This window comes from Molothrus aeneus, chromosome 5 (genome assembly GCF_037042795.1).
Source record: "Molothrus aeneus isolate 106 chromosome 5, BPBGC_Maene_1.0, whole genome shotgun sequence".
NCBI lineage: Eukaryota > Metazoa > Chordata > Aves > Passeriformes > Icteridae > Molothrus > Molothrus aeneus.
The window spans coordinates 55089207-55233385 of record NC_089650.1 but is presented as its reverse complement, the minus strand read 5'-3'; the positions used below and the strand labels follow the sequence as shown (position 1 = coordinate 55233385).

General features: G+C 39.6%; 2 protein-coding genes across 5 annotated transcripts in view; both read left to right on the top strand.

Moving 5' to 3' along the window:
* Nucleotides 1-24755, top strand: part of LOC136557121 (sucrase-isomaltase, intestinal-like) — a 37477-nt gene extending 12722 nt beyond the window's left edge. The window contains exons 6-15 of the mRNA XM_066550716.1: nt 698-866; nt 1434-1550; nt 4232-4380; nt 8400-8484; nt 10967-11023; nt 12675-12805; nt 13596-13684; nt 14687-14736; nt 20248-20406; nt 24255-24755. Of these exons, the coding sequence (XP_066406813.1) occupies nt 698-866; nt 1434-1550; nt 4232-4380; nt 8400-8484; nt 10967-11023; nt 12675-12805; nt 13596-13684; nt 14687-14736; nt 20248-20406; nt 24255-24755 (1507 nt within the window). The remainder of the gene's footprint in view (nt 1-697; nt 867-1433; nt 1551-4231; nt 4381-8399; nt 8485-10966; nt 11024-12674; nt 12806-13595; nt 13685-14686; nt 14737-20247; nt 20407-24254) is intronic.
* A 24182-nt stretch (nt 24756-48937) lies between these two features.
* CPNE8 (copine 8) lies at nt 48938-120517 on the top strand. 4 transcript variants are annotated; one of them, XM_066549797.1, is made up of 20 exons: nt 48948-49188; nt 62805-62845; nt 69865-69911; nt 70882-70985; nt 73874-73913; nt 74681-74757; nt 80094-80157; nt 82821-82924; nt 84558-84662; nt 87880-87921; nt 93530-93605; nt 96221-96274; nt 99362-99423; nt 103204-103250; nt 103902-104083; nt 105959-106086; nt 109570-109672; nt 112321-112378; nt 115048-115121; nt 118565-120517. In XM_066549797.1, the coding sequence occupies exons 1-20, from the start codon at nt 49049-49051 to the stop codon at nt 118751-118753; spliced, it is 1737 nt and encodes a 578-aa protein (XP_066405894.1). In that variant the 5' UTR covers nt 48948-49048; the 3' UTR covers nt 118754-120517. The 4 variants fall into 4 exon arrangements, 3 of the variants coding, with proteins under 3 accessions (XP_066405895.1, XP_066405894.1, XP_066405896.1); XR_010783686.1 differs by lacking the exons at nt 99362-99423; nt 105959-106086; nt 109570-109672; ... (1 more) ...; nt 115048-115121; nt 118565-120517 and adding an exon at nt 99255-99361 and having other exon boundaries at nt 48938-49188; nt 103902-103952; XM_066549798.1 differs by lacking the exons at nt 103204-103250; nt 103902-104083; nt 105959-106086; ... (2 more) ...; nt 115048-115121; nt 118565-120517 and having other exon boundaries at nt 48938-49188; nt 99255-99416.
* The last annotated feature ends 23662 nt before the right edge of the window (nt 120518-144179 follow it).

Below are 144179 nucleotides of genomic sequence, written 5' to 3'. Positions count from 1 at the left end.
CCTCTTGATTTTCTGGTGACACAGCAAAATTATTTTCAAAAAGCAAAGATAAATTCATTGTACTACTAAATCTGTAATGAAACATCATATATCAAAAAAGACAGGAAACCAGAGAAAACACTACAAGGATGGGGTGGCATTTTGAATGATTACAGGTTTGTTTTCTATATTGGTTGCTTATTTTTTATAAGATGTTTAGATATACTTTTGATATTTTATTGTGGTTTTGGTTTTTTGGTTTTTAATTCCTGGATATTGGAACTTTATTTACCAATACAAATCTCTAAATAAATCCTGTTGAAAAAAATACATATTATATTCTCTTTTAGGAACTAATTGGACACTTAAGTAAATATACTAGTATAGAAAGGAAATTATGGTTTGAATTTTCATTTTGAGACACTGCTGAGAATAAATTAAACACAAATTATTATTTAGGAAGATTAAAATACCTGAGAGAAATTGTTTAGTGAATCAGATAGATTTTTGTTTGTTGTTTGTTTTGTTTTGGCCACTGTGTAAATCTTCCTTTTATTTGCAGTTTTGCAGCCACATTTGCATGTGAGTAGGGATCACAATAATAATTGTTTCATGGTGATACCCTTTCAGATAAAATTGTGCCTGAACGCCCAGGTTGATTTGAAGATGTTTTGGTTGCCATTCCTGTTTTTGATGATCTTGTTGCATTTCTCTGCAGTGTTGTCAAGCAGGCTACTGGAAAGCGGCCGTTCGTCTTGAGCCGGTCCACGTTCGTTGGCAGTGGCAAGCACACCGCTCACTGGCTTGGTGACAACTTCTCTCTGTGGAAGGACCTGCGCCGCTCCGTCATTGGAATCATGGAATTCAACCTCTTTGGCATTCCCTATGTAAGTCTGGCATCCTCTAGGCAGGTGCTGGCTTATACACTGTATCACTTCAAATTAGCTCAAATGTTCTCTGAAACAAGCTGCTTGAGATGGCCAGCAGTAACAGCCCCCACAGCCTAAGGAACTGCAGATTAAAAGGCTAAATGTCAGTCTTGGCTGCTGAAGGGAAACAAAAACAGTACTGCACGATTCAGACTGACTTAATGTATGCCATCCAAAACTGATCTTTTTGTATTATGTACTCTAGGATTTCAAATTATGTACTCTAGGAGTAGGGCTCCTTTATATATTTCTGGGTTTGCAAGTTGGGATGGAGAATTTGTAGAATTATTGAAATACAGTCAGATCTTCCACAGTGAACTTAGTGCTCTAGAAGACAGTAAACCTCAGTCACAGAAAAATTTGTGTCATTATAGAGCATTCTTGTAAAATAGTTAGAAACAGGGATTTATTTCCAAAAATTGTTTTTATTAGCAAATTTCTGTAGTCTCTCTTTTGGGGCCTCCGTCATAAACACAATTTAATTTTCACAAACACAATCACAAACACAATTTAATTTTTCCTTAGATTGGTGCTGATATCTGTGGGTTTAACTACAACACTACCTATGAACTCTGCCTGCGCTGGATGCAGCTTGGCTCTTTCTATCCATTTTCCCGAAACCACAATTCAGAGGGAAACATGGTAAGTAAACAAAGTTACATAAAAGCTGTAGCCTATGATTACAATTATGTGGACAGTGATTTGTGTTGCTTTCTCCAAAATTAACCTGCCATTCTTGGGTAAACTGGAGCAGTAGGTGAAAAAGAGTGCAGCACTGAGAGCAGGAATTAACAGTGAAATGTAATTTTTTCCCATCCATAATGTAAAGATAACATAAAAACACCGGTCTTCTCACGCTGTTGGTAAAATTAATCTGTTTCATTTTTACCTACTGAAACCCAGATTTTATTTAAGAGCCAGTGAGTGTTGGGATATCTTCTTACTCCCTTGATTGCTGCAACTTTTGTTTCAATACTTCTGTAATTATAGTAAGTATTGCAGGGAGGGGAGAGAGATCATTATACACCATGCTTGCTGTTTAAAAGCAAGTTACAAACATGTGAGAATTCCAGGGAGAGGCACCAACAGTGACATCATTATCAGCCAAGCAGCAGCCAAGACCAGAAAAGGCTAATGAGCCATGAGATTAATGAAGAAGTGCAGCCTTAGTCCAGTTCCATGCCCTGGTTTCAACACCATAAAAGTCCTTTAAAGACTTGTTGCAAACAGAAAGAAGTATCAGGTCATTTCTAGCTATGAAGTTTGAAGGTCTTGCAGCCTTTGTAATTATTCTGTATTTATCTGCAACCATGATGAAATGGTTCTGCTTGTTCAAGAAGTATTTGGGTTTTTTTACTTCTGTAAACTGATCTGTGCAATGCTGGAGCTCAGGTTATTTGCTAACCTTCAGTTTCTTTGAAGTTGCATCATCAAAATGCTGCAACATTTACACTCCCAGGGAGACCTTTGTCTCTCCATGAAAGTATTATGGATGTTCAGCAACTGGGCAAATGCAGGAATAATAAACCGTAGTACTATCATTAAGAGGCTCAGGAATTAGCCTGTAGATCCCTGAGGTATTTCTTTGTAGGAGAAGAAATGTCTGTGAGGCATTAGCTGTTGATGTTGAGAAATATTTTCCATTTGCCTCTCCACTAAAGTTAGAGGTGTACATATATATATATATATATATATATATATATATATATATATATATATATATATATATATATGTGTGTGTGTGTGTGTGTGTGTGTGTGTGTGTGTATATATTTATATGGTTGCTTGGCCCTTTGAGCATGCAAACAGAGTCTGACCTGGGTGAGTGGATATATCAATCTCATATGTACAATTTAATAAACAAGAAGAGAGCAATGGGTGTATATGATGGGTGCTGCAACTGAGAGATATTTTTGGTTTTATTGGATTACTTAGATCCATTTAAAATATTGTGTTCACAGAAAGAAATGAACAGGCATTTTGGGTGACTCAGCATCACCTAAGAAGTCTGACTGGTTTTTTGTGAAATTAAGCAATGTTTGTACAGTGTCAGAACACTGGTAAAAATATAGTGCAATTTTTGAAATAATAGATGGATGCTCTGAAGCTCAGAGCCAGCAGGGAGTATTCTTAGTGAGTAATTCTGATATAAACATAATAATGGTGAAATTTTACTTAAATATTGAATTTAATTAACATTAGGTTAGTGTTAACATAAAATCTTAAATACCCACTTTACCTAATTCATTGGGTATTTCAAACAGGTGAATTAATATTTTTCTTGTCTGAAAAGCACTAGATAATATAAACAGCTTTGTTACTTCTGTTACTTTTGCATTTCATTGTCCTTGGAATTCATCATATAGTCTTCAGCTTCAATGAGAAAATTGAGTACTCTGGGAAGATTTCATGAAGGAGAAAGGGAGCCATGTGATTTGTAAGCTGGCTGTTTAGCACTGGAGAGGTTGACAGGAGAAATTAAAGGAGATGTAGCTCTTTCCCATATCAGCACGCCCTTGGCTGCGTGCTCTGCCTGCTGTCCCATGGGAGAGTCAAGGTTGTGCTGGAGTAGGACCAAAACCAGCCAGTGAACACAGACAGGCTGCTCCAACCTGCCCCCTTGATGGTGGCACCGAGTGCGTGCCCTGTCCCACAGCAGAGCATTGCTGGCACTGAGGAGCTGAGGGGCACTGCTGATGTGGGGGTGCACTGTCAGTCAGGGCATCCTAAAATGGGGCACACAGGAGGAGAAGTCAAGCTTCTTGAATGGATGAAATGTTTTCTGTACCACACACAGTGACTTTGGTCACCTGTTGGCTTCAGCAGGGTTATGAGTTTATTCTTTTACCTAGACTTGCCTTTATATTTGTGGCCAATGTAATTAGGCTTTTGACTTTGATCTGCAGATTATCAGTCTTCCCTTTTTTGTGTGTTTCATCTCCTTTGTCTGAGACGGCTTGCATCTCCAGGATAAATTAATTTCTAGATGCCGGGTATCTGTTCCTGAGCACAGGCATGGAGCCCCAGCTTCCCTCTCCTCACAAGCTTAGGGGTGGTTGCAGAGGGCTCACATACATTGTGGTGGGGCCTGATCTTTTAGAACTCACTGGAATTTTTCAAGTTAAGAATTTTATACAAATGTTGGTTCGGGAATAATGAATGTTGTTCTTAATATATCTTGCAGTTTGCAAATGAGTGCTTTTTCTTATTTAAACAGTCGCTTCCATAGCATCATGCTAGCCACAGCTCTCCTTATGCTGCACACAGCTTCTCTGCTGAGTTTGTTTCAATGCTTAGTACAAATCTAAGCTTTTCCTGGACAGGAACAAGACCCAGCCGTGTTTGGAGATGAATTTGCCAAGATATCTCGTGCTACTCTTCGGATCAGATACTCCCTGCTGCCGTACTTGTACACCCTGTTCTACGAGTCTCACGTTCACGGAGGCACCGTGGTGCGCTCACTGATGCACGAGTGAGTTTGGAGTCTCTTTTTCATTCTAATTTGCTCACAAAGTCGTTGAGCTCTTATGTATGCAATGGCTGATATCCTTAGGAGAATATTCACAGTATTATTATTGCATCCTCTCTTTTAAAAGAACAGTTGAACAGTTAAATCAATCAAGTTATATGCACAAAGATAACTCTTAATATATGTAATTAATTTCCATTAATATATAACCTGTATTTGTTTCCAGTGGGGTGAAAAAGACAAACTTAAGAAAGAGGAGTTCTGAAAATTTTTAGTCTTAGGCAAATATATAGTTCTTTTTTATTTCAAAAATGAGAGTCTCATACCTGTATTTACTGTATTGGAATGAAATCAATGAAATCTGTATTCTGATCCAGAATGCTAAAAGGCCTCATACGGAGAGACCAATGATCCATAGCATTTGGGGTTTTTTTTCCAATTTAGCACTTAGATCTGCATGCTATCTATGCAACCCACATCTGTGTCCACAAATTACACAGAGAAAACAGAGATAGAGATGTTGGAGTGTAGAAGCAGGTGCAAAACTGAGATTAATAAATGCAGATTGAAAAGCCACTTTGAAAATTAAACTCAGATTTTTGGAACAACTAATTTTTTCTTTTTTGTAAGAAGCAGGAATCCAGCTGAGGTTTAGTTTCCCTGTCCTAATCTTCTAATCAGTTTTATACCTGCTTTTGGTTAGTTTTCTACTTCAGAATGCTTTATGCAAAAACTTGAGCAAAAGGAGTGTAAACAATACATGTGAAAGCCTGAAGCTCTGCCACAATTTCATTTCATTGGTGCAGGCTGTGTCATAGACTGCGTAATGTTCTTTTCCTTCCCCTTTAGCTTAAAAACATTCTGGTTAAAGGGTAAGGCATTTTTTTCAAATTAAACTGAGGTTACACCAAAGTGCAGACCATTCAAGTATGGAAAGGATATTTGAAAAATATCTGTTTTGCTTACTCAGCATAATGGTTAACTGATAAATTTTAAAAAAAGTATCCTTTCTCTTTCTACTTGGCAATGTCATTTTACTGGATAAAATTAGGGAGCATTTTATAGGTACTCATAATTTGCCATTGGTAATACGCTATTTAAAGTATTTATTTTAGGTCTTTTTTCATATATGGTTTCATATAATGTAGTTTGTGTTAATATTGGAAATGCCCAAGTTAGTTTTGGCATTAATGTTAGCTAATCTCTGCTAATACAGAATCGCTCTAGTGTCATTAAAGCTGCCTTTCTGACCATTACCAGCATACCTGTAGTCTATGTGGGCCATGTCCACATTGGCAAATTTCCAAATTTGCTTTGATTAGAGTTATAAATCAGTCTCAGATGCACCAGCAGAGGCTTTTGTCAGATGAAACTGAGCTGAGAGGTTCACTACAGACACTGATGGGAGCTTAGTCAGCAGGACCAGAGTTTACTGGATTACTAGGAAATAAAACCTCTCAAATGCATGTAAGTAGGGTAGGCATCAGGAGATGTTTCCCTCCCCAGTGCCCCTGCTGGCATCCTAGCCCCATCACTTGTTAATGTTGCTATAGCTAGATCCTAAAATGAGTTAAAAGTGATTCTTACTACCAGTAGTTAATTCTGGTTACTATTATTCACTGCTATTACTTAATGTGTATTGATTACTATTTCTAAGTAATATTAAGTGGTTTAGTAGTAGGTTTGCCCAAGCAGAGAAAGTGACCCAGATGCTAACAGGAGGAGAAATGTGGGGTTTTGAGAAGGAGAACTAAAACAGAATTTTCAGTGTATGGATGATGGAAGTTTACATCACCCTTGCTTCTTACTTGTAAAAAATACAAAGAAAAATTAAAACCTCCTGCATTAGTGAAGTTCTTATGAGTTCAGAGTCCTCACCATGAAAACAACTATACCTAGGCAGGGAGTCTCCAAGCAATAGCTGGTTCATGTGGACATTTCATTCCATTTGGAAAATTTAGGGGCTCGTTTCAAGTAACAAACAAGAACAACATCCCAGTAGATTCTATTAAATGTACTCGATGCCTCGGAGGCTTTAACTCCATAAAGCAGAGGTATTGATACCTCAGGTGTCCAAAAAGGACTGTGAGATGGTAATCCATTAGTGGAAGGGAAAGATGTGTTTAATGGCTAACCAGGGGGGAAATATGACAGAAAAGAGGCCAGCATCTAACCAGAAGAAGCAGTAGATGGAATTCAAAACCTTTCCTAGATGACAGCATGCTTTAATGGCTTATAGTTTCAAAATAGGAAAGTTTATTTTTTTGCTGAATTTGTGCTAGTGGTTGCTATAATTACAAGAGAAAATTGTGCTGAGTTAAAGGGTGAGAATCATCTTTCCATGTGATGGAAAATATGATTGATTCTTCTTTATTCATAATTTCTTGATCAGCTTTTTGTCCTGCAGTCTCCCACAACAAAATGTATTTTATTACTATTACAATTTTATTACAGTTGAATTGAAAATACAGAGAGCCTATTGAGATGACAAGAAAAACTCATGTTTTATATTTCAAAAACTTTAAGACAAGGTAATTCATCAAAAACCATAATCTGTTTTAAACATTTAAAAGTATTATGTCACAATGCAATAATGACCAAGATTAAGGTGTCCAAAAGAGCTACTGTTCTGGACAGAAAAAAAATTCTGAACAAACTGAGGTTTCTTTCAAGCAGAGCCCAAGACATGCCTTCAAGAGCATTTTTTCTTAAGTTCCATGTACTCCCCTAAGTTTGCAATATTTTAGAAATCTGAGCACTCAATAGGTGTCTTTTTATTGCCAAGTTATCTTTACTTATTTGGGGGGATTTCTGTAAGCCTGGGCTGGGTGCAGTGTGTGCCTTTGCCTCGAGCAGGCAGGGAGTGGAGCAGGGCACTGACACTGAACCACTCTGCTCCAGCCAGTGTTCAACAGAGACCTGGCTTTAGACAGGGGCAGCTGCAAAGCCCATGAAACAGACACAGTAAAGGAATTTTTAAACAGGGAGTTTATACATCCTTAGAGAAGAATATGTAAATATGCAATAGGCAGTGTGAATTTGTCAAAAATGCGTGAAAAGCAGACCAGTTACCATCTCTGACAAGGCAGCAGGGCTGTTGGAGGGGCAGAGAGGCAGAGGAGTAGTAGAAGTCAGGAAGTAGAAGGTACTTTAATTTTAGGAGGATTTGAGAGGTGGATTTTTTGTGTATGTGATGTTCTTACAAGAACTGGGATCCATTAATTATTTCCTCAGGAAGAGACTTACAGCTGATTGAAAACCTATTTAAATTGTCAAGGATTTTATGCTGGAGGAAAGGAGGTTCCTGAGTTGGGAAGGATCTGTCTTCTTTGCCAGGTGCTATTCAACATTTTCATTAGCTAATGCACAGTGGAATAGAGATCTCTTCCCAAGAGAAGGCAAGTGATGCCAGGCAAACAGGACTGTGAGCATTCTGGAGAACAGGATCAGAATCCAAAACAAGTTTAGTGCATTGAATAAAATGGACTGAATTCCATAGGTTTTCCATCCGTTCAGGAGAGGCAGCTGAAACACAATATGTACAGTATGTACAATACGTATGAGTGTTGCTCTGTGTTTGTCTTGCAAACAATTTCAAATGTAAATCTGTGAAAGCTGTGGGAGGCCAAATCCAAGGATTTTCACAAATGCTTTAGATCCCAGAGCACAATGTTTTTCCTCTGTGTTCCCTCTCCTGGGCCTGGCCCTCTCCTGCTCATTGGCTCCTACAATGAAGTCTCAGCCCACTGAACAGAAGTGAGTTGTTTTCCCACTGTTGCTGTTCTGAAAAGAAATCAGCTTCATCATTTTGTGAGAGTCCTGGTCTGCTCTGGGATGGTAGCTACTACTGAAATATCTGAATCTCTGTCCAGTTTTTGGCATTCCTTCAATCAGAAAAAATATTTGGCTGTGTTGAAGGATACTTTGAGGAAGCAGATTTCTTGTTGCAGTGAGTAATATCAAAATATTTGGCAAATTCTAACAACTATGAATTAACATTGTGTATTTAACTTTCAAAACAGATTTACCTCTGATCCGGAGACTCATGGAATAGATACTGCCTTCCTTTGGGGATCTGCCTTTATGATTGCTCCTGTTCTTGACGAGGCAAGTACTGTAATTAAAAATGCCATCACACTGGAATAAAAGAAATGAGTGGTGCTTAGGGCATTGGATGATATTCAGAGCATGTTTGCTCATATCCATCCCTTTCTACTCTCTTCTGTCAAAGCTTCAGAACACATTTCTGAGCAGCACAGGCAGTACAGAGCTTCTCAGTACTCAAAGTGGGAGGATGAAAGTGAGGGCACAGCCTTTCCCTTTTACTCCAAGTGAGTAAAAGGGAAAGTGATGTAAAGAGGCTGGATGCTGCCCCTCACGTGCTCCTGTTATTGTGCTGGCAGCAGTCTCCAAGGACACACACAGAGCAGTAATTGTTGAGCTAGGAAGAAGCACACAGATATGAAAGCACACTGGTTTCCATATTACTGCTCACCCACAGTGTTTTGGAACTGCAGCCCTCAGGGGCTGTGGTAGGAGTTTCCCAGCATCACAGGCAAAGGCAGTCATTATGGAAACGATAATGATAACGTGAGCTGCTAACAGGACAGGTTTTAAAAAGCAGCATTTTCCTCTGCTGTGCTGGGCACATGGCTCTCCCTGCTTGGCTGGAGCAAGGGTGTGTTTCTCTCCTTGCCCACCACTGACTGCTGGCAGCACAAGAGAGCTATGTCTGAGCAGAGCTAAGTATTTGCATGGGATGTATCCCAGTGCTGTTTGCAATCAGCATGCTGCCAGAATAGCTGAGGTATTTCTAGATGTTGCTGATGATCAAACATTTAAACAGGACACTGTTACCTTGTTTTTTAACCAACCCTTTTGTCTCTGTGAGTTTAGTATAAATTAAATTCTAAAACCATTCTGACCCCACTGAGGCACTTCATTCATCAGTCCTTTATCTTCAGACTCCCACAGGTTTCTAATAGCTGAAGAATAGAAAGAAGATTTCACAGGGTCTCAGACCAGCAGGATGATAAAGGATGGGGAAAAAACCCTTCCCATGAAGAGGAAGGGACAAACCAGGGGAGGCTTCCTGCAAAGAATTGAATAAAAGAGGACATTATAAGGATAAATGAAATGATAGGGGGTCTAGATAAGGAGTTCTTTATGTTTTTTGAAGAACTGCAGCACAAAATGAAGGCAGCACATTGCAGGGTCTTGCAGTGTGATAGCTGGCAGCCAGGGCTGGGCCAGTTGGCCAGGCAGGGGCAGAGGTGAGCAGTAACCTCCTCACTGTGGCAGTGCAGGCCAGCAGTGACTGTGTCAAACTGCAGCTTGACATCTGCTTGTGTAGGGAAGATGAGTCAGGGATGACTTGACCTTCACTCCTTGAGTCCTAGGATGAGAGCAAGTGCAATATCAAAAAAAATTAGAATGGAGAACTGCCTTGCACACTGGTTTTTTATTTAGGGAGTCATGAAGGTGAGGCTCATGGAATCATGGAGTCATAGAATAGTTTGGGTGGAAAGGGACCTTAAAGATCATCTCAAGTTCCAATTCCCCCTGCCATGGGCAGGGACACCTCCCACTAGGCCAAGTTGCTCAAAGCCCTATCCAACCTGGCCCTGAAATCATCATGACTCAGATGATGGTTACACACTTTTCTGTAGACCAGAATATCCAGGGTTGTCATAATACTGAGAAGAGATGGAGAGGGGAGCATCTTGCCTTTATAGGGTTTTTCATACATCTAAAATCCCTAAAATGTCAAATGGTAACTTTGCCTTAACTCTTCTCTTCCACCTTTACTTTTCTTGCTCCACAAGACTCCTGGCGTAGTCCTTGGGGCTAATCCATAATTCTGCAAAGGGACAGACATCTACACTGATAGTAAAAATTAATCTGTTTGTGAGAATAAGCAACTTGTAACAAAAATGGAAGTATGTTTTGATCCCAACTGTTCCTGGAGTTATTAATACAAAATGCCTTTAGCATGATTACATCCCTGCAGCGATCTGACACGACACATGCTGCAAAATGAAGTACAGTAATTGTGCAATTAGCAAAACATTTATTATTTATTATTACTTATCTGCAACTTTAAATTGTTTACAAGAAGAGAAGGAACTGCATCCTCTGTGTGCTAGAGCTCGTTCTCTGCCTGTTTCTGGGACAGGAATGGTGCAAGGGGCACTGAGCAGCGGTGTCCTCCCCCTTCAGAGGTGAAGCCCTGTCTTGGAAAGGCTGCCATAGCCATCACTAGGGCTGCTTAGATGTTGGAGGAGTGCACCTAGGCCAGTTGCATTTGCAAGACATAGAGCTATGTACTAGAATAAAATAATAATGTAACATTGACTCATCCCAGGCTATGGCAATAAAAGCCCCCAAATAGGATGGGCTTGTCTGTTTAGTACTATAGATTAGCCAGCACTAGTCCACTGCTATGGCAATAACTCAGCCACAATATCCAAAATTTGATGTTATTAGAATATTCAGCATACATCTATCTCTCCATGCACAAATATAATAAAGCTAATGTAATATCAGAAATACAAAAAGAAAATGACTAATCTCTTTATAACAATTACAGGGAGCAAGAACTGTGGATGTATACTTCCCTGATGCACAGTGGTTTGACTACTATACGGTATGTATTTTTAAGATTAATTTTCTAATTTTTTTTTCTAATAATTTAAAATGGTACAATTCGAGCAAAATAACTTCTAGCAATCTTCAGCAGTATTTTTACTTCAGCATCTGTAGATAAAGAAAACTAGAGAAAAAAAAGTCTGTATCAGGCTAGCTGGGAGAATAAATGACACAGCTTTCAGTAACATTTTGTTTTCTATTTTTGCCATGTAAAACTCTAAGACACAGCAAACAGAATTTTCAAGAGCAGCCTAGACATGCATGAAAATGCCAGGATTTCATTCTTTGCCCTCCACTTTTAATTCTCATTCTGATACACTTCCATGCACACAGACAGAGGCAGAAACCTAAGCCACACTCCTGAGAGCATGCCACAAACCCTCCTGTGCATGTACTTTTGCACATGCATCACTTTTGACAGAAGGCATATTTGGAAGAGCTGCAGAACAATCTGCTCTGTGGGACATGCCAGTCCCTTCTCTTCAGGGCCTTGACCCTTCCAACGCCATCCCCAGGACCGCATTTCCAGAAGGGCTCTGCTGCAATCTGCAGGCTAAGCCCAGCTTGGCTTCAATGGGAGCAGTTGAGCTGATGCTAAGAGCTTTCAGAAATGAGCCCAGGATCATCAGGCTGTTGTTAAGTCTCCTGAGTGTCCCTGGCACAGGAGCAGGCAGGGCAGAACTGCTCTCAGAGGAGATGCAGACTTTTTTTAAAATAAGTTTGGTCCTTTTCAGTATTTGGCTGGTGTCCTCAGATGGATGTTCATCCAATCCTTTCCTTTTTCCCTTTTCATGAGACTGTTATGCTGTGAAGTCCAGCATTTAATTCAGCTCTCCTCATGGTTCCCTCTGAACACCTTTGCTGGGCTGGGCACAGGGACAGTGGCCTTTGTCCCTTGCCCTGCCTTTGTGCCTGCCCCTGGCATTGCCCACCTCCCAGTATTTGGCACTTGTCATGCACATGGTGCTTATCCAAACCAAAGTTGGATAAAAATAATAAATCATAATTATATGATTTCTAAATTATATAATTATCATAAATCATCATTATCATTTACAGAGGGCAAGAGCAAAGCCTTCCTGTTATTTTCTCTGTACATAAGTCTTTTCTTGAGATTTTGAGGCATTAAACCAGAAAAGGATGATGCAGAGAACTTAATGCTGGTTGTCTATACACACACAAATTTCACTCTCTGAATGCTGTAATTACTTCTTGAAAGGGGAAGAATTGTTCTTAAAAGAGAAGAAAATCTACAGTTTACATTCCCAAATGACTATGAATCACTTACCTTAAACTGAATTGTGACAGGCTCCGTATGTATAAAAAGAGGAAGCAAAAGTTTTTTTTTCTTTTTGCTCAGTGTCTTGATGAGTGGGGGTTTTTTATCAGCATATGGAATAATGATACCATTTTTAAAGACCATTTGCTGTCTTGCAGTCATGATGCTTCTATCTCAGGCATATGGATAACTGCAGAGGCTAGATCCTCTTTCATGTTAAAAAGGAAACTAGAATAACGCTCCTGAAATCTATATTTTAGTTTGTTTTTTTTCACTGATGTAACTGAAATGAAAATTTACCCCTTGCTCTCTTTTTCAATGTGTACTGCCTGGATTGTCATTTTTTTAACTGCATTAATTTTTATGGTAGGGTCTTAAAGTGCCAAGTTCCTGGAAGAAGAGCTATGCTACTGTGTCTGCCCCACTGAACAAGATCCCTCTGTACATCCGTGGAGGGTACATTCTGCCACAGCAGGCACCAGCCACCACCACTACTGAGAGGTAACGTCACCTGTGTTTGTCACCAACAGCCACGGTGGGGGTCAGACCCACAGACAGTCAAAAAAGCAATCAAAAGGAAGTGCAGAAGAGAGACTATCTGCAACTCCCAGCTGCCATCCCAAGTGATAAATACAGTATTTTTATACCAGTATTCGCTCCATTTCATTAGGAGAAATCACCTCAGAGATGACCCACGTCACTGTTAGCACAGCGGACGCCTACTCCTGGCTCTGTAAATATGCTCAGAAAAGCTTTTGCACCTCTTACTGCCACACTGACCTGCTGTCAGTCATTCAGAGTAAATGTATGCAAGGGGAAAAACAAAATTCTTCTTGGGTGAATTTATCAAATGCTGTAAACAAGGTGGAAAAGCTCAAATCTTTCTTCAGGAAAAATATTTCTGCATGCAAATGGATAATATACTGGTCTCAAATCTGAACCATGCTCAGAAGCTAATCTGAGTAGGAAAGAGAGGGCCAGCACTGTGCAGCCATAGTAAGGAAGTCCTTACTATGACTCCCAGCTCATCCAGTTATCGTCCATTGAGGCCAGAAAGGTGGAGGGATCTTGTCCACATGAGCACTCAAAACATGAGAAATCTAGACATCAGTAGGACAAGGCAAGGCAAAGATTTTGCCATCACTTCTAGAGTCCTTTTGGTGAACGCTGTTGTCTTTCTTCTGTCATGACAAATGGGAGTTGTGTTCAGAAGTTTTTGTTAAGTTGCTTGGAAGGGACAGGTTTGTGCCCACAGCTTTGTACTGACACTTCTCAACATGTTTGTCAACAGCCGCCTGAACCCATTTGGACTCATTATTGCCCTGGATGAACAAGGAGAAGCTTCTGGATCTCTCTTCTGGGATGATGGTGATTCCATTGGTAAGCCTGGTCCCCTGCTGTGAAGCAGTACCTGCATATAGGGCTCTCCTCAGGCCACCTTTCAGCAGCATAATGGCACTGCCTCCTGCTAGAAATTGCTGGAGAACTGACCCCAGAATGAGCAGTAGAAAGTTGAACCTTAGCCAGTAGTGCCCTGGCAGCCTGGAGGGCCACCTGTGTGCTGGGGGCATCAGGCACAGCAGCACCAGCTGGGCAAGAGGGGATTGTCCTGCTCTGCACTGTGGCAGCCTCATCTCGAGTGCTGGGGGCAGCTTTGGGCACCTCAGTGTAGAAAAGGACTATTAGAGAGCATCTAAAAGGGGCAACAAAGATGGTGAAGGACCTTGAGGAGAAGCTGTATGAGGAGTGGCTGAGGTCACTTGGTCTGTTCAGCCTGGAGGAGACTGAGGGGAGACCTCGCTGCAGTTACAACTTCCTCATGAGGGGAAGAGGACAGATGCTGATCTTTTCTCGGTGGTGACCAGGGACAGGACCCAAGGGAGTGGCCTGAAGTTGTGCTGGGGGAGGTTGATGTTGGATATCAGAAAAAGTTTCTTCACCCATAGGGTGGTTGGGCACTGGAACAGGCTTCCCAGGGAAGCAGTCACAGCACCAGCCTGACAGAGTTCTAGAAGTGTCTGGGCTATGCTTTCAGGTAAATGGTGTGACTCTTGGGAATGGTGCTGTGCAGGGCTGGGAGTTGGACTTGAGGGTCCTTTCTAAGTCATCTTACTCTGTGATTCTGTGAAGGTGAAAAGCTGATTACTGTTGAAGTCAGTGCTTTGATAAGAGAAATGTGTGACACTGGGAGCAGTTGATCTGCTAGAGAGGGCAGTCTCTCACATTGTGTTCTCCTGAGATCAACCCAAGACTAGAGGAAGAGATTAAATAGCCCACAAATCATCTTAGCTTGACCTTAGCTGCTTGCTACAGTAATGTGAACTGCTTATGGATTTTGCTGCCTGTTTTGATATCAATCCTCCTTGCTTTGTGTTTTGACAGATACTATTGAAAATGAGAACTACTTCTTGGCTAAATACACATTCAGCAAAGTAAGTGGCAACATATGAGATACCTACTTACATATTTGTATTTTAGTGTAGCCATTGTGTAGCTGTATTTTAGTGTAGCCATTGTAAGGTGCTGATCTTTATCTTCTGGCTCAGTCTATAAACCGGGTAAGCTACCTAATGCTTTCATTTACAGCTAGCTACAAAATAGTCCAACTATGATCCTGCAGTTTTATGTCTGCTTCATTGAGTATCATAGTGACACATGTCATTAATGTCCTTGCTGCAATATGAATCTGAAAAAACCCACATTTTCAACTTTTTTTTCCCCTTAGTTGCAGCTTCTGGGGTCAAGGGACCTTTCTCTTGTGTTCCATCTAGTGACTTTCAGTCTGACAGGTGGGAGAAAGCTGGATTCCTCTCTTCAGGATATTCCAGCAACCTTTTAACTTCTATCACTTGATGTTTTTGTTTTGTGGTGCAGAGAATTATGTAGTCTCAATTCTTTAGCTTACATTTCCTTGTCTGACAGCACAGACACTGCTCCCATGGTGGGTGTCCTGTGGAGAGATCCAGCATGCTTCTGGCAACCCACTGTGCTGATCAGATGCTCTGTGCAGCACAGGAACAGATTAGCTCAGGATCAGTGCACTGATGCCTTTCACACAGCACTCAGTTCTGTGCAGACATGTCCTGAGAAAGACCTGTAGAAAAGCCCAACAGTCAAGGCTTCAATCGAGTAAAATACTGTGAAATATGTCTACCATAAGCTCATTAAGTATATGATAGTAAGTTGTGGGAGTTACTGTAAAAAAAACTACTTCAATAACCTGTCTCTAGAGATCTTATTTCATCTGCAATTCTAGCATTTGGTAATAAATAGGATATTGTATATACTCTATGGCATGGTTTGGTCCCCAGCCTTCTGAGCATGAGCCAGCATGTGGCCAAGAAGGCCAAGGGCATCCTGGCTTGTATCAGAAATATACAGGACTGGGGCAATGACTGTAGCTCTGTACTTGTCACTGGTGAGGCCACACCTCAGATCCTGTGTTCAGAGAAGGGCAGTGAAGCTGGTGGAGGGTCTGGAGCACAAGTCATATGGGGAGCAGCTGAGGGAGCTGGGGGTGTTTGGCCTGGAGTAAAGAAGGCTCAGGGGAGACCTTGTTGCTATCCATAACTGCATGAAAGGAGGGTGAGCCAGATGGGGGTCAGTCTCTTCTTCCAAGGAATAAGTGATAGGACTAGAGGCTTCAGGTTACACCAGGAGAGGATTAGATTAGGAAAAATTTCTTCACTGAAAGGGTTATCAAGCCTTGGAACAGGCTGCTTAGAGAAGTGGTGAAGTCACCATCCCTGGAGTTATTTAAAAGATGTGTAGATGTGGCCCTTAGGACATGGTTTACTGGTGGACTTGGCAGTGCTGGCTTAATAGTTGAACTTGATAACTTTAAAGGTATTTTCCAACCTAAATGATTACGTGATTTTCATGCCACGTATTCCTAAAAGTCCCTAAAAGAAAATAGTCAAAATAATAAAATCATGTTAACCCCTATTGTGATACTGCTCTTAGAAGATCTGCCTTCCAGGAGCAAGAGCAATGCAGGGTAAGCCAATGGGATTTATTATGTAGCCTGGTATGTTCATGAGATATTTTCCTGGAACTAACACCACATGGGTAGACTTCAAATTTAATTTTAACTTATTTTGTTCTTGATTTACCAAGAAAAAAATATTCCTTCTTTTTTGGAAGAAAAGGGTAGTCTGTGTGTAGTAATTTATTGCAGTAAGGCTACAGAAAAACAATATCCAGTTTTATATTAAATTTTGAACTGTGCAAATTAGATTGTTGCTTCTCTGGCACTTCCATTTCTCATTGCTCATATTTGACTTCTGCTTGTAAATCCATGACTGAATTCCCTATCTGCATTCCAGTAATCTTTAATGTCGAGTCTTTATTATGTATTTATAAAGAAAACAGTCAATCTCAAATAGCAATTTCAAGTATGAGAAATGTATGAAAGTCTTAGTATTTGTTGCACATTTCTATATTCTTTAAAAATGTGGAAGAATAATTTAATCACACCTAGTTTTAGGAGAACACTCAAGTTCTGTTCCCTGAGAGATTTGCTGGTAAGGTCTGACATCACAGCATTTACTCTGAGCCCAGGATGGGGTCTTGCAAAAGTAACAGCTACAGGATTAGACCCTTTAATTTATATTTTCATTTAAACAACTCAAAAGTGTAAAGAAGAATTCAAGACTAGGGCAGGCACTTAATTCTCAGAGAATGATTCAAGCTCCTGCTCTGTGGTGCTGTCTCACTGCAGTTGGCATTTTAATTCCCTTGGCATATCCCCTCCAATATGCATAGTGACTAAGTGACCTAGGTCGAAGTGTCCCCTCACATGAAGCCCACCAGGCTAGAAGAATACTTGATCCACCTGTATGAGATCCACTCTGCTTCAGGGATGAGAAGGGAGGTCCTGATCCCCAGGGATAGCAGACAAGGCAGGTATGCTCAGCCTGTACCAGGTGGGTCCATGCTGTACTAAAGGGATGGTGATGGAAGGGTTGTCCAATAAAATGGAAGCTTTTGAAAGGATACATTAGGCACTAAGTGACTGGATAGCCTGAAGGGAAGTTTCTCCTAAAACTGGTCCAATATTCAGGGTGAAAATGTAGGGGGAAGAAAAGGTGAAGTTGATAGGATCAGAGCTACATGGTAAGAAGAAAACTCATGATCCTTTTTGCTCAGAGTACAGAAACCCTGGCTCCTGGCATCAGATCTAGGGCTTCATGTTGCTTTGCATTTATGGGATTTTGAGTGATATCCATTAATGCCTCAAACAAGAAGTCAGGACCTTCCTGGCCAATTGCTTTAACTGTCAGATGCCTGGGGAGGAGCAAGTCACATCCACCCAGACCACCCTGTTGCCCTGTGCAGGGCAGGGAGTTGGACTCCATGATCCTTATGAGTCCTTTCCAAGTCAGCATATTCTGTGATTCTGTTTCCCCAAGACCTCCAGTTCTAGACCTTGGTCAGGGAAAATGGTGTCTGCTGAAGAGTCCTGTCTTGGGCCTGTGAGCTTGAGAGCTGAGTTCAGCATTACACTGGGCTTCCTGGGTCTGTGTGGCCACCTGAGCTGGCTGTCCTGCTTAGCCACACCTGAGACAGCATAAAACACCATAGGGAGGTGCTCTCTCTAAACTGAGCCTCCCTCTGTGCTGGAGCTCTGCCAGAGGGAATAAGACAGCACATGTAATAGGTACCTGTTGTAGTGTGTTTTTATACTTTGTAATACTTTGAATTAGTTTTGTTTTGTATCCCCATATTTTTCCCAAATGGTTTATCCCAGACTCTACCCCCCTCCCTTTACCTGTGTTATCCCTCTCCCGAGATGAGATCATCCCCAAACCCCCACCCTGGCTCTCTGTCAATCACTCAGCATCCCACCCCCTCCATCCAGAAGTTTCGGTCCAAGTCGTCGAGCGATTTGCCAGAGGCCAGGGGTCAGCCCCCCAAACCTTGCCCCATATGCTGTCCTAAATGTCTATCCCTAGCATCCATCCCTTAGGGTCACTCATTGGTTGGTAAAATGTTGTCTACTTTGGGTTTCCACCTCCCTTTAAATGTAACCTTGGCACATCTCGGCAGGAGGCCCCCTGAGGTGCAGGAGCTCCTTTGGGACTCCTAATAAACCCTTGGATTAACCCCTGCTAAGAGTCAGCCCTTTCTCTTCTGCCAATGTCTCTGGTGTCTCTTGTGCTGCACAGGCGACCAGCCCAGGTGCCCTCAGCACCCTCGGGGCACACACAGAGAGTGTCTCCCCCCAGCCCAGGTGCCCTCAGTACCCTCGGGGCACACAGACAGTGTCTCCCTGCTGTCGGCCATGTCGAGGCTGCCCTCCCCGGTGTCTGCCAACTCGGGACTGGCCCAGGGTTCCTGAGAGGCTCACAGAGGGACAGAGACATTTGGCACCCAACGTAGGGCACCAACTGTCGCATGTCCCGGCTAGATGGTGACAGTGGTGGGGGGCGACAGTCCCCCTCTTTCGGGGCTCTGCAGAATCCCAGCTACCAGTGGAGGCACAACGCAGAACAAAAAGGCCACAGCAGCAGCACAGGCCTGGGGTGGCACTGGGTTACTTTATTTGATGTTACACTCCCTGAGTCTGGGGGACCCAGGCGATGAGCTGGGGGCAAACAACAGCTTATAAAGGCAGGGGCAGGTCTCAAGGGAGGATACAATCTTCAGCTAATCAGGCGAAGTGGCGGTGGAACACAAGGGCAAGGGATACAGGGGAGGAAAACTGCTTGGGACAGGAGGGGTTAACAACTGGATGTGGGAGGAAGGGGTTTTGAAACTTGGCAGAAAAGTAGCTAAGTAGCAAAGAGATAAACTGACACCTGGCTCAATTGAATAACAAAGACAAGTCTCTGCCACTCCAAAAGCAAGGGGAAAAAAGCCCAAAAAACTACTAAACAACAAATCAAACATTGACCTGCAAAATAAAAACACACTGCAACAGGTACCCTAAAAAATGCTCTGGAGGCTTTTGCAAGCCTCTCCCCATTTGCTAAATAATAGCCAACATTCCTTATTTAGGCAGTTTAAATCAGTGTGCTGGGGCTTAGCACTTATTTTTAGTGTGGATGCCTGAAATAAGCAGTCTAAGCACAGCCCTAAGTTACATGTACTGTGATCTAGCTCCTGTTCTCCTCCTACAATGCACTACTGAAATAACATAAGCTAATTTATGCAAAAGGTTCCATCATGGGTTTCTCCTTGGCATATTTTTAAAAAGTCATGATTGCATAGCCATCCATCATTTCCTGAGCAGTGTAATTCATCTTTATTTCCTCAACAACTTTGATCACATAACAAATGCAATGATTCCTCTTCATTGCGTGTATGGGAATGTCATACTGGTGATCCAAATGAATTAGCTTAATGACTTTGTATGTCCTATTTGTACACCCTTAAATATGGGATGTATAGTAAATAAAAAGTACAGCAAACAAAGTTCTGTGGACATACAATGTTCCTTTAAAGCTGGGACATATATAACAGGGATTTCTAGCAGGAGATGTGGTACATAAAATAGGGGCAAAGCATCTAGCAGCTGCTGTTTGTGGAAGATACTAGTGTTTTAAAGCAGCTAGTTTGGGATGTTAATTAAATCTGTCTTAAGGTCACTAATTGAATCTCTGTGTCTGGATTTTGTCTTTGCATATGCCACTGTACTCTGTAATGGGTACAAGAACAAATTTTACATTTATTAAAAGTAGAAAAATATGTCTTCTTGGACATGTTTTTCTATTTGTAATCCAATTAATGCTGTAAATATGATTTACTTTCTTAGTTTATAATCATACATGAAATCTTTCTTATGTACACGTATCACAAATTAATGTGACTGTTGTTTTTTCCTTTATGACTTCAATATCTACATTGTGTATGTTCAGTGACAAGGATGAAACCTAAGTGTGCAGAAAGTCACCTCTAAAGAGATGTCATGGTGCTAAAGTTTTCTCTGTGGATTTTTCCAGGGACAACTGAAGACAGAAATAGTTAAAGATGGCTACCGTGGAGCTGACACTCTGAAGTACAACAAAATTACCATCCTTGGCCTGAAACTGAGACCTCGGGCTGTGTCTCTGAATGGAAGATCCATCCGTGGAGATGCTGTGTCTTACGAGATGAGTGGGGTAAGACCTGATCTGAGGTTAAGAAAAAACTTGGGGAAAGGAGGGTGAAGAACAGTGAAGAGAGATGAAGTCAGTGAGGGACAGGAACTGTTTCTCATCCACACCCCCTCATATTTTGAAGTATAACCAGACACCCATTCTTGATACAACAGTCTGACATTTAGGAGGGGGAAAAAAAAAGCAAAAGCAAGAGCTCTTTTAGCAAACTTTAATCTTTGCTTATGCATCTGCACTGTCTTTTACTTAATGTCTGCCACTTACACAAATTTTTAAACTACTGAAATACTGGAAAGAAGATACACATCCATGAGCTGAGAGCAGAGTTAGCAGTTTTATGGGCATTCTTATTCTGATAAAATGAGAAAACTTGTCAAAGTTTTTTATCTGCTGCTGAAAAGAAGTGTTGTGAGAAGGATTTTTTCTCACGATTACTTGGTGTCCAAAAACTATTCTAGTGTTGTTGGCTCTAAGGAGCATCTTCCTATCTTCCAAAGAGGTATAATTTCAGCATCTTAAAGTGCCAAGCCTCAGTGTTCCAGAACAAAATGCATGACTTGCTTGTGTAGTGCTCCTCTGGCACCAACGTGGGGACATTCCAGAGGGGATGGACTGGACACCCCTAACAAACCCTAGGCAGCAGCAGCCTCTGTGGTCCCAATTTTCTTTTGCACAGCAGTATAGACAAAAGGAGCAAACCCTTTTGCTTCCTTTCCTCTGGCCACTTGTCCCATATCTGTCACCAGCCACCAAGCTGAAGTGGTCATTCACATTCTGTATGAGATGTGTACTCACATCTCAGCACTGCTTGCATCTAGAGAACTGCTGGTGTTAACACTGCAAAATGCCACTAAATCATCATGCAGTGAAAGATAACTGAGGCAACAAGTAGTGGATGTCACACCTTATGTTACCCTACTCACTTGGCTTAGGGCTTAAGCTTCATTTGTAACCAAAGAGTGACCCCCATTTTACATACCTGCTACTACCATTTATTTTATTGAGGGAGTCTGTAAAGGAAGAAAATTGCTGAGAATAAACTTCAGCCTTGGAGAATTGTAAAAATCTCACTTTCAGAGACAAAGTCATAAATAAACATAATCAGTATTGCCTCAAGGGAAGAAATTGTTTTACAGCCTCTAAGCAAGCTGAAAGCAACATAAATGTGGCAGGGTAAAGAAAACATTCCATTGAGATGTGCTTGAAGGTACCAATTACAGATATCCAGAAGATAACTGCAGACTAACAGCCTCACATACAAAGATGATTTTAAAAGACTAATAAGCTTGTCTCAAAAATAAAATTTAAGAGCAAAATATCATCTTGATGATTTAAGATCTACTTCAAATGCTGTAGGAAAAAACCCACCAAGCTGATGTTGTAGGGATTTAACTACAAAAAAGTTAAATTTTAAATTTTCTACACCAGCTAAATATATTCCTCTCTGAGAGGAATTCTGAGAGATTTAGTCAAACCTCTTTCACCATCCCTGTACAGATGTTACAATGTCACTACCTATATTCCTCTCACGTTTGACCCTCTAATAAGAAAAAAAAAAATGAGCCCTAGCAGTAGCTTGGCTTTAGATCTTGAATACTTATTTATGTAATTAAAAAATTAAATGCAAAGGGCAAATTTGCCACTTTCTTACAGGCTTAGTGAGATTACATTTTGTATAATAGTTTTACAAGCAGAGACCCCATTGTTAAAAGGGCTGCAGTAGAAAGTAACTTCTACCATATTGGTTTTGGTTTACAGAAAGCAAATTTACCTAATAGCAGTGCTGAAGTGCTTATTGAGCCATATTTATTTGTATATAAATAGAAACAGGTTGCTTAGTAATAAGCCACTTCTTTCTCTCTGATTCATGCAGCGCTACCCTAATCTGACATTTGCAATATCACAGAATCTTCCTATTATTAGGAGTCTGTTATCTGTTTTTTCCCTGGAGTCTCATGCCTTAAGGAATTGCACAGTGACTGCAGCAGGGATGTTAGAAGGGTACATCTGTAGGCCAGGCTTGTTCTGACAGTGGGCATAGGGGAGGTTCTTTGTATCACATTTGCATCCTCTGCTGGGAAGGGCAGAGGCTCCCAACATCCACAGCTCCCACAGTCCATGCAGTTTTGCAATCTGGAGTAGCCTCTCTGGCTGCCTGGCAATTTTCAGATTGGTGTTTGGGTGGGTTTGCAGTACTTTTGTCTGGATTTTCCCTGGTATTTGAAGAAAAGTCATATTATTCAAGAAGTGTAATTCCAACTCACTAAGCAGTGGTAGAGAATTGTTTCTGATGAAAGATGAAAATATTAGATGCTTTGAAGAAGTGATTTAAGTAAGCACAGGCTGTTAATGTTAACACGAATTTGTGGGCTGGCAAAGAGGTGTGAATGGATATTGAGCATTTTAAGAGATTATTAATTCTGAAACCTAAAGATAAAACTGGTGAAGTACTAAAAATGGAAATTATGTGAGTAGCCCAAAATACATTAAATTTAATACTGAACAGGGAGAGAGCAGGACAGATATTGTATTTACAGTTTAATATTTAAATCACGTAATTGATTAATTTTAAACCATTCCTGAATTTGTAAAAGGGATGTTGAATTGGATGAAGCAGTAGGAAGATGCATACTGCCATCAAGTTAGTCTCACCTACCAGATATATTAAAGAAATCATGGAGGTGTAAACTCAAGTGTCACTTCTTAATCTCTGTTTTGAACTGTTTGGGGTTTTTTTTACATTAACATAATTCATTATTTTGTGTCTCTTTTTTCCACAGAAACTGGTTTTGCGTATTTCTGTTCCACTTACTAAGGAACTCAACATTAAGTTTTACTAGAATGGTGAGAACACAGTGACTTAATTTAGCATCCTTAGCCCTCAGATATAGATCTCACTTTGATTTTAATGTAAAAAAAAAAAATTATCATTAAAACATAGTGTATGAACCTGGTGACTGATGACTGATTCTTTTTTTTTAATGTAGTGTTTGTAACTCAGTATTCCTCAAATAAAATTTTCAATAGTAGTTAGTGAGTATTAACATAAACTGATGTGGGTTCAAAATAGCACAGAAGAAATCATCCTGAAAATTCTGTCTCACCAAAATGGAGATAATATTTGGAAATGTTCTCAATGGGACCATATTCTACACAGCATACACTGTTTGGGTTTTTTTCAAAGCTATGGTAAGGAAAAAAAAGGAACAACCAATTAATTTCCATAGCCCAATACATAACCTGCCATTAATATAATATGCAATACATATAATATATCATCTAATAAATATTAGTATAATATTATATTAATTATTATATAATCATATCTAAAAAATCAGCCCATTGTCTCAGACTACAAGATATCCGTTATAGTGGTCACTCACTTTTTCTCTCCATCCTGAAATGTGATTGGAGCCTGGGCATGTCTTTCTCAAAGTGAGCTGGGTCTTGTGGAGGAACCTTAAGACTTGGGTCTCTCCAGAGTCTTTGCTGGTTGCAGTAAGGTCTGATGTGAGATATGTTTGCTCTGCATGGTGCAGAGAAAGCAACTTGCACATCAGCTTTTTGTGGGAAGAAGCTGGAGGAAATAACATACTACAAAAAGGTGTAGCTAAAGATGGTGAGAAAGGGCTGAGGAAGAGCAGAATATGGGCAGTGGGATGAAGGAGGATTCAAGGGGACAGATAAACTGACCATCTTCATTGCTGTAGAATACAGCACGTGACTACAGTCCTTGATGAAATAAACACTTGAAAAGTGTGCCACTCTGGGTCCATGGACTCTGCTAATGAAGGTCCTTGTGCAGAGCAGTGATGTTAGCAGGGTTTGTGAGAGCTGTGTATTTGGCACAGAGGAAAGGAGGAGAAGCTCTGTTGGAGCAGACACCATCAGCAGGCAGCCAGACAGAGCAGTGCTTGCTGCACAAACCTGAGGAACAGCAGAGGCCCAGAGGATGTGTCTGCACTGTTGTCATGGCTCTGCACCAGAGATCCCAGAGCAGGGCAGCCAGCAGGGGCTCCAGCAGCACAGGAGGTGCTGGTCCAGAGCTGCTGGCCACAGACATTGTCCTGGGCTTGGCCACACTGCATCATCCTCTGCTGCTGCCTGTGAGAGCCCCGTGCCTGCTCACCCCGAGCACATTGCAGACACAAACAGAAAGCTGCTGCATGGCTCGACAATGTGGGATGGATGGGGACCCAAAAAGCAGACCAGCCTGTGCAGGATCCAATCTCCTCCATGTGTCTTTGCAGCAATGGCATCTAAGAGGTACCTGCTCTCAGTTTTCCTCCAAATACAAGGATGTTGTATTTGGAGGAAACTTCCTCACCGTGGCAAAAGAGCAAAGAGAGTGAGCAAGAGACCAATGTATTAGAGAAAGCAAATTTGTAAACACTCTGGCCTGGACTGGGGAACAGAATTTGGTTGGTTTGTGAGCAGGGCTCTTTTTGGTTCAGTGGGTTTCTCTCTAATCTGCCTCACAGTGTGGGTAAAAGTAGGACTGGGAGAGAGGAGGTGGTGAATTTGCTGACAAATGGTGAAAAAGGAGACTGATGTGGAAACTGGAGATGTGGCTGTAGAGCAATGGAGATATTGGAGATGTCACTTCTGTAAAGAGCTCTTTGCTGGATAAACATGTAGAGTCAGCCAGTGCTCACAAGTTTTCTGTGAAATCAGTGATTAAGCTGGCACTTGCAGATATATCTTAACAAAATAAGTGCAGAAAAATGCACTCCTACCAGCATCAATATGCTGTTCATGCTTGTATTACAACCTGGATTTTATTCCTTGTTATTTTGTGCCTGGTAGCTTCAGTGGACGCAACAGGAAATCACTAGTCAGTAATGCATCTGCCTTGGGCTCTGATTTCACATATTTATTTCATAAATGTAAACAAGACAGCCCTTGGTCAGTATTTGTAATAGGGACATCAAAGAAAACTGGAGTTCGTGTGGCCATGTGTGTATCTCGCTATTTATCCTCTCTGAGCATTGAGGTGCAGGTGTAATTTTGGATCATTTACACTTTTTTGAAGTTCTGGTTACACTCCTTGTTTCTTCCCATTCCAAAAATTTCCTTTCTCTTCTTGTAAAAAGGATAACAGCTTCAACAAAAAATACTGATCACCTGTTAAAAGTGGTGTGAGGTGAACCCAGGAATCTACAGACAAATATTTTACTGTCTTTTAAAATTAGATTGGATTAAAGAATGAACTTCCCCAAGTGTTGGTGTGGATTATATTTATTACAGCTTTTCCGTGGAATGAGAACTTCTCAGGCTGGGATTTAAAAGCCTCAGTAGTCAGCTGCTTTCTCCATCCTGCCTTTGTTACCCATAAAACCCACCAGCTGAGTTCCTCAGAATCTGAAGGAGTTGAAATGTAAAGGGAAAAATCTTACTTTGCATTTCAAAACCCTGGTGATTCTATGCTTCTGCCTTACAAAGCCATAGAGAGAACACAGAAGTTCACCAGCCAAGGTACACTGACCCCTAAGAATATGTCATTAGGCTTTTCTTCTGCAGAGAAAGGAAAAAGAAACATTCTCCGTACTACTCCATGTACACTTCATTTTTTTTCATCTAAAATTGATGATTTTAGGTTTAATCTCAAAGGATCCCCACTGTCCATTCTTGCAAAAGCTTTATGTTGATTTAAGGTTTATTTTGTGTAACATGAAAAGATGGTGGTAGCCTGAATCAGCTACACTGGCTGAAGTAGAACAAATTAAATGAAGGGGACATGCACAGAGGGCTCTGCTGTGCTCAGTAAGCCAGACATAAAAAATCTGTTCTGATATGGCCTGATGAAATACTGCATGTCTTGGAATGAAGAAGAGACAAAAGAAGATGTGATCCTGCTACAGCAAAGGAGACACAGGAGGAGATGTGGGAGTTTGTTGGACCTGAGCATGAGCTCCCAATAAAAGGTTTAATCAAAAAGGAGAAAAAGCAGCCTCAGAAATAGAGACAAGCAAAGGCAGAAATGCTATAACTCATCTGCTTGTCATACTGGTACCATCATGTTGGAACACTCTGTCCCATTCTGGTGTCAGAGATATGTGGAATAAACTGAAATAAATAAGCTTGCCACAAAGTAAAGCCACAACAATGTCCAAAAGGCTGCCAAAAAAGTGCATTTTCTTGTGAATGCACTGTGGAGCTCAACCTGTCTCTAATGGCCAGGAGAAGGCTCAATCCCATGAGAGTCTCAGTGTACCTACAGGGGCAGAAATGCAGTGGCAGAAGCTCTTGAAATTGGAAGAGGTAAGATTTGGTGTTTGTTAAAAAATTAGACAAATTCAAACACTTCTATTTTAATTGTTGGAACAGCTTTTCAAGAACTATGGTGAATTCTGCTGCAGAAGAAATTTTTAAAAGAGAAGTGGATGCTTTTCTGAAAGAAATGCTCCTGCTCAGTAATTCAGGAGTTTTTTGGAACTGTATTCCTAGCCTGTATCATGCCAAGTGATCACAGTAGTCTCTTTTGGGTTCATGATTATGAATCATGAAAGGACATTTTGTAGGTTTTTTCAGAACATATGGAGATTTCTGTGAAAAGTCAGAGCTTTTGGAGGTCTCCACCTAGCTACAAAGATTATAAAATATCATCAATATGATCAGATTTTTTGCTGAATACTGGTATCTAATATATTTTGAATATATTTGAATAACTTCTTGTGAAGGTTTGGTAATTAATTTTTCCTGTCACCAGGTGGAACCTGGATCTGCCTGAAAATTAAAGCAATTCATTGCCATTCTCATGTAGGGACTATTTGCCACTCATGTTGCCCACAGGTCTGCAACAAAGATGAAAAATATCCCTGGGTCTAGAGTGTGCATGAGGTAGACAACAAATCTCCCAGAGCAGAGCTGGTCCTGGCTCTGGGGAGCAGTGACCCTGTTCCTGACCTTCAACCCTTGCCCAGGGGCAAAATCCACACAGCTGCTGCTGTGACACAGCAAGGTGAGTGTGGCATCCATGGATGGCAGCCTCCCCTGCAGTCTGTGACCAGGGTGGATGGAGGAACAGTCACACATCAGGGCTCAGCACCACCATGCAATGCATGCAATGCCAGCCTCTCCTGGGATGCCCCCAGGGCAGGGACCCACCAGGATCCACAGCCTAGGCTGGGAAGTGGCACCTTGGCTTCCCTGCTCCTGGATCCAGGTGTCTGGAGCCTCAGCAGTGACACAGAGAGACCTTGGCTGGGGACTTGCCACTGTGCTCACTGCAAATGCATAAAATGCAAATCCTGCAGTGGAGGATTATGAAATGAAGGTGAGATGAACCTGCTGGGCTCAGAGGGAAGGAGACTGCCAGGGCTTTCTCTTGTGGAGCACATTCCCATGCCAAGAGGGAAATAGAGCTGCCAGAGGATGAGCCAACAGACATGGCATCTCTCTCTAGGCACTAACAAACTATAGGGATTAAAACTAGGACAGATGCAGTGTTGCTTATATAAGCTCTAGCAATGCTAGAGCTCTAGCAATCCCAGGTCATGCCCCAGATTTGGCAGCCACTGCCCCATGGCTACCAAGAAGTCATCCTACAAATATCTCAAAGAAAAAAAAAAGTGTAGTGTTGTCTCCTGTTGGTCACTCAGTGAAATGAGCAAGCCCTGCGAATTTCAGGGAGACAGCACAGCTCCAAATAGCAAGGCTGGAGGTCCCCAAACACTCCTGTGCACTGTCCTGGCTGCTCAGGGCACAGTGAAAGCCACGAGGGAGGAAGGGCAGGAAAATGCCCTTTCCTGGGAGCAAAGCAGTCAGCTGGAGAAGCCCTGAGATGCAGAGGCAGACAGAGGTGCATGGGTAGCAGGAGTGGAGCCTTGGAGCTACTCTGAGCAGTTCCAGGCCTGAGACAGATGGTGAGGCTTTTCCTGGTGACCCAGAGGGGGTTATACAGACACTCTCAAAAAGTTTTCTCAGAGTTATACTACAGAGAAAGACCCAAATGGAAAAAAAATCCAAAAGTAATGAGAGTTGTGTGTCCTTTCTGTTCACTGAACTTTGCTTGGGAGGTTGTTGCAGTTGTAGCTTGTGCTCAAATACAATGGAGCTTTAGGGATGTACCAAAAACATTGGGGGTGCTATTTGTAAAGCCAAGTTTCCTGCTAAGTTTTCTGCTCTATCCACTCCTTCTTGGTTCATGCAATTTTGCAAGCACTTGATAGCAGCCCCAGCTCCTGTTTTTGGTGAGACCAAAGTCCAGAGCTTGTGGGATACAGAAAAATCCTTCCAGTCTCTTGCCAATAGCTCAGGACTATGCAGCTTCCTCCCACCTTTTCCCTCCCTCTCCCCCACATAAACACACATGGAGGGGAGATAATGAGGGTGTGCAGAAATTAAGTGTGCTGCTGATCTCAAACTCCTGCAGATACAGGGAATATTTGGAGAACAAAGGACCAGCCTCTTAGCTGGAAAAGTGATGTGAAATACAATCTATTTCTCACTTAGCAAACAAGATTGCAAAGCAGAGCAGAGCTTGGTGTTTTGGGATACTGCTGGAAATCACACTTGGAAGGTTGCTCACATCAGGCAAGCTGCTCAAAATTTTACCCTTTTTGTTGTTGGGCCCTGATTTTTCTGCATGCTGTCCCCACAGATATCACTCAGTTGATATTTCAGGTCAGGAATGGTCAGACTACACTGTGGCTGCCAAGGGAGATGTTTACTTAACAGGACATCTGTGGTTGAATAACCATTACTAAAAATGTTGTGAGAAATACTCTCTCAGTTGCTAGTTTCCTTCTCCAGATCCTCTCTCTATCAATAGATGATGGTGGATGATGAAGTTCTTCTCAGTTCTGCCATGGCTGCCCATTTTAGGTCTGTCTGAACCTTTTCCTTTAAATCTTTGTCCCAATATTTTCTCCAAGCAGTAATAATGCCATTTTGGAACATTTTCCCTCTATATCAAGAGTTGAGATCATAAATTTGTAGTACTTCTTTGGTAGACCATGATGTCACAATTGCTTTTCAATCATCCATAAAAGGTCTTTAAACTCCTAGCATTAAAAAAAAAAAAAAAATTAGGCCCAATATGAATTTCAATATGAATTCAGAGGAAGCAAAAAGGAAAGAAACACTTTTCTCTGCTTTTTGAAAGGGTGTTGATCAGTTTTTTTCACCACCTGATTTTGCTTTCTGGAGAATAAATCTGAGAAAGCTGAGATAAAAAGCATGGCAATTATGGGATCTATATATATGCATATATACACATATATATATATATATAAAACTTCACACAATAATTTTGAAGATACAAGCAATGTTCCTCTCTTTTTCCTTCCACAGGCAAAGTCTGATGGGAAAGCTGTTCTGAGCCCTTGCCAAGCTGGAAAAGACAAAAGAACAGTTTCATAACATTGATGTGTTTTTAGATCAAGCAGCTGGAAGTACTGTACTTAATGGCAGAAAAGAAACAATTCTTTTAGTAACACATAAAAGAAAATAATATAGTGCACAAACTATGCAGCATTTCATTATTTCTTAATTTGTTTCATGTGATCATAGAGGTTTAGAGGCTAGAAAAGGAGAATGTGTTTGAGAAACTCTAACTTAAAATGTCTGGAGTTTCTAGGCAGCTGGAAAGCAATGGGAGTTAAAACAGCATTTCCAGTGTGATGCCAAGGGTTTGTTTGCCTATTTGACACAGACACTTCTGCCTTGCAGCGCCTAGGGGAAGTTTCAAACCTTGAAGCAACAATTTGAAGATGACTGTTATGTCTTCAAGAGTTCTTTTGTACATGGATGATGTTCTTCTTCTGTGTACATTTAGCAGACAACAGTATTTTTGTGTGTGCTATAGGTCTTTCTTTCTTTCTTTCTGTTTTCTTTCTTTCTTTCTTTCTTTCTTTCTTTCTTTCTTTCTTTCTTTCTTTCTTTCTTTCTTTCTCTCTTTCTTTCTCTCTTTCTTTCTCTCTCTCTTTTTCTCTCTCTTCTTTCTTTCTGGATCATTTGTAGATACCCATTTGAATTCTATTTTTAAAAAGTAGCTATTCATATATTCATAAAATAGACTTGCACTCTAAATGTTCATGTCAAGCTGGCAATAAATATGGAATAATAGGATGTTTTATTAAAGATTTTATAGGAGATTATTAAACCACTGTTAGATAAAATATTTGTATACATTCTTGTTTTTGATTTGTCTGAGGACTCAATTTCATATTTTGGGTGGTGCATAGAATTCCTACTGACTTTTCTGCAAGTAGTGCATATGACAAAGGTGCTCCTGTGACAGCATTTTAGTTCAGACAAGGAGCAAGCTTCTGAAGGGAAGCTCCTGACTGTCTCCACTTTCTGCACTTGGGTCTAGGGGCTCATGAGTGAATCTTTTTCACATGAGCTCAACTAGAAGAGGCTCCCTAAGCCAGCATGGATTGCACCCCAGCCATCAAGGAGCATTCAGGCTGTATGGAAGTCAGTGACCCATAAAGGGCATGGGGCTGCTGTTGGTGCTTCAGCACCTGGTCTTTCCCACTAGTTTGTCCTATTGCACTGTATTACTTTCTAAGTTAGGTTGAATTAAGCCCAGCAGTTTTGCTAAATTGTCTGAAAACTGTTTGAAGCATTCACTAAAGATTAATAAGACTTGTGAAATGACAGAAAGAAATGAAAACAACCCAATTACATAAATTTGGGCTTTTTATTTTTGTTTGAGCTAATCCTTACACCTCAGGGAGAATACATGTTGTATTTTTTTCGGCTGCAAAACCTCATTCCTAACAGAAATTTGAAAAACTTTCAGTCTAAAATCTGGAAGGACAATGTGAACCCAGCACTACCAGCAGAATGTTAAAATACTCCTAGTGCTCCTCTTTTTGCATTATCAGTTTAGCCTGCTACTGCTAATTTTTATGGGACAATGAATCAGCTCTCAAACTCCTAATGTTACATCTATAATACTGTTGTGATATTTTGTTTTGAGGTGCAGAGGTCATATCAGCCGTTACTGAAATGTTGCTTTATGAAAAAAGCAGCATGCTTTTAAATGTGACTTCAGTTTCTGTTTAATGATGCTCACTGCTAGGCAAATAGTCTCTACTGTGAGCATTATGGTCACTTCAGATATTCTTTAACAGCCTTTTGTTCTGAAACACTCAGTTTCCAAGCAGACTGGTTTCTCTCTCATTTTTGTCTATTTTGCTGTTATTCTTTTTACTACTGCAGATCATCACACCCTTTAATTGTTACTCTTTTGAGGCAGGACAACTGTTGATTATTTGGCTTTGTGTTTTTAATAGAGCCGTTACGAAGCTTAATAAGCATATCTTCTGCTGAACCTTAAAAAGCAATAATTATCTTATTATAAGTAGATCTCACAATCCACCCCTAAAGTGCAAATGTTTTCTTTGTGGTTTCTTCTTTTCCACCTCTAGAAAACAGAAGACACTAATTTAGAGAGAGTATGAAATTTATATTCCCTGTAGTTGCTATTATAACTGACACAATTATAATGAGTTTTATGCAACTCATCCTTGCATATGTTTAACAAGTCAAGCCTATTACAGTTCCTTTTCTTAATGCTATTTGTTTTATAGCATTTATGACTATAAATTGCTACAGGAGATTATTGCTATGTGCTCTGCTTTCTTTGGACTTACTGAACACGGGAAATAAAAGAGATGGAGTGAGATTCTTCCTGTTTAAATGCAGTACCTACAGCCCAGATCTGGACATGAGCAGGGGTGCCCCAGTGCAGACAATGGCACCCCCAGAGTGCATCACCCCCACTGGAGCAGGCTCCCACATCTGGCTGGTCTAGCCCAGCCTGGATTCCACTGCTAGCATTTGCTAGCTCTCACTGATCCCAGCAGGAGCCTAGACACCTATCCCCACATGCACACCTACTCTGGAGACTTTAATACCAGAAAAGAAGATTTCCATCCAAGGAGTTTCAACTGATTCTAAATTGCAGCTATTCAGGTCATCAGGCAGCATATTGGAACTGAATAGCAAATCTCACTGTGAAATTTTTTCCCCTAGATGAGTCTCCAAAAAAGTATACAAGGGAGGGCTCCTTCTTGAGATGGTCCTTTGGTTCCAAGGAATTGATGCCCAGAAGGCCCCAGGCAAGCCAGTCTATACAGCAGGTGAGAGGCCCACATTTTCCCTAAACTGTCCTTCAGCATGAAACATATCGTGCTGTAAAATAATAATGGTAACTGAAACACTGCAAAACCAATCACAAGAATGAAGCAGTTTATGCTACACACATTCAACCTGTAAAGGTTTTGTCAACAGATAGGAAGGGACACAATAATTGTGCGTGTGGACTTAGGAGACATAAAAATGAGCTATGGTTGTCCTATTTGCACTGTTCAGAATAGCACAGCTGGTCACAGAACAGTAGTTTTAGAGCTTTTCCTCCTTCCCATTCAAGCTGTGGTTCTTTTAGCCTGAGGGAACCTAGCACACAATCCCTTAGACTACTTTTAGAGTTGTCTCTGTTTTTTTAATTTTGTTTGAAACGGAGTTTTTAAAATTTATCTGAAGAATAAGTGAAGAGCGAGGCTAATAGTTTAAGCATTAAATTTGGGAAATATTTGCATCCTGTATGTATGACAGCAATGACCATCTAACTGGTGGCTCAGCTAAGTGATCTATAGTAGCACTGCAGGGTGCCATTAAAGGTTAGCTTGTGGGATAACTGGTTCCTTAATCTTGCTCTGACAACCAAAGATAGGCAAGTGATCAGTCTTACTGATGTTGCCTAACATGTTTGCTCTTTTGTTGTTTCAGTACTGCAGCAAATGCTACAGACAGGAAAAGTTGGATGTTCAAACTGTGTAGCTGAAGCTGTAAGAAAAACAAGGAATGAAAACAATTTCTTGCAGAGAGAGAGTCCACCAAAAAAACAAAAACAAAAACCAAACCTCAAAACCCCACCACAATCTGAAGCATTGCTTTTACAGACATGTTGTTGCTGTTTGTTCTGTTACATGCAAGTACTGGGATGCATTAACTTCCAGGCTTTATTTCTGCTCAGGTGAGCTGCTCAGGGGCCCGTGGGCCTTCCTTGGGAGTCACAGGCTGTGGTGTAGGGCACACCCACTATGGACACTGTGGAACAGTGGGAACTACTGACTTCAACAGACAGCATGTCAGGCTTTAAAATATTTACATTTCATAGGTATCTTGTAATATTAACAGCATTTCTCTTAAAATCTGCTAAGGTATAGGGATGGGAAAATCCTGGACAGTCCTACAAATCTACTGTAAGTTGCTGAAGTAGGAAAAGTTGACAAAAATAATCTCAAGGAGTGACTGAATTTAAGAGATAGTATGTGGGGACTCTTTTTTCTGTGGCAATGACTTTAGCACATTCCTGCTCATCACTGACCTGCCCTAAGAGCTGAAACACCCCAAGTGAAATAACCCAGCAAAACACAGAGCAGCCTGCAGCTGAGAGTGCCTGCAGCCACTCTGCCCATAGAGGCAGGGTGGAGCAGCCTGCAGGCAGCAAGCACAGCTGGCAGAGGGCACACCTGGAGGGAGCACAGCTGGCAGGGCAGCTGCGAGCCAGCCCCGTGGCCAGCGGGGGCGAGTGCAGTTCCAAACTTCAGCTCAGAGCACAGGGGCCTTCTGGCTTCTCCCAACCAACACAGAGTGGTGACATGGTAAACTGATGCATCACCAGCCAACCTCTGTCTTTTGGGACAGCAACTCATTCCTGACTAGGTGGATTATATGATGAAAAGGGAGGTGATTAAAAGAGGAGCGGATTGTGGCCAGTATGTTCTGAGGAAGGTAGTTTTCCTTGCTGTAAATTGTCTTGCAGCCAATCCCTTAAAAGTTTTTATTATTTAAATTCATGTGTACAAATTATTGTTTGCCAACGGGGAGAATTTTTCCTGGCTTAGGTGCATTGATTTAATTCTCCTGAGACACTCAGACTCCTTTTCTGTATTTCCTAAGGCCTCTTGAAAACAGTATCTGCTGCTCGTGGTCAATCTGTGCTTGGGGACAGGGCTACAACTCATCTCCTGTTCTACAGCACTATAAACTGTACAAAGCTGCTATCCATCTTGTCCCCAATTTTGTGTTCAACTTGCTGCTCTCTCAAACAGGGCTTTGTATATTAGGTGAATGATCCATATCTTTGCATCTTATAGGAAATGTGTTTGCATTGAACTACACTGCACCATTATTCCAGGGAACCCAGTTTACCATGAAAGTCCAATCACTTGATCCATCTACTTCTTTTCCTTATAATGGTCTCCATTATATTTTATCTGTGAAGTTTCCCAGTAGAGGATAAATACATTGAATAGAACTGATCCCGATCCATCCATTATAGATGCTCTCTAGAATTACTTTCTGAATCATATTCTTTTTTAGCATCTGCAGCATTCATTTTGTATAGTGCTAATTTTTAATCAACACATCATTTGGTGAGAAATTAAATCAAATCCTTTAGTAAAATCATTGCATTGCATTGTCTCCATTTACAGATTTTATCAATAGAAGTAATTATCCAGCATTATTTGTTTTCTCTATGCTCTCTGTTACCCATCCTCTGAAGTTATCTTTAAAATCCACATGTTGAACTTTAGCCTAATTTAATCTCTTTGAGGCAGGAACAATTCCAGTGTTAAGACAGTGCAGAGCACAAAGGGAATTCAGAGAACTATTAATAATAACTCTGTGCCAGCTATTCTTCAGCTCTCTGCTGTGATTTAGTTGTTTCACATTTATTGCATTACTTTGGTCAGAACAGAATCTGAAGTACCAAGTCCAGAAATACCAAAGTCCCTACAAGTTACATCTTGAAGTGTCCAAATTATCAGATTCTCCCTTTAAGAAGAATTTTAAAGCTGATGTTAGAAGTTCACACTTCTTAAATAGAATATACATACTCACCAACACCTGAAAAAGAGAGATAATTAGAATTTTTCTCCAGATAGTAGTAGCAGGTGGTTATTATGTGCATAGTGATGTGTTGGTGACCCTCACAGAACGGTGCAGTGCAGAGGAGCATCGTCACGGTGTGATAGCAGAGACATTGCAAGTGGGGGCACAGGATGCCAAGGGTGAGAGCAGAGGGTGAAAAGAGAGTGCTTGGGATGTCCTCCTGCTGGGCACCCCAGTGCTGGAAAGAAGTCACCTGTGGTTGGTAAGGGAGTGCTGCAGTTTGAGAGCTGGACAAAGCCAAAAGGGCTGAAAGAGCAAAGCTCACCACATGCAGTAAATGGGGATGTAGAATGGAATTGCAGGGGAATGAGGCAGGAGCTTGCAGGACCAGTTTGAAAAACTGCCCCAAGTGAGGGTTCTCATAGTAGGGAGGAAGAAACCATCAACATCATACACCTCCTTTCAGCAAAGAAGGAACTCCATCATGAGAACCACAGCTACCCTGGCGAAGGGCATGAGGTGCTGATGCTTGCTGCAGCCCTCTTTTTCTCAAGCACTGCTGTTGCCATCAAACACAGGACCAAACAGGAAAGTCCATGGGAGAGCCCAAGAGCAGAGCCCAAGAGCAGAGCTAGATACTAGGAAGGTTTTGTACAACAGTTTTGACTCCATTATTAATGTCATTCTGAATTGATCAGATAATTTGTACTGTAGCAGGAAGTATTATTGTGACTAGACACATCTAAATAACTGTCTATTGTTTTGTAATTAGTACTGAGATTTTCATTGGACTGACAATAAATTCTTGGCTTCCATATAAGGTGTTCTCTTTCCTGCCCATATTGTGATTTTGAATGCAACATTGTTCTCAGAATTCACTTTTATGTAATAACACTGTTATGGAGCAGTGGCAACGTAAAAAATCATTACATCATAATTTAATCCTGTTAATTTTTAACTTTATTCTAAGCAAGTAGTTTTGAAAAGATAGTATTTTTTTCTGTAGTCATAGTTCCATATTTTTAGATAACTTCTGCAATTTTAAAGGCTGCAACAATAATGTTGCTTATACAATTGAAGCTGTCCCTTTCATTGTAAGACCTTTTTTACATATCTGATCTATTCCTCAATATGGCAAACAGATAATGAAAGTATTTCTCTCTATGGGACTGTAAATAAAGTATATGCATTCCACTGACATCAAAAATGAAAGAGGACATGAGTAGTTAAAATCTGAACAATTCTGCAGCTCTAAAATAAGATGCTTATGTTTCAAAGGCCTTTCTCTGCAAAGAGGAAGGGGCATTTAGAAATGTTTTAAACATCAAAAAATGAGAGTATATATATAATCTATTTTTTGTATATCGACTATTTTTCATTTGCATTGCAGATGCAATTTCTCAGAAAGAATACTGGGAGAAAAAGCCTTTGAAGGAGAAGTGAAATGTGTTAGTATTTGCATTTCTCACCCTATTTGTCTTCCTTTACTACAAAAAAAGATTAAATTTAATTAATTAGATTTAGATAGCAAATGTCTGTAAGAAGCTTATTTTGGAAAGCAGCTATAAAAGGAACAGCATATTTAAAGAGAGATTTACAAAGATAAACTGAAATGGTAATATTAGAAATTCAGTTTCAGACAATAGAAAGAATGAGGTAAATGGAAAGTGCAAAGATTCACTGTGCAGTGGAATATCTAAGTTTTGAAGAGTAATGCTAAATAGATTCTCATGCTCTATCTGCTTTTTAGGAACACCAAGGGCTGTGGTGAGGACGTGAGTCAATGGTGCAGAAGATGGTTATGGCTTGGCTCTGCAACCTGAGAGACTCTTTTACTATGTCAAGTTCACAGACTGTTTGGGAAGCTGTGCCAAGGATGATATTAAGACCTACACTACATTCTGCCTATGATTTGGACTTCTGAAAGGAACAAAAATTAATGGTTTATGTTAAAAAACCAAATTGAGCTAACTTTTGTAACCTGATGTTTATTGCTTTACCCCATGGCGTTATGCTGTGAAAAGCTATCATCAGACACAAAAAAAACCCCTGATCAGGTTTGAGACAATAAGCAATAAAGACTTTTATCACACTGATTTTCTGTGTCAGAAAGGTCCCTGTGTCAGGCCAACAGGAGCACTGTGGGGTTCAGTGCAGGGTTCACTGTGGGTCCCAAGTGCCCAGGCCTGCACTGGGGGTGGGTGCCCCCCGACAGGGGTAAAGGAGGGGGTTGAGGGGCTGGGCCCTGGGCAGACAACAAACTGAACATGAAAGAGCAGAGATCACCCCAGGCACCACAACACTCAGGGCTGTGGCAGCAGAGCCAGCTACCAGGGAATTTTTCCCCCCAGGTCACATCTTTGTGTGACCACTTCTAGAAGGACATTCAACTGCAGAGACACATAAATGCAAGATCATTAGAATGATTAGGGAGATGATGATTAGATCATAATGAGCAAGAGGAGCAGAGAGAACTCTCCTTGTGTAGCCTGGAGATGAGAAGGATGAGGAGAGTGACTGCTGCTGTCTATTACCTGAGTGGAGTTCTGATGATGCCTGGGAGTGATCTCTGCCTTGGAGGTGCACAACCGAAAGGACAAAAGGCAACAGTCACAAGCTGCAGCAAAGAAAAAAACTTACTGGATATAGGGCAAATTTTTATAAGTGTTTAGATGTTGGGAAGGGCCACCTGGAGAAGCTGCAAAACCCCAGCCTTAGGGAGTTTTAAACCTCAGCTGAACAAGACCCTGAGCAACTTGTCCTTCCTTTGACAAGAGCCATGCTCAGAGCTTTGGCAGTGGCCATGCTCAGAGCAGGAGGATTAGGTGAAACATGGAGGCCATGCTGAACTCCAATGATCCCATCATTCTTTGATAGAAGCCAGCAGGTTTCCATGCTTTGGATAATGTGAAACAGTGCTTTCCCTGCTCAGTAAGCTGCTGTGCCAAGATGGCCTCATGATGTGTTGAGGCTTATGTAAGATTTATAGTTTGACAGACATCTACAGCAGTAATTAAAATGAAACCTAGTGATTTTTAATAGCTGGATAAAAATGAATCTGTAGATAATAATGAAGAATCAACCAATTTTCATAATTAAGATTTTCTACCTGGAAGGACTGTTAAGTCTAGAGATGTTAGAATCATAGAATACTAGGTAAAACATGTTTTTAAATTGAAAATGGATGATAAAGTCAGTTTTGAAGCATGACTCCTAAGCTTTCCTTGCCATATCAAGCTTCTGCAGTCAGTGCCTTCTCAGCCAATGCCAAGCCAAAGCAAAGGTTAGTCTTGCAGAAGGTAAACTCAAAATTAGTGATGGAGCTGCAAAAAGAAGCTGAGTTCTCACTCTAGCTGAGAGTGACCCTTTCTGACCTACAGTGCATGATAGAGCTCTTGGGATCTAAGTGGCGCTTAGGAGAATGCTCAGGAGTCTGCTTCTGCCAGGTAGAGGTGGCAGAGGATTTTATTCTGTATTGATTTAGGACTGGTTCTTGCATTTAGGTATGCTGCAAGACTAAAACTGACTGAGTGTTAGGATTAGTGTTATGTGTAGCAATAATGTAGTGTAGTATTATGTAGAATTAGCAATTATGTGTAGGAAGTTCATCCCTGTGTTAGGAGCCCAAGTTTATTCTTTATATAGATTAATGCCAAAAACTGCATAATATTTTCCCCAAAAGCTTTTAAAAAGTAGACACTTTCAACAGTAAAAGATTTTTTAGTGCCTTTCCCTTTCAGAAGTTTATAATGCTTCTTGGGAGACACACAAACTAGACTCAAAATACCTCTTGAAATCAAACTTCTTCAAAAATTACTATATATCCCCACATAGCTATGCTACTTATATCACTATGGAAAAGATACACCAAAGCTGTAAATAATTAAGGACCTGAAGTTAATATTTAAAGTGTAATAATTATTTGTACTGAATTATGTTAAATTCAAGAGGGTTAATTAGTTCATTGATCATTTCAGTTCTGTTGAGTTCCTTTAAGGATGAATTTGGCCTAGGTTGTTTAAAATACAATATGTTTAAGAATCATTCTAATCCTTCTCTTAATCATGCAAAGTAAAGGTAATTTACCATTTTAAAAGCTACTGAACTAGCTAATTTAATTTTTGTGTGTCAATAGTTAAATTTTAAATCAAACATATTAATATGAGACAGGGAATCACTATTCAAATAAAAAATATTTTTCTTATTTCAAGGAGTTTTGTGTTTATCTCTGAAGCACATTCAGAATTAAAGTCCATGTGACAGTTTTAAAATTGCCCATTCACTTTTTCTTTAAATTTGTTTTAAAATTCTTTGGTGGTTTGTTTCCTTTTTCTTTATTTTTACCAAAAAAATATTGAAGTGTTTATGAAGTTACTTTCTCAGCTGCGACAAATGCTGGTTGCATTGGCAGCAAGCCAGTATCTTTTTTGCAGAATAACTTGAAGACAAATATGCTATGGTTACCTAAATAGTGGAATAATTTTCATAGAATTCTTGCTACTGTGGCTCTGGAAAGTATGCTGCTGGTATCTGGCAATTGCCCCAAACTAATTAGTTCTTTATTTTTGAAGATGAATGTTTATTTCACAGTCGAATAAATAATGTGTATGAAGTCATTTTAGGAAAACAAATACTGTTTTTATCAGGATGTGAAACCCTTCTGTCCTGGTTTAGGGCAAATTTGGGGAGAAGCCTCTGAATGGGGTCCCTCTAGAAAGCAAATTCATTGGCCTGTCCCTCAAATGGTTTGGGGAAAATATGTCCTTGGAGAAAAGTGGAAAAAACCTGTTTATTTAACAAGCAAAGCTTGTTCTTTAACAAAGCAAAGCATAAATAATAAAATTATATCAAACAACAAACCTCTCTCTGTTCTGAAGAGATGGCAAACTCAGGAGGTCCTGGTTGTGGCTGTAGCTCAGCTGGCTCAGTCCCTGCCCAGCCCCTCCTGAGCTGGAAATGCCGCGGCCCTGGTGAGCCCCAGGTGTGAGCTCCAGGAGCTCTGCTGGGTGTTCAGCCCAGGGCAGGGCTGGACAGCTCCAAGGAAAAGGAAAATCACTGTCCAGGGAACTGCTCTGCCCCAGCCAGCTAAAACCTAACTAGAAGCAAAGGAGAGCTCTGTCCTGCTGTCTGTCTGTCCGTGCTGCAGACAGCGCAGTCCAGGAGAGGGAATGTGGAGCTGGAGCAGTGAGTGCAGCTCCTGAGCACAAAGTGCTGCTTCTGTTTGCCCACCTCGCCCTCAGAACCAGCCTGAAAGATGCAGAACTTAACATCCAGCAAAAACAGAGACAACTGGGGATACAAGCATCATAAAGTCACCCTAGGGCACCTTCTAAAAAGAAGAGGAAATGAAAGTTTCTCACTTAGATACAGAATTAGGAGTCCTGACACTCATCAGCACAGCCCAGTCCACGGTGCTGATACAGTTTAATTTTTCATATTCTGTTAAGTAACAGAATCTAATTTACCTCCCATTTGAGAAATATTGTGCAATCTTGAGTGATATTTTAAAGCTGAAAATAAGTAATGGATCAGGCCTCATTTGAGTAATTTGTGGATATGAGTAAGTACATTGAGAGAGCAGAATGTGACATGTGAGAAAATGGCACTATTGTACTTTGTACTTCTCACACAGGCAAAGAAATGGTGCAATGAACCCTCCAAGCCCAGAAAATGTTAAGTGTGAGCTTTACACCTCACTTAAGAGACAGACAGCTGCTGCCCAACAACACAGTTATGAATTCAAGCATATGGTTAAATGCATTCCTGCATTAGTGCCACAGTTGTTCTGGAAGATAGTCAAACTCATTACATTATTTGGGCTGGAAATTTTCAGCCTCATTAAAACCTTAATTGCTTGAATGTTGCCATGAAATGAGAAAAATCTGATGGACAGTGTTCCCAAAAGACAATCCACATGCTGTTAACTGTTTGTTTAAGGTATTTTAATTGAACGGAAAATAATATAAAATTAAAATTTATGAATGAGGGAATACATGAGGATGAAAAAAAGAGAAATATTCTTACAAAACTCACTTTTCTATCTGTGGTTCTTTTCTGTTTTCCTGAAAGGAAAAGAAGAAACTCTGGAGTTCTTACTTCTCTAGATATTTTAGTGACTTGCTAAATGTCAGTACTATAAGTCACACTGCCTTTTTGATAGCTCATTAATAACGCAAAATTAACCTATATCATAAATTAGTGTTTGGTAACTAGGATGGCAACTGTCATCATAAAATGCAATCAAAATAAATGCTGTGAAGTTGGAAAATTTAATTCATAGTTATAAATGAGTCATGAGTGATTAAAATCAGCTTCTCTGAGAGTTTGTATAGTCACTTTGGAGCTTGCTTCTGGTAAATTGGAAGAAGGAGAAGACAATGTCCTGCAGTAATTGCATTTCTTCAAAATATGTTGTGTACAAGGACCTCCCTTTGGCTGCAGAGATCTCCCAGCTGTGTAGGAAATAGCCAGGCCCACTGAGGGGAACCCAGATCACTGCACAGCCCCTCCCCTGAGAGAAACCTGGTGCTGGTTGTACACTGGGAGAAAGCTAGGGGCTCTGCAGTACCCAACCATACTGAGTAGCTCATAAAATTACATTTTTCTAAAATGATAAACTTTCTTTGAGTAGCTGAAGAAAAATCCCCTACTGCTAGAGGCCTTGCCTGGAGGTAAAAGCCAAAGTGATTAAATGGATCAAAGTCTGCTTTGTCAGGCTGAGCATATGACCTTGGGGCTCCTATTGAGGACTAATGATTGATAATTATGGGAGTGGAGGTGTTTCATGATATTCCTATTATTTCTCAAGCAGTTATTGCTGCTTGAGTCCTTATAGGTGGAGGCATAAAACCAATTGCAGAAGGCAAATCAACATCACAGATAGTACTGGTAAGATCTGTTACCCACTCAGGAATGCTTTCAGCTGGGAAACAGAATGTATCATATCCTCACATGGTTTCACAAATCTTTCCAGACACAATTCCTCCTCTCTCCAGAACCCAGACCATAGGAACCCATTGTGTGGGAGAGTCTTCTGCTTTCTGGTTCTGTGTCTAACAGTGAGTTATCAAATATGACAGAAAGTCTTAAGGAGCCATGTTGTTTTTCCTCTCTGAAAACAGAACCATGTTCTCTTTTTGCCCAGAGGGCATTTGTCGGTTTCTTCCACAAAACAAGTACAATCTTGGGAAAAAAATAGTCAAGAATTCAATAAAGTAAATCACATGCAGCCTTCAAAATTAATTTGGGACAGAGCTTCACTGTAAGCCTGACTGTATGAAAAATAGTACATGGAAGAGCCAGGCAACATCCTGGGATTTGACTGATCTTTGAAGGAATACAGAAACACCCACTACTTTCTTTCAAAATGAGGAGCCATTGAAATGGTATGAGCACATATGGTAACAAGTTTTTTGAAATTTCACTATCTTGGCTTACACTGAGAAATTTGTGAATAAAACTGTTAAAAAGCAATTGACAGAAAAGTTTGGGTTTGCTTCTTGCTGGCTAATTAGAATATGTAGTGTTACCCTTACTCCACAAGAATCCTTCTGGGAAGATGAAGTGATAAGTGAAGCTGATATACCATCCAGAGTATTTATTTATGTGAGTTCAAGTGTGTGACTATTGACAAACAGTGGATCCAACACTTACCCAGATTAGTCCAGGTTGTCCCCCTCACTGTGTACACATTTGTCTGAATATTTGCAGGTAGGTAATAGATAAGCAATTGGTGCTTGACATCTGTGTTGGAGTCTACTCACAAAGATTAAATCTGTGTCTGTTTTGGCAGAGTTACTGATTTCTTCCATGCCTAAAATGGCATGACCCAATATCTCCTTGATGTTATCAGGAAATAAACAAAGTCACGTGCATGAGTACTGAAGCCACCACTCAGGTGATGGACGAGGAGGTGGCAGTTTGGGCATTGCTGCTGTTGGGTTCAGAAATGCTGTAATGATTTTTTCCCTAAAAGAACTGAGATTGACTTTAGTTGACATGAAGAAAATAACTGGATAACATACCTTTAAATTAGCTATGTGCTACTTTCTTCTGCATTAGCCAAATTCACAGAGCAAGTGTTACATATGAAGAATTGGCCTCCCAAGATGTATTGCTAATGGTGGCATTGATTTTATGAATATTCTGGAAGCATGCTGACGGAAAAGATATGGGCTGAGATTAGGCAAAGAAAAAAAACTGTGAAACATATTATTCCTAAAAGATTTGTAACAAACAAATATTTTCTGCAAATCAGCTGATATTTCTTAGAAATATGGAAGGCCTAGAAGTGATTGGGCATGGAAGTTAAGAAAAAATAATTCCAGTCACCAAGAGTAGTCCAAGAACATGGGAAGTAACTGAAGAGCAAGAAGTAGATTCTCCTCTACCTCTTCTGAGACTAAAATACTTCCCTGAATTGCTCAGCTGATCTTGTCACAAACATCTTGAGGTTTCATTTTGGGGCTGTCTAATCTTATGTTCGTTGAAAAAAACATTGTTATTCAGAATTTTTGAGATTAATTGTATGCAGACAATCTTCTTGTTACCATCCTTTCTGCCACAGTAAACACTTAGTTTAGCAGAACCTGGAATTAACTGCTACCATGAGCCAGTCATAAACTGTCTTTCTAGAAATATTATTTAAAATGCATCCTTATATTTTTCTAGCAGCCTGTCCACAAAAGAAAGCATTGGATGGCCAATGCTCAGTTGAAGGTGCATGAATAATACTTTTTCACCCAAAACCATCTAATCAGTTTTCCTTTTCCTTTAAAATGAAACCTGAAGTTCTGAACTTTAATCTGACTTTGTTAACAGTTAGAAGCCTGTACTAAAAATACACCCAACTCACATTTTTAGAACTTGAATTTCACACTACTTGCTTCACTCTGAGAGCCAGAAAAAGTGCTCAGTAGATTTAAAACTCCTCTGTTCATAGATGTAGAGACCTTACTATGCAGTACTAGGTGTAAGATGTGAAATGGATTCCATTACACCTCCTGGATGACTCTCAGAATGTTTCAGCAGTCTTTGCCATTTTGAAGAGCTCTTGAACTAACTGAAAATTGTGTCAGGAACTGACACTACTTAACCTGATTCTATGGAAGAACACTTAGGATGTGGCAGGAAGGAGCCTTATGGTTGTGCTGCTGATCTCTCTATTCTGGCTGGATCAAAGTGGAAGAAAATTTGAAATAATACAGGAAAATTATCTAGTGCTAAAGGTACTTTGATACATAACATAGTTCTAGTGTAAATGAATACAATATAGAGAGACGAGAGTATTTGTTGGATAGCTGTCCTTTGTGTGGATGAAGAGGGGAAGTGTTATTTATACTTTGTGATTTTATTCTGCATGGAAAAAGTAGAGAGGTACATAAACAAAAGCATCACTAATTTCACCATGGTACAGAAAGGGTGAAATGATTAGCTCTCTCTGCACTGATGACTCACTAACCTTCCTCACGCTTATGCCATGGTGACAAGGTTTTCTGGGTCCTCACAACAGAGGTGCTCCTATGCAGACAGCGAGGATAGGTTTCAAAGGCTTCTAAACACAGAAGACCTAGATACTTTTTAAGAAGAAAAAATGTATTCTTTTTGACACCTGTGAGACTGTATACCCTTACCCTTTGAAAAAGTAGTGTTTAAAGTGAAACCCTGAAAGAAGTGGAGAGTTTTTCTTTATGTCTAACCTCTGAGTCTGACACCTCCCTTAGACTTTACTGTCACAAAAATAAAGCTTCATCAATATTTGTGTGTTTTGAAAGCAGATCAAAAAATCATGGAGTTTTAGGAGATAATTCATCCTTGAAGAATAAAGGGACTGAATGTATCCATCAGCATGTTCCATTGCAGATGGTTTTTAAAGCCTGTAGTCTGTATTCAGCCACGGTTCCTGCCGATGGTTCCAATAGTGATGGTGGCACTGATGGTTCCACTGGTCTCAGCAAATGCTAAATTCCTTGTCTTTGTTCAATGGATTGAAACAATCAGCACTAGAAAAGGAGGAAATTAACTATATTAATCAAAGGCAGGAAAGGAAGATACAACAATTCTCAGACTGCAGTGTACATTTGGATATTGGAATTGCTTCAGGGCTGTGTTCAGTTACCAGAAAGGACCAAGTTATGGCTAAGTTCACCCCTTTCTTCAGGGTCTTGAAAGAAGCAGTTTGGTGGCATCCATGATAAAAATATGACATCTGATTAATGTTATTTGAGAGATCTATTGAATGGATGCTTGAAGAAGAACAAGGGAATATGTTCATCACAAATACAGACTGAGTAGGCATGTCATTGTCATGAAAATGCATTGTAGTCACATTGTTCTGTTCCAATAATGCTGCAGCTCACTTCTAAGCTCACTTTATAATCATCCACCTATTCTATCACATAACTAGAATAGATGCCATTTCTAGTTCCTTAACTTCCTACAGGTTTGTCTGTGTGTGGTTTCTTTTTTTTTAGTAGTACAAAGATTTAATCATAAAACTTCTTTTTTGAGATGTCTAATAATGGCAGAAAGCTGAGGGGGTGGAGGGAAGTAATCAATGTTTGCATCCTGTGGCATTCGGCTTCAATTATGCTGCTGAAACCTGGAAGCTGTGATGTTTTAAAGCAATCATCCAGTGTTACGCATTACAGCTATTCTGGAATCTTTAGTTTGTTCATAGTTTATGCTATAATTACTGCAAATATATCCCTCATTCTTTAAATTAGGTTGCAGGTATTGAAACAGGTTGTGTAGGCATCTGATAATTAGCAACAGCTAGTAATAATAAAGTAACAATCACAAAAGAAAGCAAGGAAAATATGTCCTGCTTTCCATTGCAAAATTTTCAGAGAGTCATTGATGTCATCCAAATGTCAGCTTAACATATACCACACACAGCTCTTATGTTTCTTTTTGCACTGTAATCTGATAGGTATTCTGTACATAAATTTCAGATACTAAAACTGCCTCTGTCCTAATACTTGGACATTGCTCCAGTCCCCCCACCTTAGTGCCATTTAAGAATGAGAAAATACAAGGTGCCTCTCTGTAATGGTAATGATGTATATTTAGTCCCATTGGTGCGTATCTTTCAACTACCCCTTGGTTTAGTTTTTATTTTCTTTTTCCCATATAAATTACTTTCAGTGCATGAGAACTATGTACTTACTCTAAGCTGAAACATAAGACAAAATAGTTGTGCCTTTATAAATGTGAGGAGAGAAGATGGATATCTCCCCAGCAACACAGAAGACTTGAATTTCCTTAACTCCTCCATTATTTTCATAGGGTGCTCTATTTATGGAATCAGCAATCGCCAACAATTTCCATTTTTCTACGTAGAATAAAATATTAAGATCAGATAATATAAAAAAGGATCAAAACAAACCCCCACGTAACCAAAAGTAAAGTGGATTAGTAGAGAATAATGTAAGATCATGTCACACTTACATGATATAATTTAAATTACTCACACCTATAGAATTGTAACAGCTATATCATTTATAGTGATGTACTATCCTTACTCTAATAACTCTTCATACGTTTTCAGTTATTCATGCCATGCCCTGTGGGATACACTGATCATGTTTAGATCCTTATAGCAGATTATAAAAGAGGGAGGAACTGTATTATAAAATGGAAAAACAGTTTTGTTTTTTTTCTCATAAACTGTTCTTTAGCTTTTACTCATCTAGTAGCTTATTTGTACTCAACATTAGCCTCTCAAGACAGCACTGGTCCTACACCCATCCCTTCATATTACTGTACAAAGACAGTAGTGAACTAAATTCCTTCCTGTTTTTTTTTTTTGTTTGTTTGTTTGGGTTTTGTTGTTTGGCTTTTTAAAGCAAACAACGATTGGCTTTTTAAAGCAATTTTAGCTGTAGGCTTACTGGTTTGGCTGCCTCCAGACATACCTAGAATACTTGTGAAAGTACGTGGTTTCTTGGCTGTACTGAGAACTTAAGACAGATTGGTTTAAGAGGGAGTACTTTGGAGATATCTGATGAGAAATTGCTCTGTGCTTAACAAATTGCTCTGGACAAGAGAATGAAAATAAAGAAATGAGATTTCAGGTGATAACCTCCTGAAAACAAAGAGACAGAAGATTAGAACTGGGATGTGGTCGGAAGTTTCTGAATAAAATATCCATGGTATCTTCCTTGAGTTTCTGCCACTGGAGTTGTGTTTCAGATGTGTGCTGTGCACAGGGAGTATATCTCCTGTACATAAGAACATGTTGCTCTCTTCTGCATTCCCACTGCTGTTCCTTCTGTTTGCTATGAGCTAACCAGGTGTTGACAGTCAGGTTCTCTTACCATTATTATGATGTACTACTATCAAGCATTGAACTTGAATTACAGCAACAAGAATCTAGAAATTAAATTCAAAATTAATGTATTTAGATAACATTTGTGGCTTTGGAGTTACATTTCTTTTACAAATAAACACATTAGACTTCTTTATTGCTATATGTAAAACTCTCAAGAGACAGAGGAGTAGAGGAATTCAGTACGTGATTTTGGGTTTCAGTATATCATTTTCAGGGACTTCAACTTGTCCTACATCTTGTGTAGCTACAGACATGGCATTTAATTTGCCTGTGCCTTAACTTCCCACCTGTGACATGGGAATGGAAACACTTCTCTCTTCAAACTGCTATGATGAGAAATAAATATTGGGGACTACTTAGATGCTATAATAATGGATACAAATTAAACACATTACATATAAGATGATGGAGTTGTCGTGATTATTGTGAACTACTATGAGCAGATCAGGGCAACTGGATTGGTGGTCTTGGTAAAAAAAAAGGAATGGGTCTGCGCACGTGAAGCCCCGGTTTTTCAGTGTGTCAATGCACGCAGTGACCGAGGTAAATTGGCCTGTTTTGCAAAGGGAAGGGCTGCAGGCTTTCCGAGGGCAGACACCGCCGCCGTGCTCCCTTTGGCGCCCGCGGAGCCCTCACGGGCCCGGCCCGGCCCTGCCCTCCGGCCCGCTCCGCCGCGCCCCCTGGCGGCACCGGCCCTGCCCCGCGCCCCGCCGTCCCCGCGCGTTCGCCCCGCGCGTTGGTGGGGGCGGCCCCGGGATGGTCACTCCGCGCCGGGCCTCGGAGTGTGGCCCGCAGCCGCTGTCCCCAGGCGCTGTCCCCAGGCGCCGCTGCGGTTGCTCGGGGCGCGGGGACCCGTACACGCACATCTATCACCCGCACTAACGCGGAAGGAGGGGATTCCCCGCACAGCCCGCAGAACGGGACGGAACGGCGCGGGCGTTTCCGTGCAGGAGCCAAGGGGAAGATCCCGGGGAGCTCCCTCGTTCACAATGCGCAGGGAGGAGATTTCCCGGACAGCCTGCGGGACGGGACGGAGCGGGAGTTTCCGTGCAGGGCTTAGGAGGGAAGAGACCGGGGAGGCACGGGAGCGAAATCGCTCGGGAGCGCAGCCTGGGCACGCCTCCAGCGGGGCACTTCCCCGCCCCGCCCGCCGTGGGGTGGCGGCGGCCCCGGTGCCGCGCTCCCCTGAGGGCTCCGCTGTGTCCCCGCTCGGGCCGTCGGGCTCCCCGCGCCCGGGGCGGGCACGCGCGGCTCCCGCTGGCGGTGACGTCACGGCCCGCTCCCGCCTCGCCGCTCCAGCCGGCGGGCGCATCCCGCGGGTGCGGAGCGGAGCGGAGCGGAGCGGGCTCCGCGCCACGGGCGGCAGCGGCACCGCGCTGTGGAGGCCGGCAGGCGCCGCCTCCTCCCTCCCTCCGTCCGTCCGTCCGTCCCTCGTTCCCGCCCGCGCCGCTCTGTCCCATGTTCGGGCTGGGGAAGCCGGCGGGGCAGCAGGAGCTGGGCAGAAGCGGTGGGCTTCCGAAGATGGCGTCCGTGGGGGATTTTAACGTACTCAGCTCCAGCATCCCGGCCACCAAGGTGGAGCTCACCGTGTCCTGCAGGTACGGAGCCGGCTCACGGCCGCGCCACCCGCTCGCCCCGCGGCGTCGGAGGGGGCGGACGGGCGGGGGCCGCTCGTCCCGGGCTTGTCAGCGGAGCGGGCAGGAGAAGGGCGGCGCGGGACACCCTCCGCATGCCCCGCGCTGTGCGGGGCGCTCTCCCCCCTGCCCTCGGGGCGTGCCGAGCGCGGGCAGCCGGGGATGCCGGCGCATCCTCGGGCACAGCCGGGCGCAGCCCGGGGCCGGCTGCCAGCCCGCTGCAGCCCGCTGGCCGCGCACCGGGCGTGTCCGCCGCAGGGTGCTGCCGCCGGGCCCGGGGGCCAAGCGCCGGCTCCGGGCTCTGCCGAGACGGGCAGCTGCTGCCGCCGCCCCGCACCCTGCCCGCGCCGCCGCCGGGAGCGGGAGTCAGGGCGCGTTACCCGGCAGGTGTTGAACTTCTGGAGCTGTCCCAAGCGCCGTGATGGGGACGGAGACCTTCCGTCCGCAGCAATCCTGGCACGGGTTCTTCTAGGCTCTCTTGCGAAACTTAGGAGTACGGGCGTGTTGTGCTGCCTCGTCATGTTTTATCGTAACGCTGCTGCCGAGAAATTGAGGGAATGCCAACCCGTAACACCAAACGTAGTGTCTGGTTTTGTTCCTTTGACGCTTGTTTATCGGTATTTCAAAAGTCCTGTTTTCTCCCGTGATGCAGAGGTTTTCTCATTAGAGGTCTAAAAATAGTTTTATTTGTGCGCTTTTTTATTCGTGTCTTCGTTCACATTCCGCGACTTCCTTAAGTATTTCCTAGTAGTTGCAAAGTGGTGACGCCTTTCGCCAGCAGAGTTGGCAGCTTCTAGCGGAAAATTTGAACTGTCAGTGTATTTCCTGATGGAAATGCGACAGAGTTTCTTCTACAATCCGTTGCTTCATTTTGTAATGTAGCTCCCCATTTTATAATGTTGCTGTTTACCTGTAATACTACCACGATAGAACGGCAGTGCTCTAAACTTAAATTGTCAGACCACTCCCTCTCTTTCCTTAGAAAATAAAGTCTGATTTGATGTTTTATCAAGTGTGAATTTCAAAAGAAGGCTGAAGCAGTGAGGAATAGAGTAAGATTAATTTTTTAATACTGAAACAGTCACCAGGCTGACATATAAACACCCGTTGTACTTGCTGTCTCTGCAAGGTTCACAAGCACCAACTGTTGTCTCAGGAAGGGTGTGCTGTAATGTGTAAAAACAATCCAGGACCTTTACTTTACTTTTAAGTTCTTCAGATAGTCTGTCACAGTTACAGATGCCAGAGCACTTATGCTGAATTTGACCCAATTTGCTTAGTATGGGAGTTCCTTTAATTCCAGTATCATTTGTGTATACCTGCCATGTTTCACAGTAATCCATCAGATAGTTACATAGAAATGCAGGTACAGAACACAGTCAGTCGATTCTGACCTTACCTGTAACTAATTTCAGTATGTAGTTTACAGCAGCAGTTTCTCTGTAGATGTTGTTAAAAGCCATGTCAGTTTTGTTAAAACTTTATCCTTTGTCTTGATGTCAAGTGCAGAAGGATGGGAATTCCCATGGAGATTCCTTTCTTCTGTATGTGCTGGATGACACTTTTTGATTACAAAATTATGCTTCAGAGCAGAGTATAAAATGAGTGACACTAGGGCAGAGATTAATGGTTAACACATTTGTGATTCATCTGTAAACACATGCATTGGCTAAAGCTTGTGAAATGTGGTGTTAAATGAAATTGTGAAAGACTGCAAGAGCAAACTGCAAAATTCAGAGAATGCTGAAAATTCTATAATAACTAGCAGTTGTGTATTCCTTAATACCTGGAGAGAAATGCTTTTAACAACAGTTTGGGTCATGATGGCTTTTTTCCTTGATATTTGAAGAGTTGTAGGACCAATGTGGTCACTAATTTACATCAGCAATTGTTAGTTGATAACTATCATTTATTCCTAGATTTTTTTTTCTTGGGTTTTTCTTTTTATTTGGCTTTGGGGTTTTTTGTTGTTGTGGTGATGTTTTGTGGGGTTTTTTGGGCGGGTTGTTTGTTTTTTGTGGGTTTTTGCTCGTTTTCCTTGTAGGACATGAGGGAAGTTCTTCCAGTTTATACAGGTAGTGTAACTTGTGGTCAGTGAAGCAGTGCCCACTGTTTGTCTTACAAAGTAAATTTGTGACTCTTCTTCCCTTTGTTCTGTCTTTCTGTCTGTCTTATTCAGTAAGGATACAGTTTCTATTCCTTCAGCTCTCAATTCCATGTGGTTTATTTGTCAGAATTTCCCAATTTGCCTGCATCCTCATAATGCCAGTGTTGCCAAAGTATCCAGATTCAGCACTATGTAGATGGCATTGCACTACTTGATATTCTCCAAGCCACCCTGGTTTAGCTTCAGGGTCACATCAGGTAGCCTTTAGGAGAAATGCATCTAATGGGATGAGAAATTCTGTGAAAATTGTAAAATCCAGGAGTGTTTTGGTTGTCAGGCCATGTTCTTTATGACTAAAAATTTTTTATATCATCCCCATAGCTTTTGAATGCCAGCATTAGCTGTAACTTTAAAAAATGCTAGAAAAGCAAGAAATTAATTTAATTCTAGTTATTACTACTCAGTGTCTATCAAATAAAAACTTCACAATTCTTTCCTGACTCTCTAAGATGTAGTCTTAGAAGCAGAAGTCTTTGACTCAAGAGCCAGCTCTAATCTGGCAGAAGAAGTTACATATGTATCCCAGAGGATCCTCTGGTGTTGGTAATTGTCCACTGTAGTCTGGATCAATTGCTGTAGTAGCCATCTCCCTCTGCACCCTGTCTCTCCCTTCTTCACATGTGCTGAAGGGCTTTTATGATCTGATGAAAATGTTACTGTCACCTGCCATGCAATCTTTATTTGTTGCTGCCTGGCATAATTTTGCACAGTTGTCATGTGGTGAAGGACCAAGACCTTGTCCCTGCAGTCTGTGTGAAAGAGTGGAAATAGGCTGCACTCTCTCCTTTTACTCACTATGTTTTCCAGCCCAAAGATTCCTCTTCCTCTACAGGGGTGTTTGCACTGCATGCAGGTTATAACCCTGTGTCTAGACAGGACTCTTCTCTTACCAGCTGTGTGTGGAAGCTTGTGGTCTTATGTGAGCTTCAGGTAAGCTTCAAGCCATATACCTGTCATCCTGTTTTCCCTCTGCTGATATCCTCCACTGATTCCAATCTAGTTAAGTCTTGGAAAAACTCCATATTCTGTTCCCATCTTCCCTCTGTTAGTGCTGTTACTATGTGTTGACTGAAGAAGTTTATCTAAGGCTGAGAACTGCAAGATTGTGGTTATGTATCTTGAAGTTTGTGCTCTGTGTGAGCATACAAAATTCAGTGTAGCTTAATGGGTTCAAGTTTTTAATTTTTTGTATAAATATATATATTTAATATATAATGTATAATGATGGTTTCTGTTTATCATGGTTACTGTGTGGACAGGCCTAGGCTTTTTCCTGTAGTACGTGATAATTCTGCAGCCATTCTACAGTCTTACGTTAATAAAAAAGTCAAGAGTTTTATTATATCTCATGTTAATATTTATTTATGGACTTATCAATCAGAATTATCTTATTGAGAGTGGTTTTTTAATACCTATAACAAAGTGAAGCTGTAGTTTTATCATTTGACTTCTAGTAGTGTATCAAAGATGACGTGGTTATTGGAAAGATGGTTCTAAAATATTGACAGAGTGCAGGGTCACTTTGCTAATTCAGAACGTTTGTTATGATAATTCTGCTTTGAAAGGCTTTATGTTCAATCAGGCAGTGTGTCTTTATTGGTCTGGGTTTATGTTGGACAAACTCTCCACTGCCTGTGTTCCCACAACAGGCGTTATGTGCATAAAGGCACCATAAACACCTGTCACAGTTAATTCAACAGAAACACACTTGGTTGCCCATGCCTGTTTTGGATCAGTCCTATTGCACTTCACAATTTGTACAGAGTCTAACATTAATGAATGAGCAGAATGGAATTAAACAATCCCTATTCTCAGTAATTGAAATTATTCCATTTCAAGTTTCTTGCACAAAGAAAGCATACCACTTCAGAATATTTTTTTTGGTTGGTAGTATGAAAGTCCTTACCAGCCACTTCCAAGTGTTTGCAATACCTAAAAGTATGTTTAAGTATATCTTTGACTGTCCTAGGCATTGATCTCTGGCAAGATCATGTCTCTCCAGCCACCATACTTACCTTCTGGTTTTGTTTTTTTAATATTAATAATTTGTTAGAAGTCTCTGTCACAGAAAGATATAACGATAAAGGAGATATTCATAACAAATTATTCAAGCTTGTATTATTCAACTCTGTATAGTAAAAATACAGAATATAAAATTAATTTTGATTGTAAACCTGGTTTTCTTCTTCCTGTTTTCTTTGGGTATGTGTTTCTAGATTGGATTAAAAGTCCATGAAGTGGTTATGTGTGACTGGCAACAGAAGGTTGATCTTACATTGTTTTTTTTTTCTTTGAAATGATACTGCCTAGAGAACCAGCTGGTTTCAGATGAGAAAAAACATTAATGGTTTACAGTGTCCATAGTCATGGAGATGTATTCCTGATAGAGTGCAAGTTTAGTTTTCACCTGTGTGTCTCTATTGTTTGAAATTTAAACATGCAGCAGTGTGACTAATAGAATTCAAAGCAGATTGTTTGCACTATAGGTTCTGTCCAGCGATAGCTAGTGATGGAAAGATGGATGCTAGTGTCTGTACAAACATGGGGTTCCATGGGTGAGTGTCTGAAGGAGAAATGGGAGTTAGTGTCTTTGAAATGGGTCTTGGTGCCTCTGCCAACCTCAAGCTGCAGAACCCAGACAGTTTGACCCCTGAACTTGAGGGTAATAGACAGATGGGTCAGCACAAAGTCTGTTGCAGAACCCACATAGCCCAAATTTCTAAACTCTGGATGAAAATGACACGTTCAAGGGGGGAATGTGGTAGGTGGTTTGGGAAGGCTGTACCTTCCTAGTACTGCAGCCACTGGGGAAAGGAAGAGGTCAACATTTGGCTGGGATTTTAGGATAAAAGGGGGCTGTGTCTTCTGAAGCCTCAAGAGAGAGAAACCCCACGGGCATGAGGCCGAGTGGGCTCTCTCCCTTTATTCAAATAATGGCATAGGACTCCTCTGTCTCCTTCATGGACAGTGACTTTTCATGGAGTGATTTTCCACACACAAGGGACAGGCTGTTTTAACCTGCCCCTGAGATGGGGTAATTTAAAGTTCTTACTAGGTCCCTCGTGGTGGATTAAAGTGAAACAAGAATGAGTGACCAGTGTGTATACACATGGCTGGTTTATTTCAGAACAGTTTGGTTACATTGCAAAGGAGGTGTGTATCTGCTTTGGTTATTATTAATAGAAATATATAAAAGTATAACAATATCACTTAGGAAAATGTACAAGGAAAAGAAAGGGTAAGAGTACAAAAGAAGAAGAAAGATATCACTACCCGTGGATCCAGCACTGAGACTTGATTGTTGCAATTTTGTTGTCTTTTGGTCAAAGTTGTGGTCACAGTCTTTATCTGTTGGGGCTGGAGAAGTTCCCCTGTCATGGTTTGGAATGGGAGGAAATACAGGGAAGTGATGGGTGGGAAGAAAAGATTCAATGGGTTAATATATTCCCTGGCTCCACTCCCGGGGAAGGCCCAGGTGCCTTCCCTGAGAGTGGAGCCTTACACTATGAAATACTGTGGCTCATGCACAGTCTGGGAGTGCTTCAGGGGACTTTGAAGGTTTGTGGCCCCTTCTAAGACATGACTGCTGTTTCTCATGACTGCACAGGTTGAGCCAGTTGTGACTTACCAGAAGGAATGAATACCTTCAGGCTTACCTGTGAGTGTCCTGATACCTCCCCCAGGGGGTGGTTTTACACTTGAGTCTCATCAGGAGAGGATGTTGGCATGATAAAAAGCATTACCCCACCTTGCAGGATCTGCTTCTTACTGGCCTTTTGGTGTGGTGTGGTCATCCTCTGGTGGCTGGGTGTGCACGTCCTCTGCACCTGGGCTGCTCTTAGAAGATCAACGGTTTCACCACACACCCCAAAATTCTTCTCCTCCCCTTTGTTTAAGGGGTGCGATTCTGGCCTCAGCAAAGCACCTGTTGCTTTTGCAAATCGGATTTTTGAGTCATTAACCTTTAACATGTCAGTTCTCATGCAGGCTTCAGGTTTCACACAACCTTGGGAGTGTCAGGACTTGTCAGGTTTTGTCTGAACGTGCCTTTGCCTACGTGGAGCTTTGTTTGGCTTTACTTAGCTGCAAACCCAAACCTACTCTGTTTTTTCTCTAGTTACTGGGTGGCTACTGCTTAGTTAGTTTCCTTTTGGCTTGTCCTTGTATAATTGTGTGGTATAACCATATTTCCTTCAGCAGATAGTAGTAGCTAGTAATTATTATGTGTATAATGATATATTTGTGACCCTGACAGAATGGTGCAGTGCAGAGGAGCATTGTCATGGTGTGATAGCAGAGGCTTTGCAAGCGGGGGCACAGGATGGGGGTGTGGCAGCAGAGGGTGAAAAGAAGGTACTGAGGACGTTCCCCTTGCTGGGGACCCCAGTGCTGTAAAGAGTCACCAGTGGTTGGTAAAGAAGGGCAGTTGGGGAGCTGGGCAAAACCAAAAGTGATAAAGGAGCAGGTCTCAAGCAGATGTAGTACAGGCTGTATGTGGTGTACAGTAAATGTGGATGTAGAATGGAGTTGCAGATGAATGAAGTCAGGGCATGTTAACTCAGCTGGGGGTCCTTGGAGTGGGAGGAAGAGGTCATCAACATCATTCTCCTTCTGAGACCACCTCTTCCACCCCTGCCACCACTGAAAACTTCATGGTTGTCCTCAGACAGGAGGTGGGACACTGATGGTTGGCTCACTGTAACACCCTCCCTCAGCTGAAGCCCACTATCCTAGGCCTCAGAAAGGTGCCATACAGGAAGGCCTGGCAGCAGGAAAAGATCTAGGAAATGTGCAATAACTATTTTTATGAAGACCCTCTGTGGTAGTATTATTTTTCTCAATTTTTTATCTGCCCATCTGAGCAGTGGCTCACCGACCAACAGTCCTGCACTGGCAGAGAAAGGATGAATATTACACTGATGGTATGTACTTCCTTTTAAAATTACTTCTTTGAGGTATACCTTTTAAAAAGTTGTTTCAGAAAAACTACAAAGCCAATCTAGGTTTTATATGCTGTTATACATTAATGAAACTCTGTATTAGATGTATTATACACTCCTAAAGAAATCAGATCTCACGTAGGGCAGCACACCCATGGATTTGGATGGTCTGAATGAAAGTAACTGGAAAGGAGTGGTGAGTTGGCACTAGATTGAAAAGCTCTTTTGACCACCAGCAGTCATTAGTGCCATTTCCCAGGATCCATCACCAGAAGCTCAGAGCCAGAAACTGTTTACCTGCCTAGCCCTAGCAATATAAATATGATGGTTTGTTCTGTTGGTTTCAAATAGAATTTTGGGTTGGTACTGAAGCAGAGTTCCACCAGTTTGTGATAGTACTAATTGGTCTTTTTTTTAATATAAACTGGGATAGTCTAAGATTATGTTTAGGTCTGTTTCATCTGCACAAATGTATTTTTATAACTCAGTACTTTCCATCTGTTCCACAGAATTCCTGTAAAACTATTGCTGTGTTAGAGTAAATAAACTTGGCAATTCCTTTCGGGCTTTTTAGCCCTCAGGAGCAATCAGCAGTTTAATAGAGGTTTCATCCTAAAATTGTTTGTGTACATCTAGCCAGAGATGGCTGTGGGTTGTGTTGAAACTCATGCAAGCAGTGCTGATCTTACCCTTCTTTCTCATTGCTTCTCCCCTTTTTTCCCCTTATGGCTTCTGAATCAATATATCTTGACAATGAAAGTTGCTGTGAGGCTGAAAATTATTTGTTTTCTGGTGAATTACTTCTCCAGAGGTTATGAAGAGGTATTGTGAATGTTTTCTTAAGCTTGCACATCAGAGATATGTTTGCTTTATTTCCAGTTCTTCCAGTGCCCTGAAGAGTGGAGATGGTTTGAACAGAAATGAACAGGTCATCCTAATTGCCTGTTAGTCAGCAGAGTCACTGTTGTCTCACCTGTGAGCCTATTGTAAGAAAACCAGTTATTTTGACAATAATGTAAAATTCTGAGAAATTGTCTGATCTGCTGTTAGGTCCAGGGCATTTAGAATCTAGAGATCTGGAGGCTAATAGCTGGCTTTGTTGTGCTCTGACAGAATAGAGAAGGAGAGGGTAAATAGCTGTGCAAGAGTGACTACTTAAGCTGCCACTGAGTAATTTGTGCAATTGCTCTGCAGGTAGGTCAAGTGGGCTCTTCACTTGAGTGGACTCTTTGGATCCTATGTCATCTTAGGACTGATCCTTGCAAGTTCAGTGGTGCCATTAAGGCTGAGGGGTAGTGCCTACTGGGTAATAATACACTTATGTTACAATTAGTACTACAATGGGTGCTATTCTGCACATTAAAAAGTGATTAGGATGCTCATTTCGTTATCAGGATCTTCTGTGAAAAAGTGATGTGGGCCCATCATTAAGTGAGGGAAACAGAAATGCTTTTATTTAATGAACTAGGGACAATTCCTTTCCCCATGGATTGATAAAAGCATGAGAGAAGTAGTGTGTGCTTATATAATACAAATATGATAAACTGAAAACGTATATTTTCTAAAAATTATTTTGCATGAGTGACCAACTTCTGTGTTTGCAAACTGCTGAGTGCTTTATTTCACAACCAAGAAATCTTTGCATGCATTTAAATATAAGTCTAAAGAGGAGGAGAAAGCCATTGCACCCAGACAGATTTTGACAAATTAATCTGAAGTGAACCACATATTTATCATTAAAGATGTCAGAGCTGTTGAAAGCAAAGTAAGTCTTTTTCCAGTCAATACAGATTTTTAATTTTTTTAAAAATTTGAAACTAGAAAAGCAGATTTTAAACTGCTCAGTTCTGTAGTTACTGTGGTCTGTTCTTCAATGCCAGAATTCTATAATTTCTGACAGGGGAATTGGATTTACTTCTGCTTATCAGCTTGGTGTAACAAAGGCTTAAAAAAATGTACAAAGAAGAAAGTTCAGATATTGATCACTAAAATAAAGTAAAATTTGAAGGAAAGGGTATGTGGAGAAAGAGGGTAAATGCTAATATTTAGCATACATCTGACAACATACACATAGGGCATAGTGGGTTAGAGATTGGAGGAAGCAGCAAAGCCTGTGATGGTTCCTGGTGAGCCACCACTGCTGACTAGATCAGTGAAGCATCTGATTTATACATGTGACTTGTTTTAGGTTCAACAGTACAAAACACTTGGCATTAGGAGGCATTTCTTTGCTGAGAGGGTTTAGGTGCTGGGACAGGCTTCCTAGAGAGGTCGATGCCCCACGCCTGGCAGTGTTTAAGAGGCATTTGGGCAGTGCCCTCAATAATGTGTTGTAACATTTGGTCAGCCCTGAAGTGGTTGGGCCTTTGGACTGGATGATCATTTTAGGCTCCTTCTGACTGAAACATTCTGTTCTAAAAAACTTCTTGAGTACTGGACTTTTATTTTGATAAATTTTTATGGAGTTTATGAAACTATGCAAACAAAGATAAATATGTTTTAACTTTATCTTATTTGATGATCTCTTTCTTTCCCACCCTGGGGAAATGGCTCTCATTATACAGAAAAAAAATTATCCCAGCATTTCCAGTATTATTGCCATGGCTCCTATTAATTTTTTTCCCCTTAGACATCTATGGTGTTGCAACTGTTTTGGAAGGTCCACACCAGAATGGGCAGGTGCAGAATGAATTCCTTCAAGATCTGTGCTAGTAGAATAATGCTTTCTGCACAGATGTTCCCAGACTTCCTTGCTATAGGTGTTTGATATACATGTTTTTCGAGAAAAAAGTTTTGTTTTTTTTTCCCCTCTCTCATAATTGATAGAAATTCCTTTTCTATTTGCATTCTTTATCTGCAAGACTTAATGGACATAGACAAAAAATATACTCACCAAGTTCATTTAAAATACAAGTCTGTTTCTCTCAATACTTTGGTTAGAAGAAAGAAAAAGAAGTTTCAGATATTTCTGGTTTCTGAGTTTGTGAGCTTTCCTGAGACAAAACAGCTTACTACTGAAGACAATGCTTTTCTCACTAAAAATACACACTTTGTATTGCTCAGCATGTTCAGAAAGTGCCATTGAAAATTAAGAGCACAAAGACCACCTAAAGTTCTAGAAATACATTCAGTCTGCTTTCTGGTTTGTGTTACCATTCCTTGGAGATTGTCCTATGCACAGTTACTGTGTAGTTTTCTTATATTTAAGGGAGCACTTTGATTGTTATTCCCCTGAAATGAAAACACACAAATGAAATTGAGCTGCCTATTGAGGTGTTAGATGATTTACTGGCCAAATCAGACTCTTTTTTTATTCCTTTTTTTTTCCTGTTGGCACTTTTTCTTTAAAGTTCCTTTTGAAATTGGCTGCATTGCTTGAACAGCTTGCCAATTTCTTACATTACTATTTTGGTTGGCTCTTTATGATTTGGACAATCAGGCATGCTGCAAACTTTGCTGAAGACATTGTTTATTTGTAGGAAAGTATGTGAAGGGTTGAACTGAGGGTGTTGCAAGTTGTACTAGTTCAAAACCACAACTTCATTGCACAGACTTGTGGTGTTGTGAGGTCCCCAGGACAAGGTCAGAGATGAGAATTTGACTCCATGTTCTCAGAAGGGTGATTTATTATTTTATGATACTATATTAAAAGAAATTACATACTAAAACTATACCAAAGAAAGAGAAAGGATACATCAGAAGGCTAGACAAGATTGAATAATAAAAACCCATGAATGACCAGAGTCCTGACACAGCTGGACTGGGATTGGTCATTAAGTCAACACAATTTGCATGGAACCAATCAAAGATGCACCTGTTGGTAAGCAACCTCCAGACCACATTCCAAAGCAATCTGATCATTATTGTTTACATTTCTTTTCTGAGGCTTCTCAGCTTCTCAGGAGAAAAATCCTGGGCAAAGAAGATTTTTCAGAAAATATCATGGTGGCACAAACTGACCTGAATTACAGTGTTAAACTTGGGTGTCTACCCTGCAATCCTTTCAGGGATACTGCTTCTGTAGAAATGTTCTTAACTCATTAGATTCTTTATTTTTAGATTCTTTAGGATTCTTTAAGAACCTGTAGATTCTCATCTACAGATTCTTACCTCCTTTTTATGCTGTTCCTATGGTGCCTGCTTTTTGCAGCTGCTGGAAGTACCAGGATCTACTAAGCTTTACAGTACCAGGCATTCTTTATGTTAGGATGTATATGGGAAAATAGAGGGGAACAAAACTTAAAAAGGAACACAAAAAGATTAGGAAATATCTAAAGAACTCAAAGCACCTTATCTCAGTATAAGCATGACTGAAATTGCTTAATCATAATCTACATTGGCAAGCACTAACATAGCAATTATAAGGTCACTCTATGGTCATTATGCAGAGAAATTAAAATTGTTTGGAATTCTAATGGTGAGTATGAGAGGCCTGTTCCAAAATCTAATGTACTATTTATTCCATATAAGTCTAATTTTGAGGGTTTGCTGCAATTCATTTTGGGATAATCCAATTCTAGTTACCACGAATTAGTGATGTATCTAGATATGTAAAATTAAGGAGGAATAGGAGGCAATTTTGATTTTGGGTTGGCAATTCCAATATTGCAGAACTTGCTGTACTGCCTTTTAAAGCAGTTTGTAGTGATTGTTGTCAACTACTGATTTGGGTTCACTGATTTTCCTGAGTTTCTTAATACTTCCAATTTATATTTGCATGATTTTCATCAAGGTAAGATATGGTTTCACTGAGTATAATTGTATGCATAAAAATTACATTTCTGAATTGACTAGAGAAGTTCAGAATGATTAGTGTGTGCAGAATTCAGGTGTATTCACAAGTAGTAATATTAAAGCTAGTGTGTACTTTAGCTAGGTTAAGTAAAACAGATCTGTCCAATGTTCTTTTCAAGCTATTTTTTTGTTCATATTTCTTGTTCTGAAGTGTGAACTTGGCAATACCTAAATTTAGAATACAGTATCTTTTCATTGCTGAAGTCTTAATTGGACCACTTAGAACACCTGTATTGAACAAAATATTAATGTGCTTTTCAGCACTGTTCAGTAGCATAGAAATAATGTAATTTAGATCTGAATGAGAGTAGTTAATAGTGACCCTTGAAGAGGCTCTACTAGTTATTGAAAATAATCAGCTATAAGGGATATAAACTGGTTATTTAATCCTTCCATTTGCTCTGGGGTAGGATCAAAGCCCTTTACTAGAAATTGTAGCTATCTGACATGTTTTTGAAGACAATGGATATTTCACATCATGTCTCCCACCTTTAACAGTGAAAGATGTTAAAACAATGGAATAAAGTTCAACTTCTGTGCCTGTGGTGCAGAAGATTCAATTTATGGTTAAACCTGTTCCTACTTGCTCTGTCTGCGTCGAGGTCAGCTTCCATTTGTAGCAGTATTTCCCTCATAGATACAGTCTATATTCCTCTGGTTATTTCTGTTTTCACTGAACTCCAGTGGCTCCATATCTGTCTTAGATTGCAAGAAATTGGAGTGTCCAAAACACTATTGCTTGAATTGTTTGTCAGTATTACGAAGAGCAGATGATTAGTCTAAAATGACATTTTTGTTTGTGTATTCCAGTATGCCTTTTCCCAAAGGACAAGAGTCCTGACTTGCAGTCAATTTGTGGTCAACTGTAATGTCTAAGGCTATTTTTGACATAACTGCTGTATATCCAGCTCCATGTAGATATGCTGCATTTTTGCTCTTAAGCTAATAAACTTTGGAAAGTATTAAACTTTCTTGTCTCTTCTCAATGGCATCCTGTTTTCAGAACATTTTTCTAATCTGTCGAGACAGTTTTTAAAATTTTTTTTTTTTTAATTATGAAATGTTGGTAACTATGCTGAGAATGGGTTCTGGCCAGTCCTGATTCTTTAGAATTGTTAATTTAAGTCTGTTCATCTGTGAATGATTCTCAGCTAGCTGAAATGTGAGTATGATATTGGGACTGCATTCCATAACAAAATCAATATTTATTCCTAGGTGTGCCCTGTGTATGGATTAGTTCTCTTTACCTTACTTGTCCATGACAGGTTCTTAGAGATTCTTCCTGATGACTCTGAAATCTCATAGCCAAGCTTTTGAGTAAAGTCTAAGGTTTTTGGGTTGAGCTGGCAAGTTAATCTCTGGTAGACCTTTGTGATTTAAAGGTATTTCTCTTCCTGATGCCTGTTACATGTATATATAACATACACGTGGTTGTTTTTTGATTCATGGTATTGGAGTATATGAGCCACAGTTTGCTCAAATCCAAAATGAATAATAAAATGAAATGTAAGCTGACTCCAGTGTTAGTGCTGGCTAAGTCTTCTGTATCTGGAGGGGAGAAGACTAAACTGACTCCTGGTTAAAAATGTTAAAAACGTATGTGCATTGGTATCTGATTTGCATCTTTCACAATTTTTTTGTACCTAAGATTATTTTTATCTTTTCTTTTTTTTTTATAGAAATCTTTTGGACAGAGATACATTTTCTAAATCTGATCCAAGTGAGTATATAGTATTTTATTGTTTTTCTTATTACGTATTTTAAATGTGCAAACACTGGAATAAAATTAGGTGGGTGATTTTCTTCAGTGTCAGTTAGGTTTACACTGTGACAATTACTTAGAATAATTAAGCTACACTTGAATAAGGTACACTTATAACTAATGTTATGTGAACTGGAAATTTGAAGACTGTTATTAATACTGCTTTCCTGAGCTAAATAGTCTCTTATTTAGTTTTTAACCTAAAGTTTCCTAAAATTAATAATTCTAGAAAGTTGGGTTGTTGTTTCTTTTTTAGTATCTGCTGTTTTAGATCTTTTTCAAAGCTATTAGGCAAAGTACTAAATAAACTAGAAGCATTTGTTGCTGCTAGTACATACTGTCCACTAATCTTAGAGTCCAATGCTGAAAAATAAAATTAGGTTAATTAATCTCTGGGAAACACTGTCTGTCCTGATCAAAAATGTATGATGGTTTTTTAGTTAATCTGTTCAGAATTGTAAGCTAGTGACACTCACTCTCCTCATAAGCTGAATTATGACAGGATCCTCCAAAACTGCCGTGTCTATGAATTTATGATGGGGCTTTTAAAATCCATTACTATCTTCCTGTATAGATGCTTTATGAAATCTTTAATCAAAGAACCAAGATCACAAAAAATTTCCTTTTTCTTTTGAAAATGTTACTCCAAGGAGTTTTGTGTGGTTAATAGGCTCATCCTTAGTTTGTGGTGCCATCTTGTCTCTCCTACAACTCTCCATTTGCTTTCATCCATAAGTTCAATTTCTTTCTTTAAACCTGGGCTTTTCTTCCTTGGGATACCACATATTGTGCTTAGTGGCACTGGAAATAACCCAAGACACATATACCTGTATCGAGTCTCTGGACATGCAACCATATCCTGGTATTTGAATACTGAGTCATGTAGCAGTATGAAACATTTGGGTACTTTTGTTAGAGTATAAGTTTCTGTTCTGCATCAAAAAAATCTTGAGAGAGATTCCACAGTACACTTTTGAAGGGAAAAGCTTCTACTTCCTGGGGAAAAACTACAAGAAGTTAGGAGTACTTTTGAAGTTTGTAACCTGTAAGGCTTAAAAAAAAAAAACAAACCCAAAGAAACCACCCAGAAGACATAGTCAATACTATGCCTCTATATGAAGATCACACAGAAACAAACCTGACTGTTTTGCATATTGATAAAGAATTTTAGTTGGCTAAGAAAATCAGTAAAAATTAGTTGGGGGTTGGATTGGATGATCTTCAAAGGCCCCTGACAATTCTGTAATTCTGTTAAAAAAGACCCTTAGTTAAAGTGTTTTGAAGAATGCTCAGTGACCTATTGCCTGTAATGAATTCAGAGATCTCTCATACTGGCAAAAGTGATAGGGTGTCTATAGTTCTTAAGCTCAAATATTATTAAGGACAAGTGCTTCAAGTTTTTATCAGATAGGGCACTGTATGAGGCATAAGTTGCAGGTTTGAGTGTGTTTGAGCTCACTGCAGTGTGAGCTGTGTGGGAGAAGGCCATGAACACCCTGTGACAGTCTCAGCTGCTGCCAGTCAGCTCTGGAAACCACGGCAGCAGCAGCTCTGCCTGTCAGAACTTCTGCCAGCCAGGGGAGCACACAGTGCCCTGCTCAAACTTGTCACAGTAAAAATGGGCCAGCAGCTGCAAGCTAGAGACAGAGCTGCTGGAGATGCTGCCAGAGCCACATGTGTGCAGATAGACTGCTGGAGATGCCTTCTGCAGAGGAGATGCTCCATGCAAAGGGCAGTAGCCTCTGCATAGCCCAAGAATGTGCAGCTGGGCAAACCGAAGTGATCCTGGCAGGTGGGTGACCCCTTCTGGGAAAAAAACATGGAAACAAAGTGGCAGGAGAACCTAAAGAAATCTTAGTATCTATTTTAAAATGTTTCTGAGAAGTAAACTAGTGGTATGTTTTAATGGATTCAGAGTATGTGGAAATATTTTAAAAGTATCATAAACTTGCTTATCAATTTGAGACATATTATTTTTCAATTAATGCAAATAGCTTTTTTAAAGCACTCAAATTGGTGGTGTGGTTTGGGGTCTGGTCTCCAGTTGTGAGTACCCAATTATGCTGCTAGTCAGACCTGTCTGTCACAGGTAGGCAGTATAAAACCATGGAGTGCAGTAATACTGTCCTTGGTGAAGAGAGAAGGGAGGAACTGTTGACTCTGGAAGTACTCATATTGTATTTGCACTCTAGAAATTACTTGTCACAGCAGCTTTGAATTTGGGTATTCTCCAAACAGGGTACATCCAGTTTTAGTATTCTGTAGGTTTTTTAATAGCCAGTTCAGTTTGTTTGCTTGTACTGTCCTTTAGTTAGGCACAGAGATATGGCCCTACTGTAAAAGGGGTGAGTAGTATAAAACATTCTTGTTCTTCTCTGTTTGGAAGTACAGCAGGACAGCTTTCCTCAGTGTCTATTCACTTGGACAAAGGCCATTCTTAGACTGCTCTGTATACAGTAAGTTTATTCTACAGCTAAAAAGGTGTCAAAATCAGCATCCTGCCACTGCCACAAGATCCACTTTTACAGCCACTGAATTTGCAGCCATTAGATCTCAGAGGAAAGAACCATGTAAAGTCATTCTGTATGCTGAGGTCTCATTGCTTTTGACTAGGCCAGTTCTAATATGCTTTTCATACTCCAGTGTATTTATCTAAGGATCATACTGGTAGGGAAAATCCAATTTTATCTTCTTGGTCTTTTTCTCAGAGGGACACACATGAATGTAGCTGACTTCCATGTCAATATAAACAGCTTTCTCTTGAAATTAAAAACGAACTTGTGATTTTCCTGGTTCTCCTAGGAGATATGCTTGGCCTTTTTTTTTGTACTGTAATTGCTACTCAGTATTCCAATTCTGATCACTTCCCTGGGATCTAGGATATTCATGCCAAGAGGAATCTGTCACTTTGCATGCCCAGAGGCAAGTGACAGAAGTAGCTGTAGAGATAGTAGATATAGATGGGACAGGCTTGGATAGCCATTGTTCAGGAAGTATTTCAAACAATACTGGAGCCTCTTACTGACAGTGCTTTCTGCTCAGTGGAGTGAAAGCAAGTCATATATTTGATTTACTATAGAGTGTGGAGCATTCTGCTCTCCCAGTTTGGACACCATTTTTTCTAGGAATATATTTTTTTTTAATCTATGGGTTTTATTAATTTATTTTTTTCCTTGTAGAAAGCTGAGCTAAAGAAGTGCTTCCTTGATGAGGAGATACAGATTAATGATTTTGGCATGTTTCTTCTGTCTAATGACGGGCAGAATTGTTTTCTTCCCATGCTCTGACAACTCAAGCTGAGCCCTGCAGAGCTGTGCTGGCAGCAGCACGCTCCTTCTGGGGAGCCCGGTGGCTGCTGAGTATTGATCATCAAAAGAGTCCAGGATGAATGACTGAAAACATAAAAGCTCTTCCCTGGGGAATCTCCCCATGGAGGATAGTAACAATTAGAAGAATCTCTTGGCAGATGGGACAAAGGGACCTTAGGGCACCTCTGCCTGGAAGGTCTAAAAGCTGGTCAGTGGAGAGTATTGGGGAGCCCTGCTAGAACTGGTACCATGGAAAGATTTAGGTAGCATGGGGAAAAGGTAAATTTCATTGTGGGTAAGTCTTCCTTGAAATGGAGTAGATGTGTTGTTGTGCTTGGGAAAACTGGGATGGGCAATGTTGATGTAACAGTAGTTGCCAGACTAAAGGATAAGCATATATTCATTGAAAGGGAAAGGACCAGAGCAGGTAAGGGAGGCCCAGTCTGTTTGGGAAAACAGGAAGCTGCAGGCTATAATAATCTACAATATTTTGGGAATTGTGTCTATAACAGAGTAATAAGTTGACATTTCCACCTTCTTTTTCATTACAAGACTTAATTAAATTTACCTTGGATATGACATCGTGGTATTGCTGTCCAGAGTTAAAAATTACTAAATATTAATATTCCTGAGTATAGATGTAGCTGTATCTGCTCTTGGAACAACTCATATGGCAAAGCCTTCCAAAAGGGTTTCTCAGTTACTCTTCATCAGTATGCTGCTTTCTCATTGCTCCCTCAGTTTTTGTGATTATGAGAGAAAAATGATTTTTTTAGCTCTGTCTTAGGATGTGGTTGCATGGTATGATGGCTTTTGAAATATTATTTATCCCTCTGTATTTCTTCTTCTCCCTGAAGACAGTGCTGTTAACTGTTTTCTGCTATAAGATGGGTTGCTTTATGGAGCCTTTAATCTCTGGTTTGAGCATTTCAAGTGCTTTAGATCAGCTTTACCATATTTGTCTGCATTTCTCCAGTTGGATATGAATTTGACAAAGTTTTTTAGTGATTACTGCAATTAGTTTATCAGGATCTCTACAAAATCTCTCCAAGAGCCATTTGAGATAGTGAATCTTAACAGTGATGGAGAACAGTATCATGGCTGGTTTCCTAAAATTTATGGGGTGCATTTTAGAGGAAAGATGGAGAAGTTGTAAAAAATTTTCTACATTTACAAAGTATTTATCAGAAAGACTGAAATATATGTCTTTTCTTCAGCTTTCGTTAGGCCTGACTGTTTTTTGAAATATCAGTTTGGGATGCACACGTGTATGTATCCCTCTCAAACTTGTACCTTTTACTTACAATAAAATGTTCTATGAGGTGACTGCTTATTAATCTATATTTTTATTATATTTAAAATATTGGCCACATCTGCAGCCTAGAAGGGGAGACCTTATTGCAGTCTACAACTAGTAGAGGGTTGTTTAGCCTGAAGAGAAGGAGATTCAGAGGTGACCTTTATCTCTCTCTGCAACTTCCTGAGAGGGGTTGTAGTCAGGTGGGGTCTCTTTCTCCAGGCAACAGCTGTCAGAACGAGAGGACACAGTCTCAAGCTGCACCAAGGGAAATATAGGTTGGATATTAGGAAGAAGTTTTTCACAGAAAGAGTGATAAAATACTGGAATGACCTGCCTGGGGAGGTGGTGGAGTCAGCATCCCTGGATGTGTTCAAAACAAGACTGGATGTGGCACTTGGTGCCATGGTTTAATTAAGTGTTTAGAGCATGGGTTGGACTTGATGATCTTGAAGGTCTCTTTCAACCTGGTCATTCTGTGATTCTTTGATCTTCCACTGATCTCTTCTCTGTGGTGACCAGTGACAGGACCCGAGGGAATGGCCTCAAGCTGTGTCACGGGAGGTTCAGGTTGGGCATTAGAAAAGTTTTTTCTCAGAGGGTGGTTGGGTCCTGGAACAGGCTCCCCAGGGCAGTGGTCACAGCCTGTGTCCACACAGTGTCACCAACCCTGACAGAATTCTGGAAGTGTTTGGCCAATGCTCTCAGGCTCATGGGGCAACTCTTGGGGTGTCCTGTGCAGGGCCAGGAGCTGGGATTCAATGGTCCTGATGGATCCCTTCCAGCTGGGTCCCTTCTAGCTTGGGATGTTCTATGATTCTACAGTTCTGGGTAGGTAGTCAGAAGTTCAGTAACCTACAGAACTTTCTTTAGCTGATTTCATAGCTTCTATTTCATTCTGTTTTCTCACATTTTCCCATTTCACTTCATTCTTCATGTAAGATACTCCAATAGCCTACCCCAGAGTGTGTTGTAAAAATAGGCTTTTTGGTTTGGATTCACTTTACTATAGACAGTAACCAAAGGTAGGCACATGATTGCCAAGGGTTTATTTAGAGTAAATGGAGAAAGATGGACATCTCCTGAGAATTATTTTGAATATTTTTTATAAAAGCTTTTTTTCATCTACAAGACATCTTACTTAAAACATAAAAGTGTTAACTTTTAGCTTCTACATGAGCTAAAATATTGAAATTGCTTTTTTCTGTTTCTCCTCTTATTTGCTACTGCCTAAAGGGATTTGTTGTTTTTTTTTTTGTGTGGAGCAAGTACATTTTAAGTAAGAAGAAAATGTAGTTAGAAGGTTGACTTCATTTCTGCTTTCGTCTCTTTCGATTCTGACTTCACTGAGAACAAAATCAAACCTCTACCTTTGCTGTTCAAGGCTACAGTCTAAAACAGTATTATTTTTACCTTCTTTTGAAAAATGATGATTTGTGCAGGAAAAGAACTTGCTGAGGAAAAAATGTTGAAATATCTGTATTTCTGTTGTTTAGAAAGGATTTGAAGAGGAGTTTCAGGTAAAAATTCCTTTATCATAGTTACCTGCAACTAGTTCAAGACTGTAGAAAATAAGATTTATAATGCAGTGCATTATAATCCTTCAGTGAAAATGATCTGTGCTTAAAATAGTGTTTAAAAGACCTGATTATAATCACTGCACCCCTGTCACCAGTCCTTGTGATAAAAGCTGCAGCTTAATGTGTAGTGAGTGCTCTACTGGAAATAGAGATCTGAGTGACACCTGTGGGATTGTTCTGCTTAGTCTTTCAAAATCAGGTTAGGTCAACAAATTTAATTGATTCTGTTTTTTATCAGGCTTTAGTTTAAAAAAATAAAATACACATATGTGAGATATTTAAATATATATAAATAATTTGAAGCAAAATTAAGGAAGAAAACCAGAGAAGTCTTTTTTTTTCCCTTTTTCTGGTTCTGTTTCTCCTGCTTCTTTTCAGTAGAGTCCTCATTTGTTGTTTTTTTTTACTTTAATTTTCTTCTCTCTCGAAGGAAGTATATTTTAGGGTAATTGTGCATTAGATAATCTAGAATAGCCTGACCACCCACATTTAAAGAAGACCTGCTTTTATCCAATTTTGTCTTTAAAGACTGTCAAGTGCTTTGCTGGAGGTCAGGCATAAGTGCTACCTCCCATTTTAGAAGCACTCCATTTATTAGCTGATTTCTGCAACAGCTGGACCACATGATCACCAGTCTGGTTAAGCTTGTTGACAGCTGAGGGAAAACATTACTATTTGATTGTCCTAGTTACTATTTTCCATAGCACAAGAGACTACAAAATTAGTTCACTTAATTTAAGGATATGTTAAAATTTGAAAATAACCAAACTTTTTTTTTGTTCCCATTCACAGTTTGTGTTTTGTACACACAAGCAATTGGAAACAAAGAATGGAGAGAGGTAAGCTGCATATTCATAGATGTATAAACCTTTTAGGTATATTTAAGGCTGGCCATTTGTCATAGCAGAAGAGGGCATGTCATTGCCTCTTGAATGCCATGCTAGGCTTATGGGGGTCCTGTGTACTAGCAAACATTTAGAATATAGTCACACTGATCTCAATTTCCATATCTGTATCACACATTTCCATCAAAAAAGAAAACAAAGTAGAGAAAACACATGAGTTTCCCATTTTACAGTCTCCCTCAGATAAATTAAACCAGTCTTAGCTGTCAATTTGGATAAGGTTTGTGGCTCTCAAGAGAGGAAGACATTCAAACAGGACTGAGCTGTGGGGATGGTCAGTGTCAGCAAAATTAGTCTGTAGATGTGGTAAAGATCTACCTTTGAATTTTTTTTAAATTAAAATATTTTCAGCTTGACAGGGGCTGAGGCACTTTCTATAAACATTAAGAAGGAAAAGGCATTTTGCCAAAAGCTCAGAGAGGGGAGTGTTGAAGAGAGAGCTGAACTGAGGTGAAACAGGAGATGGACAGTGCAAAAATGATACATTTGCAATAGAAGGATTGTGTTCCCTAATATTTAAAGCTGTCTGAAATAAACAATACATGCAAGCTTTTGCTTGCTGTTGTGTTTGGTTGGGGGTTTTTTGGTATGCATTTCTTCAGAAAACAGTGGATTTTTGTTACTGATTCAAATTTTTGTGGATTTTTATTGGCTTTGGGAGATGATGTTGATGAAGTTTAGGTCATACAATACAAGGTATGTACCATTCTATATTGAAATATGAGATCTTCTGCCACTCTATCTTCATCCACAGGACTATTCATGTGAATGCAGTAATTTTCTTTCATGGCATCTGTTTAAGAGATTTTTATAGGCTGTCATATATCTCACATATTCCTGGTATTGGCAGTCTAATTATACTTCCTTATAGCATATAGCTTAAACTTACAGTTTTCTTTTACAGTTTGGAAGAACAGAAGTAATTGATAATACTTTAAATCCAGATTTTGTAAGAAAATTTATAATGGACTACTTCTTTGAAGAAAGAGAGAATCTGCGGTTTGATTTGTAAGTTAACAATCTTTTACTCTAATCTTGCAGCCTCTGTAAGCGTGTAAAATTTTGTCCAGCATAAAATTTACTTGAAGAGAGAGGGTATCTATTGACATAGGATAAATTAATGTAATACACAGTTGATTTAGCATTGCATCCTCAGAAATAAATGTGTAACATAATAATGACCGAGTTTAAGAAATTGGCAGATGTTAACTGATCAAAGTACAATTATGCTTACAATTATTACTTTCAGAAAATAGAAATGAAAAGAAGTCAAAACGTTAATATATTCTTGCAACACAGCCAGTAAAACAGGTACAGATATACTGTCCAGAAATAAAATACTGTACAAGTAGTACAGAGCCAATTTTTTTTTTACTATGCATCTAAATATACTAAATTTTAAGATTTTAAAACAACAGCAGTTGTTCTAGAAGTAGATGGCTTTTGACATTGCTCCAAAAGTACTCATTTCATTCCACTGGTGGAATTGTTTTGACTTTCACTTCATTCTTTGGAAAACAGAACTGGGAGTCCAATTACCAGGTCATGTCACCATTGCATGTCATCTCTTACATTTTAGTCCTTTCTGATTATTTCAGTCTTTGTGATAATCAAGGTTGTCTTGTTTTTTTTTTAATTTTCATCTTCTTTTTTTATTAGCAGTTCTTTCTTAACCTTGCCCTAGGAGAGAGTATGAATAACCCTCATAGATAATTAAGTTTTTGCTGCAGTTTTGCATCACACTATGCATTGTGGCCACAAATTTTCTTTGTATGTCCTTTTTTAGTTGAAAACCCCTTTTCCTATTTCTTTTCACTTTCTTTGTAAGATGTACTAGACCACCTATTTCAAGGAATGAAAGGAAATACTAAAGCCAGGAAGATTACAGGGTGCTTTGAGGTGGCTGGGTACAAATCACAATGGAAGCCTGATGCAGACTTTGTTTGCAGTTTTAAAAGTTGGGTTTAATGTCATTCAATCTGTGGAGTATAACTATTGTGGGTTATTTAAAGTAAATTTTAAGTCAGAGCTAATCAATTTGTGAAATAAAGGATTCTTCTCAAGTATAAAGCAGTGCTGGAATAGCCATGCAGTGGGAGCTGTGTGGAAATCTGTATCTGTTTGCCTCCTGTTTCTCATAGGATGCATGTATGGGTATGGGGAGGGGGCAGTGCAGCAGAAATGAGATGTGAAAGAACTGAACTGAAAAAGAGAGAGCTCAGTCTGCAGAAAGAAAGAGGAGTTTGTAAAGACCTTCTGGATAAATGTTGTCTGGAAAGGACTTGGACCTGGAAGGGAAAACACAGTCCCCTGTTTAATTCTTTATGTAGTCAGAGAAATGGACTCCTGTCTGTTTTACATGCATACATACATATTTACATGCAAAGCTGTAAATATGACATGTTCTCTGTACTCATCAGAAAGACCTGACTGCTTTCTGCTGCTGTCCTGGGTTACCTGGACAAAAGTCTGTTCTGAACTCCAAGCTGAAGAGCTGTTGCTGTCTTTGCCTACAAGTGACCATATAGCCATATTGTGTGAATTTGCTGTAGAGCCCTATAACAATGATAGATGAAAAATTAAATATCTTAGGACTCTGAATTAGAAATGTGAATCTCACATAGCCACTCATGGATTAAATCCCAATTCTGAAGCTTTAGAAAGCTTCCTATATTCAGTTCCTTGGCAAAATTTTGCACCATTGTTGGCCAAGGTGTTATTTTTCAAAGAAATTCCTTATATGATTCATATATTTTGCAGGGGAAAAAATATCAAGTGGCAAGTATATCTTTGATATTTAGTGCATCAATAAATGAGCATGACCTCCCCCAAAATGTACAGCCACCAGTGTCATGGGCCCCTTTCTGTTCACTGCTGGTACTTAGGAAGTGATTTTGCCAAAGTTGTTCATTGTGTTACTTCTGTAGCTATCCCTCAGGTCAATTTATAAGCTGTGTTTTTCTGTTCAATTTCAACAGTTTGCTTTTAATTGGAGGTTTTAACTGAAGTTAATAATGTAGGAATTTCTTTTCTTTATGAATATGTTTCTAAAGCTTTGACTGTGCTGCACCACATCCAGCTGTGTTATGGTATTCCTGCCATCCTGACTTGTGATCTGATCCATGATGCATCCCAGCACCAGCTGTGGCAACACAGCCAAAGGGATGGCATTCCATGCAGGACAGCCTGACATGGGCAGTAGCACAAGAGATGAAAACCTTTTCAGTTTAGTAACTGGTATTGAATCTGAACAGATTATTTGATAAAACTATTACTTGGATTATCTGATAAAGATGGAAGACTATTAAAGTATAGAAATTAGAATCCTTTGTTAATTCCTTACATTATTTTTTTCAATATCTCTTAAATTCAGAGAGTAACTTTTTTTAACTCCTGACTTGATTATGGAAGGGAAACGATGACATTTTATAGCTGGAGGAAGGCCAAGATTGTGATAAACTCAAAAGAACAAGTAAAACTCTTGCTAAAAGCAGTTTAGTTTATTGTTAGTTATTTCTATCTGCTAATTCAAATGACTGAAAAATTACCTAAGAAAATAATTTACAAGTTAGTTTGTTTCCTAGGGTTAATTTTTAATTTTTGGTCTGCTTTTTGCCATCTTTCACTGTTCAAAAAGGAATATCAGAAGAATTTCTCTTTAAAGCTTGCACTTTGTTGAAAATGATTTAATTTCAAATAGCTAGTGAACCATAGTCCTATATATGATGACTCAGTTTGTCTTCCTTACTGGGGAACTTCCATTCACAAATCTGTTTCAGTAAATTTCACACATGGCAATAGGTGAAAGAATTGTTTCATTTTTGTTTCTTTACATAATTGTCCTCAGATATGTCATCTGGCAACTCTGATATAAATTTTCTTTTTTTTTCCCTAAGCTATGATGTTGACTCAAAGAGTCCTAACCTGTCAAAACATGTAAGTTCTTCCTCAGTATTATAATTCCTTGTGTTAAATTGCTTGCATTTCTTAAGTATGTTTATTTTCTTTTGACTCTAAGTAATATCAGATACACAGAGACAAACACAGTGATTGGCTATGAGTGAAAACACATAAGTATAATGAGTATAATGTTAATGGGACATTTCTCTTGCAAAGGGCATATTTGAGCATGCATGTATACCTTTTCAGATATGTAATATGCTGCAATTAGTTGATACTTTTTTGGGTCCTAAAATTGAAAGATGTTTTTATTGTGTCTCAGAAGAAACAAGCAAGACAACATGAGTATAAAAGTGGGAGTGATGAAATAGTAACTTTAACATTTAGAGATGCAAGAGTAGAATTCAGAAGCTTCTCAGTGAATTTTTAAAAAAATAAATACAGGAAGGCTTTGGTAAGAGAACCTTTGAGAACCTGGATCAAAGGAAAAGAGGATAGTAGAAGGAATACTCTGTGTATTCCTTCTGCTTCACAGTGAAAAGATGAGACTTGGCCATTGATCTGCAATTACATCCTCACTGTACTGGTTGTGTAGTGCCTTAGAATTACATCTATAAGTGTAACCTACTGTTATGTGAAATAGGTGGTAGTGAGTCTGTTTATGATTGACTGTTGCATAGTTATTACTAAGATGTGGTGTTCAGCAGAATCTGTTCTTCAGTAAGGAACAGCTCAAATAAATGGGAAACCAAATTTCATTGTGTGAAATATGAATTCTGAGTTTTTATGTTTTTGCTTTTCAGGACTTTTTGGGACAGATGTTTTGCACACTGGGAGAAATAGTGGGATCACAGGGGAGCAGACTGGAAAAATCAATTGTGTAAGTATTCTGGAATGTTGGATGAATGCATACTGCTGCATGAGGCTGGAGTTGTGGGGCTTTTTTGCTGTGAGATATCTTGATATACAGAATTGACAGATGTGGCTTTTAAGAGAGAGTAAATAGTTACATGCAATAGAAATCCTTCTCTATATAGGCTATAATTTAGGTTTCATTTTGGACAATTAGGAAAGGAATTAACTAATCCATAATTTTTGTCAACCTTGTTACATCTTGCATTAGAAACAGCTTGAGCGTACTAATCTAAAAAATGTTTTTGTTTTGGTTTGCAAATTAGCACATCATAAAACTTTAGTTACATTTTGTTCAAGCATTTGAGTTCCTGCAAAAAACCTTCCCAAAGACACAGTGAAGAATCAGCTGACCAGATTATCAGATTTCTAACACAATCCCACAAAATTCTTAGCATCAGCAAATAATATGTTATTAGACAACAGTATTTTGTGATTCTCCCCTTAATCCCATTCTGGATATTAAACTTTTAAAAACATGTCTAGGAAATAACCTTGAGGACTGGTTCAGTAAGTGTCATAATAGAGAAGTTGTGTTAGGCTTTGTGATTAAAAAGGTTGTCTGTGAACAAACAAGAAGAGTGTCCCAATGGTAGGTGGGGGAGCCCAAATAATTTCCCTGGCTGCTTTCAGACCCATCCCAGGAGAGTCATCAGCTTGTGGAAACCCATCTCCACACACTCAAAAGCATCACAGAGGTACAAGGCACAGGCAGGGGAGCTCCAGTGACACAATTAAGGGAACAACCCCTGCCCAGCTCCAGGGCTGTCCCAGGAGAAGCAGAGCCCCAGCACAGGGGGATGGCAGCACACAGTGGGTCACTGCTTGGTCTGGACATGTTTTAATTCTTGCTGGCTGCACCGTTTGAGCGCAGAAATACTGTCTTGTCAGTTGGGACAAGAGGTTGGCCCTATTTTCTTCTACTAAAACAACAGCTCACTGTCTTTTCACTGTCTAGGCCTGGCTCATGCCAGCTGCCACAGAAAATTGCACTGCCACAACTCCATGGACTGGCTTGACTGATTACCAGTTGATTCTACTGGAAGCCTGTGGTCACTTGGTCAGAGAAAGTGCTAACTTTGAAGACACTTATATTTAGTAAAATGAATCTTACCTGACTTTTAAAAAGTCTTCAAGTTTTTTTCTGTCCTCAATTAGTCAATTATTCAGCACAGTACACTTTTTTTTTCTGAGAAAATTTCTGAAATTTATTTTGAACATGTAGATTAAAAGGCATTCATTCAGCAGTTTAGTATTTGTACAGGTTAAATGAAGTCTGAAATGAGTAACAGGTTAAGTTTAAAGTTTGAAATTATCTATTAGAAAAGAAAAAATATCAGTGAAGATTCTGTGGAAAGGAGGTCTTCACAGACCTCTTGGCCTGTGTAAAATATTTTCTCATGGGTAAATAAGCATTTCTCAGGTCTGGGTTCTGATACTGTCTTGTATGGTAGTTACTAAGTGGACCCAACATATGGGTAGGCACGTTTTAATGAGAGAATGTTTGACTTTTTATTAGTTCTTCATAGTGTCCCTGTTTATTCTGTCATTGCTGCTTTTGACAGTGCTGTGACTTGACAACTGTGCCTGAGTGATTGTCCATTCTGGACTCTCTGAAGTCTGAGTGTCTAGGAGACATTTCTGTTATTCATGAAACTTTGCAATGCATTTCAAGATGGTTTACTTTGTAGATGTGTGTTTAATGTCTCTTAATAGTCAAACAATGAGTATTGAATTGACAATATTGCATGTCTTCCCTTCTTAGGGATATTTACTGCTTTGAGTTTACTGTTCTCTTTATGAAGTCAAGTCTGTGTTCTCATAGCATGAATGCTCTTTATGATCTATGAGTTAAGAGAGCTTTATCTTTTCACCATATTTCTGAAGTTCATTAACATTTTCCCTCTTCAGTTCTCTGCTGATGGCTGTACAAAGAAGAGAATGCTTGGTGCTGTTTTAGTCCCAATCAGCTACCCTACAGAAGTAGCACTTTTTATACTTAAGCAGTTTGAGAAGCTTGAATTCCATTCTCTGATTGGCATTCAAGTAAGCTCTGATGTTCTTTCAAAATGAAAATTAGAAAGATTTGAAGCTTATTATTCTCTAGAAGAAGCTCTGTCTACTTTAGGCATTTGCAAAAGTCTTACACAATTCAGGATTCCATGGCTGCTGTGAGCTGTCCAGCTTCAAGTCAGATTGTGTATCATCAGGGAAGGCTCCCTGAGGAAGTCTGCAGTGAAAGGGTAGTCTTGTCCTTCCTCAAAATTAAAGTAAAACATCTCAAGCCTAGAGGGTCACCATTGCTGTGGTCAGGCAAGAAGGCTGAAACACACCTTGCATTAATCTTCATGGCAAGTACAAAAGTGAAGGGACACAATTCACATTTTTCTTTGCCTACATGGTATGCATGCCTTGCAGTTTCGTTGGTGTTACAAGCACCAGTGGATTACACCTCTGAGGCATGAACCTGACAGTATTTCTTCTTGGCAGTTGTGAGATTGTCCCCTGAACCTCCCTCTCTGTTTCTGATACCATTAAGGACTGGGGAATTTTTTGCAGTCTGTCACAGGAGAGTCTTGCTCCCAGTATTGTAGTGTGGTAGCCTGTTATCCTTGTGACAGTGAGCATTTTTTGCTCAAGAACATACTTTAGTGTTGCACTTTATTTTACAGACTGGCCAGATACAGATGTGAACATTTGTTTTGGGTAATTTCTATTAGAAAATAATTCTAGTAATTCAAAGAAAGTGAAATGGATGATGTGACATTTTAACAGTAATGTTTGTTCTCTTTTCTCTTGGGTTACTAGATTCATTAAATGCCTTCTCAAGACAAGCTCCATGTGTAGGATTTACTCTGCCTGGCTCTCATGTTCCAGCTGTACTGGCATGAAAGGATAATGTGCAGATTCCTCTACTTCCCAAAATGCTGTGGTTTCCTTTTTCTCTCAAGAGTGTCACCTGCTCAGACATGATCCAGAATTAGATCTCTGCACATTCTGTCTTCCTTGAGAGAAGATGCTAGCCACATTGATAACTCTGAGCAATGGGTTTTTTCAGAATCTGCTAAGTGCATTCCTGTAGGGACTTCCTTTGATGAGGAGATAGGGCCATTGCAAAGCTTAATGAGCATTCTATGCTAGCTATTCACATCTGAGAGCCATTGCCTGCTAATGAGGCTCTACTGGAGCCAGCTGGACTATTATGTGAAGTTCTTTTTCCTGTCATTTTGCTGTGAACATAACTGATAGAAAAATACCTGAACTTCCCATATATATTTGTCCTGTCCTTTTATCTGCGGGTGTGTCAGAGGGCCAGGCTCTGCAAATTCAGGGATAAGTCTGTAAATTTTTTAATGACCTGAAAGATGGTCCATCCTCTGCCTCATTGCAATTCCAGCTTGCAAAATTGGAGGCTCTTTTTCACCTCTTGGGTTTGAATTTCCACATAAATGGCCATCTTTTACACAGGCTCTATAAAGGTCCTCCTTCCAGTCCTTGTTAAAGCCCAACTATTCTTCAGAGTGTCCTTTTAAACTTCTTTGGTGCTGCAGATGTGGTGTCCCAATTGTGGAATCATTTATTCTGAGGAGACAATAATTATTTCTCAAGACTGTATCTTATATAGACATGCAGGTATTGTTGAAAACCTTTCTTTGATGATGGTTGTCTGTTCTGTTCCTCTAACAATGCTCCTCTACCTGCTCCTTCAAATACTGTCCAAAAAGAGGTGATCACTGTAGAGAAGCCTAAAGGTTCTGGACTCTCAAGCCAGTAGACCCACTGAAGTGTACATTTTCACATTTTATTTTCCTTTATTTAGGTTCACACTTAGACTGGCACATTTTCTATATCTGAGTTTCAGATAACTAGCCTGAATGGTGGAGTTGATTGCAGTTATGCAATGCAGATTGCAGTTAATATCTCTCTCTCTTTATATCTCTCTAGCTCTCATTATTACCCCACAAACCCTGATCTGTAACTCTTTCCAGAGAAACCCTGAGAAATTAGTTGCCCAAACATAAATTTTCTATTGTAATTTCAGTGCTATAGAGCCAGTTCCAGCGTAGCTCACTACCAGCTATCCCTTAGAGCCAAGGAAGATGAGCAACAGCACTGCATGCTGGATCTAAACAGGTGGAACTCTTACATGTTTGTCTTTAACACAGTATTGGTCAGTATTTCTCTGGCAAGTGGAAAGACTGGTCTGTAATGAAGAATCTCTGAGTAATTTTTTTTTCATACTTGAAGTTTCAACCAGCTTGAAATTATTTTATTATTTTCTTACAGGGCATAATTGCTAGTTAAAGTTTCTTCCATTTGTGTGATCTATGACCACTGAACTTTTTCTGAGGGTGCTTACTTTGCACTTAAGGATTTTTTTTCTTAATCAATGATTTTTAAGAGAATTTGTAAGAGCGCAAACTCTTTAGCGTCTGCAAACGGTCCTGTACTATTTTCATGCATGTAGACTTAAGCATATGAAGTTTGTACTTAATAGCATCCAGAACTGTACAAGTCATTTGGTAGAGTTTTTAGTCCCTGAATAATGAGAACTTGATCTGAAGAAAAATTCTGTGCAAATCTTGATGAAGTATTTCACCTCTTTATGAACCATCATGTTAATATTGTCCTTTTATAAGCCCATGGCCTTCTCTGTTGAGTGTGTCCCCATCCAAAAGGCTGCTGGCACTGAATACTATCAGATTATGTGTGGGTTTTCTGTTTCTCTGCTGCTTTTTATGCTGAGGAAGTCTTTTGGGATTTCTGGTGTTGCAGCCTGTGTTTTTAATTGCTGTCTGGGTGAATAGTAATTTCTTTTGTAACTTCTGTATCAGATATGATGGTGAGATTGTTATGTGTCTTCATAGACATTTCCGAATAAATGTTGTAAAATAATACTAGTGTTAACTTTTAACTATATTTCAGGTATTTTTTTAATGTAGAATTTGCAATAGGATGTTTTTCACAAATCAGTTGTAGAGTCATCTCTAAAGGAAACATCAGTGGAAGGGTGGATAGTAGAATTCTGATACTATTTCAACCTATTGAAACTTTGAATGCTGTTTCCTTAAAAATCAAAACTGATTTGTTTCTTGCTAGTTAGAATAAATATGCAGCTCATTTACCAATTCACTTAGGATAAACCAACTTTTTTACACAGGACAAGTGGCAGAAGAGGGAAACTGAATTGCATGCCATCAGCTTTGTGACTTGAAAACTTACCCCGTGCTCTCTGTGTCAGTTGCAATTTTCATACATGCATGATATTAAGGAACTAAGGTGATGTGGTTGTGTATTTTGCAGAGGAATTCCTGGGAAGAAGTGTGGAACAGTCATAGTAACAGCAGAGGAACTAGGATGTTGCAGAGTAAGTGTGCTCATTGCTTTCCAAAAATAACATGAAAATTATTTTGTGATTTTACACTGCACTAGATTGTTAATGGTATAAGTTATTAATTTGCATTTTGTGATTTATGTAAGAAGTTAGAATACTGTTTTCCTTTAAGCTGCTCTTGGTTTTAGAGAGAAGAAACAGAAAAAAACAGAAGCCAATGCTCAATATCTCTTGCAGTCTCTCTAATGCTCCTTCATGTCCTCACTCTCTGACTGTCTCTTGCAATGTCTCAGCAGCTGTCACATACTTGATCTTTTGGATTTTTGTACTTTATCCAAATTTTTACAGCTCAGATTCAGAATGTCAATGAGTTTTGGAATCATTGAATTGATTGCTGAGGTTGGAAAAGATCTTGGAAGATTGTCTAGTCCAATACTCCTGCCCCTCTTAGGGCAGGTTACTCAGGGCTCTGTGCAATTGGGTTTAAGTCCAAACAATCTCCACAATTTCTCTGTTACAGCTTTTCAGCACACTCAGAGTAAAAAGGTTTTTCCTTATTTAAGTGAAATTTCTCACATTTCAAGTATGTACATATTGCAACCTTTTTTTCCTCTGGATGCCACTAACCATTCCTAGTGTCATGTACTTACACAAATTGATAAACCTTCTGTTTTTCAGGCTAAATAATTTCAGCTTTCTCTGCCTTTCTCCAGATGAGAGATGGTCCAATCCCTTAATCATTTTAGTGATGCTTTTGGTGGAATTGCTTCAGCATGTTTGTGTCTTCCTTGTACTGGGGAGCCTGAACAGTGCTCCAGGAATGAACAGTACTTCAGGAGTGGCCTCACCAAAGCTGAGTCTCTTTCTTCAACCTTCTGTCAGCACCCTTCCTCATGTAGCCCAGCAGGCTGTTGGCCTTTGCTCCATTGATCAACTTGGTGTGCACCAAGCCCTTTCAGTCCTGTTCTGCCAAGCTGCTTTCCAGCTGCTTGGCCTGCAGCCTGTCCTGCTGCATAGGGTTTTTCCCCTTCACATGCAGTAACTGCAAGAGAACCCATGAGGTTCATATTGGTTCATTTTTCCAGCCTGTACAGATGTCTCTGAATGACAGCATAACCATCAGTTGCATAAATTGATATTTCCAGTTTTGTATTGTTTGCAAACTTGAAGTAGGTCTACTCTGTCCATCATCCAGATCAGTAATGAAGATGTTCAATATTCTTGGCCCATTTTTGATGTCTCAGGTACACTGCTAGTGACTGGTCCCAGGTGGACTTTGTGCCATTCAATATGACCTTTTGAAGCCCAGGAGTTTAGCCATTTTTCAGTGTCCCTCACTGTCCAGTTTTCTACTCTGTAATTCATTAGTTTGTGAATAAGGATTTATGGGAGACACTGTATAAAGCCATGCTAAGGTGAAGAATAAATAACATCCACTAGGCTCCTCTCATCCAATCAGCCACTCACTTTGTGAGGAAAGGCTTCCAGTGGATCAGGCATGAATTTCCCATTTGTAAATCCTTTCTGATGTCTCTTAGCCACCTTCTTCTTTTTCATGTGTTTGCATATTTTTTCCAGGATTTTTTGCTCTATCATCATCTCAGGGTTTGAGATAAAACTGGCTTGGATCCTCTTGCCCTTTCTCAAAGACAGGAGAACTTCCTCTGAACATCATAACTTTAGAGAGGTAACTGAAAGTGGCCCCACAGTAATATTAGCCAACTCCATCAGCACTCTCAGGTGCCTCCTTCCAAGTCCCATGGATTTCTCTTATGTCTGGTCTGTTTTAAATGTTCCTTTCCTGGTCCTCCTCTACCAAGCCAAGTTATCCTTCTTCCAGACTTTCTCATGTCTGGGTTTCAGGTTTCCAAGAGTCTCCAAAGCAAATCTTAGCAGTAAGATAGAAAGCTATGAGAAAGACATAGAAAAGCTATGAGAAATCTGGACCTTGCAATGTCCTTTGTCACCTGGTCTCCTGCCCCACTCAGTGGTGAGCCCACATTTTCTGTCATCATCCTCTTGTTGCTGTTGCACCTCCAGATTGTTTATCTGCAGTCTTCCAGCAGGCCCTACCCCTACCTACTAGGTGGTAAGTCTGCAAGTTTATCTTTGCATTTATAATCCTTTTCTCATTCTTGACTTTGGCCAAAGAGATGACATGTGTGACTTTCAGTTTGCCTGATCACAGCAAAGAAACTTGTATCCTTATTTGTTGTCAGATGGGATGTACTTGGTACCTTTCAGGCTCATTTTCTTGAAGGTTCCAGACTCTTAAGAGCCATCAGCCATTTGCTTGACAGGCAGTAGGAGCAGACAACAACAGGTCTAAGTCACTGAAGGAATGAGGCTGAGTTGTGCCTGACTGGAATTTTTAAAATTACTTTTAATATACTTTCCTTGCCCATGCATCTACTTCTTTCAGAATGCAGTTTTGGATATCAGGAAATCCTTGAAAAATCCTAAGCCATTTTAGCATAGAGAATTGTTCTTTTTCTGGTGTCCCTACAAAGGAATTCTTGGTTCCAGCCATTCAAACTGCACTATGAAGACATTGCACAGGTGTGGATACGTAGAGAGCATTTAGAAGACAGATATCCCCCTTTATTTTGTTTTCTATTTGCATAGTTTAGTCAATTTTTTTTTTTAGTGCAGTGGAGTGCATACTGTCTGTAATTTTTCTTTATTACCCATTTCAGGATTCAGTTTTAATGCAATTTTGTGCAAACAAGCTAGACAAGAAGGACTTCTTTGGGAAATCTGATCCTTTCCTTGTATTTCATCGAAGCAATGAAGATGGCAGGTAGGTGCCTGTTAGATATTTTTGCTGCTAATCATTAGGCAACTTAATTATTTACAGATAATATTGTTCTCATTTTTTTACACTTTCCAGATTAAGCGGTGTTTCTTTTATAATGTTTGTTGGATTTCAGTTTGTCATGTTAGGCAGTATAGAAATAAAACTATTACAACAAACTGATCAAATACTGCAATTTAGGGTTTTAAGAGGTAAAATGTCTCATAAATATAGAGCACTATGATAATTAATTGTAATAAATGGCTAAATAGTGTTACTTTTGCAAAGATTTAGTATGCATTTAAATTAAATAGCATTCTCAAAGAAAATTGTAGCTGCAAAATATGCTAATGTTCAGAAATTGTGTTTAAATAAAAACATTTTATACTGCAAATTTAAATTAGGAAGTATCTTTTATCTTTTTGACATAGTTCTAGGAAATTGAATTAAAAAATCCCCAAAATAGAATTTATATTTTTTACAAATGTCTGTTTCCTATATTCATGCTTTAATTTGTTAAGGTAGACTGATCTCTTCTGTTCCACTGCTAAGCCTTGACATGCACTGGTCAACACAACACTGCCTTTGTGGGGCTCTACTAGCAGGTTAAGATTTCTTGGAAACTGGAAGTCCCCACATCTAACATGTACCAAACCAAACCAAGTATCATCATACATGATACTAATTTTCTCTGTAGCTTAATTGGAGCAGTTGTTAACATCAATCTGTTTATGGGTGTGTGCGTCTGTTACCTGCTTTTTTTCTCTTGGAGGCAGATGATAGGAACAGTTTCCTGAGTAAACACTGCCTATGTAAAACTGCAAGCCTGGAGGAGATATGACTCCTTTGTGAGTGGCATTAAGGTCACTTGTGAAATTTCTCTGGTTGTTACTGGGAGTGCTGGCACATGCAGCCTAAAAGTGTAGGTGTTTGGGGTGCAAGGAGGACATTGCCTCAAAGCATAACTTTAGTTGCAACTGCATGAGGAATTTCAGTAATGATTTCACTTGTCCTTGCTTTCTTTTGAACAATTCAGTCCCCAAGATGGGGGTTCAAAAGAGGTGTTTTAATTTTGCATCATTTAGAGAAAGCAGAATGTGCTAATACAGTTCATGAGAGAAGGTGATCATTGAATCTCAGAGAGGCTTACATGTTTTACCTGAGACAGCCCTGGTTAAAAATTCATGGACATAAAGTGTGGAATAAAAATCTGAAAGCCATTATTCCCTTGGCTCAGTTTCTTAATCTCTAAGCAAGAGTCAGATCCTCACAAGATCACTTTCTTTCTGGATCTGTGACTAATTCCTGCATGTACAAGGTCTGTTTAAACTAGTGGGATGGAAACTGCTCTTCCCTGAAATAGTCACTGAATGGTTGTAGTTTCTGTTGAAGTTTGGGGTAAAAAACATTTTAGATTAAGAGTTGTTTAGCACTTTAGTCTGTAATCTCTCTCCAGCAGGTCTCTTCAGTCTTCCCTCCCTTCTGATTTCGCCATATTTCCCTTTTCCTTACCTTCTGTTTTATATGCGCGTTGTATGTATGAATGATTACAGCTCTTTTCATTCCACTGTCAATGATGCAAAAGAAAAAGTAAAAAAATACAAAATATATCTTAATTAATTTTTTGTATTAATTGCAGTTTTACAATCTGCCACAAAACAGAAGTTGTGAAAAATACATTGAATCCAGTGTGGCAGGCATTCAAGATTTCTGTCAGAGCACTGTGTAATGGAGACTATGACCGGTAAGATGTAGCTTAAGCTTTTTTGCATATACATTTTTTTTCTCCCTAATTTGCATGTTCTTTATTTAATCTGCATTTTGAAAGGATAATAGGTGTTCAAGACCATTCATCACATTAAAGAATTTAGAAAAATAAAGCAAATATGCTAAACCTGTAGGAAATGCTAGTGGTGTTTTCTGGAAAAAGCTCTTTGCTCTCTGTGGTGTGAATTAGAAACAGAAAGAAAAGACTAATTTAAAGCATGGTGTCTGTGACAAGTGTACACAAATATTTTTTAATGTTTCAATGAAAAACAATGATGATCTGTTTTCCTTGTGTGACAGTGCAATGTCAGAGGGTGCTGGTAAATGAAAGCCTTTAAAATACATAGACCAGTAGATGAGAAACACAGAAGGTAGTCATCTTCAGATTTGAAATTTTCAGTGGTGCCATGCAAAAGAATCTATCTTTAAGTGGTAATAATAACATGTTTTTAATCAACATCTTACCACTAATAACAAACAAATTAGTTCAGTGGAAATGGGTGTTTTTAGACTCCTTAAAAATGGCCATGTTGGTTACTCTTTCACTTAGATGCAATAAAAACGAAGCAATTTTGTAATGAGCATATTCAAATAGAATTTTTTGTACTTGTATTTGGGTTAATGTGCATAATGCATAAGCAAAATAGTCTTCATTAAGCTAGTCTCTGAACACTGCACTGTTTATCATATTAAAGAAAAAAGTTTTCATATTAATTAGAAAAGATGTTGTGGTGCAGGCATATTGAAATAACTCCAGCATTCCAAATTAAGGGAACTTGAAAGTGTAATAGCACTCCTCAAATTATTTTTGTATCCACTGTTGACCTGCTTTCAGCATGATGTGCTCAGTGAATAAAGGCTCCATGGAACTTCACAGTCCTGCATACAACAATCATGTTTCAAATTAAGAAGTCCTTAGCTCTCAGGTTAATTCAAATTAACCTGCTGATAGTCCAGGAAGAACTTCAGAGGTTTGGGGGTTTTTAGTTAGAAAACCCTTCTTTCTAAAGGTTAGGATTGACTTCCTAACATCCACGTGGTAATACATAAAAACACAAAACTCAGAGGTCTCTTTCACATAGTGATAGTTTCACAGATAAAGTTTTGGTGCTCTGGGTTCTGTGATAGATGTGAAAGGTGGGAATAATGTCATTAGCATGGTAAATGTTTATTCTGGTGTTGAGGAGACTAAATGTTCAGCTAGTGCATGCTTCTGAGTGAACTCTGTCCACATTTTCATTATGGAATGACCAGGATTTGCTTAATTTTTATCAAACTGTGCAATTATACAGTGTTTTCAGACATCACAGGAACGGTGTTTCAGTACTGCAGTAGTACTTGGTGTCTAATGTGTCTTTGTTCTTTTTTTCTCCTAGTATGAGCTTTCAAAAAGCACTTACAGTTACTTTCTGCATAACAGTATTAAAACAGAGATACCCTTCTCTAACCTTGATTATTTTTAAATGAAAGGGGTTTTTTAATATTAAACTAGGAAACCCATCCTCTAAAACTGTGTCCTTTAAGGTAAAGGTTAAGTTTCAGTATGTGAAGATTGGAAAGGTCTTTTAATATCTTGCAAATCATGCAAAATAGATAAAAGTCAAGATCCGTAATTAATCCTTTAATATGAAATAAATTTCATATTAAAGAGAGGAGCTTTATTCAAGGATGAATTGCCCTTACTGCAGTTACCTGTCTGAAGATCCTTCTTAGGAATTTATCTTGATATTCTTAATAATTTATTTTGATAATCTGAGTTTTCTTACTGAGATGATTTTGCTATTTGGACACAGATTTGGAAGACTATTCAAAACCTAAATCCCACTAAACCTTACATAAATCTTAACTTAGTGGTGTGTTCTGTCTGTCATAACAGGTTTTGAAATGGAAGTAAAATAATGATTGTCTAGGGAAAAAAGATTGTGATATTGCCTTTTTTTGCTGAATTCCTCTGAAGGTGAAAGTAGTTTCCTTTGAAGGTTGAAATACTTGGTAGGATAAGAGGTTTGGAGTTGTTTTTCACTTTGTTCTGCAGAACAACTTCCACTTTAATCAGTTTTCATTGTAAGGGAACTTAAATCCAACCTGAATTATGCAAGAGCTATAAAATATAACAGATGGTGTAGTTAAGAGCCTTTAAATTTGAGTTGAAAAGACGTATATCCAGACAAAGTGAGTCCTTCTTTTCCTATTTTGGAATATCACAAAAAATATGAAAAACATCCAGGTGTGAATTGTTTGATATTATATTGTATATAATATCAGCTCTTGCTCACCTTTATCTCCAAAGAGTCCCTTCTTAGTAAAGAAAATGAGTATATATATATTTGACTGTATGGAATTGGAAGAATAAGGAACAGCTTCCATGGAAGCAAATGACAAAGTAATTGCTTAGATTCTTGTCCCCTCTATTAATAAGACAGCCCTGATGACTTCACTTCATGTGAAACTGTTCTGAAGAATAAAAGTAAGTCACATTGTTGCTTAAAATATGGGAGGTGTTATTTTTCTATCCCGTGTTCAGTTGATCTTAGGCCAAATAGGATTGACTGCTAGTGGTAGTTGAATTTGCTTACATATATGCACTTTCTGTGGTAAAAGGAGATGAACAAATCTGTATACTATCTGTATCCTCATAGAACTTTTCTTTTTCATCAAGGATGTTGATGATAATATGCTCTGTAGTATTTGCATTTTAAGAAATCCTTCTTCAAATCCACTCTTCAAATATGTGACATATGATTGATCTTTACTTGGAAAATGTCTGGGTTTTCCTTTTTATCTGTTTCCCAGTCATCCCTGAAGCAAGGTTAGAGCTGCCCTCAAGGGTTCACTTTTCTCATAAGGAAACGGTTCTTAAAAAATTTGATAATACTTTAAGGTTTAAAGAATCATTTATTTAAAAGACCACAGAAAATTCAGAGCATCAGCAGGTAAAAGTATGTTGGTCAAACTTCCAATGTGTTTAATTGTTTCCTTAGTTTCCAATGCATTTAGCTATTGATTTATGAAGAAGTGTTGTGTAACCTGACAGGCTATTTACTGCCCCATGAGAAATGACTGAAAAATTCTGCTTTTTGGATTTGGCTCAATTAATGCACCCCTATGTTATTAATCTTAAAGGCAATCTGGGTACATATTTAACATTTTAATAGGGTTGTGTTGTTGTTGTTTTGTTTTTTTTTTTATTTTAGGACAATTAAAGTAGAAGTGTATGACTGGGATAGAGATGGAAGGTAAGACATTATTTCTGTAAAACTTAAGGGTTATTCCTGCATGTATATACACATTGCAAAACATAAATATTTAGTGTTCAGCATAATATTAGAGAAAGTTAGTTAGTTGTCAATACTTAGAGGTACAGGTAGTGGAAAAATTCTGTTGTGGTACAGCTCTGTGTTTTGCAGCTGTGGTAAATACTGCTGCATTAGCCTATTTCAAACCTGCTGTGTGTATATTCATCCATGGAACATGATAAAATGCACATGCCTGCAGTGGCTACTCATGGTGGCCTAAATATTGGAATATAGAAGCCACCTATTTATTGCCTTAATTTCACATTGGGTCTGAATGTTAATTTCCATGTCTGTCTTCATCAAAATGTTTCTTCACCAAAAAAACTCAGGAGTTGGAAGACCTGAGTTTTGTATAACCCCCTTGAAAGAGGACAGTGGAGTACATGTGGAATTTCTGTTGCTAAATTCAGGAGGGATCTCTTATTCTTAAGAGCTGTGAACCCCACTGTACTGGCTGTACATTTCTTACTGAAGAAATGAGCCTTTCAAATTGCCTTTATTTTGACAGACAAGGTACAATTATCATTTAACACAGTGGATTGATACCTCTTGTTATTTAAAAAAGTTTGAGCTTATATCTTCATACTTTGATTAGAAACTGTATTCATGAAGCTTGATACTAGAACTGAAATTTAATACAGGAATATGTTTATTTCCATTTATCTTTAAGTTGGTCTGTCTTAATTGTTTCCTATTAATCATAATTTATATTTTAGAATATATGGATATGCACTTGTGTTTTGATTTTTAAAAGCATATTATTTATTCTACAGTAATGTTTTAATACAACCAAAGCAATTTGCTTCTAGTATTATAGATAGTGATATTGTGCTTCTCTGGCAATGTCTTGTAATCATAGTAGGCAAATTTATCCTATGCTACTGTTCATTAGCTTGCTGACAAGATCCAAAGGCCTTTTCAGCTCTCTTGTGTTGTAATTTTGTCTTTTTGGTTTTCCATCATGAAGCCTGTTGATTTACAAGCATTCTTATCTCACATTTACCCTCTATGAGTACCTGCCAGTGTAAATTCATCCTTCTTGATTAGATACTCACTGGAGAGAAATAACATATATACATAACATATTCTAGCAATTAAAATAAGTATATTTAAATTTAAAAAGCCATACTAGCAAAAAATCATTGCATCCCTATTCGAATTTCTATTAACATTCTTTTCTCAATGAGATTTGGCAAATCCTTAAAAAATTTATGTTTGTGTATAAACCACATTTTTTGAAAATAAGCTAGCAATGAAAAGTTAAATCGTATTGCCACATTAATAAAAAACAAGGATTATATTTTATCAAGGTATCAAACCCCATGTGCTGTCTCACTTTATCCAAAATCTGTAAGATTAAAAGGAAAAGGAAGAAATCTGACAAATAACACTAAGTAACTACCAGTCTGATTGAAATCTGGAACATACTGTGCATTTTAGGCAATCATTAGCCTCTCCAATCTCAAATAGTTTCAAATATTATCTGTGTTTCCTCACATCACAATCTGAATACCTATAAAGTTAATATCTAAAAAACAAAAAGTAAAGGATACCATTTTCATGTTTTCCTTTTTATTCTAATGGTATGATTTTTTGCTGCTTTTTGCTTTCTGTCTATTTTGAATTTAGAAGCACACAGAGCACTGACATCTCTAATATAACATTCCTCTGAAAGATGACATAGAACTCATCTCATGTGACTTTAGACAATGCAAAAATCAGACAAGTAGATTGAACTAATCATTTAAGCTACTTCAGAGGCTTACAGGGGAAAATGGTCTGATTGAATCCATCCTACCTGGAATAAATTGCCAGCTGGTGGTGCCTATAAACCTACAGGATGATCATAGCAAAACCTAAGTGCCTAATTTAACTCTGACATTGCCAAGTATATCTGAAATTAATCCCATTCAAGAGTTACTCTAACAATTTTTTTACAACTCTGCTGTTCCTCAGTTTATATTAATTTCCATCTGTGATGGACAGTTTTTATAAGCTGGTGTTACACCAGCTGGACACTTCACCACACTGAATCTGTTTGTTCCAGAGATGTGCAGACTGGGCAGGACCAATCTTTGAAAGATTGCCTTCTCTCCAGATAGCAAAGCAAGTTATTCTGAATATTATAGGCTGTTCTGCAATCAGGAAGACAAAATTACGGCGCATATGCTTGACTTCTGTATCATGGCTTGACTGGATTTTGACTTCCTGAGTCTTGACTAAGAATTTTTTTTTCCCTTTTCCCCATTCTGTGTTACCTGTGCTTTGGCAAATAGCACCATGGTGCTCTGGGTTGAGCTGCTTCTTTCACATTCCTAAACTACATTGTTGGAGTAATTGTAATGTAACGTCATGATCATATTGTTGTCATCAAATGGCTCTTATTTATTTTCAAATATCAAACAAAACTTCTTGACAAAAAGTAATATATGCCCTCGGTAACATTAACACTATTAATTACTAAACATCCTTTGTGTCAAACCAGTTTTTGCATAAAAATTGCAGAAAAATTTTTGCAGAAAAATTGTCAAAATATGAACAACTTGTTCTGATACCTTTTATTGCTTCTAAGAGCTGTGACAAACCCCAAAATATTTTATGCTATAAGAAGTAACAAAAGTTGGTTTTGTTACTTGGCCAGTTGTTTGACAGAGTCACATTTTTAGGGTTTTTTTATTGAGTGTCCTTATATATGGAGCAGACAGGTCTAACAAAAGGAAAAAAAATAAGATAGTGCACAACTTCACATCAGCGATACTATGATATTTTTGGTTCTCTCTAAAAGGTTAGAGAAAAAATATCACTTTGTATACATGTTGCAAAAGTCATTTCACAGTCTTGACATTTATGAGCTGTTACATAGAAAAAGGGGGGGTTGAGTTATAAAGCTGTAAATATTGTCATGCTAAGCTGGGGCCACAGAAGCATTCATCTGAGAATATCAATACTTCAGGAGAGATTTGAAATTGCTCTTCCACCTTATTTTTTGTCCTTCATCTTCCTTCTCCAGTTAGATAGTTGATTTTTAAATTCTTGCATTTTCTCCTTATTCATTGACATGCTTCTGATCATGGTTGTCCTTTCCTCTATTGTTTTTTTCCTTTAGATAATAAAAAAATTCAAAGTTAATATAATTTTGAAAGTGATTTTCTGCACTTCAAAACACTGGGCTAAAAGTGGAAAACCTAGGGAGATGGGCTTTAAGATGTTTTAGTGGAAAACGTAGGGAGATGGGCTTTAAGATAATTTCTGTGCTAAGACTCTAGTTCAGTGTTCTGATATGCCACTTGTGGGTGAAAGTTTAGAAAAATTTGGTGTTAGGCAGGCAAAGAGAGTAAGTACTTTGGATTCTCAATCCAGAGACTAATGAGGAGATCCATTTGCTGAAGTGTGATGATTAATATTAGAATATTTCCTTAGTGACTTATACATCTGGCAAAGGCATATTTTGTCCAGCAGGCACTCAGCCTTCAGAGCCAGCCTAGTGTGGCATGTCCATCCACCTGGGTGCCCAGTGTAAAGATCCTGGCTGATGCTCTTCCAAGTGCACAGGGCTCTGAGACTGGTTATGTTTGCCCAAACCTTTGCAGCATGATTCATCAGAGGAATCACATCTTTCTAGCTCATGTTTGGATATAGCCATAGGGAAAGGAGCCTTTCCAGTGTCTCGTAGAATTACAGGAGCAGTTCCTTTTAAGCAGTACAGATTCTTTTGCTCCCCAGGGACAGTCCTGTCTGGCATGGCTCATGTTTCCTGTTTGCTGCAGCATGTTTGTACATAGTCATTGAACCATTGCTTGGATTTCTGCCTTAAATATACAACCTGATTTGAAAATGAAAGGTTAGAACTGTTAGGAAAGGGAAAAGTTCCATTTTAAGCAACATGTATTTTTCTCCAGTGCCATGGTTACCCAAGGTTAAATACACCTTGTGGATGCTTCCTCTATTCCCTGCTCAAATAGTCCTTGCAGTCTGGAGAGCATTTAAGCAGAGATATACCTCCAAAATACATTTCTTAAGAGAAGTCTTTGTTTTGGAAGCAATTTGATGATCTCCCAGCTGAAAGGGGAGTGTTTCATGTGAGGTGGTCCATTTTGAATCTGGGTAATGAGGAATATCTTTAACATAGAGTATTTCTCTAGCTTTCTTACAGTATGCTGTGCTTATTTTGTATCAGCATGAGGACTGAACCTTTTATTTGTTTGATTTACATATTTTGTGAATTCATGCTGATTTCAGAAAATGAGATGTATATTTGAGGGGTTTTTTGTTTAATTTCATTATGAATAAAGCAAGAAAGAAATTTAATGTTGCTATGGATTGTTTCCATTTTTCATCTTACAACATTCAGATTTATTTAAATTTGCTTTTAATATTTATAGCTTAATTAAAACTGTGCTGAATTTCTTAAAAACAAGATTTGCAAGTCACAAAGTCATAAAACTTTGCATTTCTAGTGGGGTTTACCATTGGAGGGAAGGTAAAATAGCTTCATCGCTCACCAGATGTGGAGGCAGAGTGTAGAGGAAATACAATGCCTTCTTAGGGCACAGCTGGCAAAATCTGGAGCAGCAGTGGGGAAAGTTCAGCTGGGCAGAGCAGAGAATGGGAGCAGAACTTGTGACTTCTGGGAGCTGTGCAGTTGGGGCTGAGCCCTGCAGCCCTTCCATCCCAGGTGCCTGTCTGCGGTGCAAACCTGCAGCTCAGTCACATCTGGCAGCCCTGTGGGTTCTGTGCCCCAGCTCCTGAGCCTGGGCACCTTCCTCGGGGTGCTTTCCCTGCCACAAGCCCCTGTGGCTCACACTGGTTCCTGGGCAATGTGCTACCCCCTGCTTATGCATCTTATGCATTGGCAAAGCAGTTTTTAAAACTTGAATGACAGCACAGGAGTGCCAGATATATTCCTAGAGCAGGAATAGAATTTAGAAAGGAGAAGCTTGATAACCTCTGCTTTTTTGTTAGGTTGAGATCTGCTTTCCAATAATACCATAAGCTGGGTAGCCTCAGTGGATTGCTTTTCTCTTCCCAGATGGGAAGAGAGAGGAGCTGCAATAAGCTTTGGGTCTTCCCCTTAAGTGTTCAGTGTCGTGTTACACAGATTGGGAGGGCTGGTCTTTTCTGTTGAAGTTACCCTGCTTTCAGTAACTCCCTTTCTCTCACATAGCCTCATACACAGTTCAGAGTCTGTAGTGCCAGTGGTCATCCACTGAGGAAACGGTGACAGTTTTTGGTAGCCTGCTCTGTTTTTTCAGGTTCTGTAAACTTACATTGGGGTCAGTCACTGATTTACAACATAGTCCTCATTGTGCAGCTAAGTTAAGCAAAAGATATCAAAAAGATTTAAGCTAATCCTTTCCAACTCTAAATTTGCATTACACAAAACAGAGGGAGTAATAAGGATTTTTAAGCAAATTATATCTGTTGCCATTATTTGTTTCTTGGGTGTTAGTTCATATTGGATTTGTGTCTCTTTTGCATTAATAGATAAAACACATGTTTAAATTCCTAAATGTTGTGCATTTGATTTAAAATCTTATTTTTCAAACAGCCATGATTTCATTGGAGAATTCACAACAAGTTACAGAGAGCTGTCGAGAGGGCAGTCTCAGTTCAATGTTTATGAGGTAAGTATCATGAGTATTTATTCACTCTCAGGAAATAAATGAGAAAACAACAATGGAAAACACTGAAAACAATGGAAAGCTATTATTGCCACTAATGAGAAGGCAAGCCTGTGTGGCTATAACCCTTTTTAACCCTTTTTTTTTTTTTTTCTTCTTCTGTATGTTGTGCAGATCTTTGGTATTCCTTAAGGTATCCTTTAATTGGTCTCAGACTACTGCCATTAAACTTTAGTATTTTCCTAGTCCTAATATAGGTGGTAGCAAATACAGTGGTTTAGGTAAGCACTAAAGAAGTCAGGGAAGGAGGGTGCTCCAATTACGTGCTGCACTCTTATTTTGAAGATGAGGAAAGGTGCTGCTGTGCAGAGCAGGACAAAGATAACTGAAAGCCATGGCTTTTTTCTCATTTAGATCCAAGCTCAACCCCAGAGTTACAGTAAGTTATAGTAGTTTCCTGTGAATGGTGTCATAACACAGATTGCTGTGTGCAGTGAAAATGTCCTCTCCTGTTGTTTCACTGACACAAATCTTACCCTACCAGGAGTATTCTGTCATAACATCTTAAGTAATTTTTCAGTTTATTAAATATAGTGTCAGTATCATACTCCCAGGGACAGCATACATTTCCTGAGCAGCTCATGTTTGCCTCCCCACACTGCAATCCTCCATCCTTGGGTGCTGCTTCTACTGGGTTAGTCTGTACAGTATCAGAACAAAAGATACTGGGCAAATTCTCTTTTAAACATTTTGCTTTTACAAACTAACCCAAGGCACGTAGAGAAGTTTGAGTAAGTGTCCCATATTAAAAGATGAGGAGCCTTGCTAGAGCCACCTCTTTGCAAATGAGCTTTTTTAAATAGGTTCATTATAAGCCATGTAGCTTTCTAGGTCCCTGCTGGGATGTAAAATTTTCAGAGGCTAAAAAATGTTGTTTAATTGCTGAAGTTATCTGAAATTCGAAAAAGAACCCCATGTCAATATTAAAATCATTATAGTACTGTGAATTATAGGAGAGAAACAAGCTGTCATTTAATTCATCTTTGCTTCCAAGTATATGCCTTGTTTCCCATGATATTTCACTTCCAGCTCTAGTGCAGTTTCTTGCAGTTCCTGAGAAGCCAATTGCCAAGTTACCTGAAGCAGAAAGTTCAAATGAATCTTGTCTTTGGCATTTAATGACTGCTGGCAAGCAATATGCTGCTAATTCAGGCCTGACCATTGAATTCTGGAGAGCAGTGAATGCACTGCCCCAGGGCAGACAGGCAGCCTGTTACTTCATCTTCCTCTTCTGGGCAGATGTCAGCAGGAGTCACTGAAATTTTGGTTCAACAAGAATTGCTGCATTGTTTAATTGCCACAATTACACAGGCTTAGTCTATTGCTCATCAGACACTGTTAAATGGAGGGGCAGGACATATTGGGATTTTTTAAGTGTTAATGGGTGTATATGTGTGTAAAGGAGTAAAAGCTTGGCAGAATATTTACTGTATAACATCAGTGTGGCATACTGGGGGAAATGAGGGACTCACTTGTTTAGCATGTTTGGGAAGACTTCAAATCATAGTTGTCTTTTTCTGCCTTACATTTCACAGCTGTTCTGTGTTGTGCAAAGAATAGGATCTTTAAATGTAATCTCATTTCGGTTGGGGGAGAAAATCTTTGGAAGACAAGTATTACTAGTTTGCCCATTTTCAGGCAAAATTCTTTAAATATTTTATACCAGATAAGTGACTAAGATTTCAATTGGGAATGTTTTTATTCCTTATCATTTGCAGAACATCTGTGAGTAGTTTACAGTGAAGCTTGGCAGTAAGCCATAAGGCATTGAATTTCCTAGATATGTAGGAGATAGTTGAATGACCTCATTAACAAAATAATGTTTTGCTTCTGATTCCATGTGCATTTCTGGAAAAGCAGGAGTACATTTTTGTGTGTATGTAACAAAATTAACTGAGACATGCTTTTTGTAGGTATTCAGGAAGCAAAAAAAAATTATTGGTGGCTACAGTGAGGAATTTTCTAGCCATGGGTTCCAGACATTCAAGAAAATGGTTTAATGCTTTGTAGTCTAGCTCCATGAAGAATCTGGGGAGTGCACTGAGGCCCCCCCAAACTCCTCTATGCCAGTCAGGTGGTGATATTCAACATTTTCATGAAATTACCTATTTCATGAAACTTGATCTTCCTGTCAGCAGATCCTGTCATTGCACCAAGTACAGAAATTGGGAGTAGAACAGCTCTGGTGTTTCTCAGGTGCTGTGAGGAGCAGATGGAAAAAGATTAACTGGATTGTGGAGAGATGCATTGTGAGGTGACAAAGTAGTGACACCATACACTGAAACACTGTGATCAGGAATGCAGAACCATGCAGAATTTTGGGAAAATTCAGAGTGTTTCACTGAGCTCTCAGATATAATGAACCTTCTTACCTCTGTTGCCCCCATCCCTTATTTGTCAAATGAGTACCAGCACTGGCTCCCCTGCCAAGTACCATGAAGGTAAATTCACTGGTTTTCAACATGCACTGAAAATAGAGTACTTTCTGCATTGAAAATACCTTACACTTGTCTTTATATTGGATCATACTGCTTTAATGTTTGTATCTGTGTTTCTAGGTAATAAATCCAAAGAAAAAAGGAAAAAAGAAAAAGTATGTTAATTCTGGAACAGTAAGTAAATGTATTTTATGTTACTGGATGTTTTTCTTCTTGCTTCAAAGAGAGTGTAGTTGACTTGTAATTTAACAGGATTAGAATAGAAAAATTTTGTCAAGGCCACAATAAACTATTTACTTTTACACAGCATTTATTTTCAGATGTTTTTGAATTTGAAGGGTTTGATATAAAACTTGTCCAAATGTGCTGTCAAGTCACCACTGGTTTTCAGAATAAGTTCTATCAAAATTTCAGTCAAATAATTGAAACTATTGGACTGAATACACTTTTTAAATTTTTTATCTGAAACATACCTGCACTTTTACAAATAAATTTTCTTTTAAAATGTATCTGCTGAGTTAGCATTGGTAAAAGCTAGTATGATTATCATGGCAAAATCAAAAAGAGCCAACAATTTTTATTAACAACAGGTTTTTGTAAATTTATTTTGAAAGATCTGTTAGTATTGTTTGGAATGAGAATTTCTCTTGTTTGATTTGCATTCCATGTTCTGTTCTCATGTTTATGAACCATTTGGTAGCAATGCAATTATTTCCATTTAGCACTTGCTCAGCTTTGATGTCCTGGCATCCATGATGTTCACACCATCATTTACGAAAAAATGAAGATAAATTTTGAGGATTGGTATCTTGGAACACCTAATCAGTTATGAGAGATGTTTTTTGTAAACACGTCCACCATCTGGTTTTTTTCCACATGAACAGTTCCACTCTTGAGTAGGGCTCAGTAGGGCTATTTTCATGCTGAAAAGTAGCCTTGAAGGAATGTCTTGACATTCTTACATTCTTGTCTAAGTCAGTTTACCAGTGAGAAAATAAACACTTCTTCTTCTTCTACCTTTGCTTTAAATTATGAAAAATTGGCAAAAGCAGCTTGGCTGCTAAAATTTACCATGCAATATCTAATTCATTAGGTAATTTATTCTTTGCTAACATATTCCTTTTACTAAAATCTATCATGTTAAAATCAAGTTCTATTGCATTAAATTAGTGAGTGAGAAACTGAAGTAAATTGGTTGTTTTCAATCAGTGATAAATTTTAGGTATGAAACCTGGCATAGGGTACAGAAGGGAATAAAAATGTATTTTTACATTCAATTTTTGTGTTAATTTTGGTTTAAAATACTTCAACATCTTCACAAGTATCTGTCTTCATTTGAAAAAACATATTTTACTCATGTTTAAACAGACAAAATCAACTGTGTCTTGTTCTTTACTTCCAATTACATCAAAATTTCCAATAAAAGGTTGTTAGCAATTTTCTTTCCTTTTTCCTCCTTTACCTTTTCTTTTCTTTTTCCTTCTCTTCTGTTGGTTTTGTAAAGTTTTTTTGATATCAAATCATCTCTGTCCCCATTTGCCCTGACTTCTAGTAGTCCTTCAGGCTTCCCTTCTGCTTCTCCACATGGTCACTTTCTTATGTGTTTGCCTGCAGTTTTGTTTTTCTTGTCCTCATCATTTACCCAAGATATTCTTTATCCCACAAATTTTTAAATTTTCAAGGGAGGCACCAGGACCATAATTTTCATTAATAGGAGGTAGAATTCTGGAGAACTTACAGTGGATATAAATAATTGACTGTTATCTCACTACTGCCTTTAAGGACTATGTACATACAGTGCATATCTCAATTTATTATTACTTAAGGGGTCATTTTGAATTCAGGCAATCAAATCACATACTAGGAAGAAGTGTTTCACTATTCATGGTTCGTTTTAAACAAAGCCTAATAGTGAAATAAAAAATTCCCTGCATAAAACTTGAAGCATTGGTAGTTGTTGCCTATATGTAAGTACTGCAGCCGCTTTGGGAGTTGTTTGTTTCCATTTTTTGACTTTTAAAATCAGATGCAGTAAAAATATTCGCTTAAATTAATTAGGAACAAGAGAACCAGATGTAAGAATAGATCAACCATTAATATTACTGTGTCCAGTGGGAAAATGCATAGAAATTTTGGTCTTTTTTGCAAGGCTATGCTACTGATAGCCTGGTAGAACATTGTAATGGTCTTCCCAGCTAGAAGGGTAATTTGGTGATTTTAAGCTTAGCTGATCACTCAATCACACAGAACTGTGACAAAGGAAGTTGGATAGAAAACAGAATTACTACATGTAATCTCATTCTGAGTCTAAGGTTACAGCCTAGGAGTATTTTCAATTTTTATTTTTTTGCTGCTAATGGGCACAAAATTTTGTGATAGATTTCCACTCCCTTTTTATTCCTTGTATCTTTATTCATGGATTTGCTCTGAGCAGTTATTTAAGCAGTTTTCACTGCCTGCCTGCTGCACATATAATGAGAGAATTTGTGTAAATAAAATCAAAATTTTAATTCTTTGCTTCATAAATATTGTACAATATATGAAGATCTTGAATGCTGGATCTTTTCCACTTGAGCTTATACCTCTGTGACTCAATTGCTGAAAATGCCAATAACACTTTAGATTACTCTGTGTTTTGGATCTCTGTCAATTCTGAATGAAAAATCTGGGACTGCTGAAATGTCATACCATTGCATTTTTATATATATACAGATATATGTGTATACATATACATACATACATCTATGCATTTGTATACTACTTTTAATAAATTTATGTATTTCCTATATGTGTATACTTTACTAGATTTTTGCATTCTAGGCTTGCATCAATACTCAACACCACCTTTAATGTGAGATGAGTAATTACATAAATAATTGTAATTGAGTTCTTTAAACAGTGTTGAAGTGCTCATAGAAAAGATGCATTATTGTGTACCCAGTCATATTCAGATGTAGGTGTAGTACACAGAAATCAGAAAACCTGTATGTGGTAACCTGCTCTGGAATACAATATTCTGCCCCTTACCTTCTCCTTAAATAAAAAAAAAAGAAGGCAATTATAGACTTCTCAACCTGTCTCTTCCCTTTCAAGAGCTGCCTGCTGAAATTATTTAATATCTTTTTTAATCTTCTTTTTTCCCTTAATACTGTAGGAAATTACATCCTAAGGACAGAGCTCGAAAAACATTGTGCTTATGTCTCTACTTGTTCAGCTGGGAAACACACAATTCATGTCTGACTCTCTTTTATTTGCTTTCAGGTAACATTGCTTTCCTTCCTAATTGAAACAGAAGTTTCATTCCTTGACTATATTAAAGGCGGGTATGTGATTAGCAACAAACCTTTCTTGTTTTCACAATTTGTTTATGGCTCTCAGTAGCATCTGTAAGGAGCTGTATTATTTCCTCATTTTAGGGGCTGTACTTTCCTACATAAAGCATGCAGATAGTTACTAAGTTAAGTTATGGGACTTTGCTCATACTGTTGGAATTGGACTTGATACTAAAACACTGAGAAAGAGTAACTTCTGACCAGCCAGAGAAAATTTGATTAAACAAAAGGGAATTATCTATATATATAAAATTATTAAAATGCTGCCTATTTCTTCCAATTATACTGAGATTTGGTGTATTTAATATTGGCATTTATTTAGACCTTTTCCCCTTCAAAGGCATTTTTTTCAATAGTAATTAAAATTTTTAATGTGTTCGATTTCTCATTTATCATGATTTTTTCTAAAGAGAAGTAGAGACAGAAGTGTCAAATGTCTTACCCTAGAACGTGCCTGGAAATAGGACCAAATCTTGAAAAATTCCTGGCTCTTAACATACCTGCCAGATTATTCTCTAAAATAATGGAAATTTGTTACACATTCCTAGGCACTTATTTCTTATTTTTAGATTTTTGGGGCATATAGTCTGCATATACATTCCACATGTTTTTGACAGCATTGCTTACCTGTGAAGAAACAAGTTCCATTTTTTTGGGTTTTTTGAAGTCTTCAACCAGAGTTCAATGGAAATAAAAGTCTGTGCTGTGTTTTGACAGTACTGTATAGAGCTTTGCCTTTGGTCCCAGCAGTGGCAGTCCTACATTCCTGCTGGGGACTTGGACAGAAGCTGAAAATAGCCATCCATCCATGTTCACCAGAAATTTCTATTGATTGAAGTCTGAGTATGCACAAATGCATGAAGAAAGAGTCTTGCCTCTAGTGCAGCTGTTTCCTTTGAAGTGTGCTGTACAAATATGCCATGACCATCCTATTCCCCATTCATTCAAAATTCATCTCTACAGAAGGAGTAGGTATAAGGAACTGAGGAGTTGAGGTTTATGTCTAAATTTGAAAAGAAAATTTTATAGGGACTGCTTATGTAATCTTTCCAGGGTGGTCTGTCACATTCCTCACTGAGATGTTACAATACAAATATATCTCATTAACTGCAAGTTAGAGAAGGTTTGTGATATTAATAAATTCCACATAAACTTTTTTTCTGCTCTTTTGACAAAAGAATAATATCATTCAGTAGAATGCTCTATGTTTAAAAGCATGAGCAGTGATACTTATTTAATTATTTTATATAGATTTTTTTTAGTGATTCATACAATTATTTCTATATACATGCCAGTGAAAACTGTAGAAGTACTTGTGTAAAATCTTGCCTTTCTCTCTGCAACATTTGCAGTTACGTAAACCTGACATGAGGTTCATGTCAGGAGGCTCAGACTCAGTTATTTTCTGGGCTTCTCCCTTCCTTTGTTTGTCTCATTTAATATGACTACATATCAGTTCAAGTCCAGTTGAGAAATATTTGAAGGAAGGGAAAAGAGAAGGTTTTGTCATTAAATCAGTCTGTTTTCCCATCATGTCCTCCAAAACTGTTTTTTTTTAAGTTCCCTGTTTTTCTTCCATTTAGATAGGCAGGAGGTAGAAAGCACTGATTCTGCAATTGGCACAATTGCATATTTGCTCTTCCATAAATGGGTGCTAATGAAATACTTCATGTTCAAAACTTCCATTGTAATTCGAGGTGTTTAGAATTAATGGAGATGTCATGGAAATCTTGACATCTTTAACAAATTATAATTACAGTATTTATTTATGGGGGTTTTCCAATGTATTTATGTTTTGAGTCTTCATCTGTTTAATTGGGATATTCCATTGCCAGTATCACCTATATGACTGTTGTCTTCTTAAAGAACTTTGGAGAGCAAAACAGAGGTTTGTCCATAAACTCAGATTTTGTTTTACTCCATAAGACTTGATTTTATAGCAGTATGGCAGAAAAAAAGGAGGATGTCTCTTTTGCATCTGAATATTACATCAAATAACACCTCCTTAATAGCTGACTTTTCTTTACATCTTAATACTGAATCAAAATTTTGCCACACTGACCTACCCACATGTTGTGCTAAAAATAATGTATATTTCAAAATTACATTTCTCCTGCTGCTTAATACAGTCCCCAGTTAGTAATATATTCCTGTCAAAACCCCTCCAGATATATGAATAAGTTCAACAATGTAAGGGATACAGTCTTGGAAAGGAATGCAATTGAATTTACAGGAATGTCTGTCAAACCTAGTTTAGTGTCTACTCTTTTTTTGTGTGTGGGACAAAGACCAAAGCTCCAAGACTTAGTGGACAGAAAAGATATTTCTGGCAAATGTTTCTAGCTGGTTTGACTTATTGGAAATGGTAGAGAGCTAGTTATTTGTAAATCAGTAAAATTCTGGAACTGAATCCTTTTGCAACTGAAATATCTTGTCATCTCTTCTGTCCCAGATTAGTGGAAGATAAGAGGAAATGTTTTCCTTCATCATGTTAAAAGCCTTACCTTCATCCAGGTCTTTAGAAATGAACACCCATACATTTTTTGGATTCAAAAGGATTTGGTCACATATTTTTAACTGAACTGTATTGAATCATTGATGGTCAGAAGAGAAATTCAGATCTCCTTTCATGACAGCTGTTTTAATCCAGGCAGTACACTCTCCACTGTAATGGGAGGCATATTTGCTGTTCACAAGAGGCCTGGCATGAGAAAGTTACAAAGCAAGGGCTGCCATAGCTAAGTATTTTAGAAGCTTTGCCATGTGTTTCTTGTATCCTTGGAGACTATCAAAGAGTAATAAAACCATGTAAGAGGAAGATCTTGAAGAGACTTTATTGGAAAAATCTTCTGTATGTTGTTACAGCATTTGGCTCAACAAGCATCTGCAAAAGGGAAATTATAAGTGACACTGGGGGTTTAGATGCCATGGAGAGGATGCAGCCTCTTAGAATTAGTTACTCTGACAGCTCTGTTGTACAGTTCTGTGCAGTAAGTGGTCCTCAAACCTTCAACTGCTCCCCCCTGCTGACAGACCAGCTGGTTGTCATCCTGAAGCCACAGGGAATCCATGATTCCTTCCAATGTACTGCTTAAAAAACCGTAATCAAACCTAGTCAAAAACTACATTCAGGCTTAATTTGTTCCCTTATGTATGTCAATACTGATGGAACTCATATTAAAAGATGACAGGTTTCACTTTGCTCTCTCTGTGGCTGTGAGGTGAGGATTACTGTTCCTTTAAAGATACTTTCTTCATTTCTTGTTGTGTATGGGAAGATAGGGTAGAATCACCTGTCACTTTCAAGTAGATCATGTAATTCTATGCCAACTAAATTATAGCAAAGTAGTAGTGATCTATGCAGCACTGAATCCATAAGGCACATTGCTCTGGTTGGGTATTGCCCCTGAGCTGGGAGAGAACATCTTGCATGGCCAGGGTTAAAATGTGTCCAAGGAAAAATCAGTATTACTGTTAAAAGGAATTAATAATATTTATGGAAGTTAAGTTCTTACTAATTATTTATTCACGATTTTTAATAAACAATGAAAAAAAGAATGATGGAGTCAAGTAACTGTTTTCAGTGTGTTAATAAGTTAGTGTTGTGTAGCCCTTGGCTTGAACCTTATATAAGAGTATTTTCAGTGTTTATTTCCTCTATTAGAAAGTCAGTGTCCTACAGTTTGTCCACAAATGATGTTACCATCTCTTGTTTATTTGTCTCCATAGCAGTACTACTATTAATAAGATTTGTGTTTGCTTTTTCTGCAGAACCCAAATCAATTTCACAGTTGCTATTGATTTCACAGCCTCCAATGGTAAGAATAAAAGGAAACATCTTATTTGTGTGTGTTTGTGCTGAGTTCAGTTTTAAGTGCACATATGTGTGTGTTTGTAACAGTATTCAGCTGGCACCACCTGGACTCAGGATTCCATTTTGCCAAGCAACAGATGAGAGGCCAATTCCTGTCTAGAAAAGCAGGACAAACAGAACAGATAAAAATTGGAAAAGCTGCATATAAAATTTAATAACCAGAGGCCGTTTGCAAATATCTGTGTAGTTTTTGATTAGTATTATTGTTTGGTTTTTTGGAACTGCTGGGAGAAACCTTAGAAGAACCCACTGAAAAGGGCCAAATAGTTCCAGGGGGAGTAAGGCTGAAGTGGGGCTAAGCAGAGATAAGTTCTGATCCTCCTCCAAAGCTGCTTTCAGAATGTTGTAATACTTTTGTAAATTTCATCTTAAAAGTGTATAAATTGCACAAATCTACAAGTTTCTTGCTGCCTTTTCAATGCTGAAATACAGCTACTTCTGCTAAAATGTATTTAGAACTACCAAAAATATACTACTTTTAAAATTTATTTGGAACGCTGTATTTTTACCTGAAACAACTTCTTATTTTTAAGAGAGAAAATTTAAGTGATGAAGTGATTTAGTTTTAAAGTAAATCTGATCCTTGCTTCAACAGGTAACCCTTTACAGCCAACTTCACTGCACTACATGAATCCCTATCAGCTGAATGCCTATGGCATGGCACTGAGAGCTGTTGGTGAAATAATTCAGGACTATGATAGCGATAAAATGTTCCCAGCTCTAGGTTTTGGAGCTAGACTTCCTCCAGATGGAAGAGTATCACATGAATTTGCACTGGTAAGTAAATAAACATATACTGTTTTGGGAGTTAAGGTTGTAGTCTCAAGCAGTTACTGGACAAGTAAAGAACAGAGAATGTGCTAAGTCTTCTGTGCTCACTCTAGATAGTTGTTTCAAAACTTTTTATCATAGTGAAGTTACTTCACTTAAAGTTATGGACCGAAATTTGGAGTCAAGAAGTCCCTGTAGGCCAAAAATTGTAATAAAGAAAAGTAATAATCTTTAACCTCAGCTGTAGCTGCTTGAGAAACAGATGCTTTAAAGACTTCAGACTGAAGCTAATATCTCTAAAGAAGCAAACAAATCATGTTCCAAGATAAAATTTCATTTTTATTCTTACTATTCTGTCTGATTTTCTGGGATCTCTGTCTTTACAGGGTGCTAGTTCAGAGACATAGGGATATCTAAGTGGACTGAAAGATGAGTTGATAAGAACAAATCTGAGATATCTCCATGGGTCAGTTAAATTTCAAACCTAAAATCTACCAGGGTGATGCTTGTGATTGCAGTTGGTTTATCTACTTGCTTGTTTTGAGCTTTTTGTTCTTCTCAGGGTAGGATAAATGTGTCAGAATTATAGCAAATGTAGGTGTATCAGGGGAGTGCTAATCAGTTAGCATCAAAGACATGGCAGCAGATTGGTGACTCTGGATGTGTATTTCTTCTGTCAGCCTGTGCTAGAAAAGAGTGCAACATATCTTACCTCAGGGAAATGTTTTCCACATAGATGTAATTTAAAACAGGTGTAATTGCAAATACTCATTTAAATTGCAGACTTTGGACTTTGTATTCAAGTCCAAATATATTGATGCATCTTTCAGTTTTAAGGATATTTCTAAAATTAATTCAGTTTCTTTATGAGCCATTGTGATACTTTTACAGAAGAAAAAACACCACGTACATACATACACATACATATGTATATGTGTGTGTGTGTTTATTTCCTTCCTCCATATATAAACATAGATAAGTGTCTCCCATGTAATGCTTAGCAGTGTTTTCAGCTCTCTCTTTTAATGTTTTAGACAAATTCTGTCCAAAATCCTCTTTGGTTGTCTAGGTTCTCAGTCAAGTATACTTTACCTCAGAATGAGGTACTGGCACACTAAGCCAGTGAGGTGTTGGTGTATGAAGGAGAGTAGAATGATTTGAAAGATCATAGACCATTTGCCTGGCCTGACATGGGTCTGGAATTCTGCTTTTGTGTTTGTATTGCCATCTATTAATAGGTATCCTCATTAAAGAGTCATCATGGAGATAGGTAGTAAAATGCCTACCCTAAGAATTCACACTACCAGCCATTTTGTGGGCTCCCAAAGAGTAAATTCCTTTCTTCATTTGTTTATACCAGGTCAAAATAATTTTTTCAATGCAGAAATATTGGGCCAAAACAATGGAAAGTTTATTGTTTATCTTACACACTTCTAAGTGTATGAACTCAGGATCTGGCTACCATTTCTTTTTCTCACATTTTTAAAGGAATAAATCATTGAGCCTGAACTGTGCTCCTAAACATGCTTCCAGGTTTACATCTGACCTGTAATTCATACCTTAAATCCACACAGGGAAATGCCTGTTACTGTTGTATGTATGAAGGAGGGTTTAATTACACTAAAGGTGGTGTTTATGCCTAGGAGCCAGTCCTAGTGATTCAGACTGCTGGGGCTGGTGGGACCTCCTTACCTCAGCAGTTAACACTCACAAGCAGCTGTGGCACATACACTGGGCATTTGTGGTAAACTCTCTCTGAATAGATCCTAGAATGCTTAGGTCTTTGCCTTTTAAATATCTACACTGGGTAGTGTTCATTAACCTGTGTAGTTTTTACTTCATAATTACTTATACTGATTAATCATCTTTTGTTTTTGTTAGAATGGAAACCCTCAAAATCCATACTGCCATGGAATTGATGGTGTAATGGAGGCATACTACAGGAGTCTAAAATCTGTACAGCTTTATGGACCAACAAACTTTGCTCCTGTAATTAATCATGTAGCCAGGTAAGCATCACAACAGGTGCTGGGCAGAAACTTCTTTGTGTCAGAACAAGTGCTGCATACAAAAGGCTGACAGTTACAGAGAAAGGTATTTTTTGACAGTTGTTTTGTTTATTCAGTCCCATAATTAATTACCTTGTGACTTTGAGTAGGTTTGAAGACCATGTGTTGGTATTATGCAGAATTTAATTGCTGATTAAAAAGAAATACAGGTGATCCAGTTGACCAGCCTGAGTGAAAATCTTAGCAGAAATCATAAGGAAATAAAATTTTTGTCATGTCATGTTCCTTTTTTGTCCTTTCGAGCACAGAATTACTACTTCACAGAAAATATATGCATCTATCAAAAATTTTTATAAGCTCTGAGTTTTTTTAGGTATGTGTAGTTTCTCTCATCTCTGAATGTCCCAAATGTCAACAAAATCTTCCAGGTCTCTCTGTGCCAACAATTCCCAGCTGGTAGTGGTACTTTCAAGGCAGTGATACAGCTGTCACCATTGGGGAGCCATGGTGCTGTTATGCAACACCTCATCTAACTCCTCAAAGTAAAAACCTCCCTGTGTTTATAGAAAGTTTCTTAAGAAGGATAATGTTGCCTTATTTTGGCAGACAAGATCTTGACTTATAATCTTGAGCTCAAGACCTTGGCAGTATAATACCTCCATGAATTTATATAGGAAAGGGATATGGCTTAGGTGATTTGCTGAACAGATTTTATTTTATTTATAGACACAAAGAGCTACTGGTTACAAAATAAAGAAGTAGGGATGTGTAAATCATTGTACTGGTAATGTTTTATTTATGAGCTTGCAAAATAGCTAATTTTAATAGCAAGAGATATTTATGTGCTATCTGGTTTGCTGTTGTTAGTTCTGCAGACCAGCTGAAAATAGTTTGCAAATTCTGGGGTGCAAAGAACTTTCTGTGCCCCCTAGCCTGGCTAGATAGCTGATTTCAGCCATTTATCATTAGGGTTAGTTGTTTTGTTTTCAGATCACACCATTAAAATGATGTACATGCATTTTACATTGCTTGTCATCTGAGAGTATCTGTGTCCTTTAATCTTTCCTTTGACATGATCTCTTCAATAGCAGTTTTCCATATATGTGGCACTCAGTGTCTGCATTAGCCACATTATCTGGAAATCTAACCCAACAATTTTTCTGGCTCTTTCTTTTTCTTCAGAACTGGTCATAGCAGCTGAGATGCCTGACCCAGAACTTGGCAATTTATCTCAAGCCTGCTGTTCATTGCAAAAATTGAAATTTTGGGTCCAGTTTTATCAAAGTATTGGCATAAAATTAGTTCTTTTTTTCACCAGTTGTTTTTCAGGAATATTTGCCAACATTTGCAGAATAACAGATGACTGTCCACCAGTATTAGTAGTCCTTCCACTGAATTTGTGTCTAAATATCAAGTTGTTGCAGACTTTGGAAGCTCCTCCTAGTAGCAAATTAGACTGCATTAGACTGCATTACAGTGGGAAAGCTAAGTGTCTTCACAAGGATTTCTACTGCATGATCATCCCTAGAGCAATCTGTGTACTAGTCCAGTTCTCAGTAACACCATTTTCCTTCAAGGTTCAATTTCTTGATTATTCTGGTGACTCTCATTGACATGGTGTTGCCCTGCAGTTACTCTTTGAACCTACTTTCAGCCTCAAAGAAATTTCTTCTTTCCACATCCCTCCTACATAAAAGAGTGCCTCTGATGAAAGCTCTGTAACCAATGTCAGATATTACTATCCTGTTGTGATCTTGGTATTCTTTGGAAACTCTTTTGGCAGATAATGATTTTTTTATTCTTTCCCCAGTTAGAGAGTTATCTAAAGTACACCAGATTCAACTTAGTGTCATCTCCCATCTCCCTTCCTCATGTAAGATCTTTCTTGCAAAAGGCTTTGGAGCATTTTAATCTATGAAAAATTTGAAATAACCAAATTTCCGTTCCATTTCTTCAGTGTAAGTATGTAGACAGTGTCAAGTGCTCAGGGAGGATAATAATGTTTATTTTACTCTCTCATCATACCTTGTCAATGCAATCATAATTGAAAAGTTTATAAGCAATGTGGAAAAGTGAGATAAAAGAAGTCTCTGCTTGGCAGTAAAAACGTGTTTCATGGTAGGTCTTGCTAATCTCAATATTTAATTATCAGTCCTTACTTCCAGCATGCACATAGGTGATATCCAACAGGGTCACTGCTTGTATGGCTTCTTTACCCATCTGGATCCTGGGGAGAGGCTGGAAGATGCTGATGTTCTGTAAATCAGTTGTGGCTTTCTCCAAGCTCTTATAAATGTTGTGGCTGCAGAATTGTATTTATCAGAAGTAATTACTTGCCAATGCACTGTGTTATCATCAGGGAATTTTGTAAACATATGTAAGCATTGTGGCCATCATTGAACATGCTCTGTTCAGTGAGCATGTTCATATTCAGTGACCAATAAAATAGTGAGTTATTTCACAGTCTTATTAGGTATTTGGGCGTGTATTTAAAAGTATTCCTGAGGCAACTAATTTTTTTCTTTTACTGCTCTCCTACAACTCACTGCACAAGGTTCTACTTCTTGACTTCACAGCACCAAGAGCCTTCATAAAAGTAGGAACTGTAGTGGCTGTGAAGCAGGAAACAGCTTCCCACAAAAAAAAAGTTCTTCAGTTCAGGCCACAGAATTTAGTGAGGCTTTTTGGGCTCCCTCTCTTTCAGGACTTTGCAAACCTTCAAAAGCTGCTTGTTTTCAAAGAGTAGTTGCTTCTTGGGTCCTTTGACTGAGGTGGGAATGGCACTGGGTGTCACTGTGTGTATTTTCTCTTGCATTCCTGTACAGCACAAGGAGAAGCTTGAGTTTTGCAGGAAAGGACATTTGTGGGTGGTGCACAGAAATTAATATTGAGGCCAGGGTTGCAGGGTGTACATTCAGGTCTTTTACAAGACACGTGAACTATAAATCTGCAATTCACTTGTGAACTATAAATTCACATGTGAACTATAAATCTGCAATCATGGTCAACAGTAAGTAACCTGGATTTGTAAGGGAAAAAAAGAAGAGAAAAATATGCAATGTGTTGATTCCTGTTAAGTTTTATTTGTGCTATAAACCCAATGAATGAATACATTCAGTATTCATGTATACCCTTCATACAAAGCTCTGTACCCCATAGGTAATGCCTATTAAACAACTTAGGCTTTCTAACATCTCATCATTCTATAAAGCACATTCTGTCCCTGCTCCTTTTGGTAGTGGTGCAGTTCCCATTTTTCACTGATGCAACACATGCAGATTGTCAATCTTGTATTATGTTTTTTCAATGTTCTCATTTAAAAGTATAAAGTCTGGCTTAGTTATGAATGTCTTTACTTTTGAAATTCACTGTGTTTTTTAGTTCTTGGTAGTCAAATTTTACAAATCCAGCTTGTTTTCATATTAATTCCTTTTATAAGGGTTTTTTTTTTTACTATTATAATATTGGTTTTTCTTCCCTTAGATATGCTGCTTCAGTAAAAGATGGCTCCCAGTATTTTGTTCTTCTCATTATTACAGATGGAGTTATCTCTGATATGGCTCAGACAAAAGAATCCATAGTGAATGTAAGTTTTACTGAAAGTGTTGAAATAATGTTTGTAGGAATTCATATTTAGGCAATAAAGCAAGTGGATTAATAGTTGCACTAGATTTGTTCCATGAGTACCCATTTTTACTAAATAGGAGAAGTTTATTATGCATAAAGATGAAAAGAAAGCAGAAGTTGAACTTGACCTAATTAGATAGTGTTTTGTGGTGATACTCTTCTCTCTAGCACTGTATGTTTGTATGATTTTACTCATCTATTTCTTGCCTCCTCCTTCCTCATGCACATCCCACCATGCAGTTCTGCATAGTGAACTCTTTTCTTTCCCATAATTGCTGACAGTTTTGATCCCCACACTTTTTTGAAACTGCCCCCAACTTTCTGATCCTGAATGGCAAGCATACCAATTATCTGATTTCCCTCAAAACAGTCCCTAAAACTCTGTAAGTTCCTTATTTGTTAGTTTCTGCATTTTCTGTTTTAGTTTCTGCATTATTTTCAGTATTTTTCTCTTCAAAACTGCCATGGGTATAGGTAATATTCTGTATTATGAGCAGGTTCTATTGTGCTTTTGCCTGTGGGAAATTTCAGATAAAAGTACTCACAGAAACACTCCTAGACATGGCTGGAAAAGATCTCTACCAGTAGTTTTTAACATACCACAGTGGATCTAGTTAACAGCAGAGTGGTGAGTTGAAAAGCCTACATTAAAGTAATTTAGCATCATGTCCAAGTGAATAGTGCAGAATTAGTTGGCATAGTTTTGAAGACCCACTATAAGTACCTCCTGTAGAGATTTGATGCTGTTTCAGTTTGTGGGGTGCACATGAAAATTCTGCCCCAGTGTTCTGCCTCTCCCTGGGGACCAAGATGCCCTCAGTCCCAGCCTGCAGCACATACACAGAATCTGTGTAATAATAAGCTTGGGAATTCATTCTCCAGCCCAGACTAGAAGTTTGAAACATAATTTCTTTTAGATGAGCTGCTCTTAGGTGACAAAAAGACTCAGTGCAGAAAGAAAGAGCAGCTCTTGGTTCTGACTCACGCTTCCATTTGAAGTCTGTGCATAAGAGACCAGTGAGTACAGTTGGCTGATACCTTGTAAGATTAATTCCTTTGTCACCAAGACATACAGAAAACTCTTGTTTTCAGTAATAGTTCATTTCAACAAATAATGGCTCTTAGTCTACAACTGTCTGGAAACACAGCAGATGTGTTAGCTTGGAATAAGTAGAAGTTTGGTAATATTTGCTGTCTGGGTTTTTTATGAAGATGCCTTCATTTTCCTGCATATTTCTTGAAGTGTGAGCACAGTATACCATGCCAGAACTAATTAAATGCTATTCAGTAGCAGTTTTTTCAGTTTTAATAATATCCATAATACTAAAAAGGGCAATGATGTCCAATGCAACTTGATGTGTATAAAACTCAGAGTATATTTCAATTTTAACATTAATTGTGCTTTTAGGCATCTTTCTCATTACAGCATATATGTCAGACACATTCTGTTTTACTAAACTGTTTAAAGGTTATGCTGTCATTCAGGAAATGCCAACACTTAGGTTTATATGCAAAAGTTTAACTCTTTGTCTTTATGCTGTCCTTGCCACTTACTGTTTCATATTTCATTGTATCACATAATTCTGTGTCTGTGTGCGTAGGAATCTCTTTAAAGGATACTTTCTTACAATCAAAAATAACATTCTAGAAAACAGAAGGTTCTGTACTAAGAGATCAGAAGGTCTACATCTATGATTTTTTTTTTACAGGAGCAGTGTATGCTCCTGTTTAATGTTTAAAATGACTGTAGACATTTTACAGTTTATCACAATATCTCAATAAGCAACAGAGTTACCAGAATTATCTCAGTAAGTTGTCAACTCTGACATTTGCTGAATGTTCTTTGGTTTTAGTTGATACCTTCTTCATCAGAGGCAGATTCACATTATTTCTATAAACTGATGCTACTATCAGGACAGGAGAGTCTAATATTTAAGATAGTGTCTTCACAATTTTAAAGATTTTACAGAGTTTATTCAGAGAAGGCCAGATATCTTTGAATGAATAAGATAAAGTAAAATTAAAAATTTTACCACAGGCCAATTCTATATCTTGCTTGTCTGTGGCATGGATGATTGACTAGAGTAAAATTTCATTAATGGGATAAATGTAATACACATATTGCTCAAATAGATTATTTCTTTCCTTTTAAAAATTGGCATAAGATCAATGTAGAAATAGTGTCCCATAGTTGCAAGCAGCTGTGTAAGATCAGGAAACAGCAAAGCACATTTAAATAAATGTCTGATTGTTATTAAATACGTATTTGCAATTACTGTCAGTTTATAAAAGTTTCTAGGAGAAATTTGTCCTCTTAGTTGTTACATTAATATTAAATGCTAACATAGTTTGTTGTCTTTAATTAGCATTCTATATGATTCAAAGACTTGGTAATGGAAAAATAAAATAATCATGTGCCCTTCTATCTTCATCCAAGATGTTTTGTACCACTTAATTAGACAGTTTACACCACTCAGCTTTTTAGGGGGAAAAATTGTTCTTTAAAACATAATTTCTGTGTGGTTTTTGTTCACTTTGTTCTCAGATCTCCTATTACTGGCAGAGGTTATGTTATGCATTAAACCTCTTTTTCTTCTTCTTTTGAAGGCTTCAAAGCTTCCAATGTCCATAATTATAGTGGGGGTAGGACCAGCAGAGTTTGATGGTAAGTGTTCTAATGTTTTTTTCTAATATTTTAGATTTGCTTACAATTTAGTAATATGTAGCTTTCCAAACAAATATTGGTCCTTAAAAGAACATTATATGAAGTGAGGAGTGAGTGCTGCTGGCATTTCCAGCTGGATTGATTGATTGATAACTCGGTGTGATTACAAGCTACCATGTGGAGCTGTGTAGCCCCTCAGGCTCTCTGTTCAAGCCAGAGCCATATGGGGGCTCAGCATTTACAGTAAAGTAAGTATACTCAAGAAATGTTCCATTTCTTCAGCACAAATATTTAGATGCCTTGTGAAGTGTCAGTTGAGTGGAAATATTGATCTTACTGCGGTAATAAAATCTTGAGAAAAATAAATAAATTTGAGGCGATCTGGATTAAAGAGGATTTCACTTGGTGACAGGAGTGAGCCCTACTGTGCAGCAGCATTGACAGAATATTGCAGCAGGAGAGAAATTACCAGGTTATTTATATATTCTTTCTATGATATTCTGGAACACCATTCTCTGTTGTAATAACTAATCTGCTTCCATTATTTGTATTAATTTATTAAGTATGTATCACTGCCCTGTGAAGTGTAGACGTTGTGTGAGTCTGTTCCTCAAAGTCCTAAATAATTTCTTTTAATTCTAGTGCATCTGGTTAGACACTATGCCTTCTGTGGTACATAAAATGTACTTAGCACTACTACCACAGGTCTTTAGTGCTCACTAATGACTGTACGTGTTAATTTTTGTACAAATACTCTAAATGTAGGAAAAAAGAGGAAAAAACAAGGAAAAAATTATTTTATTTAAAATTTATTTTATTCCAAACATTATTCTTATGCTGCTGGGCAAGTGGTGTAGTAGTCATAATTTTAAGTATCTTATTCCATGAAAAAATTATCCAGGTGAACACTTGCACTTCAGATGATTGTATGCCACAATCAGTGAGAAAGGACAGTTTATATTCATAAATGCATATGATGGAAATTTGTAAACTTCATTTTTACTCCTGGGAATTCCAACATTCCAACAAGTTCTGTGTTACTTACCATTCTCTGACCCCTCCATTGCATTTTCCCTTTCTCCCTGTTTGTCTAGTCCTTGGATTTGCCCAGGCTCCCTTTCTCAGTCAGGACATGTTCTTGGGGTGTCCTCCCTCCCCCTTTCCTCAATTTGGGATTCTGTTTGTACTGCAGGATGCAGTTTCCATCTTTGGAGCCACAATCCCAGCATGTACTGCCCCAGTGAGATTCACCCTGAGCTGTGTGCCAAATCTGTGGTCCCTCAGTGCCCAAGAGGACAGAGGAATTATTTCCATTTACAGAAATTCCTTTTGGAAGAAACAACAGACTCCATGTCTGCTGTGCCTGCAGGGGGGTGATGTTCAGGGTGTCTGCACATTCGAGTGCCCCCGGAGCTTCAGTTCTGCCCTAGAGAGACCAAGCTGCTCCTCTTCAGATCTCCCTGTTCCCTGCATCTCCCAGCCCCTGGGGGATAGCAGAGGGTTCCTAAAACTTTGAAATTTGGGTAGATGACACATACATTTGGCAGAGCTTCACTTAAAGGATGTGAGGATGACTGTAACAGGTCACATCAGAAGCATTTCTGTCCAGTATTCTGTAGCTAACATTGCCATGGGTAGTTCCCTAGAGAATGTGAAGAACAGACTAAGCAAATGTGATATTTCCCTGAATATTGGTTTTAGGTTGGAGTTTCCTGGGCAGGATTTGCTTTATGTCTTTTTTTGAGATTTTTTAGGGAAACTCCTTCAAATACTTGTTCAGTGTCCTGGTTTGAACATGTGTACATTTTTGCAACAGCATCATCAGGCAACATGCTCTGCAGACCCACTGATTTGTTTCTTTAAACAAATATACTCTGTTCAGCTTGGCTCCTGATGGTGCCACTTATACTTTCTAGTTCTTGCTTCAGAAGAACTAGGTTTGAAGTGCTGGTTTTAAATTTGTAAACCAGTTTGTAAATCCCTGAGAAGCTGAGGTGCAGGGCTTTGGTTTTTATAGCACACACTGAAAGCAGGTTTGTAGAACTGCAGATCCAACATCTCAGCAATAACCTGAGATCCCAAATCCATCCATTTCAACACTGACAAGAGAGCAGGTACATCCTTCCACCTAGAATAGCTTCCAGGTATCTGGACAACAGAGCTTACCTGTATCCTGCTCAGAAGATACAAGAAGAATTGCCCAATAAATTTAATATTTTTTTAAGCACTCCTCATTCCTTAGCATCAGAGGATACTGCTGTTTCAGTGTGAATGTGAGTTATTACCTCTCTGTGCTGCTTCCTCTGATATCTTCTGTAACAATAGCTGCTGAAGATGAATTCTTCTCTACCCCTGAAAGTATATATATATATTGCCTTACAAAACCAGATATACTTGCTGTTTTGAGAGATGAAAGGATAAAAACTTTTTCATAGTCTGTTCTTTTCTGAAGGTGACAATAAAGATAAAAGTATGTATTGTTACCATGAAAAAGTGCAAAACAGCTACAAAACATGATGTATTTTCTGATGCAAATGATCTTAACAGTTACTGAAGGAAGAATTGTTGGTTTTTTATTGCTCAGAAGCGTAAGTTGTCTGAACTTTTTCTCAGTAAGATGATTTTATTGTGTACCTGAACTCATAGGGTTTTTTGTTTATTTTTTTAAGCCATGGAAGAACTGGATGGGGATGTAGTGAGGATTTCTTCAAGAGGAAGATTTGCAGAAAGAGACATTGTGCAGGTGGGAGAGAAAATATATTCTCATAGATAGATTTTACTGTTCCTCTTTGTTTTGAATTCTCATTTCTATCTATATTCCTACCTTTCATTTTACCTTAGCACTGACATACTTTATCTTGAGGTGTTTATAACAAGCTCAGAAAATCTCTGTGATAGCTCAAAGCCTTTTTATAACACACAAGAGTGGATCTGCATTTGTTAGGAAATGACCCCTAACTGGCAGGGCATTGTTATAAAGTCTTGGTGTTATGCAGCCATGGAGAAGAGTTAGCTACAGAAAATTTGGAGAAACATGATGTTTCTAGAAAAAAAAATGGGTTCTGGCTAAAAGTAAATCTTCTATGGAAGCCATATTTCCTGGTAGTGCCTGAATACATTCATAAAATAGAGTATTTAAGTTGGAAGGGACTTGCAACAGACATCTAGTGCAACTACCTGGCCATTTAAGTACAGGGCTGACTAAAAGTTAGAGCTTGTTAAAAAGGGCATTGTCCAAATGCCTCTTAAACACTGACAGATTCAAACCTCACCTTAGGACTGCCATTTCTTCTTCTTCCTTTATTCCTCCCATTTGTCAAACTTTGTGCTGTTCACTTATTTTTCCTCTTACTAATTTTCACTTATTTCTGTTGAAGACAGGTTGGATTTTTATATTGTTGTTTAATAGAATATATATAGGGGAAGAATAAGTGAGCCATATCAATAGCTCATATTGCATGATAGTTAAGGTCAGATAGCAGCTGATGAATTTTGGGATATGTTTATTTGTTTCCATTTATATCTGCAGGAACTGAAACTTCAAAATGTTTAATGTTACAAATACTGATACATGAATGTTTAAGGATTGATTTGATTGATAACTGCTGGTGGATGTAATATTTCAATCCAAGGAGGTGTTCAAAACATGTATTTGATACCTTATTTTATACTTTGGTTTTATTAGAATGCAGTAATAAGGAAAGCTCCATAAATATATGGAAATGAAAATGATCAGAACTCTTTTTTTCAGTCTTCTTCAGTCTTTTTGCATGCTACATTAAAATTCTCTCTATTTTTTTTTTCTAAAGGGGGATCAGAAATGAGCATAAGACAGAAATTAAATTATCATCATACTCTCTATGGATATACATTAAAGAGAGTCATGGATTCCTGAATTCTAATGGTTGAGAAAGACACTTTTTTCATTTTTGCAACATATAGAGATAACAGCTGATGACAAAGTGAGATACCAAAACTCTTAGAAGAGTAAAACATGCTGGCTTCTTTGGTCACTGTTGTCAGATAGTTTTGAAAGTAGGGATGATATAAGGCAGCTGAACAGGAAATAAGAAATAGTTTCTCATTTTGTCAAAGTCTTTGAAGTGTTCCTTGGTGTCCACATTGGGCTGCAGAGGGACTGTCTGTAATGTTTAGTTCTGTAAATGTCAGTGCTTTCAGCAGAGCAGTGTGTGGACCCCAACCTCCTATTTCTGCAAAGCCCTGTGTGCCATCTCAGCTTTTTTAAAGCTAATTCAGGTGTCTTCTGGCAAGCATTACATTTATGTTTAAATGCATTTAAATATAAGCAACATAATTTCTCTAATAATAGCAGCCCAAAAAGCTTTAAAGAGCACAAATGGATAGAGTTCTAACATATTATAAACAAGATTTGTGAAAATGCTTTGCTTTGAGATTACTAACCTGTGCTGAAAAAAAAAATGCAGTGAATACTCTTTTGTATTTCTTTGGAATTCATTGCATATCAGAATTGTAATAAAATGTTTATTTATTATTAATATATTTTAATCACAATGTTGCCCCATGCCATATTGAATTACTCAAAGACAGTATTATTTTGTGCACTTTTTCTGTCTAAATACTAACAAATATTGACTTTATAGACTAACTAAATAAATAAAAAGGGATTCTGTCAAACTGTCTAAATTTGGTTTGACCTTTATTTTGTATCTAGGAAGCTGAAACTGATTTGCCTTTATAAAACTAACTACTCAAATAAAAAGTGGGGATTTTTGTGTATTAGGTTAATTAAAATTAACTAGTGAAATTACCTATTAATTCTAACAGTATTGTGAAATATTTTGATTAAATTAGTACAGGAAAAGTTTGTCTGTTAACAGTGAGTCACTGTATGTGTTATATTTGCTACTGGCTGCAACTCATGTAGAGGCATGTTCTGCACTATCTCCTCCTCACTAGTATGTATACATGTTGTGGGACTGTACTACATGTGTAGCACTTCTTCCTCAGTTTTAATTTCTGCTCCTTTCCTATCCTTTTGCTGGTTAAGACATTTTAGGAGAATATTTACTTATAGTGATGCACCTGTTGTTTCTCCTGAGAATTTGGCACATCAGCCTTTTTAATTAAACTCTTAAATTACAGAAAAAGCACTTGGCATTCCATCAGTTTCCCTTTGGTTTCTCCTATGCCTTTCATTCTGTTCCTCTGCCATCTCCATGTTAGCTGTCCTTGTACATCTCTAGGTTTGCTTTCCTGTCCATAGTTCCTCCAGCTGCTCTGACATCTCTGCAGTGTGGGGAGAGGAGGAGAAGAGCTAAATCAGGCCATCTGTGTTGTATAATTGCATTTCAACAATTACACTGTTGAAATAGCCCCACTTTGCTACAGAACAGGGGTCTGTGATTTCATGTCTGCAGACTAATGGGTAAGGGGATCTCCTAGGATGGGATGCATGTTCTTTAACTCAGACTGCATGTACTTTTTACACAAGGAAAAAAAATCAAGAAGCCTGGATTGTTTCCTCTTGGTATGCCAGTGGCACAAGATTCTCATTAAGTATTACAAAATCCAAGCCAGGGCTGTGCAGGTAAATGGTTCAGGTGTTGAACATCTAGATATCACATAACAACTTATTTTTTCATCCAATAATTTTTGCTTAGCTTCTTTATGCTTTTGTTAATATCATATTAAAAGTGTTCAGGTGGTTCAGAGTTCTACTAGGTATAATGCAAAATGGTCAAAAATTTTAAAGTCATCCTTTCTGTTTTGTTCACTTCAGAGGTCAAAAAAATCTACTCCCCAAGTGCCAGAGTGGAGACAGTCTGGTGTGTGGCCCCAGGAGCAGGGAATGCAAGCTGAGAATGGCTTCTGAGACAGAATTACCTTCTTGCATGGAAAGGGTTGAGAGATAACCCAAATATATCAGGGAAGCACTTCATCAGCAACCTGAGCTAGCCGTGGCTCATGTGAAGGTGTTCACCCAAGGGGAAGTGTTACACTGTTTCTATTAGAAGGCAGATCTATAAAAATTGAGATACAATGTTTATTTAAAAAATATATAACATAAAATGCAACTTCTGTATGGGTACATTAAAGCTGTGTAAGGTAACATGTTCATGTACTCTAACCCCCTAGGCTGAGCTTTCTTCTTTCATGTTGTAAGATACATTCTGTGTCTGAGTGAACGTCTCTTTTGTTTTGTAGTTCGTGCCATTCCGAGATTACATTGACAGAAGTGGAAACCACGTGTTGAGCATGGCAAGACTTGCTAAAGATGTATTGGCTGAAATCCCAGAGCAGTTTCTGTCCTACATGAGAGTCAGAGGAATAAAGCCATCACCTGCACCACCCCCCTACACACCCCCAGTTCACGTGTTGCAGACTCAGATATGACTGCTCTGAAGTGGTTTAGCATTTATCACAAATCTCTGGATGCAGCAGTAGCTTCTGATAACTTTTTGGAGCTAGAAAACTTCTCTTCACATACCAAAATTCTCCTATTAGTTGCATAAGCAACTGGAAAGCTTTTAAATGCTAGGAGCAAAATGTTGACGTTCTGAGACTTTTTTTTTTAGTCCAAACACCCTACTTTTTTGATGTATTTATTGGAGGGGGGAAGCACAAGTCAGGTATTCAACTCAGAAGATTGGGTCCTCTCTGAATACTGTGTGTATATAAATGTATAGGAATGCTATTACTCTGTATCAATGTTTACATGTTACTATTTTTAAATTTCAGTACTTTTATAACTATTCTTAAGAATAAAAGTTTGGAATATTGACTCACATGTCTTCTAGCTTGCAATAGTTTGTCACAAGATAACAAGAGAAGCAATATCTCTTTGAATGTTTGTCCAGACAAATACAAATGAAAGCTAAGGACAAATATATCAATGTGTTTTAAAGTAACTGAAGTGCTTCAATCAGTTCTCAGTAATCCATTCATCTCATGTATTGAAAATTTCAACTCCTAAATGTGAATAACATAATGGCATATGACTTATAATTGGCTCCAGACTGAGGGGGAGGTATGTGTATTTTTTTCAGAGATTCTCCAATTTCTGAGTTTATCTAAGTTTACAGTTTTTTAAACTAACTACTGAAACAAATTAGAATAGTTACTTGCTGTAATTAATTAAAGAAAATTACCTCAATCCAGAACTATCAGCGTGTTATAGTTGACTCACTGAGCTCATTAAATCATATAATACATTCCTTAAAGCACTGGAAATTTTGCATCAGAAGTGTCTTTTGAAGTGATTACAGCGGATGTTTTATAATGGACCATTTTAAACTCCAAAAATTTTAAATCTTAACTTTTTTTTGTCTAGATTGCCCATTCAAAGGGATATTGGGCTTAATAATATTTGGGTTTAATATTGTCATTTAATCACATTTCCATTCAGGGTGCATGAATAATAAAGTTAATTAACTGGTTTTAAAATTGCACAACTATGTTGCTTTGTTCACAATTTTGTGTACGGAACTACCCAAAAAAATTTATTATATGCCTGTTGATATATAATTACAAAATGGTTTTGCATGTATATTTTGTACAAAATACACGGTTTTGTGAGTTTGTGTCAGATACATTTTATTTAGAACTAATGGCCTTAAATTTCACAGAACTCCTGAAATGATTGTGAATTGCCTTCAGATACTGTTTAAACTGAACATTTTTTTTTTGTGTCACAGTTGTAATTGTCTTGTATATGTAACTTTTTTCTTTGCATATAACCTGTTTACTAATTCTGTTTCTTACTACTGTATGTTGTAATGTACAGTATAAAACTAAGGTGCATTTTTTAAGCATGAGAAGTTTTTTGCCAGAAAACATACCTTCAATATTAATGGCATAACTATGTAAATGCAGAATCTTCCAGTTTTAAAGATATTTAACTTCCTTTAACTATTTCATGTGGGAAATTATGTTTTCCAAATAATTATTCTGTTAACAAAAACAAAAAAAAAATCTTTTTTTGGAAAAAAAAATCTTGTTTTATTTTTATTTTGAAACAGTTTTTACATAAATATGGACTTTAATTTTCTCACCAAAATATGTATTTCTTAGTGGATTGATGTTGCATGAGTGAAATTTGATACTTGGCAACTACAAATTTTGATGAAAGTGCATCATAAAGAGTAAGTTTAAATCTAATATATGGTGGTGGTGTTCTCCTTTCATCTTCTACATTTATTTTTTGCATGATCAGTGTTGGCACTTTTGAAAAAACTGAAGTTATGCTATGTTTTTCCTGTTTCATTTGATTAGGCAAATCTCTATGCTGATATTTGTGCTGGTTCCCAGTGGGCCATGTATTCAACATATCACTAGAAGGCCAGAACAAACTTACTCAGCTGAGAGTAGTTTATTAGCTCTCATTTAGCCAGTACCTTTATTAGTTTAATCTCAAAACTAATCTAGCAGTTCATTTAACAAGTGAAAGAACTTTTAAAGAAAGGTATTACTTCTTCAAAGCTATTTTCTCTATCCAGCCTAAGCACCAGTCTATTCTATTCCACACTGTTGGGGTTTTTTTCTTCTGTTTAGTATTGGGTTCTAAATATAACATATTTAATGGAAAGAAATAGTTGTGATAAGTGAACTGAGAACTCTAGTGGAAAATGGCTCTTTCCAGACCTGTGAGATTCTCTGTGCTTGACATCTTGAATCTGTAACGTGAGAATCATTACATAATCTCACATATTAACTCTCATTCCAGTTTTTTGGGAATGAGAGTTAAAGCTTGGAGCTTGAATTTCTCCAAAAAATCACCTACAGCCATTTTTACTCCTGGCTTTATTCTCAAGAGTAATGGAACACAAAATTCTTATTCCTTCCCAAGAAATGCTAGCTGCTATCAAAACTTACTAACTTGTCATGCCTGAAGAGTAGCAGAGGGCATTTATGTTTACAAAAAGTAAAAGGTGACACATTATGTGACAGGTGAGTTGTCCTGAGAGAAACTGTTGGCCTTGACAAAACCTCTCTTCCACTGGTATCCATCTTGGAATAGATATTTTCTTCATAATACATGCAGAAAATCTTCTGGCACAAATTTCCTTCAAATGAGGAAATTCACTCTTGAATTAGACTCCACTGGCTCATGGAGTCTAAGTCAAGAGCGACTCCTAGGTTGGATTCAGACTGGTGAGGAATTGATGCTAATCTGGAAGAAGAAACTGGTTTGCTCTTGGTTACAAAATAGAATTTTGTCATTTTAGGCAAAGATGGAAGGTTATAGTAGAATTTACATGGGCTTCAAATCCACTCAGTGGTCTGCAAAAAGAGTTTGTTGTGTAGTGCCCCAGGGAAGTGTCTCTAGGAGATGAAGAGGATTCAGGAGGGTGCTGTTCTCTAAGAAGTTGCATTTGGGAAAGCTGGAAATTCTCACCTAAGTAGGAGCAGATGAAATTCACTCCAGGATACTTAATAAAATGGTTGAAACAAACAGAATGATAAATTATTTATCATCTTTAAGAACTAATAAAAGGACACATAATGAGAAGTTACACCAGTGCAATGGGAAAGCTGGGAGCATAGTAAGAGGCCATTATAATTGTTCCAGAAGTTCTTTAAAAAGAAAAATCAACAAGAATAGGAAGAATATGTAGCTATGTATAAATGTAAAAGCAAGATCTGTGTAAAAAAGAACAGAAAAACTCAAAAAATTTTATGACTGTAAAAGCCTAAAGAAACCTCTGCTAGAAAGGGAAGTTAAATCAATTATTTAGCAAAAGGATGAACATTGAGTCCATTAGGGAAAACCTAAGTACTCGATGGGGTTTTTTCCTTCAAGCTTCACAGAAGAGGGATAATCATTGAATTAAATAGTCAATTAAAAATAAAGACATTCGGACTAAGGTTTACCTCTACCAATAAAAATTTGCTACTACTACATAGTTTTGGGACAATTTTCTTAAAAAGCAATATAATGAGCTTTAGGATAAAAAAGAGAAGCAGCTGCTCTAAGAAGACATTTTAAAAGCAAAGCAGGATACTGGCCTTGTTTGAAGTGTTGTGAAGTACTCTAAGGCTGGTTAGATTGTTCAGAGAAATGCTATCAGTCTTCCATCATCAAACTCAAGAAATAGAACAATTGCTGTTCCCTAGGGACTTTCTTGCTTTTGATATTACTTGGCCATTTCCATTGATGAAGCAATATATAATATTTTGTTATTAAATTATTGGATTATATCAACTGGAGATAATTTAATCACTTCCAAAAATTGAATTAAAACTTGAAATTATTTTTATGAATTAGAAAAATTGCCTAAAAGAGAGGAGCAAATTCAATCAGGACAAATAGGTAAGAGTACTGGAGTAACAAAAATCTACTGCACAGTTACCGCACTTTTTGACTCTGCAGCAATTTTTTAGAACAGTGTCTGAGGCTGTAGTGGATCACAAAACAGAGAGTGAGGGGAAGGTGTTGTAAGTAAAACACTGAATAATGGCCACCTGAGATAATCCATGTTCTCACATTAGTAAGGCTTTGGCTCATGTACTGGGTGCAGTTTTGAGACTTCAGATATCGGGTGGATCAACTGGAAGGACTCTCAGAGGGGCACTGACTGCCAGAACAATTTGGGCAAAGGATCAGGGAGGATTTCTGTGGGGTGCCCTCCCCTCCAGAGGTCATCTCTGAGCTCCCAGAGCAAGGGAGATGCATGAGAGCAGGACCAGCCCTAGTGAATGCATGTGTGGGGAAGCAGGTGGGTGTCACTGCAGCAGAAACATTTTCAGAAGGACAGACTGCCCATTCCCATTCCTGGGTTCCTGTTTCATACTGTTCATCTTTTTCATGTGAAATGCCCTCCATTTTTAAACTGGCTTGTAGCACTTGTACACATTTTCTGCAGTGCTGCATGGTGGATTTTTGCTTCTTTGCCACTGAGTTGGTAGGGTATGGCTTCAGGTGTTCTTTCCAGCCAGCAATTATGCATTGCCATGTGTGTGCAAGTGGCTGTAGATGAATGATATTTTCAAGCTGGCCATCTAAAGAAAGGGTGTAGAGTACTTCAGTTTGGAGCATGTGCCTACAGCTGAACACTTGACAATAATAAATTTCATCATTGGAATTTTTATTTGATGATTTTATTTTGCAAACCATCGAAGGCATTGAAGTGACTGAGTGTTCTTACAGATATCCCATCCTGGAGAAGGTGCACCAGGGCTGTGAGACACCTGCCCAGGAATCATGCAGTGTGGATCCTGTGGTGGGAGGACCTTCCCAAGCCCCTGCAGGCTGTGCCTGTGCACTGAACAATTCCATCACTCCTGCACTGCTTTGTTTCCCAGGGAGCAAAAATTCTGCCCAGCTCTGAGAAGAACAAGATTGCAGTAATGACTGGGGGGCCTGTGTGTCCCTGTGCCACAGGATGCCCTGTGGTTTGCTTTGCTTCAGGCTGATCATGAAATCAAAGCAATTGACTGGATGTGCACAGTGATTAGCACTGAATGCTGTGTTTTAAACTGAGGGGGCCATCAGCACACAATCACCAGCCAGAGGGAATTCAAGGAGAAGAAAATTGTCTCTATTCCATGAGCAAAGGGCTACTGCAGACTGTGGAGAAGATTAAATACTTCCCTGGTACAAGTCAGGAAAGCTCTGAAAGGATAGGAGTGACCAGGCAGCCTTGGCCTATGGCTTTCTGTGAGCAGGAGGGAATGGAAAACATCAATAGGTGCTCAAACCTGGAGGAAAGGGAGAGTCCAGCAGGAGTCTCTCATCACAGTTTCTGGCAAATGTTGCCAATAATGCAGTAAACAAAGGAGTTAGAGGCTACATTTTTAAAGTGAATGAAAGTATTAGCTCACCAGGATTGCAGGCTGGGAAGCCTGAATAAATTAAAAAATTGTTTTGATGAGTGGAAGGGAAGGTCAGGGAAAAAAATGGTGGAAAATATTACATTCAGGAGGGAGATAAATAAGCACAAATGGAATGAAAATAAAAGACACCTTTATAAGCAGCAGTTTGGTACTAAATAATTTGTGGATTACAGCTGAACTGCAAACAGAACATGAATCCAATTGTGATACTGCTGCATAAAAAGCAAAGATCACCCTGGAAGATGCTGACAGCGGGTGTGTTCATATGGCAAGAGAGAGAATAATTTCTCCAGGCTAAGCTGTCCTGAAACCTGAGCTGTGTCTGGTCCATGGGGTCACACTTTAGGAACAACACAGACAATTTTGAAAGAGTCCAGGAGAGAAAAAAAGCAGATGGTTTTTAACCTGTGAGGGAAAAAGTAAAGCACTTAGGTGTGTTTTGTATGCAGATTGCCAGAAGGAGTGTGGTAACTGTGTCTGTGCACGGGGTGCTGCTCTCAAAGGTCAGCAGTGATGGGTGATGTTGCTGTCTTTGGCAGCAGGGGTGGCTTCCATGGGCAGATAGGCAAACCTCCCAAACTGTCTGGAGGCCCCTTCTAGTGCATTTAGGGAAATTACATCATCTTTGTCTTAGAAATTTGTTTAGATCACACTGGAGAGTTGCTAGGGATTCCCTCATTGTGCAGCCTCCTTCTGAACAGGGAAATAATACATTAAATAGTTAAATATCCTCCTGAAGCCCCCTTTGTCAGTCCTACAAAGGTAGGTGGCCTAATTAAGAAAGAAGAAAGGATAATGCAGAGGGAGAGGACTGGAGAGCATGGGTGATTAGGAAGGCACCAGGAGGGCTGAAGAAAGCCCTGGTGAGATCTTGTCTGAAATACATGTGTGCTTCCAGTCACCTGTTTCCAAATAATGGCTCAGAGGCTCATGTAGCTGGAGACCCTTAGGAGACTTGCATCCAGTGGGCAGGAGAGGCAACCAGCCCCTGTGTGACCAAAGGCTGTGAGGAGGGAAGAGTCTCATGGTGAAGGTCAGGTGAGGAGCAGGATATGCCAAGCAAATTGGTGTAAGTGGACAGCAAGATGGGAGTCCCCACCTGTACACCTGAGGTTTTGCAACAAGGTGTTGGAAGAGCAGGAAAACTGTCCCATTATTGATAATTAAGTACAGTCAATTCTACAGTTATGACACCTTGGCTTGATGTACTCAGTCAACTGTTCTTACCAAGCAAAACCCAGCAAAACCCAGAAATATTCCCTATGATTCCTTTAAAAGGAGCAATACACAATATGCTGTTGGCTCCTTGAGGTTCATAGCACTAGGCTGTACTGAAACATGCAGTCCCTTCAGTAACAAAAACTGGTATGTGCCTCATATCTCTGATTCACTCACTGATAGCAGGCAAATCCTTGCATAAAAGAATTGAAGAATCTTTAAGGGATGTTGGAATAAAGCTATTGTTAGGTTAACATTATCAGATGCTTTTAAATCTGTGCTTTGCATGTTTATCATGTTAAAATTCAGAAATAAATGCCCCCTTTGTGTGGAGGGGAAATCACTTTACAATGCAAGCTGTAATTGCTCTCCCCAATGACCTTCCGTTGAGCTCATGGTTTTCTCCTCCAGTTGGAGCTGCAGACATTCACTGTTTTGTTATAACCATGAAAATTATTTGATAACAAGAACCCCTCTGGTTTTAAACATGAGTTATCCTCTTTTTCTCCTATCTAGACCTCCTCAAAACTTGTCTTTTTTCTATAACTCAAACCCATACAAATCTCAGCAAGTGCCACTGTGGTAGCCCTACAAAAAGCCAAAAATAAAACTGCTTTCTAGCATTTTACTCAGTGAGCCCAATCACTAGAACTGACACTATGGAGAAATCACACCTGCTAATGAAATTGGCTATTTACCTGTTGCTAAGTGCCCTCCAGCATAGGAAGAGGTTTTACAGCATATAAAACCCCAAACCTACACCTCAGTTGTAGACACAGCACAGTTGCTTCTGAAGTAGCTTTTCCCATCTTGCCAAGCCTCTCAGAAGAATGCAGGCAGGAAGAAGGTGATGCCACTGTGAGTGTGAAAAACCACTGAATTGCAGCATTTCATTATTGGAGATATGCTGTCAGCTGCACTGCAACATTTCCCACTGTCCTGGAAGAATCAGCAAGAGAAGACGTGTTTGAGCACACACCATATTAGTGAGGGGTTTTTCTGGCCCTGTTAGGTGCTTCATGGTACAGAAGACTCTAAATGCTTGTTCATATGTGCACAGTGCCATTATCAATAGATCTGTATATTACCTGTCATTGCAAGAAAGTACCAGGCTTCCAAAATCTATTTTTCACAATGGCAAAACCAACTGAAATGTTGCTTTATTTAGAACCTGTTAGACTGAATAGGTTGTTTAAAGAGGATTTTTTTAAGTATCACTGTACTTTGTGGGTAAGTGCTCCCCTCCTGAGCAGGTAGGAGCTGCCATATGTGCTTCTCTCTCCAGGAGCTGCTGGCTTTTGCTGTGTGCTGGACTGCTGCCTGCTCTAAGAGGTGCAGCAGGGCAGTCAGGGCACCCAGCTGCTGGGAGGCTGTGCCTCAGGCCAGCATGCTCGACCCCCAAGGACAGCAGCAGGCAGATTTCATTGTAAGTGAGCACTGCAAAGCTGCATGGCTCACATGGCAGGGCCCCTGTGCTGCAGCTCATCAGGCCTGAGCAGCCAGAGAGCTCTTCCGGCTGCTGCTCCCTTCTCACTCTTATTAAATTACAAACCATCTAAATTGTGATTACCCTAAAGAAAACTAAATGATCTTGTCCTCCAGGTGCCTCATTATGGCATCTGTTAGAAATAAGGCAGTGACAGGTCGAGGAAGCTCCAGACATCTCCATCGCTTTCTAAAATTTGTGTGAATTTCATTAGGAGTTGGAGTGCAGGGGTTTGGCCATGCACTGCTTTGCCTTCCCTGCTGGCTTGTTCCTGTGCCCAGGCAGATGTCACAAGAGTTAAGAAGGAGGGAGAAGTCCCTGCATGATTTGAAAACTCTCCCACCTGTTTGTTTTGTGTGCTGTTTAACCTCAAATCTGAGCTTCAGCATGGAGTCAGAGCAGGAGCACCTCCCTCTGTTCCCTTTCTTCCCACTGCTGTGTTTCCACCCCTCCACCCTCGTGGCTTCTCCAGCACCTTCTGCTGCACACAGGGCTGCAGTGTGAGAGCACTGCAGTGACAGCCACCCCTGTTTCATCATGACACCCCCCTGAGCCCCACAGGCAGATGCTGAGGGAGCAAACCCCAGTGGGGGCTTGGTGAGGAAGAGCAGGGCTGGCATGACCTCCTCTAGGACTGCCATCTGGGGCTTTGTGCTGCCTCTGCCCTGGCCCTTAGGGATGGTTCAGTAGCCCTTCTCTTGGAGTTTAGGGCTAATCTAAAGATTGAATTATGTGTATGTCCATCATCTGAACAATCTGCTCTGGGAAGAAGTAATAGCCCTCCTTACCCAGAGCAGCCAGCTGTACCTAAAGTTGGACTCAGCAGGAGTGTGAGTGACACATGGCTGTTCAAAGCCACAAAGGGAGCCACTATTTCTGGGAGCACATTTGTTTCCTCCAGTGTTCCCATCTGGCAGAGGCAGAAGAGTTGATGTCTGAAGACCTGTGGTCCAGGTGCCAGCAGAGCCCCCAGCCAGGGAGATGGGGCAGGTCTGGCTCTGGCAGTGGGCACAGTCAGCCTGGGAGATAAAAGGGCATAAGCGGTGACCTCACAGATTTTTGTTTTAAACAAACTCCTGAAAGGGATCTCTGACCTCTCAGCCCCCTCCTGAGAGCAAGAAATCTGTGCTGCAGCAGATGAACAGGAGCTCTTGCCAGGTAGGATATGTGGTGGAGTATTGGATGAGTCAGGCATGGAGCTATTTCTCATTTATACCTGTGTAGCTGCTGACAAATCTTCAGTTAAACCTGAGCAAAACCTGAGCAAAATGTAGGCAAGAATCACAGCTTTGATGGTTTTTGGAATGCACCTTTTTTGCAAGGAAGTCACCATTTTCCCAGCTGCTGGTAGGAGTTGACAGGAAAAGCCAGAATAACCCCCTGTTCTGTCACATCAAAGAGTGGGAGGCAAACTTCATAAAGATCAAAGATGTGAAATGGGTAAAATTCAACAACTTAGATCTTACCTGCTGTCAGAATCACCAGGCTGGCGTTTGCCCTCACAAGGAACTGAATAAAAAAACAACAAAACCAAACACAAAAAGAAGGCATTTGCCAAGTAGGTGCTTCCAATTATGAGACCATATAGTAATGATAACCATGAGAAACTGTCTTGTGGTGAGCCTCCTTTCTTGGGTTCTCTGCTGGAAGTCCATCCTTGCGCAGGCTGTCCTGGGATACAGCTCTCTGCAGAGCTGGCAGCCTCCTCGACTGATGGCCAATTATCACTGGAGGATCCAGGAGTGATTGCACAGAGTCTTGGTCTGCAATGAATTCTCCAGGTTTAAATTCAAGCACTTGGCACTTGAAGTAATGCCATGATAGTGCTCTATGAAGCTGATGAAAATCTTTCAAGTCAAGTGTTGGCTTGAAAGATTTTCAACCCTACCCTGTATCAAGTGATGCCAGAAAAGGTTGTCTTGGAGGGTTTCATGTATTGTCGTGGGCTCTAGTGGAAGAAGAAGGACAGAGCAGAGGTGCTGGCACCTGTGAGTGCATGAGCATTCATCCTGGGCTTAGGGGAGAAGGGGATTTGCAAGCACAGTCACACAGCCAAAGGGACCCAGCTACTCCTCCCACGTGTTTCCCAGAGGAGAGGGCAGCCCCACAGCTCTGCACTGGCTGCTGGAGCAGCACTGGGCTGTGCCTGGGGCTGTGTGGTCAGGGAGTGGTGGCAGTGGCACCATGGCAGGGATGTGGGAATGGGTAGAGGAACAAGCACAGCACAGGATGGGTGTGCAGCCCTGCCACCACTGTCACCATGGGACACAGCTACACGGGTGACACACGGGACAACCCTGGAGATGCCATTGCCCAGCAGCCCCGGGCTGTGGAAAAGCAAAGTGGCCACAAGGAGCTCACTGAAGGAGATGCCATGGAGAGATCAAAAATTCTGTGCAGTGAAGGAAAGGAACTGAGCACAGCGCTGGTTCCCAAGGGGAAGAGCAAAGCTGTGAAGAGAATATTGAAGGGATAAAACTGATGAGTTGTCACTGACCTAAAACCAGTAGTGGGGAAGCTGCTGTAACACTGGGTCCTTCTGCAGCCTGGTTTCCAGGCAGGTATGTGTTCCTCCTGCAAGAGCAGGAGACACCTGGCTGAGAAGCAGATGGTTTGGGAAGACCAGAGAGCTGTTCTAGGGGATTAAAATTTCATATATTTTGTTATATTTTTTTCTATCTTTCAGCATAATTTTGCTTTGCTGGAATCAATACTAACCTCAAAGAAAAGAAGTGTTTGTGTATTGACTACATATGTTAGTTTATATATTTAATTTTTATATATTTATCTATAAAAAATAGGGATAAACTGTTCTAATAAGTGCATTTCAAGTTGTCCAAGGTTGGTGCAGGGCTCAGTAAGTGAGCAGCTGGTTTTTATCAAATTGATCATGTCCATGCCACTACTTTTTTATAACCAGTTCTGAAAGGAAGATTGTGTACAAAATATTTCCCCTGGCAGCATTGCTTGCTCCTGCCTAGGAGGTACAAGGCTGCAGTCCTCTTATGGAACAAGTCTCACCATTTTCTTAATTAGGAATAAATAAATTTAAAAAAGACAAAAGAGCCTTCTTTCATCTGATTAAGTAGATAATAAAAACACAAGCTACCCTGAAGCACAATTGCTGATTAAACCCTTGGATAAGGAATAAACAGGCTGAAGAAAATTTTAATACATAAGCATGGGACTGATCAACTAAACAGCCAAAAATCTATCCCTAATTGGGAAGATTCTGCACAAGGGAAAACAGAGACCAAAGGGGAAGATACATCATTTCTGTAAACAGCAATGTGCACCAGGACCATGTGGCTGGAGGCAGGCAGCTCGGGCTGAGGATGTGTCTGCAGTGCACTCCAGGCACCAGCCTGGAGGAGCCCTGCACTGCCAGGGCAGCTGGTGTGGGCAGGGGGCTGGGGCTCTACCAGGCCTGCAGCCCAGAGTTTGGGCAGCAGGGGAGGGGAAAGGAGAGCTCAGCATTTTCACTGCCCAGCAGTGGAGCTGCCAGCAGCATCCTTCTACTCTTCACCCACAGGGATGACTTGCTAGGCTCAAGACTGGTTTTGTAATATTTGGAGAAGTTCAGGTGGCAGCATAAAAATCATTTAGATTTCAGTCAGAAAAAAGACCTCCCTCACTAATTTGTCCCTGGGTGTAACATTTATTCGTGGCAAGTGTGATGTGACTAAGCCTTACAAACCACAGATCTCAGCAGTGTTTTTCTGCTTGCAGCACACTGCATTGCCACTTGCCCAGAAGTATTAAATAGGCTTGCATGCCCCAGCAAGCTCTTTGCCCTACTCCTGATAATTCTGTTCCATTCCCAAGCTCCAATGTTCAACCCTACCCTGCTTCCAGGTCCTGCCGTTCCATTGCTAAGCATGAGTGTGGCAGATGTCACTGGCAGCAGCAGCTGCTGTCCTGGTACAGCTGTCAGCAGCTGCAGCACTGAGAGGCTCGTGGGTGCAGGGCTGAATCCTGGTCTGCACCAGCAATGCCATGAATGACACTGGACAGTGGTGAATTTGAGGGCAGCCTTGGCAGCCTCCTGGCCAGAGGGGTGCAGAACAAAGCCTCCCACAACTACAGTTACACAACAAGCCTTAGCTCTCAGGTAGCTGAATGCAAGACAGTGTGGCAAGTTTCCGAGTGCTGGGAAAACAGCATTAGTTTCCCTTTCAATTACTAAACATATTTTTTATTTATTCTTTCAACGAATGAACTTCAATAGCAAAAGTCTTAGAGGATGTGGGATAACTGAAGATATAAGCCCAAACCTATTCCAAAGCCTATCTGCAAGGACATTAGCCAGGACAGATCAGCTGGGAAGACTTTATTTTTCATCTGTGGAACAGCTAATACCCCCAAAGAAAGCACTGTCTTGTTCTTCTCTGGATAGTGCATCTCCTAATTAGTGTAATACATTTAGTCTGCTCTGTTTGATTTTTCACCCACAGAGGCTGTGAAGCTTCTGCTCTTAAACTTGGACTTGCAGTTACCTCCCCTGGGTAGCAGTGAGGCCTCTGTACCACCCAGACTCCTCTTTGTAGGAGCTGGGAATGGCAAGAAGAGCACTGGAAATCACTGCTGCTTCTGCTTGCTTCCCTGTCAGGAGAAAAGGGTGATGGGGCAATCCCCACTGAGGGCAGGTGGATGCTAAGGCACAGAAAGGCTTAGACATGGGACATGGCTCTAAATACTTAACTTAAAATGACCACATTCCTTACATGCCTTGGCTACTCTGTGCTTTGGAGTTTCTACTTTGCCCTCAGAGAAGCAGTGGAGGAAGAACTGCTGCCATTTCCATTTGGGCCTGTGCCTTGGTGGCACATCCTCCCTGGTGTGGGAGGCAGAGCACTTTCTATTTGGAGGTACAAGGACAAAAATCAGGTGATGATGTAAGAGCTTTCTGTATGAGAGAAGTTTGTCTTTATCATATGACTTCCATTCCTGGTAAGAGAGCTGTTAAATGAAACTGGCTTCTGTGTGTTGTCTTCCTTCACTATTCATGTTGCCTTCACTTTTTGTATGTGTCCCTCTTGTGCTTCACCTTACAGTCATGTCCTATTTTCAGCTCACAGTTCTTCCACCTCTTTACTCGTCTCTCATTTATCGGTTCATCTGCATGAAAAAAAAAAATCTGAGGCAGAATCTCACTTTTTAGGGCTGTTCAGGTGGGTTAAAAATATTTCAACTAGAGGAAACAATCTGAATGGTTTCAGAGGCTCACAGGCTGTGTGGGGAAGTGAGCTGGCAATGCAGAGCAGTTCAGGTACTGCTGGCATAACTCAGAGCTCAGCCCTAGATCAGCACTGCCCAGACCAGGGACCATCCTTCAGACCAGCCCAAACCCTACATGTTCTGCAGAGAGGAGAGGAGGTCTCCTTTGGACAGTCAGCCTCTCTCTTGGCAGCATTCTCAATGGGGCATTACCTTGAGAAATCTGATGTAAGCTGAGCTGGGCATTGGAGCAGCTGTCATCCAGGGACCCCTTCCATCACAGAGCCCTCTGTGGAAACATGAGCTTGAGGAAATGGAGCCTGTACAGGTGAGTGCCAGGAAGGGAGTGGCTTGATCTACATTCTCAGAAGCAATCTCCTGGTGCATTCAACTCTGTGTTCCTTGCTGCACACACAGGACCACGCTGCTTTAGAAAAAACAGAGCAAGGATGGTAGGAGAGTATTTGCTTCAGCAAAATGGTGGGGTCCCACTGAGAGTGGCCTCTGGATTGACTTCCAAGAAATAACTGGGATAGTTCATAGTTTCAGTGTCATCCTGGCAGTCACTTATGCTTGTGGAGATGGACATCTGTCTGGGCATCCTGGCTGCTCACAGTTTCTCACCTGTGTGGGCTGCATGGCAGCCAGGGCTGCTGAGCAGCCACAACACTTGGGATGCCTTGTTCTCCTGCTGAAGGAGGCAGATTCAGGGCTGAGCAGTGGTGTCTGCTACAACAGGACCACACAGCTCTCATGTACCATAGCAGCAGCATCCCCATTTTCCAGGCTGGGGGAAGGATCTGCCCCCAAACTCTCTTCTGTGCATTTGAGAAATCTGCTTGACAGCATCTCAGAGGCAGGGAGAAGCACTGAACGGGGTAATACATGGAGGTTGCTCTATGCATATCAGCCAAATACAAGAAACCCTAATGGGGTACATTCTCCAAATTCCCTCCCCTGGAAGCTCTTCACAGGATAGTTGAGCCTGCCAAATGTGGCTCTGACACCACCATGATATGCAGGAGGTCTGGGCTGGGCATGGTTTGAGATAACAGTGTCATGACTCTCTGGAGCAATCTTCAGTGATGAGTGTCTCTTTTGCTGCAGCTGGGAAAGCCAAGTGGTTTCAAGGAGTACCTGTTTAGTTACGTCACACTGGAGATCATGGACCTCTTCTGACTCCTGGGCTCTTGCAGCCCTTGTCAAGGGCCATACACTAAGCACTGGGTAACCTGAGCACTGGAGGGGGACCAGCTTGCCATGTTCAAAGATCACATTCAGATCTCATGCCTGTCTTCTCTGCTATACTGAAACTGTGCATTTCATCCAGTGAATGCCAAAGGAAGAAATTCAGTATTACTTTTGCATCATGTATGGGAAAACTTGCATATAATTATCATGTATGATTTGGAGTTTTAATGGGGATCAAGAGCATGTCAAGACAGCAAATCTGGGGTGCACACATGTTGAAAAGGATAATACCTTGTATATTGAAGAGAAAGAGATGAGGTACAGCAGATATATCAGAGCAAGTTGTACTTTACTACCTTGCTCATTTGATTTCAGAGGGAATCCTCAATCCCTAGATTGAGCTGATTATTTTTTTTACTGTTTTGAGAATGAATTTCAGATATACAACTCCTCTTTCCCTGAAAATCCTTAATACTTGCAAACAAGTGGTCAAATGTTTTTAACATGGTAACAGAGGTAATAGTTGCATTAGTTGTTTAGAAGGTGACTTTGGAAAAATACTGAGAGGAAATGGCTCTAGCAGGAACACTTCAAACATTTCAGCTGTTTTACTTCAGCTTCATGATTTCTATTTTGTAAAAAACTGCTATTAAAATGGCCTTTTGTTCCTTTGCTTTTTTTGTTCCTTCCTTGTCAGGTTTGCTCAGATTACAAGTCAAAACAAAGCTTTTTCTCCTGTTCCGCGGTGTAGATTTAATGTCAGAGAAAAATTTGCCTTCCTTTTGTTATAAATGGTATAATAGACAACAGGCAGATTGTAATAAACCATGTTGCATTTCCAATATCTTGCTGGTGGTGCAGGAGCCACAGCTCTGTCTGCAGAGCCAGGGGTCCCCCAGGAGTGGAAAGGTTTCAGGTGGGACACTGCTGTGCTGGGTTTGGCCATTGCCACATACTTCAGGTGGACAGCTGGTTTTTGGCTTATTTGTTGAACCCAGTGGGCTGGGCCAGGTTTGATCTTACTGTCAGCTAAGAAGGACTTAGGAATTATCTTTTCTTCACCAGTTATCTTAGACACTGAAGGGATACATTGCTGTGCTTGGCTGCCTCAAAGAGCAGTGTTTGTGAGGCAGTAGGAGCTCTTCCCAGCCCCTGGCTGCAGAGATGATGATGACTCTACCAACAGTGCCTCCTGGAGGATATTTGCCTAAGCTCCAGCTGGAGCAGGGGGCCTTTTCCTGTCTTCTTTCCACCTATATAACTGTCAGGAGTTCCTGTAAGACACATTACTGTTGTAGCAAAAAGACTCAATGATCTGCATTTAACATAGGTCAGAGAAATTCTCATAACATTCTAAGACAACCTTAACAGGTGAAGGCTGAAGTGTCCTGTATTTTTCAGAAGACAGATTAAAAATCCTTGCACAAAGAAGTGCTCTATCACTCTTCCCAAGTACAGCCATGGACTCCTGAAATCCTGACACCTGATATTAGTTTCAGCTCAGGGCCAGAGCTTTCTGAATGCTGCCAGTGTGTTTGATGTTCTGCTTTGTGGTGCCTCACACAAGGCAGATCCTTTGTCTTAAGGAGGAGTCCTCTACTGGAACACATGAGAAATAACCATCAGCTGGACCTGCTATAAGTTCATGTGACTTCTCCAAACCACCTTCCCTACCAGAGACACTGCCAAGAAACAGAGAACAGAAGAGTGTTTGGGAGCAGATCCTTTCCCCAGTCTGGAAAAGGGCAATACTGCTGCTCTAGCACATGTGGGGATGTGGCAGAATGTGGTACCAGATCCCACTGCTCCACCTCCCAGCTTCTCCAACACAACATGTCAAACTCTCCAGGTGATGTCAACAAATGTACCCTCTGAGCAGATGAGGCACAAACCTGTTGTTGTTCTATTATTTCTAGAGTCTCATATTGTTGTTCTATCAGATTTCTAAAGTCCATACCTCTTTGGTGTGTTCTTATGGCTGCCAATCTTCACTGACCCCTTCTACTGTTCTCTCTCAGGTCAAGACTCCTCCAAGGCTCTCCCTGACTGGCTAACCCGCCCCCTTTTATCCCAGTCATCTTCATTGGTTACAGCTGCAGCCCAATTAAGGACATGGCAGCTGCAGCCCATCAAGGGCAACCGGGACCTCCGGGGCAAAGCCTCCATACAGATATTCTAATACATTTCCTCTACTATACAAACCCATGGCAGTTCAGGGCTTTTATCTGGCTCTCTGCCCAAGGACCTGGGTGACTCCTGGGTGAGCACCAACCAAAGTTGGGGAGCACACAGGGAGGCAGGATCACATATCTGTTACACCTGGACATGAAGATGGACCTTCAACAGCAGCTGCCTGATCCATTTGTGTCTACAGCAGCCCATGCTGCTGCTGAAATCCAACACATCAGCTCTAGATTACCCTGGCTGTGAAGAAATGAACTTCATTGGGACACTCAGAGGTTAAAATGCAAACAGAGCAGTAGGGTGGTTGCAGACAAGAGCTTAAACTCAAAACCAGCCCTACAAGTCTGTGAGGGAGATACCAGCTATCTGTTCTTCCCTTCAGCATGACCAACATGACAGCCCTTTCCTGTGGACTTCCCTGTGATTATTGATTTTTCAACTAGACAAAATGATTTCCAAAGTATGCAAACCTAGGCAAAGGGGGAAAAAAGCCAGTAAAAGAGAATTCCCACATAGATTTAAAAACCAGAAAAGAAATTCAAGCAAATCACCTCTCCAGAAGGGGACACCTCATCTTCAATTAAATTGAGTATTCCATCATCCCAGCCCAGCTATTTTACTGATGAATTACTCTGCTGAAAGTCATTGTTTTCCTGCTAGCTTAAATTTATCCAGGATCAGCTTCCAGTCATTAGAGCCCCATTTTAATGTCATTGCACAAATTGATGGTACATATCTTCTGGGTTCTTGTACCTTAGGCCTCCCCTTGGATCTCAAAAACTTTAATGCCAAAATATAATTTGTTCTCATTAGCAGTGTCTTGGGACTGCTGTGTGAAAGGACCAAGAAAGTTGGATGTATTAGGCCTTAGCTAAGACACAGAAGAGGATGCAGCAGTAAGCAAAAAGCAATAAGTGCTGGAAGGGAGATAAATCAGGTACTTCTGTGAGCCTTCTCCCCAAGAGCAGGGTGATACAGTGAAAGAGCATAACACAAGCCCTGTCTAAATTAAAACTGATAACATAAAATAGGCGTTACAGGCTAGATGATAAATCTCTGCAGTGCCCTGCTCCCAAAGTGCTATCAAGATTTGCCTGCAGCCTGAGCTGAGAGTGATGCCTGCTTTGCCCCTCACCAAAGCAGGTGGCTGTCCCTGCAGGAGCAGGGAATGGTCCTTCAGGCCCCTGAGCTGCACCATGATCCCAGAAATGCTCATTTGGCCTTGGCCCTGATGAACAGCACCTGTTTTTGCCAATGCCTTTGCTGGTGATTCTTTGATTCTAAGACTGTTGTAACAGAGTTCCACTGACTGACAATCACAGGGTTTTTTTTGTGAGAACTCCATTAACCTTAGGCCTTTTTTTCAGGCCAAAATTTTTGGTTCTGGATCTTGCCAAGTGTTGCACTAAATGATGTATTCCTGTCCTACCTTTGTCCCACCAGTCAACTGTGAACACAATTTTCATGGTTTTGATTAGCCATGGACAGCAACGGCTTTTCCTTCCCCTCTCAAGGCTGGCTTTAAATTTCTGATTGAATCTGCTCTAATCTCTTTCTGGGATCCCAAATTCTTTTAAGCTGTCCTTATAAGTTGAAAAAACCAAGGAGCACAGACCACTTGCTGGTAAAACAACTGTGAAGGTGTTAGCTAAAGACCTTATGTGATACACCACAGATTTTGCTCTCTCTCTCAGCTTTCAGTCCAATCATGTCAAACTGGTCTCACTAGCAGTCCGACATCCAGAGATAAAAGAGCGCAGGGCTGATGGACAACCACCAAAATTAATGTCCTTCTGGACAAAGAAGAAAACCAACAAACAGTGGAAGAAAATCAAATAGAGGAGAATGCTCGTATGATAGGTTATTCTGCAGTATTGGGTACTGACTACCTTTTTAAAGGGAAATTGTTGGCTAGGGTATTTGGAACAGGAACACTTTCATGAGATCATTAATATTAGCCTGGGTATTCATTTGGTTCAAACCTCCATGGAAAGGGAGCTGCTGGGAAAGCTCTGAACATCGGGGCTCAGACAGACTGTGGAGAGATTGGGGCCTGCCTTATGTCTTACATGAGTGGCCTCAGTTTCCAGGGCAGTCAACAGGCTTTCTGAACCCTGCACACCTCCAAAGACCAATTTATTTGGCAAAGCAATTTGCATGTCTGTAGCATGGTAGAAATCAATGACTGCTAATAACAGCATCAAGGGGCCACTTCTGGAGTCTACAGCAGCAGACAGGCTGCAAATTAGCACAATTGTGCCAAAATTATAATTTACAAGGCCTTCAAATATTGACAGTTTTTTCTCTTATCTCATTTCATCCAAGTCTATTTGCTGTACCAAGAGGGCATAGTTCATTTTTGATAAATTTTGTTTGTTCTTTCCCAAAGAAGCTTGTCTTGTAAGTCATATAATACTTCTGAAGACAGGAAAAAATACACAGAGGCAGGAGGTGTTGGAACTGAAGCCAGATAGGAAGTAATCAAAGGATCCATCTGCCTTAATGTTAGAAATCTGTGGTGCAAATATCTATAGATGAGCCCATCACCCTGAGCTCCCTTTCTTGTGAAGAGTGAGAAATGGGCTCTCACGGGGTGTGACTAAGCTGGACTATTTCTGTCAGCTTCATTAGAATGCAGTGGGTTTTCACAGAGGTTGTGCCTGTTTCTCCCTGGTGACTATAAAGGAAGGCCAGCTCAGATGTGGCCATTTACACACGCAGGCTCTGGTTGCCCTCTGACACCTCTGGGTCTTTCATCCCTGTTGAGACAGACTCTGTCATTCTCTTTCATCTCCAATTCTAGTTTAAATATTGTGACTCTTAAATCAACCATCCCAATAATGTAAGAGGATTGAACCTTTTCTCCAGGTGCATGAAGATGTGAGCTAAGCTGCAGGATGAAGGGCCCAGGGCAAAGTGTTTGTTATGTTTGGTAACAATGCTGTATTTGCTTACAATGCTGGGTCTTTCCATTGTGCAGCTCACTGGGCTCTACCTCTGCCTGCAGACAGCAGTATTACAGAATCAAAGAATTGTTGATGGGAAAAGACCTTTAAGAACATCAACTCCAACTGTTAACCCAGTCCTGCCAAGTCCACCACCAAACCATGTCCCTAAGTGCCACATCTACACATCCTTTAAATGCCTCCATGTATTGTGACTCCACCACTTGCCTGGGCAGCCTGTTCCAGTGCTTGATAATCTTGCAGTGAAGAAATTTTTCCTAATATCCAGTCTGAACCTCCCTGGGCACAGAGAAAATCAGACCATTTTCTCTGATCCTGTCATTTGTTACCTGGGAGAAAACACCAACACTCACCTGGCCACAGCCTCCTTTCAGGCAGTTGTAGAGAACAAGGTCTCCCTGAGCTCCCTTTTCTCCAGGCTAAACACCCCCAGTTCCCTCAGCTGCTCCACACAGGACTTGTGCTCCAGACCCTTCCCCAGCTCTGTTGCCCTTCTCTGGACATGTTCCAGCACCTCAGTGTCTGTCCTGTAGTGATGTGCTCAAAATTGATCTCAGGAGTCAAGGTGCAGCCTCACAAGTGCCAGGTACAGGGGAATGATGCCTGTCCTAGACCTGCTGGCCATATTATTGCTGACACAAGCAGTGCTGTGGGAAGCTGGAGGTAGTAAACCCTAAAAACTAAGTCAAACCTTTTAAAATAGTTTGACTAAAACTTCTGGCTCTGTCAGTTGTTCAAATGTTATTCTCTTCGTATTATCAACATATTTGGTCTCCAGTCTTGCAGAAAAATAATTGTATGATCTGATTGTATATGCACACAACAAAAAGGACAGAAATACCTTGTGAAAATCAGTTAGAAATTCCCAAAGCATAATGAAAAACTGAAAATATTGAAGAAAACAACAAGTGCTATATCCTTGGTGTGTGACATTAAGAAAAAGATGCTTACTTGGTAATGAAGCAGAAGTACTTCTTTCCCTTTCAGGTCATCTTTAAAGATATCCTAAACTGATTTAGTTGCGCTTAATCAATTGAAATTGAGAGTGGTCAAAAATCTAAGCAAGAAAATTTGCTGTGTTGAAGATCTTAATAGAAGACAATTTGTTTAATACAGGAGGCAGAAATCTGCAATATTCCTCCAATATAGTTTCTTTTAGTCCTCACTGCCTCAATGCATCTAGAATATTTACACTTTATCTCACTATCTTTGTTTTCCTCATGCAATTTTATTCTTTCACACAATTTCTGCACACCTGTACTTCCCTATTTTATTATGCTTTGGTGTCATTTTTCAGCACCCAAAAGATCTGCTTTTTGATTAGTACATTTCTGAAGAAAATACAGTGTCTTTCTCTGCAGCAGACAAGCCCCAGGGATTTGGCATTGCTTGGGGATAGTCATATTTCTTGGGCAGGACAATGATACTCCTCTTTTTTCTTCCATATCCACCAAACAAAACCACTGATCTCTAGCCTTGATCGTGTAAGCACAGAACTCATGTCATTACAAAACACAAAGCCCAAAATCTGCTGAGGAGATTGTCGAGTCCAACTCCAATACATCTGTAAGAAAGGTACCTATGAAAATGTTAATGGACTTAAAAGCTCTGGGAGGCAGTTTGACACACTTCCAGGAGAAAACAGCAGCGTTACCACATAAGCATCAGAGAAGATAAGATACTTTGCCATGGTTACAAATACAAGGACAATAAACATGTCTGATCCTTTTCCAAGAAAATGGAAGAAAAATAACTGGCAAGGTGCCCTCTTCTAAAATCAATTTCAGTATATAAAGGAGCCTGTGAAAAGTATTCTGACTAATACACTGCCAGGCAGAGAGAAGGAACAATCACTTCCGAATGCAAGAGGCATTGAAACTGTAACCAGAAATAAAATGAAAGTTCCTTTTGGGCTTTAAAGAGTGAGACCAACCCAATAAAACTGATCATTCCCACTGATTTAAAATTTGCATTTTGTATCACTGAACAAACTCACTTGACCACCTCCAGGAGCAGCTTCACTGCTGATGTGACCCAGGAATTGTAACTTTGGCCATCTAATTGCCTTCTGCGTGGGAGCTGGAGATTCAGCTGGAGGCACTGCAGGGAGGTCATTTCTTCTCCTGAGGAGCAGGCAGCAGGCATTTCCTCTGAAGAGTCTGGACTCAATTCTGGTACAGAGATGTTTATAACAAGGTTATGTTTAGAGGCAGAGCATTTCCTCCACAGTTGCTCTCGGTACATGCAGAGGAGATTGCTGGAACTGTGCTGTGTCCAGCAGCCACACTCACCAGTATAGAGCTACTTGCAGGTAGCTGTCATACTCACAGATAAACCCTGACTCACCTGCTGTTTTCAGGCATCTGCACTCAGTTTAAGTCAAAAGTAGAGGCCAAGTGTCCCTCTTTCCCTGTGTGCTCCCTGATTCCTCATGTGTGATCAGCTGTAATTCTCCCTAGGGAGAATTACAGTCTTGTCTGCTTCAGTATATCAGGGACAGTTTAATACTCTAATCCCTGAGAAAAAAAAAAACCAGGACACTCTTGCCAGTCCTCTCAGCTGAGCTCTTTGTGGCATGGCCAGACCTGACACTTAGTGTTCCATTCAGGTAAATGTGGTACTCACTGTCCCAGGCTGGTGCTTCTGGGTCTCTGTAGATTCAAGGACATTTTTTCAGAGTATTCCATGTTTACTTTGCAGACAAAAAGATCTAGAAACATCATTTGTCTTATGCAAATGGTAGGGAAGAAAATCCCCATGCCATTTATGGCAGCAGGGTGCCTGACACCCATTTTTATAATGGGGCAAAAGGCTTTTAATCCTCAAATTCCCCAGGTGAGCATCATGGGCCAGGCACAACTAACAGGTATTTTAGGCCCTCTTGTTGAATTAGTTGCAATGGTTAAAGTGATTAAAGTAGCATCTGTGATGGGGATAGCTCATAACAACCTCTAGGTAAGAGCATCTGAGCAGCTGCACCTTTCCAACAGCAATCCATGCTCCATGAGGTGCTGGGCTGTCCTGAGGCCCTGGACACTGCTGTCAGGAGTGTCAGCAACAGCTCCAGCTGAGTGGGCAAACCAGAGCCACACCTGCCCTCACACACACAGGGTGCATGGAGCAGCTGCACAAGCGCTGTCTCTCCCTCCCTTTGCTGGCAGGCAGCACCGAGGGTGCAGTGTCTGAGCATCATGGAGAGCCATCCTGCCAGAGGGTTGAAATAAAATAAATGTGATGATGCTTCCCCATTTCCCAGTGCAAAAGCAGAAAGGGGACAGGTTTTGAAGAAATCCTGTTACCTGCTTTCATTTTAACTCAACTGGATGATTTCCATCAGGGCTACTGGGGAGCCCTTCTCCAACAGCACAGGACAGTTTACAGAATCCAGAATCCTGATTCCTAATTCAGCAGCTGAGAGCCATAGATGTTAATCTAGTCATATGTAAAAAGGTGGGATGAAACTTTTGTTGTTTTAATACATCTACCATTGGAAATCTGCAGTTTGCACAGCAAATCTGGGCTGAAGTTCATCATCTGACACAGAGGCAATTGCCAGGATATTTTTTGACTGAGTGCCAGGTACCATTGTAGGAGGGAATGTGAGCCTCAGTTGCTGCTGGGCACTCATTTGCAGTTGTAAATAGTGCAGTGTTTGGAAGCAGTTCAGAGTACAGCTGCTGTCAGACACCCTCAATATTGGCTGTTCAGCACCAGAGAAGCAGTGATTGTGTGAGTGCTCGGAGCAGCAGGGGTGAGAAATGCTGGGAGCTCAGCCTCTGCACAAGTCCTCTACAAGTGAAAGCTCACCTGTAGCCTCTGACCACTCTGCTTTCCTGCTATCCATCGATCTTCAATGTCTCACAGATTTGACCCCATTTACATAGGCATCTATCCCAGGAATAGTTCCCTTGCAGTGAGTGCAGGATTGTGTGTTCTGAGGTCAAGAGCAGCAAGATAGCAATTACAGAGATAATTGTTTTTAATGCAGTTTTCACCTACAGAGTCCCATTAAAATGTTCTTTGCAGAAGAACAGAAAGGAACAATGTTTTAATATTAGGTTTACAAGAAACACTTTATTTCTCCTTTATTATATCCAAGTTCCTTGACAGCGACCATGAATTAATCTTCACACTGTGCAGTCTGATTTTTTTTTTTATGGAGCAGGCTTTGCTCACTGCATCTGAATACTGAAACTTGAAAAAGAGTGACATCATTTATGGTAATTAAAATCAGTTGAAGGACACTGTTCAGTACTCTCTAGATAGGATAAAAATTCCTTGTGTGTCTTTTAACAATCAACTGGAAAGGCCAGAGTGTTAAGACCTGTTAGAGCAGGATGCATTTTTTCCTCCATCATTTTATTGATGGTATTTGACAATCCCCTGAATTAATTCCTACATGTCCTGTGACAGCTTTTGTCTCAGTGTCACCCTCATCCACGTTGAACTGGTTACATTTTAATTCTTTGATGTCACCAGGAACAGCACTGGTCAGGTCCCCCACACCCATGATCCTGCTCCTCCCCACTCCAGAGAGGGGAAGCAGCTCCTCCTGTGCCTGCCACAGCTGGGATCAGGGCAGGGAGATCCCCCTGCAGTACCCATGGATGCACATGCTGGAGCAGGGAAATAGCCCTGGCCCCTTCAAAGTCCCTCCCACATCAGCTGTTGAAGAAATCAAAGAGTTGCCACCAACCCTTGTGGATATCTTGGTACCCTCCACTCTGTAGGGCAGGAGAGGTGCCTGGAGCAGCTTGTCACAGGCTCATTACCAGAGAAGCACCTCTCCCACACTCCCCAGGGACAGGATGAGCCATCCCACATCAGGGTGGGATGTTGGTCTGACCCACCCCCACTGCCCTTTCCCAGGCCATGGCTGCACATCCCCACAGCCCATTGACTAGAGGGTAACACCCCCTTCTCATCTCTCCTGCCTGTTATTCCTAAGGAGCCTATATCCTTCAGTCCAGTCTCAGGAGCCATCCCATGACATCTGTGGGGTGCCAAGATCACAGCCCAAGCTGTCAACACACACTGTTGGTGTATGACAAACCTACAGTGGCAATTTCTTGTATATGTGATAGAGTTGAAGCACTTGAAAGTAGGATGGTTTTTGTTTCAACACCTCTTCTGAGATTCAGAAATAAGCCAAATGATGTGCATTACCAGAGCCTGATTTTGCCTCCTCTCAGCTAGAGATAAAATTTTCTTTTATGGAATTTCTTGGTTCTTCACTTCTACTCTGATATTTTACGTGAACTTCTCGAAGTATCCTTGGAGAGCATCCAACTTTCAAATTCCATGAGGCGCCAGCAATTTGAAAATATTTTATTTATTGCTATACTTTCTAACATCTTTCATGTTTCTGTTCTTTTAATCTGAGTTTGAACCATTTCCCCTCTGTTAGAGTAGCTGTTCAATCACTACCAAAGCATCTTGTAACAACTGACGCAAAAGAGGCATTCTGTCTCCTTGGTATTTCTTGTCATTAACTTTCCTTCTGCTGTGAGTACTGAGCCAATGTGTCATCTGATATTTCTCTTTCCAATGCCTCCACACATTGTGGGGTTTGCTATTCTTTATTTCTTTTTCTCTTGAATTTGATTTTCTCCCTTCCAGCACATACTGTTCTTTGATAGCCATCCTTGCTCACTTGACCTCATGGCCATTTTTTCTGTACTTCTTTCTTGTATGAGTTTACTGAAGAGCTGAAGTAGTCCAAACT

Coding starts and splice junctions, on each gene's coding strand:
- CPNE8 (XM_066549797.1), top strand. CDS start 49,049: ATGTTCGGGCTGGGGAAGCCGGCGGGGCAGCAGGAGCTGGGCAGAAGC. Junction 99,424..103,203: donor CTTGACTATATTAAAGGCGG/GTATGTGATTAG, acceptor CTTTTTCTGCAG/AACCCAAATCAATTTCACAG. Junction 104,084..105,958: donor TATCACATGAATTTGCACTG/GTAAGTAAATAA, acceptor TGTTTTTGTTAG/AATGGAAACCCTCAAAATCC.